The 139,754-nt window shown below is 47.3% G+C and overlaps 1 protein-coding gene across 3 annotated transcripts; it reads right to left on the bottom strand.

The window, feature by feature from the left end:
- Positions 1–49,849: 49,849 nt before the first annotated feature.
- On the bottom strand, positions 49,850–120,989 carry LOC126525261 (meso-2,3-butanediol dehydrogenase-like). Of its 3 annotated transcripts, none has more exons than XM_050173288.3 (9): positions 120,783–120,980; positions 94,244–94,383; positions 88,389–88,481; positions 79,041–79,179; positions 78,423–78,463; positions 72,327–72,396; positions 63,923–63,959; positions 58,734–58,797; positions 49,850–50,416 (listed from the first exon to the last, which is right to left on the bottom strand). In XM_050173288.3, exons 1-9 carry the CDS (start codon positions 120,937–120,939, stop codon positions 50,216–50,218), a joined length of 942 nt encoding a protein of 313 aa, XP_050029245.3. In that variant the 5' UTR covers positions 120,940–120,980; the 3' UTR covers positions 49,850–50,215. The 3 variants fall into 3 exon arrangements, with proteins under 3 accessions (XP_050029245.3, XP_054923561.2, XP_072143396.1); XM_055067586.2 differs by lacking the exon at positions 120,783–120,980 and adding an exon at positions 116,937–117,059; XM_072287295.1 differs by lacking the exon at positions 58,734–58,797 and having other exon boundaries at positions 50,308–50,416; positions 120,783–120,989.
- Positions 120,990–139,754: the final 18,765 nt, after the last annotated feature.

Raw genomic sequence — 139,754 nt, 5'->3', positions numbered from 1 at the left:
ATAGGGCGATTAGGCACCCTGTGGAAAATAAGTCAATCGAAGCGTACAGGACGCAGCCACCAAACTTCCAATCTGTTTGTCGCATTTCTTTATATATTATTAGGTTTTCTCAAACTCAAAAGGAGAAAATATGCAGTTATAGCCTCACACCTCTTCAAGATAGTCCACTTGTCATCCTAATGTACTTAAGCGACTTCTTTTATATTCAGCATTCGCTACTTTTAAGCAGCTTGCAACACTCATCTATCAGATCAAATAATGGCCCAACCATTAAAGGACGTCTTCTCGCGAATGTCATGCCGCAAAAAAATTTTCCAGTCCTTCAACTGGAAGTCAAGTTATCGTATGGATACCCAGCTTTCCTTCATATTTCCTCCCCGCAAGCGCGCTAGGTGCTTCACGGTGGAGAAACCGAGAGGACAAAGCCCCAGCCAAATGTTGAGTGTTGTGGAGAAGTCAGAGCTCGTCTCTACACTGCGCCACTTAGTGTGCCGCTACCATCGCGGATGCCACGCGCAGCAGACGCGGTTACGTGCAGTGCAAACGCGAAATTACCTTCCTGTCTGATGGCAAACATATAAGCGTTTCACTCTAACTCAAAATTAGCCATTATGTAATATGCTCTCATGGTTACAAAACTAGAAAATAGCGTCCGTGGGCGACCTGCTTTCAATGACGCCGCATGGTGGCACTGCGGAAGCGAAAGAAAGCGACCTTTCGCTGTTGTTTGAGAGTAGATCAAAGATAGAGAGATCGATAGAGAGAGAGAGATGAAGAGGAGAGGCAGGGAGGTTACCTAGATGTTAGGGTCCGGTTCGCTACACTACACTGGGGTTCGGAGATAGTGGTTAGACAGAAGGCAGAGAGGAAACCGTCAAAAAAATCAAACAGTAGATCGAAAATTCACTACTGCATGCAGTGGAGTAATATTTCGCTCACATGTTTACAGAAGCTTCAGAAAGCAGTTCACCACTAGCCAAAATGTTACACTAACTGGATAAAATAATATGTCGTCTGAAGGCTTATAATCACAAAGTGATATTAACCTATCTTTCGCTTAAGTTACATGCACTCCATGTTATTCGGTAAATTCCGACCCTTTGGTTTGCTCTTGTTTTCCGCTTTCATGCGCTGGGGCAAAGCGAGAGCAAGTGGGCTTTTCCAAAATTCTCTGGGTTTTTCTTTTTCCGAGCCCGTGCATCTCTACTCAGAACGTGACGTTATTCAAGAAAAAAATATATATTGCATCCAGTGCTTCAAAAACAATGGCCAGGCTTAGCTTGGTTAAGCCAAGAATGCGTTGCATATTGCGCGCGTTGCGTTGCGTTGCGAGTTGGGGCCCAGCTTTTCCTCCGGCTGTCGTGACGTCACGTCACGTGGTTGCGCTAAAGGTCAATGGTGGCTGCCTGGCCGCGCCCAAGGGCTTAACTGAGTGACTGCAATATGCAACGCATAAAACTCTAGTGTAGGGGTATGAGCCACTATGATGGCTCATACCCCCAATGGTGGCTGCGCGGCCGCGCCCAAGGGCTGAACTGAGTGATTGCAATATGCAACGCATAATAAATTGCTTGCTTCCTGCCGAGCTCAGGTAGCGAGAGTAACACTGTTAAAGCCCAGATGCAGAGCATTGTTAAAAAATTAAGAAAGCAATACAAGGTAGACAGCTTTCACTCCTGAAAAAAATACCGTGGCGTACGTTGCCCTACGGCAATAATTCAGAGAAGTTCGGCGTCACAATAGATGTGCTGTGTAATAAACTCAATTGTTTTATTAGGACCAAACTTTAAATAACTTCAGCCGCAACATACCCTACTTTGAGACTCTACAGCCAACTTAAGTACTCACATAAAGCTGCGCTATCATGACAGCGTACACACCCACATCTGACGCTCCTTCACGTTTTAATAATAATAATTATGTAAGCGCAACACATGCCTGAGTTTTAGCTTCATCATTTCTGCATATCAGCATCCATTGTACATCTTCTCCATCTGTATATATCATCATCGGCTGCCCAGCTTCCTCTTCGTGTGGCCGCACGAGCCCGGCTGGCGAAATTGATATTCCCTTGAGCACACGCCAAACAGGGTGAAGGCGAAACCCTGCGCGCTCAGGCAGACATTCATTAAATCATTTGACATTGTTGTTCGAATGCGTTGTTACTCTCATTACTTGTCTTCTCCCTCCAAATGTCGTATATTCGAGTGCCTTAAACTGAGCTACCTTAATTAACTGTGCCTTAACTACATTCGCCTTAAGACCAGAAGGTGGCGGGTTGCAGTGCTTGCATTAACCCTATCTTAATTTGCCTTTTTCGAATCATGAGCCGCATTGGAGATAGCTGTGGAAGAAAACGACGAACGCGCGACCAGTCGCGCCAGCGCGTGTCTGCGCGAGGCGAGCTTACATGACCGGCCATACCTCATGCTGCGTTTTCCACGCCATCTTGGTTATGAGCCACTTAACGCTGTCACGTTAATAAAGCAGTTGCTTATAGGTGGTGGAAAATACTTTTCGTTCCCCAAGTCCTCTCGCATGTTCTCACTAGAGCACCGCTCGGTCACCGCATAACACCACCGGCCATGCTCGTTCCAGTGAATCCAGACACATCCGATGCCAGCGCGCCACTGCAGCTTTCGCCATCCGTCGTGAGCATTAACAGCCGCCAGCGCAACCAACGGGTTTTCGCTGGCCTACGAAGGGATGATGCCGAGAACTGGCTCCGAAACTAAGACCTCGTAAGGGACATTAAAAGCAGTACAGTTCAGAGAACTGGCGAAACATCCCGTTCCACCTGTCCGATTTCGTGAAAACCTGTATTTGGAACCATGAGCCAGATCTTCCTAACTGGGCGACGTTAAGCAGGTTTTCGGCGCTGCCGCTGTTCACGCTCAGGCCGCGAAGAAGCTCGATGAGCGCATCCAGTTCCTTGGGGAATTATACACCTCATACAGTAAGAATGTGCCTACATTATGCAAGCGTATGAACACCACCATGTTCTACGGTGATCGAATACGCCACATTAATAAAGGCGTAAACACAATTGTCTTCAACACCCTTGCTACGCAAAATCCTGCTACTACACTGCAAACAGAGAAACACCCAGATGGGCGTTTTTCGCTTGTTCTCAACCGCATTCCCTTTTGTACGTGCTTTTGCTGCCCATTGATAGGGCGTACAATAAAACTCCCATTGAGGTAGGCATTATTTCAGCATACAACGGGAGTACCGTAATATACCCACTTCTGCCCCAGTTGACTGGGAGGTACAATGCGAGTTTTGTGAAGGAAATAAAGGCATTTTAGATAGGTGCGGCAAGCTCGTAGCGAAATACTTGGTGGCGCGGGTCACGCGCTTACACTGCACCATACGGAACACCGCAGGCTGAACTATCGGACGTCGGCGATCATGGCTCAAGGGAACTCGGCCGTCCGTGAGCTGTCACTCGAGCAGTCGTTGCGCCTGCTCGGAGCGAACGCCGGCGTCCGACAATTTCGCCATCGGTATTCCGTCTGCCACTGCATGGGCACGGCGTCCTGCCACGAAGCATCTCGCCGCGTGCTCGCCACACGTGACCCAATCGACGGCACAGGCTCACTGCTGAATTGACCAAGTCACGCGCACACGTGGTCCAATGGCGAATGAACCCATCACCGCACTTTATCGGAAGTGCTTCCGAGGCCAGCAAACGCCTTCGAGAGCTACTTGCTGAAAGAAAAAATACACGAGACACACACACAGACAGAGAAGAAAATTTATTAGACACCAAATATAAGAAAGATGTTCACTTTCTGGCCTAAAAGAAAGCACGTTTTTGCCCCAGTAAAACTATTGTTTGGACTTAAAGAAAGAACACTGTACGTTGTAAACATGCCAGTTACTAGTATTCTACATGTCCTAAAGGATGAAATTAGTAAATGAAAGAAATGCTAAGAAATCTTATGTCGTTTCATATCGAACTAACCCCGCAGGGGCGTCTGCACAAGCAGGCGTTTGGTGCGTTGCGACACCACGTACCCGAGCACACGAGGGTTGGACCCGCCCGCGTGTAGCCGTGCGCGGCTTAGCCGTGTCTGGGGAAAAGGGGATCCTGGGGGTTGAGCCGATGCTGGGTGTCTGGACCTTTAAGGCCCCCCGGCGGAGGCAACACACCTCTTCGGCCTCGGCTTCACATAGACGGCACCTCCAGGCTGATCCACCTGGAGGACATCGGCAGTCGCCTTGTCCTGTCTCTCCCTCCTCGAATCTTCGTCTTTATCTCTCACTTTTGACCTTTCCTGTCTCCTTCTCTCTTCTTTTTACTTCCTTTCTCCTGGCGGCAAGGGTTAACCCTGTGTGGTTATCCAACCTTGGGTACACCATATTCGGTTATAGTGACGGCGTACGACTGGCGTCGTGCAGACTTGTACGCAAGCTCTGCCGCGTCCCCTCGTTGGGCTCCGTGGTGGGCGGTCGGCGCTGTTGCCGAATGCATACATTTTTCATGGAAACTTCTTTCCCCTCCCTTACTGATCGCCCTCAGAAACGAGGGCGCACCGAAGATGTCTTCAAGTTTTTTGGACGCCAAACCCAGAACTTTCCCCGCTTCCATGTTATTCATTCCGAAAAGCCAAACAAAGCAGTGCGAAACATCTCACCATTCCTTGTTTCAAAGTCCCTAACTGATATTTTTGGTCCAGGTTACAAAGTGTCGAGGATGGCAAGCGGCGACCTCCTCTTGGAGCTCCGCGATGCAAAACAGTATGAGAAACTACCGCAACTAGTTTCATTTGGAGAGACCCCCATAACAGTAACCCCGCACCGTACAATGAACACCACCCGTGGTGTTGTGTCAGATGATGATTTGCTTGAGCTGACTGAAGCGGAACTACTGGAGGGCTTCAGCGAACAAAATGTGATCAATGTCAGAAGAATTAAGATGAGGCGGGATGGAAAAGAGATTCAGACGAAGCACCTAATAATTACTTTTGGATCAAGTATCTTGCCCGAATCAATCGAGGCCGGGTACATCAAGCTCCGTGTCAGGCCGTACGTGCCAAACCCACTCCGATATTTCAAATGCCAGCGCTTCGGCCACAGCTCGCAGAGCTGCCGAGGCCGCCAAACATGTGCAAAATGCAGTGCTCACGAACACACATCTGAAGCTTGTGAGAATGCTCTCCACTGTGTAAACTGTGATGGGGAGCACGCCGCGTACTCACGGGCGTGCCCATCCTGGAAAAAAGAAAAGGAAATTGTAACAGTTAAAGTAAAGGAAAATATAAGTTTCAAGGAGGCACGCAGGCGGGTATCGTACCTGCCCAAGAAAACCTTTGCCGATGTGGCGCGTCAGGGGGCAGCGTCACAACGGCCTCCGGCGGCTGTCCGACCCACAGGCAGTGAGTCGGCACTTACGCCATCTGCCCCCGCGGCGGTTGCAGCTAGCGCTGCTCCGTCGACGCAGAATGAGGGACCACCGACCCCGAAGGTGGCCGCCGCCGAGGCTGTCCCAACCTCCCCGGCCACTTCCAGCGCTGGCAACAGCCGGCGCAGCCAGATCCCTCAGGGAGCCCCATCGACCTCCGGGCTGGTGGGCGCAGGGGTCTTGCCCTGCAAGGCGGGACTCTCTCGGGAAACATCTCGCTCGCAAGAGCACGTGTCCGGCGCCTCACAAGAGGCAATGGACACTACACCCATCCTCAAGGCGCACCAAGCGCCTAAGGAGCGTCGAGGTTCCCTCGAACGCTTCAAAAAGAGTAAAACCCCGGTTACAGGGCCTCGAAAGAGCTCTGGAACCTAAGCTCTGAAATCTCTGTAATTAATACATCTGTTTCCGTATACACAGCACTTATTTACTACCAATATGGATACACCAATAATTCAATGGAACGTCAGAGGACTTCTCAGGAACCTTGATGACGTGCAAGAGCTTATCCAAAAACACAATCCAAAAGTGCTGTGTCTACAGGAAACACACTTAAAACCACAACACACAAACTTTCTCCGACCGTATGTCACGTTTCGCAAAGATCGCGATGATGCTGTCGTATCATCAGGCGGTGTTGCCATTTTGGTTCATAAAAATATTTCCTGTCAGCGTTTACAGCTACAAACGCCCCTTGAAGCAGTGGCGGTTCGAGCTGTTCTTTTAAATAAACTCGTCACCATTTGCTCGCTTTATGTACCCCCACACTTCAAATTAAACAAGCATGAATTTCAGTCAATTATAGACGAATTGCCAGAACCTTATGTTGTTCTTGGCGATTTCAATGCGCACAGCTCCCTGTGGGGCGACTGCCGTACAGACGCGCGAGGTCGTCTTGTTGAACAGCTCCTCTTTTCTTCCGGTGCGTGCTTGCTGAATAAAAAGGAACCCACATATTACTCTCTAGCAAACAGAACATTTTCTTCAATAGATCTTACTATAGTTTCCCCGTCTATACTGCTCGAACTTGAATGGGAAGTTACGAAGAATCCTTACGGGAGCGATCACTTTCCCATACTGATAAGAACATCTAAAGGAAACGAATATCCTCCGCAAGCTCCTAGGTGGAAGATAGACACAGCCGACTGGGAGAAATTTCGAACTCTCACTAACATCTCATGGGCCGACATGTCTTCTCTAGAAATTGATGCTGCTGTAGAGTATCTTACATCATTCATAATAGATGCCGCATCAAAATGCATATCCGAAGCGAGTGGTCTGGCATGCAAACGACGTGTACCGTGGTGGAACAGTGATTGTAGGATCGCCCGTAAGAATCAGAACAAGGCGTGGGGGTTGCTTCGTGCTTCTCCCACTGCAGAGAATCTTATGAACTTTAAAAAATAAAGTCCCAAGGCAGGCGAACCCGTCGACAGGCCAGAAGAGAAAGCTAGCACAAGTTTCTATCGAGCATTAACTCGTTTAGGGATGAGGCCAAAGCCTGGAACAGAGTTAATAGGATTAGAGGGCGGCAAACACATTCACTCCCCCTGGTAAACACACAGGGCGATACACTACAAGACCAGGCAGACTCACTTGGGGAGCATTTTGAGAACGTGTCAAGCTCAACAAATTATTCACAATCCTTTCTCAAACACAAACAAATAGAAGAATGTAAGCCTCTAATCAGAAAATGTCGTCAGAACGAACCATACAACCGTTCTTTTAGTATTGCAGAGTTGAGAGCTGCCTTGAACGCATGCAAGAGCTCTGCGCCAGGACCGGACAGAATAATGTATGAAATGATTAAAAACGTACACAGTGACACGCAAGTTACAATACTTGCACTATTTAACACTATTTGGGCTGTGGGGTACCTTCCAACCGCATGGAAACAAGTCATTGTTGTCCCTGCTTTGAAACAAGGCAAAGATCCTTCCTTAGTGGCAAGTTACCGCCCGATAGCCCTCACAAGCTGCCTTTGTAAGGTATTTGAAAAGATGACTAATCGACGACTAATTCACTTCCTTGAACTGAAGAAAGCGCTAGATCCCTGTCAGTGTGGCTTTAGAGAAGGGCGGTCCACAACCGATCATCTTGTACGTATTGAAGGATATATTCGCGACGCTTTCGTCCACAAACAGTTTTAGAGCGCAGCTCTTTGGCGTCCGTTCCTGGGTTTCGCGTCGTCGTCGGCGTTGTCGTCGGCCTCGTAACCAGCTCCGCCCCCCTTTCATCCCCCCAGCGCTAGCAGCGACCGACTGATACCACTGGATGCCGCTGACGCCGCTAGAGAGTCAAGATAACGTGACTGCATAGAACACCGTCGCCGCCATGCAGAAAGAGGAGGAAAGGGTCCCCCCCCCCTGTTCTTGTGTGGCGGATAGGGTGCTCTTCAGTTGCCGACGCGCCGGTTATTTCACGTAGGCCCCGGCACGTCGACGAATACGTGACCACCTTCCCACGGCTAGACCTGGTTCTTAGCGCTGCGGAAGCGAGGGTATCATATTGTTTGTGTCGGCATCGGCGGCGTTGTCCCTGAAACCAACTCCGCAGCTGGGGTTGACTCACTATCGGCGTCAGCGGCATCAGTCAGTCGCTGCTATCTCTTCCCTCCTCCCTTTATCGTGTTGTCCGCTTGCTGCGCGCGCTTCTGCCCCCATCGTTTGCCGCTGGGTGTACACGCCGCCCCCCTCCCCCCTCTTCCTGCGAGTCTCCGGTTGTCAAAGCGCCGGCTCGAACTTAATTCCTTTCTTCTCTCCTCCTCCAATGCAACCCCTGTGCGGTGGCAATCAGAGAGCCAGATCGGTGGCGGCGGATCTGTATATGTGCACCGCCCGAGCCGAAATTGCCGCTGCCGTTCGCCCTGTGCGGTGGCAATCAGAGAGCCAGATCGGTGGCGGCGGATCTGTATATGTGCACCGCCCGAGCCGAAATTGCCGCTGGTGTACCAAGTCGAACATATATCAGTCTATTTCTCCGACCACAAAGCTTCCGTCATGACTGTCAAGAACTGTTAGTGGAGTCTTTGTTAAAGGAATACGTGTGAAAAATAAAAAAAAATTCTGTGATAGCGCATACATGTGTTGCTCGATTTCTTTGCCTCAATCTATCGAAAACGTGAAACAGCTTATTTGCTGCGCTCAAATTTCGCATTAGGAAGTAACGTAATCGTCGGTAATTTTTTTTCCTATCGGTATTTCTGGATATGGACAAGGCTTACGACACAACGTGGCGGTACGGCATCTTGCGAGACTTATCGGAAATGGGCATTCATGGTAATATGATAAACATAATAAAAAGCTACTTGTCCAATCGTACCTTCAGGGTGAAAGTCGGCAATGTGCTGTCACGTCCTTTTACACAAGAAACTGGTGTACCCCAGGGAGGCGTGCTCAGTTGCACACTTTTTATTGTTAAAATGACAACGCTTCGTGCTTCCTTACCACCAGTCATGTTGTATTCCGTCTATGTGGACGACATTCAAATAGGCTTCAAAGCCTGTAACCTCGCAGTATGCGAGAGACAGGTACAGCATGGTTTGAACAAGGTGTCAGGGTGGGCAGAGAAAAATGGTTTTAAAATCAATCCTCAAAAGAGTTCTTGTGTGCTGTTTACAAGGAAGAGAGGCCTAGTTCCGGATCCTTGCTTACAAATGTGTGGACAACAGATACCTGTAAACAAAGAGCACAAATTTCTAGGTGTTATACTTGACAATAGACTCACTCTCGTCCCACACATTAAACAACTCAAATAAAAGTGTCTGAAAACAATGAACCTAATGAAACTTCTATCCCAGACTACGTGGGGTAGTGACAGGAAGTGCCGAATGAATCTGTATAAGAGCCTCATCCGGTCACGATTAGATTATGGTGCCGTGGTATATAACTCTGCCGCCCCGAGCGCGCTAAAGATGCTAGACCCTGTTCACCATCTGGGTATCCGTTTAGCCACAGGAGCTTTCAGAACGAGTCCCGTACAAAGTTTATATGCAGAATCGAATGAGTGGTCACTTCATATCCAGAGAACATACATCAGCCAAACATATTTTTTGAAAGTCCACTCTAATCCTGAACATCCCTGTTTTAACACCATTAACGACATGACATATGCTACACTGTTTCGTAATCGTCCTTCCGTAAGACAGCCTTTCTCGCTGCGTGTCAGGGAGCTTAGTCATGAAATGCATGTTCCACTTCTCGAACTTCGCCTAATGCATCCAGCCAAGCTGCTACCTTCTTGGAAGTGGCAGTTGATACAATGCGATACACCTTCATGGAAGTTACAAAAAACGCTCCAGAGATTGCAATCCAAATGCATTTCCGGGAACTCCAGCACAAATACTCCTGTACGGAGTTCTACACAGACGCATCGAAGTCACACGACGGGGTGTCCTATGCAGCCGTCGGTTCATCCTTCTCGGAATCCGACGTACTGCATCCGGAAACTAGTATCTTTACGGCTGAGGCCTACGCAATATTGTCGACCGTGAAACATATAAGGAAAGCAAAACTCAAAAAATCAGTTATTTTTACGGACTCCCTAAGTGTTGTGAAGGCTTTGATATCATTCTGTAAGCGCAAAAATCCTGTTTTAATTGAACTCTATTCCGTGTTATGTAAAGCATATGTATCTAACCAGCATGTGATTATATGCTGGGTGCCTGGCCATAGGGGCATCCAGGGTAACGTTCTAGTGGACCAGATGGCCACATCAATTTCATTACATGCAGTTAGTCCTACTGCTTCGGTCCCTGTCAAAGACCTGAAGCCTTTCTTAAGAAGGAAACTACGAAAACACTGGCAACGCATGTGGGACGAAGAAATAAATAATAAACTGCATGTAATAAAGCCACAATTAGGTTTCTGGCCTCCTGTAACAAAATCCCGCAGGACAGATGTCCTATTCTGCCGTCTAAGAATAGGACACACTTTTGGCACACATAACTTTTTACTCACGGGAAACGAGCCTCCAAACTGTGGTAGATGCGGGGAGAGGCTGACCGTCCTCCACGTCCTACTGGAGTGTCGGGAAGCCGAATCCGAGAGAAAGAAACATTTTCTCTTAGCATACCGGCACCACATCCCCCTTCATCCCGTTATGTTACTTGGTCCAGAACCACTCTTTGACACCAACGCCGTCCTAGGTTTTTTGAAAGATGTTGTATTGCATGTTATTAGCCCCACACGTTCGTAGCGCCTCCTCTCTATAGAGGATAGCGCTGTGATAGTTCTTTTGTATAGCACGTGCCTCTAGGCTCTTGTGTTTCAAGGGCTCCGGTGAGGCAACAGTGCTCCAGGTATTTTTATTATCTCATATATTTTCTATTCTGTGTCATTCTTTTACGATGGATCTTATTGTTCATAGTATTCGTCATTAATCATCGCCATAATTTTATATCACGCAGATTTTATGCACTTTACAGCAACTATTTTTAGGCCACTTTACAGCCAAGTCACATCTACATAATACACCGTCAACATCACCACTTGTCATGGCGCTCTTTGGCCACACCTGGCCCTTGCGCCATTAAACACCACATATCATCATCATATCGAACTATAACCATGGAACCACGTGTTGGTAGTGTTACTTTGTACTGATATTCCACACTTTTGCACAGACTATATGTTGAGCTTGCAGGCTAAGCCACCCCAAATCGGCAGTGGCTTGTTTAATGAGGCCTATCATTGTAGTTTACATGACAGCACAAAAATATGATGATAAATGCCAAAGTACTAAATTAATAAATTAGGACTCATCACATAAATGAGCTAAATAACTTAGTGTAGTTATTGCGCTTTAGTATTGCGCTGTATCCCATACGTCGTTCGACGTCGTCGAAGAGAACGAACCAGAGCCGAAAGGAGCCGGATAAGAGGTCCTACCCCGTATTACCGCGGTGCCGAGCTCCAGTTCACGGAGCTCGACCAGCATCGGTCCCAGAAAACAGCTGCCGAGGGAGGTCGCCGTGGCTCCAGATCGTGGTCTAGGGGTCGCCACCGCTCCAGGGGACGAACTGCTTCCATGGAGAAGCCGGTCCAGGTCAAGATCCAGAGCCCGGGGACATCATCATTAGCCGCAGGTGGTCCACAAGGAGGGCCGCCACACTTGGGCAGATCGGGTCCCTGGAGGACCATCGGAGGTGATGTCGAGGTCACTGCCAGAGCATGATGATAGTTTGGAAAAAATCACGAGATTAGAGCGCGAGGACGCGGCCATGAGAGAGAACATTAATAGGCTAACGGCTGAGATAGCAGAGATTAAGGGCGCTAAGAACTGGCAACCCACCGCTACCGTCAATGCGGAAATTCTGGTAGTTCCGATGGCCGAGGGTAGCGACGGGTCACGACCACCGGAGAAGAGGGCAATAGCTTGTGCTCAGGAGACCATGTCACGTAAAGCTAAATCAGAGGTGCGCGAGATGTTAACCGCGCTCAGCAAAAGTATGAAACAGGTAGGTGATAGGATCACTGAGATGCAAAGCAAGATGACGACCTTGGAAGGAAACACCAACCAGCGGTTGGCCAAAATGGAATCTTTTCTCGAGTTTGTTGTGGGCCCGGTAACGCCACCGAACCCACCGATACGTCTTTCTGACCCAACAGCTAGCAACGTAGCCCCGATTCTAGCCGCACCTAGCGTCGGTGTCCAGCTCGTAAGAGATGGCTCCGCCCCTCGAGGCATTCCCAATTTGGCAATGGAACTGTAGGGGATTCTCTAGGAAGAAGGCTCCCCTACAGCAATATCTACGCAGTTGTGAAAAGATGCCCGAGGTTATCTTATTACAGGAAACCCTCTCGCCTGGTATCTCGATGACTTGGCTTTGCTCGGTCGCCGTGCAGGCGGGGGGGGAGGGGGTATGTACTCTCCTTAGTAAGAAACTCACTCATGTGACACATGATCTCAAATTGGCTGGTAGTAATATTGAGTAACTTGTGGTAGAGATCATGCCTGGTCGGGTCAACCGAAGCAGCATATAAGTTCTTAACATATATACTAGTTCCAACAAAAAAACGCAACGATTAAGGACTCTGCCGCTGCCCACCCAGCACATTTCGCAGGATAGAGGCGGTTCTTCTTCGCCGAGCCCAGATCGGCCAGCTTCTGTCACCAGCAAGGCTACACCTCATCAACCCGCACTCATACCCGAGCCCTAAGTGCCCGGCATGCCCGGCCAGAGGTACGGCCGAACATCTTCTGTGGAGCTGCTCTGACTTTGACACGGTCCGAGAAAGGACACTACGCTCCCTGGGCGGGAACCGACCTGGCACCCTGCAGGAGTGGCTCGACCCGCCATCGCACATTGGGCTCAAGGACGCAGTCCAGCTTTGGAGTGCTTTTTTGGACTTTTTCAGGGACAAGGAAGGGCCTGGCCGCCTCTTTGCAGAGCCGACCTCGGGACCACTCCACCTCGAGGAAGAAGAGAGCACCGGTCCCCCTCCCCCTCCCCCATAGAGCACCCCTTTTCTGCCGCAAGGCTTGGCCTATTAAACGCAGAAATAAAGACGTATTAAAAAAAAGGACTCTGCTCCGCAAGGCCGTAGGCATGGCAGGCTCAAGCCCTCTTATTGTCGATGGGGACTTTAATGCCCCGCTTCATGTCTGCGGTTATAAGTATGATACCAATAAAGGTAAGCATCTCTGGCAGAGTGCCATGGATCTGGACCTGACGCTGATCACTGACCCCAACTTTCGAACCCGAATCGGGACATCCACGTGTAGAGACTCTATCCCTGATCTCATCTTCGTGGAGAACGTGACTGAGGCCAAATGGAATAACTTGGCAGAGAACCTTGGTAGTGACCACTATATTTGTGAGGCCCAGCTTCCTATCGTGGGTAAAAAACAGCGCGAATTATCGTACACGGGCTGGGATAAATTCCACAAGCTTCGGGAGGAGAGGCCTCCCTCAGATTCCCGACCTACCATAGAGCAATGGATGGTTCAGGTCCAAGAGGATGTTCGGCGTGCAAACTTTAAGGTCTGCACCGACCTTCCTGTTGAGAAAATGGATAGCAGGTTAGTTCATCTGTTAGAGGCCAAACAGTCCATTCTCAACAGATGGAAGTGTCAACGACTTAACTGTAGGCAACGCAAAAAGATATTTGAAATTAACAAGCACATTGAGGAGCATTGTGTAACCCTCTCTAAACAGCAGTGGGACGAGGTTTGCAATTTGATAGACGGCCCAATGCGCAATGGTAAAGCTTGGACCTTGCTTAAGCATTTGCTTAACGAGACCAATACTAAGTTTAATCAGAGGCATGTCATTGGTAGAACCATACATGAGGCCGCACGAATGACCTATGAGGACGAATTAATCCGCACGCTTGCTAACAAATATCTTCCAGCCGGCTCAGGGCGGTCTCCTGTACATCTCGATTACCAGGGCCAGGCGAATTCCTATCTGGATGCAGAGTTTGCCGTTGAGGAGATTCGGACATAGACTCAATGGACTACATGGACTCAATGGTAGATCCACACAAGGGCCGGATGGCATTTCCGACAAGGCGTTGCGAAATCTGGATGAAACATCAATCGCATACCTCACAAAGGACAATAATAAAATTTGGAGGAATGGAACTGTCCCATTACCTTGGGAGACTGCTCTCGCAGTACTCATCCCCAATCCTGGTAAAACACCTAGCGTTGACAACTTGAGGCCCATCTCGCTTACATCCTGTGTGGTTAAGGTAGCGGAGCACGCGGTCCTGAATCGACTGTCCTGGTTCCTGGAGAATAACGACATTTGCCCCCATAGTATGATGGGATTCAGACCATGCCTATCCACACAGGATACCATGAAACTGATTAAGCATCAAATCATAGACAACGACTCTAGCTACAATCGAGATGTTTTGGGACTTGATCTTGAGAAGGCCTTCGACAGTGTTCTACATTCGCATATCCTACCCTCGATATATCGGCTCAATCTGGGTGCGAGATTTTATAACTATGTTAGATCGTTCCTCTCGGATAGGAAGGCTACCCTCCGGGTGACCGATCTCAAATCACAACTGCTGGAACATGGCGAGAGGGGCACCCCACAGGGGTTCGTCACTTCCCCCTGTTTATTCAATATAGCTATGGTCTACCTAAGCAGAAAGCTTCTCCAGATTGAATTCATCAAACACACTATGTATGCTGACGATATAACTATATGGTGCACAGGAGGCAATGACGGTCAGGTTATGGGAGCCTTACAGGAGGCAATTGACACTATCGAAGCCTATCTCGAACCCACCGGTCTCAGATGCTCCCCCTTGAAGTCGGAGCTTTTGCTGTATAGTCACAAGAAACGCGGTTCAAGGCCCCAGGGGTGGACATCGTTAGAAGACAGAGACATTAACCTATATACAAGAGATGGTTGCCGAATACCCAGAGTCGATTCAATCAAGGTCTTGGGCATGATCGTTGAGTCAGGGCGTACAAATGGCAAGACTATACGCAAGCTAATTGCTAAAACTGAAAGTGGTGTTAGTTTAGTTCGAGGGATATCAAATCGGCACCATGGACTCAAGGAGGATAACCTCATTAGACTAATGCATGCCTTCGTTCTGTGCTACTTTAGATACGTGGCAGCCATGCATCGATGGAAACGGGCAGAGCGGGATAAATTGAATGCACACCTTAGGAAGATTACCAAAAGGGTTCTCGGGTTACTCGTATACACTTGTACAGAGCGCTTAATGCAGCTTGGCATTCATACAACTCTTGAAGAGATTGCATAGCCCCAGGAGCGCGCACAGCTAACTCGCCTCACAACAACGAAGGCAGGAAGATCCATCTTGCAGGAACTCGGATATCACCCCTATAGAGTAGCGGAGGAGTTCGCTGACGTTCCTCTGTCTATTCGTGAGAACATTACGGTCGCGCCAATAACTAGGAACATGCACCCCGATCATAATCGCGGTAGAAGGAGAGCAAGGGCGGCCAACTTCCTTAGGCAAATACACAGCGATCAGCGACAGGTCAGCTTTGTGGATGCCGCTTCGTGGAAGGGACGTCGGGCGTTCACCATTGTCACTGTTGATGGTCGGCAAGGAATCACCAATGCTGCCTCGGTTCGGACGAGGAACTCCGAAATCGCTGAACAAATGGCTATTGCACTAGCCCTGCTGGATAGCTCACGGGATGTCATCTATAGTTATTCAAGATCTGCAGTCAGAGCGTTTGAAAAAGGCACCGTATCCAAACAGGACCCCACACGTATTGGGGGCAAGGCAATCGCGCACCACTTCCTTTATTAGTTTCCCGCACATCATGGTTAGAGAAAGGGTGCTCCTCCCAACCTCAACGAATCGGCTCACGGGGCTGCGCGTGAACTTGCCCACCGCGCTACCCTCGACCAATCGGAATCTCACTCACCAGAGAACAGGGACACGCCCTCCACCTATAACGAGATTACTAAACACTACTATCTCAGCCGTAGAACCTATTTTCTTCCTCATTCGCGCCTCAATAGAGTTCAAGCATTAACGATCCGTATACTATAAACGAATACCTATCCCAATCCGTCGCTCTTACATAAGATCTATCCGTATACTTACACCAGCGCTACCTGCCACGATTGTGGAGAAATAGCCACGTTAGACCACATGCTCTGGCGGTGTGTCCGGTCACGCTCTATCATCGGTAACAGCTCGGCCAGATGGGAGGCGGTTCTCCGCAGCCCTCTTCTGGCTGACAAACTCTGGGCTGTCCAGCAGGCCCACGATGCGGGCGAGAGGGTCGGCCTTCCGGTTCCCACGTGGGAGCGGCCCGCTTCGTGAAGACTCATCATCTGCAGGACTTCATTAAAGCTTTACCATACCATACCATTACGCTGTATTTCCGAGCAAGCTATTAAAATTTAAACTATTGTATTTTATGAGCCAGAACACCCATCTGATTATGAGCCATGCCGTAGTGAGTAACCCCGGATTATTTTGGACAACCTGGGGTTGTTCAACGTGCACCGAAATCAAAGTACACGGGTGTTTTTGCATTTCGCACCCATTCAAATGCAGTTTCATTTACGACTAGATTTCAGAAAGTTCCCAAAAGGGACCCCTATATTTTTACAGTGGATGCTTTTTAAACCGAACCTCAAGGGACCAGGGAAATTGGTTCCGTTTACCAGGAGTTCCATTAACTGAGACACATTGCAGAGAGCCAACCAAGCAACCATGAGGATAGTGTTCTGTTTAAGTGGCAGTTTCGCTTAAGCGATTTCCGTTTATCGAGATTCCACTGTAGCTTATAATAGTGGACGAGTTGTGTTCTGCATGGGCACTTTACCATGGCTACCATGTTTAGTTGAATATTGTACAAGCAGTGATATTTCATTGTACTCAGTGCAAAATATAAAGCCATCAATGTAACATGTTGTAAATGCAGCCACGAACAGGTACCTTCCCTGATCATATCCAATAGCAGCAACTTTAGACGAAATTAGTCATGCCTTCTCACGTCTAAGTGCCTTGTTTTCAGAAATCAAATCCTCCTTATCCCATTGGCCTCCAATCGTGTCGTCCCCCGAGCTGAGGTCCATTGAGATTGTACTTCACTGCACTTCAAATAGCATATCGCTCTTATTTAAAGGAGCACATGACACCACAGTCACCACCTAGATATTGTCACGTGGTGGTGACATTGAAGAACACAGTAGCAATACTGTGAACGACAAGACTAACTTTTATTGGGCGAGCCTGTGCCCACAAAACAGGCTAAACTTATAGCACAACGATAGCGGCGAACACAGTCGGCGACCGTCGAAAATCTGATCAGCGGATGAAGCGCGCCGGCCTTTATACAGCAGTCGTCGAACGTTCCAGACTAATCGTTGGGACCCGCGTGCCTTCAACAAAGTTCTACACCATTCGCGTCACGCTATAAAATCAGATAACAGAAGCTTCGGCGACAACAGACAGCGGATAGAAGCATAATAATAATAATAATATATGGGGTTTTACGTGCCAAAACCACTTTCTGATTATGAGGCACGCCGTAGTGGAGGACTCCGGAAATTTCGGCCACCTGGGGTTCTTTAACGTGCACCTAAATCTAAGTACACGGGTGTTTTCGCATTTCGCCCCCATCGAAATGCGGCCGCCGTGGCCGGGATTCGATCCCGCGACCTCGTGCTCAGCAGCCCAACACCATAGCCACTGAGCAACCGCGGCGTGTGGATAGAAGCATCGATAACTCTCCAGAAACTTCGGATACATGCAGGCGCGTCCCGCGCTTTGCGATAACATTTGTTAGGCGGCGAAACGTGATCGCCCGATAAAGATAACTACACGTGTCAATATAACATTTGAGCTGAAGAGCTGTAGCAGTCATTATGAAGCAAAAGCCTAACTCTTCTTTTCAATCGGGATGCATACTCAAAGCACTCCTATGCAATTGTAGAGAGGACTGGTAGTGTAGCAACCAGGACAGATTTTTTACACATAAACGAGCAAAATTGTGTGAGCTTCGAATTATTCTCTCTTAGGAACCATGCTTTCCAATTATACAATGGGGTTCAAAATAAAGTAATTGGAAAGCAAAGCTGCATTTCACTCAAGTAAACAGAATACTGCTAATGCTGTCTTCCAGGGTGCACACTACAATCATTTGTTACTTACTTTGTATTGTTGGTCAAAAATGGTGGAACGGATATTGGTCTTTGGCTAGAGGAAATGTTTCGACAAGGAGACTTGCCAGGCTGAACAACGAATGTCTCAGGCTGGAGCCATTTGGTTCCCTTGTAGACATGTTGTCTCCAGGTTGAGACGTCCTTTGTTGGACAACTCTTGATGACGAATGTCGCCATCTTTTCATTTACTCTCGTCTTATTGAGGCTATTGCTGCACATAGAAGCTGTACTTTCTTTAAAAAATATTAATGAGCTCAAGCGCCTTGTGCATGGCTGTCTCTCCAAGTGCAAAAAATTATTTTCAATGAATGACAGAGTTGGTACTTTTCTTGAGAATTCAGTAGGAAAAACAAAAAATTAAGCTAACAGACTGGCTATGACGACAAGTAAGCATGAAAGGACGTGCAGGGCTATTTCTTCATTTCACACCCCTAGCCTGAGGCCAGCCAGACTTCTACCTAAAGCTGAGAAAATTTTTCTAATGAAATGCATATTAAGAGTATTCTCTTCATAATCTGAAAATTAAAAATGGTTATTTGGTTATTCACATTTAAGTAGAAACAGCACCGAGCACACTGACAATGTAAGGGCTTATAGAGTAAGATGCGTAGTGCTGGCTGACAACTGATTTAATTTTAGAACAGACTAATAGTTAAGTACTTTGGAAATGCTTCCTAAAAGCCATAAAGAAACCTAAGAGGAAGAGGTTGTAGAAAATAATGTATGTGCATGAAAAATCCACCTGGTTATCGGTTTGCATACAATTGTGCCATTTACTTGTCGGTTAAAAAAACAGATGCTACTCAAACATTTCTCCTACAATTTGACAATTCTGTGGCCTTTTATTATTCCTCGGGTCAGTTGGTTGCTGTTGTTACTGCTATAAGAGTAGGGTGAAGTGTAATAGAGACGGGACAAGCGCTACTGAGAACTACGAACATTGGCGAATTTCGCTACAGCAGGATAGTACACGCATTGCCCTGCTGCAGCGAAACCTTCCAGTAAACTTTCACAGTTACCAGTAGCACTTGTCGCATCTGTCTCACGTCACACTGTTCCTTCTATTGTGCTTCACCATAGTGTAATACGAATCACCAACTGACAAAATTCTACCCTTCTGAAGTCCTTACTGTTACTTCGCACTCGTCAGATTCAGGCCACCAGCCATACTGAGCACAATGTAGTATAACTGAACGGACTGGGCGCTCCTGTCATGGATTTATTCTGGCATAATGGCACCCCGTAAGCAAATAAAGACAAAGACATGCAGGAGACAAGCGCATAACCTTAACTCTGGCTTTAATGACAAAACAAGCGTCATGTACAACCCGTAGTGACATGAAGTGACGTCATTCATTCAAAAACAGTTTCTTCGTGCAATATAACTGAGAATTACTGATGCATTTCTCGTTTTCATGTGAATCTGCCAAAGTTTAATTATCTAACATATGTCTGGTGAAAATGTCTGGCGAAAATGAGTTTTGAAGATCACAGGAACGATCCCATCTCTTTTACAGTGCATCACAATGTGCGGATGAGAGTTGTTGCACACAAACAACTTAATTACGATCGGAAAACAATACAGTGTATGTCTATGCAATTGAAGCACGACCGGATGGCAATGGCAGACTGTACACAACCTCCATTGCAAGAGTGCAGCGCCTGCAAATTGTGCCACACGCAACAAACAAATTTATTTTCCTGGCTTCAGTCTTTTTTTTCTCACATCAGAGCAAATCTCTCTTCCCCTGCTTCACAAATAAAAAATATTTGCTCGTAAGGACCAGCTACACAATTACTCACGAAATTCACAAAAGCATACGAAACAACTGCAACCACTTTTTTACTTCACTCATCTGATTCATTATATTCCATCTTCATGCCTAATTTAGTTGCGCAAATCATTCTTTTCTCAGGCCCTTGTTAGGAGAGTTTTGTGCTGTGACAACAAAGGCTGAAGCCAAAAAATGAAAAAGGTTGCTTGTGGATTGAAGCACAATATGCATCCAGTGAGCTAGGCCGCAAGCGTTGTTTAGTCTGTTGCCATCGTAAGGTCGTGGCTACATCGGACAGATGGAATGCTCTATTAATGCGAAATCAGGGAGATTGAGGGAGTATGAGCTACCTCTGTGAAACAACCCTCCCTCACATAACGTTAAACACTTCAAAGAATGTGGCTACGGTCCTGTGTTCCACAAGACTTGCGTTGTAGCCAGGTATTACGACGTGACAACGTGCGAGGTAATTGTGGCTTGCAACATTTAAGAATAACGACAAATGTATCAGTGATCAATTAGTTGCGCTGCACGAAGAATTTCTTTTAACAGATATCATATCGTGTCTCCACCTGTTATTAAATATTGCCTGTTTCCTTGAGCTAGCACTCCAGCTAGCTGAAGCAATGATGGAGTTTGATAATTGTTTATTTATACCAGAATTTGTATAACCAAATGGCCACACACCGCTTTCGTCACGTTGTAGTGGTGCTTGCAAAGCCTCGCAAACATCGGCCATTTTGGTCAAAACATGCTTTGTACATATGTTTTTCCAAAAATAAAAGCTGCCAGGCCAAGAAGGCAACAAGAATCAAGAGCATTAGGTTAAATCCACTGCAATGCTTTAATTTTTCGCATTTTCCCCCTATACTTAAGTGGATAAGCAAGAGTGTGAATGTGACAGAACTGCACCAAATAAGTTGCTGAAATTACGCAAAAATGTTAACGCAACTAAGATTAGATTTATGTGCAATAATAAACAGAAGTCTCAGTTTCTTTCCTTCTGACACAAACATGATATATTTTGTTCCTTTGGCATGAAGTAAAGCTTATGTAGGCCGGATAAGTCTATATGTCAATGAGAGCCTTCACGATTGATCGCCACTATAACGTAACCATTAGGGTTGATGCACTGTAAACAGTACAGATGACGGCCTGAATATCACAAGTGCAACGTGTTAGCGAAAGCAGCAACTAATAAACCCAAAAACTAATGAAATCCCACAATATAACACAAAAAGAGATGAATGTGTCAGTGCAGCATCTGTTTTCTGAATTTACAAGAAAATGCCATGCTTGTTGACAAATCTACAACCACGGCATATTTGTATGTGGCCACCCCTGCCTTTTACTGTGCTTTCGTGACTTTGACGAAGCCTTCCTGCATCTTTATTTGCTTGTCTGTTGCAAAAACAGATCAGTTATCAGTCAGTACACAGTGCACCAAGTCACTTTTCTATGCAGACTCGCTTTGTGTCCTTAGCACTGCTGATACCTGTTCAGAACTAAGAATCGCAAAAAGATTTGTTCTATTTAAATCTACATGCCAGAACATGTGGTTTCTGTAATTGAAATAGGGTAATTGTAAGTAAAACAAATGACAATCTTCTGATGAATTTTGTTTTCATAATCAAATTGTTTATTTGGGCACATAACCATTCACATCTTTCGTACTAAAACAAGAAAACAGATTCAACAACACACAGGTTTATACTGGTTGGTGTTCTATTGATTTTAGCACAGAAATTGAACAAAAGACAGACAGTGAGAAATATCAACAACCACTAACTTCCAGATGGCATTATTGGTCACATGTGCACATGAGATAGCTACGGAAACCAAGACGAAAATAAACAAAGGAAAAAGTACATTTTAACAGAAGAACAAGACAAAACAAAGAAAACGAAAGTTATTTTCGTAGCTAAGTCACAATAGAGATGCAAATGAGAGCCATACTTTGGCAAGCACACGTTTGGTTATTTCGCCCAGTCTCTCGATATCACAAGTGCTTGTTTGACAGTGACACCGATGGGATATCTGCGCATATCTTTATTGGACATGCCAGCTTTGATCCTTCGAAAATCCTTTTATGGTTATTTATTTAGCACCTGCTTTGCCTGTACTGGCGTTGCAGTCGAGGTTATGCATTCTGTGCAATGTAACTTCCATTCAAATCAAGCACACAACGCATTGAGGGAATTATCTTTGGAAAATATGCAAACATTTGCAGGAAGGAAAAACATTGCACTCCCTTTGGTCCAAGGAAAAAAACAATGTGAGGCATCACCTATAAGTAAAAGGAAATTAACAAATTTTCTTAGTGTAATCTCTTTGTTGTGAGGTATGATGATAGCCTAATATGAATTTCTCTATCTGTACATGTTTGGAACAGTATATGCTATGAAATAATTTAATTGAAGCAATTCTCTACGGTCTTTTAAATCCTACCATTGCAGCTTACCCTTACTCTCAGTAATACAAAGCCTTTTATGATGACTTCCTATTGCAAATCTAACTGCCATATTTTGAACCTTTTCAGCCATGCCAGCTAGCTCAGTAGCATGGGGATCCTAGAAAACACGCTTATTCGAGTGGTGATGCACATACGCAAAATACAGCTGTACTTGGAGGTTTTCGGGTAGCTTACAAATGTATATGGGTTGACACAAGACAGCTACTACATCAATAAGCATCATGGCCAACCAAAATTAAGTTTAGTACTACATGGGCGGGCGCGGTGGAGTGTGAGCAGGCGATAGTCGGCTTTTTCTTGAGGTATGCATAGTTAAACCCTGACATAACGAAGCCACTAAAATCAGCAATTTGGTTTGTTGTACTGAGATTGCACATTTTAGTTAAATAAGTAAGGTTGCAAATTGATTGTTTTCACAAGGAAGGGGCCGCAGTCGGAAAAAGCAAACTTGAATGTGAAAAAAAGTTTTGAATTTGAGAGTCGGTGACCAAAGATATGGTTTCATGGTGTGTCAACGATAGCTTCACATAGGTAGTCTGAAATAAACCCAGCTCTGCTTTCGCATCCACTGTGTCCTCATTGATACTGTCACACACAATGCGACGACGCTGTCATGCAAAGAAAGTGTCGGCAGTGGGGGCGAATGCTTTGTCTGTCCCTCGCTTCAATGCATCGCTGAAACTACGGATTATGCAACCTCCAGTACTAAACACGTCCGCTATTTCCACATGCAGCACATCACCTCTAGAACAGGGTGTGCAGGCTGCTGATGTGTTCAGCTGCGCTCACAGCTATGCGCAGTGGCGGCGGCGCTAAAGAAGAAGACACGCACGCACTGGGCACCTCTGAGAGCCCCCTTAAGAACTCAGTTTATCATTTTTTGTTTCAGTTATAGGCTAGTACAAAAAGAGAATTTGCTTCATACCTATAAAGAATTTTGTACACATGGTAGAAAAATTATGAAAGTGTAGAAAATGCTATTACTTTTCGCCCATCTCAGCAGGAGTATTGTACAAACGCATAAGCAGCAATGTTGCCTTGTTTCATCTAAGAAAGGCATGTGTTTGAAAAATAAGCTTGGTTGCGACATTGTGTAATGTCACATGCGAAAGAATTGTGTAATGTCACATGAAGGGTGGCTGAAATCAAAAGATAGTTGTGACTTCGCTGCGACTCGAACGTACTCAAAAGGAAAATGATCTTTTAAACAGACTAAATGAAACCGCAGCACTTGCACCTATACTAAGCCAGGGACTGTATCAAGCTGACATGAGAAAAACTTTCAAAAAAGAATGTCTCCCGGTGCGGCAAAAATTTTAAAATAATCGCTAACACCTGGCACCACGCCCTAAATCTAGAAGGATTGTAGTTCTTTTTAGGTTACTCTGTGTTCTTTCTTGAACCCAACAAATGTGCCCAGAAAAATTGGTCACGTCTACATCTGCGGCAAGGTGTGAACAAGAAACTCGCTTTAGCTGGCTCCAGTGCTCTATGCCGTGAACATTCAGGCAGAAAATTGTTACCCCAATATGACTGCGCCATCAAGAAAACAAATGTGGTAGACTACATCAATGCACATAAAAAAATATTTAGTCCATGCTTGCTGGCACCCTGTATCTGTATTGGACTCAAGGAAAAATTGTGGCGCCCATCTGCTGGAATTTTTCCGTTGCGTAGAATACAACATTGTGGGATACCGGCTGTGAAGTGTTAATCAGTTTAATCAGCGGTTGATTCACTGCAGCAGTTTAATCACAGTTACTCCTAAGTGTTTACATGTTTTAAGCACTGCATGTTGGCGTATTGGTTACAAAACAATTTAGATTTTACACCTCATCCTCGTATGTAGCGCAACAAAGGCTTTTATTGGAGCAACTTGAAGCTTTTATATTGGTGATTCAGTTAGCATGACCTTTCACAAAATAGCTATAGGCAGTTTCGCTGCAATAACAGCACTGCTTTCACAGCATTCGTTGTGGGGAGTGCGGCTTGCCCCTTTTGCCAGATTTATTGCTGAACAATGGTTTGTTATCGGTCTATTACATGTGGAACTTCAAGAGCTTATATTTTTCTATCCTCAATCCACACTTCTGCCGCACGTCTACCAGCATCTCTGCACAGGGTGTTTTGACTCATGTCATACCAAGTGAGCACAACACAAGCCTTGTGTGCATCGCTTTCATGACTCTTTCGATTACCATATTTCATTTTCAGTGATGTTATCAACTAAGTATCTAGCGGTGGCTTTAACATCGGGTACGCATGAGAACTCGCACCAGGCTTGGTCGAATACGTCCGGCACTGCAGCACTGAGCAGGGAACCATGCTGTAAGAGTTGGCAACTAAATTGCCGCCTTGTGATTCCAACTTTACCACCTTACAATCAAGGCTTCAGTTGCCTAGCCTGCGAGCTGGAGCAAAGTTGTGAACTCTAGTCATGTGATGTCACATTCAAGGCCATAGCGATACCCCCGTCTGCGTCAGGAGACGTTTGGTGTGCTGCGACACAACGTACCCGAGCACATGAGGGTTGGACCCTCCCGCGTGTAGCCGTGCGCGGCTTAGCCGTGCCTGGGGAAAGGGGGATCCTGGGAGTTGAGCCGATCCCGGGTGTTTGGACCTTTAAGGCCCCTCGGCGGAAGCAACACACCTCTTCGGCCTCGGCTTCACATAGACGGCACCTCCAGACTGACACACCTGGAGGAAATCGGCAGTCGCCTTTTCCTGTCCTCCTCTTCGGTCTTCGTTTTTCTCTCTAGCCTTGTTCATCTTTCCTGTCTTCTCTTCACTTATCCTCACTTCTGTATTCTGGGCGGCAAGGGTTAACCTGGTGTAATTATCCAACCTTCTATATTATTATATAGGTATTCTATATTAGGTTATAGTGGCGATGCATGGCTGGCGTCTGCAGGCTTCCAATCTTGTAGCGTCCACTTGTTGGGCTAGGTGGTGGGTGGCCACCATCGCCGCCGAATTTTCCAATTTCTTATGGCAGAAGCTTTTCCCCTATACCTGATCGCTCCCTGAAGAAGGGGCGCACCGATGAACAATTCAACTTTTTTATGCCACTGAAAGTGTCCTTTCCTAAATATCACGTTGTCCACAGTCAGCACGAAATGAAGACAGTCCGAATGATATCAACATTTCTTGTAGCCAAATCTATCACTGAAGCAATAGCCCCAGGTTATAAAGTAACGAAGATGGGAAGTGGCGACCTTCTACTCGAAGTTCGCGACAAGCCACAATATGACAAACTATCAAAACTTGTAGCGTTTGGAGACATTCCCGTTTCTGTAGGACCACACAGGTCGATGAACACAGTGCGCGGTGTCATCTCAGAAGATGACCTTATCGAACTTACCGAAAGTGAATTACTCGAAGGATGGCAAGATCAGAACGTCGTCAAGGTACAAAGGATAAAAATAAGGCGAGATGACAAAGAAATACCAACCAGGCACATAATCATCACCTTTGGAACTAGCAACTTACCAGACTCAATAGAAACAGGATACTGCAAACTGCGTGTAAGGCCATACATTCCTAACGCAGGCCGATGCTTCAAGTGTCAGCGGTTCGGGCACGGTTCACAAAGCTGCCGAGGGCGTACTGCTTGTGCGAAATGTGCATCAAACGAGCACTCGTCCGACACTTGCGCTTCCACCACACCTTGCGCTAACTATGAAGGGGATCACCCGGCATACTCTCGTTCTTGCCCACCTTGGAAAAAATAAAAACAAATAATCGAAATGAAAGTAAAGCTGAACCTTTCCTTCCAAGAGGAGCGCAAACGCTTCTCCATCAATCAGGCTAGTCCATCCTACACCCATGTGGCGCGCCGGGGGGCAGCGCTACATCCTTCGGCGGCCGCCCAAGTCACGGAGTGTGACGGCGGTCACGCTATCAGCGCCCCCCCCCCCCCCGCCCCACGGGCTGGAACAGCCAGCGCTGTACCGGCCCCCGCAAAGGAGGACCAGCAGACCCTCGGGCCTGTTGGACCCACGGCCACTGCCCGAGCAGATCGGCCCAACATTCCCACGAAAGTGCCCGCTGCGCGGGCAGTATCCACCGCCTCAGACGAGGTGATGGATACGAGCACAAATACGGCGTCTCAGACGCCCAAGAAACAGCGCATCTCCCTCGAGCGCAACCGGAACATATAGACACTTCGTGTCACGGGGCCTGATAAGGTCTCGTGAGAAAATTCCATCTATATTTCTTAGACACACAGCACAAAACACATACATTATGGATACACAGATAATACAATGGAATGTTGGGGGTTTACTCCACAACCAAGGCGACATGAAATGACTCTTAAATAAGTACAATCCAAAGGTGCTGTGTGTCCAAGAAACACATCTTAATCCTTCAAGCACGAACTTTCTCTGGCAGTATGTCGTTTATCGAAAAGACCGCAACGACGCTCTTGCCTCGTCTGGCGGTGTGGCAATTATTGTAAATAAGGGTGTTGCTTGCCGGCAACTACAGCTTAAAACAACTCTAGAGGCAGTTGCAGTGAGTGCGGTACTCTTTAATAAGTTGATCACAATTACCTCTGTATATATACCCCCGGACAGAACAAAACAGAACTTCGCACCTTTATCTATGAACTGCCCGAACCTGACATTGTCGTTGGAGATTTTAATGCACACAACACCCTTTGGGGAAGCCGTCGTTGTGGTGCCAGAGGACGCTTAGTTGAAAACTTCCTCTTCTCTCCAGATGCTTGCTTGCTAAATGGGAAAGATCCTACGTTTTACAGTGTCGCAAACAAAACATTTTCATCTATCGATTTAAGCATTGCATCGAGTTCACTCTTGCCGCATCTGGAGTGGAACGTGATTAAGAATCCGTACGGGAGTGACCATTTCCCCATCGTCATAAAACTGACAAAAGGTGATGAGTGCTCTTCACATGTCTCCCGGTGCAAAGTCGGTTGTCTCGACTGGACATAATACAGGGAGTTGACATATTTGACTTGGGATGATATCTGAAATCTTTCTATCGAAGATGCAGTGGCATATTTCACGGCGTTCATAGCTGATGCGGCGTCGATATGTATCCCCATAACAAATGGATCGACCTGTAAGCGACGTGTTCCATGGTGGAACGATGACTCCAAGAAAGCACGTAAAAATCAAAATAATGCTTGGAACAACCTTCGAGACTCTCCAACTGCGGAGAATTTGAACATTTTCAAGAAAATAAAGTCTGAGGGTAGAAGTGCCAAAAGGGAGAGCTGGCAAAGATATATTTCTAGCATTAACTCTTATACTGACGAAAGAAAAGCCTGGAACAGAGTGAATAAAATCAAACGTCGGCAAACTCATCCTCTACCACTAGTAAACACGCAAGGAAATACTCTTCAGGACCAAGCTGACTCTCTAGGCGTACATTTTGAAAACATTTCTAGCTCATTGCATTACTCCGATGCATTCCTTAGATACAAGCAACAAGCTGAGCGACTGCCTCTGGACCGAAAAGGAAAGAGCAATGAATCCTACAACCGTCCTTTTAATATGGCGGACTTTCAGGCTGCACTACATAGTTGTAATAAATCAGCTCCTGGAACCGGCCGAATAGTTTACGAGATGATTCAACACCTACATCCCGAAGCACAGAAAACACTCCTTTCCTACTTTAACGCCATATTCTCGGCCAGCTACATCCCGTCAGCCTGGAAGTACGCAGTCATAGTCCCTATTCTGACAGAGGGCAAGGACCCGTCTTTGGCCAGCAGCTATAGGCCTATAGCCCTAACAAGCTGCCTATGTAAGTTTTTTGAGAAGATTACTAACCGTCGCCTGATACTAGATCACTTGCAATCTTGTTGTTCTTGTTGATCACTAGATCAACAAGATACTAGATCACTTGCAATGCGGCTTCAGGGAACATAGACACACAACAGATCAACTTGTCCGTATCGAGACAAATATCCGGGATGCCTTTGTGCACAAACAGCTTTTCTTATCAGTATTTCTAGACATAGAGAAAGCATATGATACTATTTGGCGTTTCGGAATCCTTCGTGATCTAGCTGGAATGGGCGTCCGAGGCAACTTGCTAAGCATAATTGAAAGTTATCTGTGCAACCGCACATTTTATGTTCGGATTGGTAACGTCCTGTCTCGTCTATTTACACAGGAGACAGGTGTGCCACAAGGTGGAGGGCTGAGCTGTAGTTTATTCCTTGTAAAAATGAATTCGCTCCATACTATCATACCGCGTACAATGTTTTATTCCGTATACGTGGATGATATCCAAATAGGTTACAAGTCATGTAATCTTAGTATCTGCGAGCGACAAGTGCAGCTTTGCCTGAATTAGTTGTCGAAGTGGGCAGAATAGAACGGCTTTAAACTTAACCCTGAAAAAAGTACATGCATTCTGTTCTCCACTAAGAGAGGCGTAATAGCGGAGTTCGTTATTGACCTTAATGGGGAACGGCTATCTGTGAGTCATGAACATAAATTTCTAGGCCTCATTTTAGATTCCAAACTAACTTTCATCTCACACTTTAAATATTTGAAACTGAAGTGCTTGAGGACAATGAATATACTGAAAATCTTGTCCCGCACATCTTGGTGAAGTGACAGAAGATGCCTCTTGAGCTTGTACAAAAGCCTTATACGGTCACGCCTTGACTGCGGAGCAATTGTCTATAACTCTGCCACGCCTAGTGCATTGAAGATGCTCGATTCCGTCCACCACTTGGGTATCCGTCTTGCTACTGGTGCGTTCAGGACTAGCCCCGTGGAAAGCCTGTATGCCGAACCTAACGAATGGTCCCTACATCTTCAAAGAACATATTTAAGTCTCACTTACGCCCTCAAGGTGAAATCAGATTTCCATCATCCATGCCATTCAGTTATTCACGACCTGTCTAGGGCTAGGCTTTTCCGTAACCGCCCAGGCACTAGACCTCCTCTGGCCCTTCGGATGGAAGTATTGTCCGAAGAAACGGGCGCGTCTATTTTAGAGAATGTCATAATGGCAACTACGCGGCTTCCACCGCCTTGGGAGTGGAAGACTATCGAATGCAACGTCTCGTTTGCAGAAATATCAAAACGAGCACCTGAGGCACACATACGTTCGCATTTTCTTGAGCTTCAGGAGAAGTATTCTTGTGCTGAATTTTACACGGATGCCTCTAAGTCTCCTTCTCGTGTCGCTTACGCAGCACTAGGACCAGCATTTTTAATATCCGGTACATTGAACCCACATACATGTATTTTTAGAGCAGAAGCATATGCAATACTCTCTGCAGTAAAGCACATCACGCAAACGAAGCTGACTAGGGTTATTGTGTTCAGACTCATTCAGTGTAGTCCTGGCCCTAATGAATGTACGTAAACATAAAAACACTGTCTTTAATCAATTGAATACATTGCTATGCTTAGCTTATGGCGCTAAACAAACGGTCATACTATGCTGGGTAACTGGCCACTGTGGCATAAAAGGCAACGAAGCTGCTTACGAGAAAGCTACTTCGGTAGCTTTTAGTGACACCGACATAAACACACTCATCCCAGCCACAGATCTTAAAGCATACTTGCGTCACATGCTGAAAATCCACTGGCAGCAACATTGTAATGCTCAGATATCAAATAAACTGCACTTGATAAAACCCAAATTAGGATATTGGGTATCGGAGAGAACATCACGATATAACGAAGTGCTCATTTGCCGATTAAGAATAGGACACACTTACGGCAATCCCTCTTACCTTTTGACTGGGGGGTATCCTCCGACTTGTAGTAAGTGCGGCCGAAATCTCACAGTCCTGCACGTTCTTATTCAATGCCCTGTAGGAGAACCGCAGAGGAAAATGTATTTCATTTCTGCATATCGCGAAAATAGACCTCTTCACCCTAATTTTTTTCCTAGCAATTAACCGCTTTTTAATCCAACACTAGTCTTAGAATTTTTAGCTGAAACAGACCCTCTGGAAATGATTTGGCCAGGGAATTTTTAGCGCACATATAACAGCCCCTGTACTCAAAGAATTTCTTGAAGCTAAAGTGTCAACGTTATGTTTTATTGCATCATGCTTCTAACGAAACCCCATTGCCATAGCCCATAGCAGTATTTAGTGTCATTATTTTAGCAACAATATATTTTACGCCATCCACAGCGACAGATTATGGTCCTTTCTACAGTCATGTCACATATACCATCAGGAATTCATTGTCTACACCATTCACAATGCACCGTTAACATTAGATTTGTCATGGCGCTCTTTGGGCATACCTGGCCCTTGCGCCATAAAACGCCACACATCATCACTGAAAGCACAGAATCGTTTACAGACGCTATCTCTTTACCGAATACGTACAGTGAACGCCATTGCGCGCGGTCGCCGCGATGGAGTCTCCCGAACCGGCTTCTTGGGTGAAAGGTAACCAAACGCTGAAAGTAAATTATGTGAAAGATGTTCTTAGAGTGGGCTGTCTGTATAACCAAATCGGGCAAAACAGAATGGAGACTCAATCCAGCGATCGCACGGGTTCGTAGCGACCGACAGCGCGTCTGCATGCATGTTCGCGCAAAATGTTTTGCTTTCGCTGTGAGCGCATTTTCGCACCATGCCGTGAGCTTTAGGCCACAGCATATGAGCATTTGACAGTACACTAGCAACCATTGTTGCGTGGACGCTATCAGAACTGTTCAAAAATAATTCCGTAATAGAGACTTCGACGCGTAGCTACGGTGACTGTGACATGCCATCGCGACGAATCAATCTTTTTTTGTCGTCTAAATTCTTGGGCATTTCAATATTATTTCTCAAGTTGCGTCGCACTGTTTGTTTATAGGTCTTGTCAGCGTGCTATTTCCTTCTGCTTGTTTTTCGTAATCCAGTGCACTTACCCATAACACAAACATGACTATATGCCGTGCCTTCTTTTATTGTGCGTCTGACCGCTCCCTTGCCGTTCCAGTGAACTTGCCAGTATCTAGCATCAACAAGTTCATAGACCGAACCGTCATGACACTAGCCGGGCAGTGGGAGCGAGTGAGCGTCTCAGTGCGCGTTTTCTGCTACTCACCGAACATCGCGCAGTCCCGGCGCCGTAGCAGAAATGTTCCTCACGTTTGTGTTTGCTGCATACCCGAGTTGTAACCGATGGCTCTCTGCTAGTTTCGCTAGCCAAGCTTCACGCAGCTCCTTGCCCTGCGGCTACGTGTGAATAAGGCTGACACCGCGCTCCATCGCGTACGTCCGGCACCGTGGCACCGAGCAGTAGCCTACCATGCTGCACGTCTCCCACGGAAGCCACTACCTGTTATAGCACTTTCAAATGTTATCAAGCAGATACCCAAGGCGGTAAAGCGCCACTTCTTAATCAGAACCTCGGCGCAGCTGGGACTTGAAACTTTCGTTTTCAGCTCGCTTCGGCGCTTCCGAAGTTGCCGACGCGGCCGCTGTGTCCACGTGATCGCTCATGCCACGTCACGCCGACGGTGGCGCTAGCTTTTCCAGTGGTGAAGCTCGCCCCCAATACTCATCGGGCTCGCCGAAACCAATGGAAACTGTGTCTCTTTGACCAACACGTGCTTGAGATCTTGCCCTTCATGTGGGAAATCATGCTTATTGGTGTGATGGGGAACCAGTCAGCGTGACGTTTACGACCAATTTTCTGCTGACTCGCTTTAGCTCTAGCCACTTTCCAACGTCTTCTGGACACGAGAGCCAAACTCTAATCACGGCACCGTCAACGTCATCGTCATAGTATCGCAAAATTCGCACTATACCGTTGAGCAAACCGTCAGTCACGTCCATGTTCTTTAGAAGCATGTTGGGTTTGACATGGCATAAATTCACGGACAATGGCATTTTTCCACTGTCGATCCGGCTTAGTTCCTGCATCTCCTGTAAGGCTTCGCCTTTCTTCTTTCTAGACCTGTATCCTTGCACGGCATCTCTATCGGTGTTTCTAACTTTCTTGAGACTCCCTTCTGCTACGCACTTGTTATAGGCATCGACGTCCTTGTTGCTAAATTAGAGTCTAACCGCGTCTGGGCGCTTTTCCAAAGCCTCTTATTGCGTGACAAAACTAGAGTTTAGCGCGTTGATCTGTTGATAGGTCAACTCTTGTGCGTCACCGAACTTGGTGAGGAGCCCCCAGAAGAAGCCGTCGCTTTGGAGAATGACTTGTCAGGGTATACTACTTCAGGTTGTGCCACGTCAAGACTCCCGCGTTATACCCACAACCATGCGCCTTCGACCGTTTGTACACTTCACTAGCCTTGACGTGCGGTAACTGTCTCATGCCACCGCACAGAATCATGTCAACCCTACAAATGGTTCACTCATGTGGGTAGGTCTATTCTCCCTAAGCCGCCGATCGACTCCTCGACGAATGTCACATGAGAGCCTACTCATTTCGTCAATGATTATGACCTTGACGTCCCTGAAGAGTATGTGGAACGTGTTCAAGTCACTAAACGAGAGAACCTTGCCTTCCTCCCTACGGTTAGTCAAGAAGATCATGAAGGCAAAGTGCCCGGTTACGCCGCTCATGGCAACCGCCGCCTTTCCAGTCGCGGCACAGGCCATGTAGGCATTACCTCCGATATTCTCACTATCCGCGTAGCTAATGCGTCGTCTTTTGCAGTATTTGTTGTAAAAGCTCATCAATAGTCCGAGCGTATACGTTCTACCGCATCCGGCATGGCAAGTGAATATCTGCAACGGTATACAGTCTGGTTCGGTCATACGGTTGATGACTTCCATGGTTAGTATGGATTGTTGATCATTAACCGTCCTCGTCCTCATTGAGAAGACTTCCAAAGGCATGACATCGTCCCAGCGTCGCACTCCAGGGCAATGCGAATGGACCACCGAGGTAGTTGGGTGTGGCTTTTCTTAATAAAACCTAATAAGAGGTACACATGGAAGGCCGTACGGGTCTACGCCCCTACATCCAGCCATGATCACCAGGAAGTCGAAAGCTTCTATGAAGGCGTGGAATCGGCGGTGGGTTAAGTCAAAACAAAATACACTATACTTATGGGCGACTTCAATGCCAGGGTAGGCAAGAAGTAGGTTGGAGACAAGTCAGTGGGGGAATATGGCATAGGTTCTTGGAATAGCAGGGGAGAGTCATTTGTAGAGTTTGCAGAACGCAATAATACGCGCATAATCAATACCTCCTTCCGCAAGCGGAATAGCCGAAAGCGGACGTGCAGGAGCCCAAATAGCGAGGCTGGAAATGAAATATATTTCATACTCTGCGCTAACCCTGGCATCATACAAGATGTGGACGTGCTCGGCAAAGTGCGCTGCAGTGACCATAGGATGATAACACCTACAATTAGCCTAGACTTGAGGAGGGAACGGAAGAAACTGGTGCATCAGAAGCCGATCAATGAGTTAGGGGAAAAAGGTAAAATAGAGGAATTCCGGATCAAGCTACAGAACTGGTATTCGGCTTTAACACAGGAAGAGGAACTTACTGTTGAAGCAATGAACGGCAATCTTATGGGCATCATTAAGGAGTGTGCAATAGAAGTCGGTGGCAACTTCGTTATACAGGATACCAATAAGCTATCGCAGGAGACGAAAGATCTGATTAAGAAACGCCAATGTGTGAAAGCCTCTAACCCAACAGTTAGAATTAAAAGGCAGAAATTTCGGAGTTAATCAACAAGCGTAAGACAGCTCACATAAGGAAGAATAATATGGATAGGATTGAACATGCTATGAAGAACGGAGGAAGCTTAAAGCAGTAAAGAAGGAACAAAGAATAGTCAAGAATCAGGTGCATGCGTTAAGAGACAAAGCCGATAATATCCTTACTAATGTGGATGAGATACTTCAAGTGGTTGAGGAGTTCTATAGAGATTTATACAGTACCAGTGGTACCCACGACGATAATGAAAGAGGGAATAGTGTAGAAGAATTTGACATCCCACAAGTAACGCCGGAAGAAGTAAAGAAAGCCTTGGGACCTATGAAAAGGCAGGAGGCAGCTGGGGAGCACCAGGTAACAGCAGGTTTTTTCAAGGATGGTTGGCAGATTGTTCTAGAAAAAACTGGCCACCCTGTATACGCAATGCCTCATGACCTGGAGCGTACCGGAGTCTTGGAAGAACGCCAACATATCTTAATTCATAAGAAAGGGGACGCTAAAGACGTGAAAAATTATGGACCGATCAGTTTACTGTCCGTTTCCTACAAAGTATTTACTAACGTAATCGCAAATAGAATCCGGAACACATTAGACTTCTGTCAACCAAAGGACCAGGCAGGATTTCGTAAAGGCTACTCAACAATAGGCCATATTCACACAATCCATCAGGTGATAGAGAAATGTGCGGAATATAACCAACCCTTATATATAGCATTCATTGATTACGAGAAAGCGTCTGATTCAGTCGAAACCTCAGCAGTCATGCAGGCATTACGGAATGTGGGTGTAGGCGAGCCGTATGTAAAAATACTGAATGATATATATAGCGGCTCCACAGAAACCGAAGTCCTCCATAAAGAAAGCAACAAAATCCCAATAAAGAAGGGCGTAAGGCACGGAGATACGATCTCTCCAATGCTATTCACAGCGTGTTTGCAGGAGGTATTCAGAGAACTGGATTGGGAAGAATTGGGGATCAGAGTTAGTGGAGAATACCTTAGTAACTTGAGATTCGCTGATGATACTGCCTTGTTTAATAACTACTCAGTGGGCCAATTGCAATGCCTGCTCACTGACCTGGATAGGAAAAGCAGAAGGGTGGGGAAAAAAATTAATTTGAAGAAAACTAAAGTAACGTTTAACAGTCCCGGAAGAGAACACTAGTTTACGATAGGTAGCGACGCACTGGAAGTAGTAAAGAAATATATCTACTTGGGCAGGTAGTGACCGCGGATCCGGATCATGAGACTGAAATAATCTGAAGAATATTGTCACAGTCGGTAATGTGTGAAGAAGAGGGCTATGATGGTGGCCTGAGAGACGACGAGGAAGAGGGTAGTTTTTATCGCTGCTCTACGATTGCTGGCCCAGCCATTAAAAGTCATCTGTAAATAGACGTATGCTTCTTCCTTCCTGTAACATCATTGGTGGAGATGCGGGGTAATCACTTGCGCAAGACGGAGCTCCGCAGCGGACGTAACCTGGCCACCATGTCATCCGAAGGAGGGAGTTCAACCACGGCCCCGTCGTCGTCACCGACGGTCATCCTGGCCCAGCCTCAAGACCCTGGCATGTTTTCTGGTATCGGCAACGTTGACGTCGATGTCTGGTTGCAGAATTACGGACGGGTTAGCGCACACAACAGGTGGGACAACACGCTTATGCTGGCCAATATAATATTCTACCTCAAGAAAACGGCACGGGTCTGGTTCGAAACACACGAAGAAGAGATTACGACTTGGCACCAGTGCAAGCAGAAGCTTATAGATTTTTTCGACAAACCCGTCAACCGCCAACGTGCTGCGAAGAAGGACCGTGGGACCCGTGTACAGACGTCCACTGAATCTTACGTTGCCTATATCCAGGACGCTTTCGCCCTTTGCCGCAAAGTGGATAACAATATAGCAGAGGCAGACAAGGTCAGCCACGTTTTAAAAGGCATCGCCGACGACGCGTTTAACCTACTTGTTTACAATACCGTAACAACGGTCAATGAGATCATTAACGAATGTCGCCGCATAGTTCAACAGTTTGCGCAGCTACCGAATACCGCAGCTTCATCGACGTGTGAAGACATTTGTCCACCGCGTGAGCCCACCTCCTGTGGGAACGTCGTACGGATCGTTCGGCGAGAAATAGAAGCAGCGTCTCCTGCCACGCCAGTGACGCAGAGCTTTGACGATACCAGGCCGCTTGTGTCTCTCATTCAGTCGGCCATTCGCCAAGAACTGGCCAATGTTGGTCTTCCGTCCATCTGCTCCGCTAGGCGTCCTGACTTTGCTTCGTCTGCTGCCTCTGCCCCTGTTCACCGGAGCCAATACGGTCCATATCCGGGCTATCGCAACCCGGCCGAATGGCGCACACATGACGATAGACCCATCTGCTTTTACTGTGGACTTGTGGGACACATCTCTCGCCACTGTCGAAGTTCCTGGCCAGCCCGCTCTCGACCAAGCTTTCCCGCCTACCGCCGCTCCCCACTGAATCCTCGCCCTCCATCACTCTCCACCGAGGTTGAAGACGCCCATGACAACGCTCGAGCCACCGTGGCCAGCCGCTCGCCTTCACCACATAGTCGCCGCTCCCGTTCGCCCCAGCATCGTCGCTCTCCGACGGGAATCTAACTGGGGCAGCTCCTGGAGGTGACGCTGCTCTACAACCCTGGCCTGAAATTGCTCTTCTGACCCTGCCTACTAATCGGAACCTTCTGGACGTGAACGTGGATGGTTTGCCCGTTACAGCACTCATCGACACCGGAGCCCAAATTTCCATCATGAGTGCGGAGCTTCGAATGCGCTTGAAGAAAGTAGTGACTCCTGCTCCGACTCGACTGCTCCAAGTCGCCGACGGTGGAACTCCGCTTGTGCTTGGAATGTGTACTGCTCGTGTCAGTGTCGCCGGTCGCCACACGTCCGACCAGCTGCGCTACAGACGTCGCTGATTTCTTGCTTCACGACGTTATTTTGCACCACGGTGCACCTCGTCAACCTCTCACCAATCGCGGCAGATACTTTCTTTCCAAAGTCATAGGCGACCTACTACGATCATGTGCTACTAAACACAAACTTACTACCGCTTACCATCCTCAAACTAACGGTCTTACCGAACGCCTGAACCGCACATTAACTGACATGCTAGCAACGTATGTTTCCTCCGATCATCGCGACTGGGACATTGCTCTACCATTTGTCGCGTTCGCCTACAATTCCTCGCGCCACGACACAGCTGGCTATTTCCCCTTCTATCTCCTCTTCGGCCGTGAGGCAACTTTGCCTTTCGAGACACTCCTCTCGACCACGCTCGACTCGCCGACAGAGTACACTCGGGATGTCATAACCACAGCGACCCAAGCACGCCAGATTGCCCGCATTCGTCTTTCTGCTTCACAGACACGCCAGAAGTGCCGTTACGACCAGCGCCATCACGACGTGCATTACGAACCAGGTGCTCTTGTGCTAGTCCGGTATCCAACTCGGAGTGTTGGTCTTTCGGAGAAATTCCTCTCGCGATACTATGGCCCTTACCGCATCCTTCGCCAGGTGACCCCTGTCACATATGAAGTGTCTCCGCTGGACGTCACGGTGCCTTCACCTCTCTCTGACATCATCCACGTCAGCCGTCTCAAACCTTACCTTTCTCGGACAGATGAGCCGCACCAATAAGGTGCTTTTTCCGACGGGGGTGATGTCAGTCGGTAATGTGTGAAGAGGACTATGATGGTGGCCTGAGAGACGACGAGGAAGAGGGTAGTTTTTATCACTGTTCTACGCTTGTTGGCCCAGCCATTAAAAGCCATCTGTAAATAGCCGCACGCACCTTCCTTTCCGTAACAATATGAATGGGCTGGAGTACGCTTGGCAATCATTCTCAGATAATAAAGAGCAGGTTGCCATTATCCCTCAAGAGAAAAGTGTATAATAGCTGAGTCTTACCAGTACTCACCTACGGGGCAGAAACCTGGAAGCTTACGAAAGTGGTTCTACTTAAATTGAGGTGGACGCAACGAGCTATGGAAAGAAGAATGATGGGTGTAACGTTAAGGGATAAGAAAAGAGCAGATTGGGTGAAGGAACAAACACGAAGTAATGACATCTTAGTTGAAATGAAGAAAAAGAAATGGGCATGGGCAGGTCATGTTATCAGGAGGGAAAATAACCGATTGTCATTAAGGGTTACAGACTGAATTTCAAGAGAAGGGAAGCGTAGCAGGGGGGCAGAAAGTTAGGTGGGTGGATGAGATTAAGAAGTTTGCAGGGACAACGTGGCCACAATTAGCACATGACAGGGGTAGTTGGAGAAAGAAGTATGGGAGAGGCATTTGCCCTGCAGTGGGCGTAGCCAGGCTGACGATGATGATTATGTTTTAGCAGCAAATTTGTGGTGTCGTTAGTTTCGACCAATGACCATAATACCTCTGAACGTGAAACACCAGCAACGCCGGCTTGGACCTCGAGCAAATATTCAGATTTGTCGGCTTCTGTCTGTCTAATCTCTTCCCAGGCAAATAGTAATTCTCGGCATCCGATTCGGGAAAGGCTAGCGCCAAACTCGGGTGCATGGGTTCACTCACAGTGCTGAAGTCTCTGGCAAGCCAAAGCCTATCGCACACACTTCAGACACTCCCAAACGGGTTCTCCGTAAACTGGCGGTGAAACTGCCTCGTTGCGGATGCACATTCGGCCAGTCTAATCGTGTGGTCCTTCGCGCATCTCACCCACTCGTCTCCACTCCTTGAACCCTTTGAACTGTCAAAGTCAGATGATGATGAGGCATCCGTTTTGGCAGCGTCCTTGCGACGTTTGGCGAGACGGGCATGGCGTTCATCCAGGGTTTCGGCGGCACGTTTCGCTCGATCCGCCTTTCTTCGTCTCTGTGCAGCAGCATGTCGGCGAGCTCCATCTGCCAGACGATCGGATTGGGCTTCGCCACTGCTGAACCGAAGACAGTTCACGAGGCGCCTCGCCTGGATCATATATGATGACTGCCAGGGTTGCCAGGTCTTCGGGACACAAAGTAGTCAAAAATTGCCGAAAAGTAGCCAAACGAGTCGCCAACTGTGGGAAAATTTTATTTAGTAGCCAAAAAAGCAGCCATGCTGCCTGTAGTCAAAAACCGCCGATTGTTCTGCATAAAAAGAACGAAATAAAGGCGGGAAAAACCTGTAGTATTCTTCGGCACCGACGGGAAGCAAAAATAACGGAACAGAACGTTATCACATATTATTGTAATATAACTTAGCAAAATGACTAGCTGACGTCTTATACAAATCTAAAACGGCTAGAAAGAACAAGAATTGTGCACCAGCACAATATCACAGAGCTCATAAATAAAACGAAAAGGTGACTAAAGTAATTGCAAAACCAGTCAACATTTGCACATCACTTGTAAATATTGCTGCTCACCTTTCCCCCATTTCTCACGGCACTTGAAATCAAGAATTGGCGACACCTCTCAGGCATAATCCGAACTTTATCATGAGGATTGCAGCAAGCAGTTCGTGGGACATTATGTTCGTTAAGTCACTCTTTGTTCCTGATATAGTTGAAAATATGCGTTCCGCTTATGCGTTGGACAACGGCAAGACCAGCAGCTTCATTGCACCTGCAGCAATGTCCTGCATGGTATTCGAACCTGACGGGTCCTGATACTTGTGAACCAAGGTCCAGAAATCGATGGACATATTCGCATTGACGATTTCTATGTGTCGCAGCTACCTGACTTGTTCCTCAATGCGGTACTCTGGGCAAGAGAATACGCCACGCGGCAAAGTTTTCAGTCCCTCTATAGCATGCCGGCCCAGAATCACTTGTGGGCTTATTACTCTCAATTTGCGGACAAGTCACGTCGAGTTTCGATGGAGCTTCTGTAAGTCGCCCGAGCAAGGTTTAATGTAAGCAAAGCATCGATCGCTTCAGAGAATGTTCGTCTTCGGTGCTGAGTTTCATTCCTTGGACATGGACGAGATAACTGCTTCCTAGATTAATGTCATCTAGTACAAGAAACGAGGCCGTATCGAGGCCGAGGCCAAAGAAACGAGGCCGAGGCCAAAGTACAAGAAATATAGATACTAGGTTTGACAGGTCCAGATTAGAGAGGCTAGAGTCATCGTGCTATCGCAGCACGCACGGCTTCGGTATCCTGCACAGGAGGCGCCTGAAGAGTTTTTGTAATGCTTTGAAGATTCCGAATGGATCAATGTCTAACCCTTGGAAGAGCTTGTTTATTCTTCTCTGTTCATCAAGGATTGGTTCCAAAAACATGAGGTAGCCACGGCTCGTCTGTGATGCCCAAATATGGGGACAACGGTACGTGTACTCAAAGGTTTTAACGGTTCTCTTAAGCGGAGCCTCCGAGAAACCAATTGAGGACAAAGCCGCTGGTTTCGAACACGCACACAAACTTTTAATGGAACTAAAAAGGCTTAAAATAAATGATAGAAAGAAATAGAAAGAATAAAATAAACACTCAAATACACATCACGGCGGTAAGACACGTTTGGGGCTAGCGTGAAGCTAACTAGTGCGCGAGTCCGGGCTTGCCACGACGGCAGGGACACATAACAGTCTCGACGCGGCGACGCGGCGACAAGCTGACGAAGGGAGTTGCACCGGTCTCACCAAAGGTCGTGGTGTAAGTTGGTTGACCGGGCGACCGGAGCGCGCCAGCTCTGGCTTGAAGAGGTAGAGCAGGCGGCTTGGCGGCAAGAGCAGACGGCGGTGGCGTTCTAGACGGGAAGCTGGGTGTAGGGCTCGGACCCGTAGCCCGACTGCTCTTGTCCTGCCCACGTGCACAGAAGCTCGAACGCCGGCCTCGGGCAGCAGGCGGCACGACAGACGGGGGCGGCGTTCTGGCCGGGCAGCTGGCGTAGAACTCGGGCCCGTAGCCCGACTGTTCTCGTCCTGCCCACGGGCGCAGAAGCTCACCGGCCTTGAGGAGCTGACGGCACGCTCGGGTAGACGGGCGACGCACAGGAACGGGCTGGCAGGAGGCCTCGGTCGGGTGAAGTCCTGGTGGCTTCAAACCGCAATTCCGGCACGCCTAGAGACAAACGCATACAAAAATAGCAAAGAAACTTAGTAGTACCTAGGCAAAGTCAGCCATTGAAGGAGCAAAAACGCCCAGATTTTCTCTCTTGCACCCGCATGTACTAGCGCGTGTGCCCAAACGGGTGGAGACTCTTCAAGTTAGACACTCTTTTCTAAAACTTGTTCCTTTATCGTGACGCAAAGGCTGCAAAGCTCTTTGGGGCCGCAATTAAATACTTTCCGTTAACTCCATCACCTCAACATTACGGCCTCAGCGTCTCCTGTACAAGACGGCTACAGCTGCTACGTTGAAGCCGAAATGAAACGTGTATCATCTCACTACTGTCTTTATCCGCTATTTATCAGTCTGACTAAGTTGACGAAGGCTAAGTTTGCGTCTTCTTCCCACATAAGCGTTATAAGTGCTCTAAATTTAAAGAAGCTCTCGATTTATTGAAATAATTATGAAGTCTCTTCAGCAGCGGTAAATGGAGGTTTAACTTATTATTTACAGATTAGAAGAGTCTGTGACTTCAGTTTTAATATTCTTGTTTTTACAAGCCATCGCTTTCTTATTACAACCGAGGCTAGCGCCAGGCACAGGACGACGATTTGAAGTGTAGAGGTGGGATCGATCTCGACCGCCATCTTGTTTGTCATCGTTGTCTCTTTTGCAAATATTGCAAATACACCTTTATATGTGACTTCTGCAACGTAACAAAATGGTGGAAGTGCTGGGTACCGTGCACCTTTCACCATCTCTCATCGACCATCTCAATTCTGGTCATTCGGAGCCCACACTGCGCACGTTGGTGCTCCGCGACGGCGTTCTCTGCCGTCTCAGCTTACGCCCTTAAGGACCAGGATTTATACTCGTTGTAGCACGACATCTGCGGACATCAGTTCTTGAACAGTTACATGACGCCCCTACTGCAGGCCACCTCGGCGTTTCGCGTACTTACGACCGCGTACGGCACCGCTTCTACTGACCAGGCCAGTACCGCTCGGTGAACCGCTACGTTGCACCTTGTGCGGTCTGTCAGCGCCACAAAAAACATGCTGTGCTGCCCGATGGACGCCTTCACCCCGTCTATGTGCCCTCAGAACCATTCTTTCGCGTCGGTCTCGATCTTCTCGGCCCTTTTCCGACGTCAAAATCTGGCAATAAGTAGTTTTTGAATAGCGTTTTTAAACCAAACGTAAATGCATTACGTACGTAAAGAAGTTGCGTCGTCCTCACTGCGCATGCTCCGGTCGTTATTGGTTTTCTGTGTGCTTTATGTGTGCTACGATAACATACGTTATTTTGCGAGTTTAACGTTCGTACTGTTTATGGCCGCTAAGAAATAGCGTTGCCGAAAATGACCGCACCCATGGCTCCCGCATCAGCGTGAATTCTCGTGATGGCTGCGCTCTGACTCACGTTGATCGCCAGTAACAATTTAAATAAGTTTTCGCTTTCTATAAGCTACACTCAAACATTAGTTTGAGTGGAGTTTAGTTTGAGTGGAGTTTGAGTGGAGACCCATCGCCGATTCTCGCGCCGATGGGTCTAACGAGATGCGTCCGCATAGCAACAGCACGGTGTTTGCAAATGAAACATCTTGGTTTGGATACGTTTGGCACGACGCACCCGACGACACCTAGTTTTATAACGTGTTCTTTACGTTTGCGTTTCCGCACGGTAAACTAAAAGACGTTAAAGGACGCGCACCGTAAAGTCGTACAAAGGTTCTTACGTTAAGGCGACAAACGCTATTCTAAAACTGTATATTAAGTGAGTCGTTGTAGCGGCTGATTGCGCGACCCGGTATGCAATCACGCGAGCTTTGTGCACAAGCTGTGCAAATGAGGTGGCAAATTTCCTTTTACATGATGTCATCCTCCATCACAGCGCACCCCGGCAGCTGCCTATCGATCGCGGCCACACGTTCTGGTCCGAGTAGTTGAATACCAACTTCGCTCCTGTGCCGAGCACAAGCTTTCCACTGCCAACCACCCGCAGACAAACGGACTGACGGAGCGCCTCAAATGTACATTCACAGAAATGCTATCTACGTACATTTCTGACGACCACAGTGATTGGGACAGCATGTTATCCTTCGTGACCATCGCCTGGAATTCGTGCCGCACAACACCGCTGGCTTTTCACCCTTTTACCTTCTGTTCAGCCGCCACCCTACTTTGCCCTTTCACATGTTGCTTCCTTCCTCGACGAACACTCACACTATGAATATGCTGAAGACGTCTACGCCCGGGCTCACACGGCACGCTGCAGATTGCCGGCTCCGTGCTCACTGAGTTCCAGGCCGCGTAGATGACCCGATACAAAAACCGACATCGGGACGTTTGATTGGCTCCGTTGGCCTCCTATGAACGCCATGCCGCCGTGCCGGCTTGTCTGAAAAACCGCTGTTGCGTCATGAAAAGCACCCTGTTTCGTCAGCTTGGTGATGTCAACTACGAGATCGCTCCGCTGGCCACGCGTGTCTCCATGGACGTTGTGCATGTGTCCCAGATGAAACCTATAACGTCGCCGCAAATTCGCCTCTCTCATAGTTGCGCAAAGACGGCACCCTTAGAGGTGGGGTTTATGTTACATTGTAACCAAGAGTGGCGCCAGTCAGAAGACGGCGATTTGACGAGTAGAGGTGGAATCGGTCACGACAGCCATCTAGTTTATGCGTCGATGTGTCCCTTGTAAATATTGTAAATACATCTTTATATGTGACTTCTTCAACGTAAAAATACATAGTTTTTTTTTTTTTAGGTGGCAATCTCTACGCATTTATTTCAGTATTTCAGCTACCAACTAGCCCAACAAGACGTGCTCTTAGTATCTGTGCTTGTTGGCTTCTCATATATATATATATATATATATATATATATATATATATATATATATATATATATATTGTAGTGGGTAATATGCATGTGGCACTGTGCGGACTGCCGCCGCTGCGGCGCGAGACACGAGCGCGGGTTGTTGATGCGAAGCGCTAGGACTCGTGATCTAGAGCTACCTGCGATCCCTCGAACGAGCTACAATAAACCCCATTTCATTTGGTGGAGGTGCGGGGTAACCTCGAAAACTGGAACTCCGAAGCCGGACGCTACCGACTGCTGCGACCATGCCTGACGAAACCACCCAGGAAGATGCACCACAGCCTCCGACGGTCATCGTTTCCGCTGCATTGCGCCAGCGTGATCCTGCCATCTTTAGCGGCACCGATGATCATGACGTGGAGGATTGGTTGTCATCTTACGAAAGGGTGAGCCAGCATAACAAGTGGGACGACGTAACGAAGTTGCACAATGTGCTGTTTTACTTAACCGGCGTCGCGAACCTCTGGTTCCGAAACCACGAACACGATTTCACAACGTGGAGCAGATTCAAGACAAGTTTCACAGATGTGTTCGGGCGCCCCGCTGTGCGCAAGCTTCGCGCAGAACAACGCTTACGGGGGCGCGCACAACATCACGGTGAAACGTTCACAAGTTATATCGAAGATGTCATTGACCTGCGTAAGCGCGTGAATACGTCAATGGCGGAACAGGACAAGCTAACACACATTATGAAAGGCATTGATGAGGACGCATTTCAAATGTTGCTAGCGAAGGATCCGCGTACCGTGGCCGAAGTTATCAACTTGTGCCAAAGTTTTGACGAGCTACGGAAACAACGCATCTTAGCTCGGCGCCCACCGCCTACGGAAGATTCGTTAGCAGCATTGGTTATTGGCGACAACCACACAACTTTGCTGACGCAAGTAAAAGAATTTATACGCGAGGAGGTCGCGCGACAGCTCTCGATTTTGCCGACCACGGAGAAGCCTTCTCAATATTTGGCTCCAGCGATCCGACAGGTAATTCAAGAGCAAGTGACCGAAGCTCTTCCACCTCCGTGTCAGCCGGCTCCCGTGGCCGCGCCTCTGACGTATGCTGAAGCCGCTGCACGGGCGCCTCGTCTGCCGGGATTCTCACCTCCGCCTTCAGCGCCTCTCCAGCCGGTGTTCTCTCATCCGCCCTCGCCTCGCCAGCAGGTCGCTCCCTTTTTCAGCGCACAGCAGCAAGGCACAAATCCTTGGCGCACTCCTGACAACCGCCCAATATGCTATGCCTGCGGTACACCGGGACATGTAGCGCGCTTCTGCCGCTGGCGCTTGCCGGCCTTCGTGGGCACCGCGCGACCACCCAGCTCCGGCTTCCGAACATACCGTATGCCTCAGCGACCACCACCGGAAGTCTACGCTGCTGATGACATACCAGCACCGCAGTCACAGCTCTACAATACTCGTCGCTCGCCTTCCCCTCGTCGGACCCATGCGTCGTAGGCCCAGTGCCAGTACTACTGAGGCGGAAAACTTATTTCCGCAGTTCCTGAGGCACGAACTGCGTCATCGCCGGAACATCAAAGTCCTCGTTTTTCCCCCGCTAACGTTATTGAAGTGTCTGTTGATGGCATCAAATGTCTTGCGCTCGTCGATACAGGTGCATCTGTATCTGTGATTAGTGAGAAACTTTGCCGTGAATTACGGAAAGGGACCATGATGCCTTCGGTATTATTGCTTAGAACAGCCAGTGCACAACAAGTTCAGCAAGTCGCTATGTGCACTGCCAGGGTGTTGATTCGAAACATTTTGTATTCGATTGATTTCTTTGTGCTAACTTGTTGCTCCCACGATGTGATTCTCGGTTGGGATTTTCTGTCGCGCCATCACGCCGTCATTGACTGTGCACGTGCTGAGGTTCAGTTCTCCGTTCTGTGCGATTTGCCATCTCACGACTTTAGAAGTTCATGATGTTACCAGGATCTGTGTAGCTTCAGATACTGACCTTCCCCCTCACAGCGCGGTATTTGTCCCTCTTTCATGCGCATCGCTTGCCGAAGCGACGGTCATGTTTTCACCCGCTGCCGTCTTCATTCGCCGCCAGCCTATATTGTTGCCTTTCGCCCTCCTCACGGTTCACCATGGGGCTGCAGAAACGCTGATTTCTAACCCAAATTCGTACACTTTGGCTTTGCACTGTGGCGAGACTATTGGTACCATCCAGACTGTGGACGCTGACGTTATTGTGCATTTCCCTGTTCCCGACGACGTGGATACTGCCAACGTAACAGCACTGGCACCCCATGTGCCATCTAACCGAGTACCACCGGATGTTTTTTATCGCTCTATTGCCGACGACCTCGAGCCGACACAACGTGAGCGGCTTATTACTCTTTTAAATGATTTTCACGCCTCTTTTGACTGCAACCAAGCATCATTAGGCCGCACATGTACCGTCTCTCACCACATTGATACGGGACACCACGCACCATTACGCCAGCGTCCGTACCGCGTGTCATCCACCGAGCGTCGTGTCATCGCCGACCAAGTTGAAGACACGCTTGAACGTGGTGTTATCAAGTCATCCTGCAGCCCTTGGTCATCTCCTGTAGTACTCATTAAGAAAAAAGATGGCTCGATTCGTTTCTGTGTGGACTATCGTCGCCTCAACAAGATTACACGAAAAGATGTCTATCCTCTACCGCGCATAAATGATGCCCTGGATTGTCTTCATGGTGCCGAATTCTTTTCTTCTTTGGACTTGCGATCGGGCTATTGGCAAGTGCCAGTGGATGAAACCGACCGCTCGAAGACAGCTTTTATTACGCCTGATGGCCTGTATGAGTTTACAGTAATGCCATTCGGCCTCTGCAATGCACCCGCGACATTCGAAAGTATGATGGACAATCTTCTACGAGGCCTCAAATGGAAGACGTGCTTGTGTTATTTAGACGACGTGGTAGTTTTCTCCCCTGATTTAACCACTCACCTCTCTCGTCTACGCGAAGTCCTTACTTGCCTTACCACCGCCGGCCTTCAACTTAACTTGAAAAAGTGCCGCTTCGGAGCCCGCCAGCTCACCATACTTGGCCATGTCGTGTCCAATGTCGTGTCAATATATATATATATATATATACGTCAGTGTTTGCGTGTGCGCGAATAGAGAGGAAAGCGAGGGGCCCCATTTTGTAAAAATTGGTCGTATTATCATAACAAGCCGCCAAATAAAGACAGCATAGCGGAAATTAACTCCATCGTTTCAACATTACGAGCTCAGTGTCGACTCTACAGGATGGCTCTAGGTGCTTCATTGGAGCCGAACTGAATTAGGGAAGCGATAAATAAATGGAAATATAAGTGGATGAAAAAAATTGGCCGACGATTACGCTTCTTGGTAACGCGATCATTTAGCGCAGCTGCTGGCTTATTTCAGCAACAGGAAACCGCATACAGAAGATGCAGAGTCGAACGCAGGTGATTCTGCGTTTCGGATTGGGCAGCACACACCCCCATCCGCCGCTATCGAGCCGACGTTCTTGGGACGTGCCATCGCGCCTCCTTACAGTGGGTCACCGCCGCGGAGGGGGGAAGGGAGATGAGCAATCATTATTTGATGTTTCTTCTGAGGTCGGGTGAGCAAACGGGTGGACAACAGGGGTATTGAGTTGAGGTCACAAATTCATTCACTCATAGACAAGCCGGAATGTGGCCTCACAAGGTTGGGGTGCGAAGTAGAAGTAAGGGGACGAAACGCTATAACTGTCTTTCGAGTCACTGCAACGGCACTGCGCCAGGTAAGGGGAGATATAGGCCAAAAGTGGAGGTGTGATGACAGCCAGGCGCAAGCACTGCCAGAGGCGAAAAATGCCACTCAGGAACGCGCCGCGCCAAGGGGGAGCGAGAGACACGACTGAGAGCCGTACAGCCACTCGACACGGAGACGGAGGAGTAGAGAGCCGTGGATCACACGCGAGGCGGCAAGGAGCACGAGCCGCCGGGACCGCGGCACTGACGCGACAGCGGGAGAAGGGTCGGCGAGGGCGGAGTGGACGGTAGCGGCAAGAGTCACCGCAACGGCGCTATAAGTACGAAGGTGGCGAGATGATAGGCGAGAACACGTGGTCCGGCTTTGGTGGACAAGGGGAGTGCAAGGCTCGCGCCATGCGCGACACAAGGCTCCAGGAGCGCGCGCAGCTAGAGAAGTGCGCTGGCCCCCGCTACGGAGGTGGTTACGGCGAGGGACAACGGCGAGGCCGACGGCTTCGCGAAACGGGCGCCAAAGATCTGCGCTCTAAAAACAACTGGCTGCAGTTGGGGCATGAACCAATGCCTTCGCATTACACCTGCGATGACCTTACCAAATGGGCTACCGCGGCGGCCTTTTACCATTCACTTTCTGTGGCATTTATGTTCATCCACTCGAACTATCCCTGGCAGTGTTAGCCAACGCCACCACTCACGGTAGCACTGAGTGATGGCGCTGGCTAACACCGCTTGGTGTAAGTGGTCTATCTTTCGAACAGAGGAGCCAAAGCACAATGTGGAACTTCAATGTCGAGTGTCGTGCCATCAATGTCGAGTGTACACCTCCTCCAAACGAAAATGCCACTTTCCTAACTAAACGAATCGTTAAAATTCTCCGACAGCTGCATTTGAACAGGAAACTTCGAGCTCGAAAGCCCAATACTGCAACCATTATGCCACGGACGTTTTTCCCCCACAACAACTTCCCTGATAATCACATCCTGCTTGGTGATAATCACATCCTGTAAAACGACGGAAACAGTCTGAAATTATTCAATGCGTCATCATACGTCAAAACGTGACCGATCTCTCAGATATTGCAGTCAAATAATGGAGGTCCGCTGGTTCTCCTAGTTCCATGTCGCCAGAGGTGACGCGATAAAGCGCCGTGCTGTGTCTTCGTGCCTATCTCACCCCCCAATCCGCTTAGGAAGAGTTCGTCTTTGATATTCTTGAACTGAGGATTGAATCGGCTTCCGACATTTCGCCTCGGAGACTTTGCGCGCATTTTATTGACAACTTTGCAATTAAGTTACTTATTCTATTTTTACTTAGTGATGGTGCGGGCAAACGAGGGGGAGGACGCTCTCTTGATCGTGTGCCCTAACGTCAAGGCCAAAGTTGTTGGAGATACTCAAAGTAACGCATTTGGCGGCAGAATGTATGTAAAATTGCAACATGGTATTTTTTTCGGGAGTGGAAATGAGAAAAACATTCTACGTTATTGTCTACCCCCCGATTCGTTATTTTTGATTGCCTGCGTATTTGCCATAACGACGTTCCTCTACCTTCCTGAAACCGATAGCAAAGAAAGCTGAAGTTGATGGAATGAATGCAATAATTCTTTTAGATGAACCTGTGGTTCTGGGAGCAGAAGGAGTCCTTAAAGCAATATATAAAACATTAACGACGAACTTACACAGCCAGTGATATCTTGTTTTATTTTAGTTATAGTAGCCACCATGAAATTTCAGAGCTATCGTCTTGGTACATTGAGACGAGAAATGAATTAGCACGAAGCGGTTGGATACTAGAAGCATTTAATTTCTTACTAGCGTTGATATCGGGAAGCTCTATAACATGCAATAAATATTTGGCCACGAGATTTTAAGTTTTGCGGATGTGGCCTATATGTTTCGATTTATTTATTTATTTTCCATTTACCCACGCACTCCTCTCTTTGCCACACACATCGCAATTCTCGTCCACACCAAACTGTCCAACGTTCATTGCAGTGGTCATTGCTGTGAGTTTTCGTGGAACTTTTAAGCGAACTTCTTCGAATAGACAGGCTGCGTCGCATATTGTGTTATATCAGGTCCCCTGCTAGGAATAGTTCAGAGAGAAAACTAAATACTCAATAAAGGCTTGTTTTACCATGTCAGCTTGTGTACTGCCGTTTTTTCTATTTTCTTTTACAATGCTGCTGGTTTAAAAACAGCCTAGAGCGCCTTTAAAGCAAAAACGTATGACGGCCGCGCGCGTCAATCTGTAGGTATGCAAGGTACGTTTGCAAAAAAAGAGAAAGAGAAAACGAACAAAATATCCAAGCTCAGTAATCAGGAGAACGTGTGGTATAGCGCACATATTTTTATTTTGCGTGGTGCATAAAGTACTCAACGAAGTTTCAATACTGTACGTGCACCCTCCAATATAACAGTTAATACTTGTGCGAAATTAACTTTTCCAGGAGAAACTGCTCGCCCACTATATTCAGCGGCATTCGAGAGCCCAGTATTTGTCCTTGTTTGGCCGTCCATGGCCCAAACAGGGTGAAAGTACTGCTTTCAATGAGCGCGGGTCTCTAAAAAGACCGAGGTAATTGCAAGGCGGGGGAATTCTTTATGAAAAGGGGATTGCCAGAATTTCCTTGGTTTTTGCAGTGTAACCTGGCAGCACAGCAAGGTCTCGTTCTTGGCTTCTCATGCAGTCTTCTGGGCATCCAGCGTTGGGGCGGAACCCGAGACGCTGGACAGAAGGAGCAAGCCCCCATCGACAGGCATTGTGAACCCCGTGACGAACGCAGCATCGTCGGATGCCAGGAAGGCGATGCAGCGGGCCACTTCTTCCGGCGTACCCACTCGGCCAAGCGCGTGCTTATCAGCGTTCATATTCTCGAAGATCTGCAAGGACGCAAAGTTCAGAGAACCATAAGACCTAGTAAATTATCATTTACCGGGAATTTTACCTAGCACATTAGGGGACCCCGAAACACAGTGCACACGGTACAAATAGAACAGTAGAAACAGAGCGGTCCGAGTACCTCGAAATACCAGTGTTAAGAAAACACCAGCTGATGAGGAAATTGGTGCCACTTCCACTCCCTCAAACTTGACTTGTGAGCTCAGGTATTATGCATACTAGCATTACCGCGTGAGCGTTAAGGAGCCCGTGTAGCAAAAAAATCCGGCGTCGGCATGCATCCGGCGTCTCGCATCGACGTCCGGCGATGGACGTCGATACGACGAAAAGATTGTCGAACCAAGTATACCCAGGCCTTCCATGAGACGCAAGGAATTGGCTGAACTAGTTTAATTCTTCAAGCTAGAATACGTCGAAAATCGTGAACTACTTACGCAGAACCTACAGACATGATAGCTCTCAGTTTGTAATTATAATATACGAGAAAACATAATTAAATTACGCGAAAACTCTAACAAACCCCTTTTCCAGCGTTTCTACAATGCATACACCGGAGACGGCATCCGACATCTGCGCATGCCGGCGCGTAAATATCTAGGAGTCCACGGAGCGGCGCGCCCACTTCCTGGAAACACTTCCAGATTAACTCGCCTCGCCACATCGCGGCCCATGCAAGAGGCGGCGTTTCTAGCAGAAAGCCCGTCTTCGGGCATAGCGCTCGACGCGAGCGTTTCCCGGGAGACATTATGGTTACATCCGCTGCAGCTGCCGCAAAGTGTAAGAAGCAGTCAGGGATCTTTGAATGCTATCGCGTTCCACTCTTTAAGGCGACGCTTAAGCTTCCTCCAAATTTTTTGTGCTTCTGTACATAAATTTCTAAAATCATTCTCCTGCTATCGAATTTCTTGCGGGGACAACTTTCCCATAAAGTGAGCGCTATATAGCGAAGGAGCTTGTTGCGATCTCTAGCTAGGTTTCACGATAATGATGCATGCCTTATCAGCGTTTATTCAGCCCAATGCGTTCAGCCAAAATCTGTCCGTGACCATGCAAGTTCTGAGAAGCATGCACTCCTATGCTCAACTAAACCGGTATACTCTCTGCTGGACACGTGCGCCTCAATATGCGCGATCGATAAGGTAATGCAATGCCGTAGTATGTGCTACTGGAAGCTGTTTCCTCTGCCAGCCTCTGTGATACGGTGCGGCTGCAGGTAAGCAACGTTTATGCGCTACTTGCCTGTCACTTCTCAGAATTGAGACGCTGCCGGCACTCGACGCGCAAATTCACGTTTACGTCGCACTTCGCAATGTTATCTCCAAACTTTCTGACCTAGCTCACGGATACCTTCCGAAATAGCTACGCAGGTTTTCAGCCACGCCCTGCTTCCTGCGGGTGACAGCGTCACCTAGCCGATAAGAAGGAAGCCCACTCAAAACGTGAGCGCTCATTATCACGGCCGAGGCCACCAAACTAGGCCGACAAGGCGTACCTAGTAAAAAGGCCTCGGCGAACACATTCCTTCGCCAGGGCCACCACCACAAACCACTAGCATAGCATTCGGCGTCTCTGCTCCGCTGCCTATGGCGAAGCCGTCGTAAGTTTTCAGTGCGACACTCGGCGCCACTATATATACTTTCTCGACTGCGGCAACGACGCCGATACAAGCAAAAGGTTTGATACTCGATGCGCTTATAAGCCATTTGCGCCGTGACCACTCCCTGCACTGGGGTCTAACGCGAACATGTCATTTGACTGCGAAACAACTACGTATAAAGGACACTTATTCTAAATATGAAGTCTAGAGCTCCACTTCTGCACATTTGTGGCAGGCCTTGACATCATCGCCTCGACAGGCAAGTGCGACCATAGTTGTTTTCCGAAGCGAGAGCGATTTCGACCTTACATGTCTCCTTCGCAGTGTTAAGCGCGCAGCTACGCATGAATGCGATGCTCACAAAGCCAGAATGTGCCGTCACGTATTTACATTAAACAGCGTGCCCCCCAGAACCTCCTTGCTATGGGCACGCATAGATGCCAAGCCGCACAAGAGCGCCTTACGCACACGCATGATACCCTGAAAAGCTGCTCTAATTCATTAACGACATATCTGTGTAATGATACGAACAACTCCAAAGCCATCGTGCATGCCATTCCTTTGGATTTTACTAATGTCATGCTTGCTGAAAGTTAGTTAATAAAACATTGCAGTATCATAGGCTTTTGTTGCTTCATTAGGCTTTCGTCCCCTATATAACTTCTCCAGGAGACCCAATGCTTTAATATCCGGCTAAATCATATTTTAGAGCTCAGCTCTTAGGCGCCAGGTCTTGCTACGAACGTCAGAATCTCTCGTAGCCGTGTAACGAGCACAGCGAAAAATGAAAGAGCGACCGCGGAGCGAAGCGTTGGGTGAAAGCCGGCGATAGCAAAGAGAGCGCTAGCAGGAAAGCGGAGGACGAAGATGCAGCGGAACCACGAGGCGGACAGTGGAGGAGGAAGATGTAGCGTAAGCGGAAGAAAAAAAGCGGAGTACCACGCAAAACGGGGTTCGCGGCGACGATTGCTACTACATTGTGCCATATTAGCGCGCGTCGCCTGTTCACCGATTACGCCATCGACGCCATATATGGAAACGAAGGGCTGCATGAGCGACGGTCGGTCTGCGGCGGCTGCCTTGAATCGCGCCCACGGGGCCCTCACGCGCTGCCTCTCGCGATCTTCCGATTAGCGAGGCAGTCGCGCCACACTTCACCCCATTTGCAAGGTCCTGCACGAGCTAGATTGTCCGTGCCAGTCAATATATTGCAAAATGAAAACACGTAAAGAGTTGTGCCCAAATTTCGCGTTAGGGAGCATCGTCATCTTCTGAGAACTCTTTAGAACAACGCATCGAGCACGGCGACAGAGACGGCGCAGCATCTGGAATTGTGCTAATAGTGATTACGTACGTCTGTAAGCAGCTACAAATCACCCAGGTAGCAGCCAACCCCATCAACACTATGACTAACAAGCACCTCACCCAACAACAAAATTGGGGGACCGTACGCTGACGATGGTGAACGGCTGGTGGACCCGTTGATAAATTATTTGGACGCACCTGCTGCTCTGTTACTCCGAATCGGACATAGCAATTCTCAATCAGATTTACTCTTGGTGGACCTGAACAGTCCCAACGTAGAGTAAGGCACCTGTCAAAGCCTGACAAAACCACACTGCCGAAAACCGGAACCTTTAGCTCGCATCTATGTCTTTAGCTTGCTGGAAGGGACACTAAAGCAATACAATAATTCAGTTTAGACTAATGAAGCATTGTTTGAGAACCCTGCAGGCAGTCATTTAAAAAGAATAGTTTGGTTATTAGATGAGAAAATGGAGGTCCAAGTATCAGTATTTGAATTTCGCGCCCAAAACCCCAGCGCCGGTGCGTCACCGTGACCTCAGGGACTCCAAACTATGCTCTCGCATTTGGACCGCGTTGGCTGAATAAATGTTCCCGAAACGTGCCATGTTTAATATTTGGTTCCTTTAGAACACAATGTAGTCAATCTGTACCGCTATATAATTAGTAGGCCCTAGAAGATGCCATCGAAATCCTGACGTCACAGCCCCCAGGTGCAGGAACATAAATAGGCGTCGCGACCCGTATTTCGTTCTTGCGCTTTTTCTGGCTTACTAAATGTCTTATTGTTGTAAGAGTGGTGTTTTTGGTGTGGTAGAACGGTAATTTACTGATGCAGAAGAAATCATTTTTCACTTTAGTATCCCTTTGACGATTCCACACGCGCGCGTCTGCACAGCTCAACAGGACACTACCCAGACTGTCGGTGGTCCGTGGCCTCCTGCGATCTCAAAAGAAACCAACGATGACACTCTTGGCAGTGATCACAGTATTTTGGAGTTCCACTTACGATTGGGCAGCACTGGTACCCAGCCCATTATAGATTAACGCGAGACCCACCTAAACGATTGCACACGAGTACGCAAAACACTTGAAGCTGAAAAAGCACCCCGCGAGGACTCTAACGTTTGGTGCCGAAAAGCTCAGAGGAAAATCAAGCAGCATATCGAAATTACTGCAAACACCCAAGATCACACAGATGCCTTTCTGGCACCTTCTAGTTATCTGGGCCAAAATGTGAAAACTTGTAAAAAGATGGCAGAAAAAAAGCACTAGCTCGAGCTCAGTATTTACCCTCTTACAAATGAGAGTCCAAATTACGCCGACCACTTCGCCGAGGAACGTTGAATGCAAGTCTGCCAAGGTATAACCGGAAAGCTTCTGACATATCGAGCATGCACCACCTCTTGCAGTTTCTTCTGGGTCAGCTTCAGCCCAGCCATGCCTTTCAATAGCACCAATTCCAGTGAGCCGCTTCTGCTACTTAAATTTCTCAGTGGGTTCCCGAACATTGTACTCTTCATTCAAACGACCGCTCATTCATACATCCCTACATCATCAGACCCAATATCCATCATTCAGACATCCATACCACCAACGTCAAGGGCATTGACTTTCCATTGTGTACTGTGGAACGTCGATGCGGCTTGCTTCGGCTACACAGTAAAACTGCATCCAGACAAGACCGTGTTAGTCAAGCTACCCTATGTAATCTGCCTGGCATCAAGAGGGCCTAATAAAAGTAAGTAGAAGACAGGACGACGAGGGGCATGAAGAACAGCTTGTCCACGTTGCTCGTTGTCCTGTCTTCTTTCGCGCTTTTACTCTTTTTAGACTGTGGAATACCAACTAACCTAAACTGTCACCTTTCTTAGTTATATCAAGAAGGCGTTTGACCAAGTGTGGTCGTCCTTGCTTGTTCGTTTTCAGTTATTTGCGTGCCTTACTCTACGTATTGTTGTATTAGAGTAGCGCAGCGAAACGTGGTGTCGCGTGCACTTTATGTCACAGCGTTATTTTTCTTTCATATGGAAATGTTCTCCTAACCACTTAAGCGTTTTATTATGGAGGGTCAACTTTCTCTTGACGTACTATAGGCGGCCCTTGCTCTACCTAGGTGTTCCTGAGCGCTATGGCCTTATGGTATTACATATCGCGCTATGTGTCCCCTTGGTAAACGAGCTCGGAAGATACTGACTCCTGCACCTTTACAACGACTCGCGGCAGACGGGCACGGTTCCCCAGGAAAAGGAGTCAAGTGGCCTGGTACCGCTCCTCAAAGCTGGCAAGTCGCCTTTGGACATTGCGTCATACCGTCCGATAGCACTTACTAGTTTTGTAGGAAAAGTAATGGAATGGATGGTTCTTACGCGCCTGGAGTGGTACCTAGAGTACTACGAAATTCATACACACGTGCTGACAGGACTTAGGAGCGGCCGTTCATCTATAGACAACTTTCTCGACATGTTAACTTGCGTCGAATCCCAAAAAGGCCTATAAACGCTTGTCTGCTGCCTTGTTGCTAGATATTAAAGGAACTTACGATAATGTCACCCATGAAGCCATTCTTAAAGCCTTAGAAGCAATTGCACTTGGTGGCAAGATATATTTCTGGGTTCGTAGCTACCTCGAGATGCCATTATTCTACGTGCTCACATGGGATGGCTCAACACTCCAGTATTACAGTAGCGATGGAAGTCCCTGAGGGCGGAGTACTATGCCCAATGCTCTTAATCTAGCCCTTATTGAACTACTCGAGAACCTGCCAAGCACCGTTCGGCTACCTACGCCGAAAACATCTGTATCTGTACGTCGGGGGTGACAGGCTTCAGCTTGGCGCTCGGTTTCAGAAGGCGGCCTCATGAGCATCACGCTGCCTTGGCAAACAAGGACTGAAGGTGAAATGAGAAAGGGCACCGTGGTGATATTTAACCGGAAGGCAATGTCTACATACGGCACATGGATCAATGGACAAAGGATATCATCCAGCAGAAGTCACAGGTTCTCGGAGGTTGTGAGAGACACAGACCTGTCCTGGACCCCTAGGTAGACCACAAGAAAAAGCGACTGATGGCTATTTGTCATCTGTCCAGGTTTCCTGCAAGAAGAACTGGGAGGTGTCCACACAATCCATGTTACAGCTGCACAATGTGCTGCTAGTTATGTTCCCCCGGTAAGACTATGTACCTGTTATATCGAACACCCGCAAATTTAATTTGCATACATTTCAGAGCACTCAGACTCAAGCTCTGAGGATATGCCTTGGAATATCACGCAGTGCGTCAACGGCTGAACCTACTGCCATTGTTCGAGTTTGTTTAATCACAACGCACGTCGCCATCGAGACAATGTGTTCGCATGTCCGGCATACTGCGCGGACCCATTGCGAACACCTGGCCACACTCACCGTGGAAAGTCTCCGCATGTAATTTAGCCTAACTGTCAGTGTATATCGTGTCTTGCTTGCATCGTGGCACACACCTGCGTCCTGGCTTGTGTCTCCTCTATGGCTTAGTACAAACCTGAAGTACACCTCACAATTCCACGACTTCAGAAAGTCAAATCTACCACCATTTGCACAAAAACAATTGAGCTTACTCCTGTTGTGCGAGAGATACAGTGGCCGCTTGCACATCTAAACTGACGGATCGACTACATGGACCAGTTCTGACGGTGTTGTGTTTATAACGGCGAGAGAAATAACACTGCGATTCAAGACATCACATCTTCCGACATCCGTGGCTGCAAGCTCACAGTTCAGGGCTGTGCGCTTCAGTTTATTGACAAAGAGAGTCCTGGCACATGGGCCGTGTTTTCCGATCGAGACCGGCTTTACACAGCATTCAGTCACTTCTTCAACGTGGAGCTCACGAACAGCTAACGTACGAAATTGTCAAACTTCACAGCGACGTCAAGCAAAAAGGCCACAAAATTATTTTTCAATGGCTACCTGGCCATTGCGGAATCAGTGGAAATGATCAAGCAGGCAAAGCTGTCCGAGAGTCACATCAACAACAACACAGCGTTACCATTCCTCTGTCCAGGACAGACGCTACAAGGCAGCATTTTCACCTGGCATGCAAGCTCTCTGGAACAGAGTGAAACACCTCTAATATAATACGCCCCTAGTCGCACGAACTGAACCCTTGGCTCCAACGCCGACCTCCACTCGGACTTCATCGACGTGAGGCGAGGCATCGCTTTTCTACTGGCTGTGGTTGGTAGTGGCTTTCTCGAAGGCGTACACTACTTTCATTGGAAGGAGCGACAGTACGTCTGCGACTGCGACGTCTGTGGCGGCAACCAGAACATGAGACATTTATTGTGCCACTGTAATCACTTTCAGTCAAAAAGACAAACAGTAGCTATGACATTGCGATGACTGGACGATCAACCGCTGTCCGTGCAAGCGCTACTTGAAAACCGTGCCTCGTCGGCCCGCAAAGTTTTGAAGCCACTTTTGTCTTTCTTAAGGGCGACTTCCTTATATGGCTTGCGCGGCCCCTCCGCGTGCGCGCTCGAGCTCATCGCCTTTTTCTTCGTCCCTTCCCTCTTTCTATCTCATCTTTATATTCCTTCTTTCCCGTCTCCCAGTGTAGGGTAGCCGACCACACGCATTCCTGGTTAACACTCTTGTCTTCACTCTTTATTTCACCCTCCTGCTTCACCAAGGTGACAAATTTTTGTCTGTTGAATATTTTTTTTATCATTTTGAAACTTCACTCCACCGAAAGCCCTTTGAAAGCTTTTTCAGTCAATTTGCTTCATCTTTTTTAGCGTGAGAAAATTAGTTCATCTTTGGCTATGCCGCATACATGTACTTATCATTGCCACAAACGATACAGATATCACCATTTCAAATCTGCCAAAAAGGCTGAAAAAGCGTTCGATGCCAAAAACTGGTATCTCAGCGCCTACAAAGTGCTCCCTTCATGTAGCAGCAAACAAATACCGCAATAGACGCGCCCCTAAAGCGCTCACGATATGCCTTCCATCTATGTTGTAGAACACGAAGAGGGAATCAGTGTGGCCTTCAACGCGCTGAAAAAGTGCTGAAATCGATTAGTAAAAAGGAAGTGAAATAATCACGGACAGAAAATGCCGGCAATGCAGCAACGTGTGTGTAGAATAAAAACTAAGTGGACGCGTGGAGTTGATTCGAGTCGCTTTCAAGGCAGTATTATCACCTGTGACGAGCTGAGCTCGTCCAACACACTCAAGGGGCTAACTGGATGCATTGGCTTGCAATATCTGCATGGCGATGTCTTAAAGGCCTTATTGGATTAGATAGTCCTAATGATAACGGTATGTCTGTGTTATGAGAGCTTGAGGGAAAGTTCAGATAATCAGAATGTATTCCTATTATTCGTAATATTATTAATACTCATGGCGCATACCTCCATGTATTCCTCGATGCTGACCGCAGGTGTTTTCCCAATCAATGTGTTGATATAGGCTGGACTGCAAAGAAAAAGTGAATTTGCATGTCACATTGCTTGTCACTTTTGCCTACTTCGCAAGTCACCTTCACACTTGCGAGCCATGCGAGGCCTTGTTCAAAGATCATCACCATCATAACATACAAAGGTGCACTGCAAGACAAACTTCCGCCTTGTTCATATCCTGCTTTCCGTTCTCTATCAGGAAACTCTATAAGCCCTCCATTACTCTGCCCATCAGATATTTCTTGCAGCACTTTTTGCCAAAATAATCGATTCTTTCCATCCGTTGCTTTTCTTTCTGGGAAGTTACAGGAAGCACGCTGAATGGCACAGTTGCAAGTCTCATTAGGACCGCATAAAGATGGCGCGTTTCGTGCTTACGAATTCTTGGACGCCTCGATTGTACCACGCTTGTTTTCTATTCAGGCACCTAATTACAGCCTATGCGGAACGCAGTCGCAATCGATGTCATCCCGGCGTTCTGGCTGCGTTGACGCCGTAGTCTTTTGCAGCATCGCGGCTACGATGCATGGAAAATAATTTAGTTGTAGGCATTCCAGCGGAAGACCCCTCTGTTATTTTTTTTGCTTGCTGTTCCTCAAATATCCCTTCAAGAACGACAGGTCGCGCTACGATAACGGGTCGCACCAAACTGGCGCAGCGCCACTGCAGGTACTGCGAGAATGTTAGGTGCCGTGACTTCTACGAACCTGAGATATTGCGGTAATGCTGATTCTACTCTACGCCTATACATACAACTTGAAATTGAATAGTACAATCCATTCTTTACATTGAAAACCTTCCAGAGCATCCGTCATATTCAATTTACATGTCTAAATACGAATGCGTTAAGCTTGCTTTTTTCTGTTTTTGTTTAAGGTCGTGCCATGTATAATTTTGTGTCACACGTGTGCCTGCACATTTCTATTGACTGAGGCATTCTAGATGCAGTTCAAGGCCAATCATCCACTTTTTTGTGTTCTATATATCGTACTATGGGCGAAATAGCAATGGCGAGGCGACGCTGTACCACGGGGTCCTCCAAGGAGCGGAGCTGCCTCTATACTGCAGCAAACACTATCTGGTCGCCGTTCTTCGGCGTGACCATTGACTATGAACAACTGTTCTTACTAACTCAGTGACCATGACGCGCACCATGATGGACTCTGAACTCACTAAGCACTCGTCATCAGAGCGCCAATTCAACTGTATGCAAAACGTAGTGTGCAGTCATAGAAGCACGCAGCTGGCCAATATGCTCTGGTGTGCTACTTGAAAGCCCAAAGGCTGCTGCAGAAGAATAAGGGTAACCAAAGTGCTGATTTTAAGCAACAATTATATGAATTAAATTTAAAGTGAAGTCCAGAAACCAAGCCCTTAACGGATTATAGGGCACAGTTGCAGGTAGCTTGGATCTCAAGATTTGTCGGACTTAAGACGGCTACTTGTCCGCCTGTTTCGATAATGCTTGTACAGTGCAGATGACTCGACAAGCCGTAGGCACCGCCCTCTGAATTCACAAGCCATTAATATGGGACCTATTGGCTATACACCATGCGAATGAAGCCCTCGTCAACTTGTATAACGTCAACGAAGCCCATATCTAGGTATACTGACAGCCTCCGCGCAGTTAGGCAGCTGAAACAAATCACAAACACGTTGCGTATTCGTTAGCAGATTCGTGGACTTCAGAAGCCTTCATGTGTAAAAGTAACGGTGCACTGCTTGACGGCGCATGGTCCACTTCGCAGACCACGGAGCTGACATTCTTAGCTACCGCAACTCCTCTACTATCCCTTTCTTCGGACACCTGCTCTGTTCCCGTTGAGAGAAAATCTATCCTCCTGCGGGACATGTGTGCCCTCAGCCACCTCTTCCCCTGTGGGTCTCATCCTACCCCACAATTTTTATCTGATAGAGGAATGGGCCGGGCGACTCTTGCAGGAGCCACGACGTGTACCTTGGCTCAACTATATGAATCCATTCTCAGGTGTCCGAAGTACTCCGATTCTGCATTCGCAGCTGATGCCCACCTTCTACTTTGACCGTGCCTTGAAAAAGAGAGTGTACGCGAATGTGTATTTAGTGATGCGAAGTAACGCAAAAATGGTGAACAATGGCTCAAAACCAATGCGTTGCATACGCCGCTGTTGAATTATCTGCATAAAGCCGGCCTGCATGCTTAAGTGTACTTTCATTTTGACATTATGCCATCTAGTAAGCTCGGCAAATAAGAAATAGTAACTGATATCGTTACTGACATCAAGTGCACCAGGTTGAATTAGGCAGGCCTTGCATTGCGTAGAGGACGTATCCGGTGCTAGAAATCGACGATGACACATGGTTAGGACTACAGCAATGATATTGCGGGCGGAAATGCTGCATTCCACGCCACCTGCAGCACCTTTACTTTCATTTCCCTCTGAAGCCCTCTCTGTCCAGGTTTACCGAAAATATACCCCGGAACGTGACGGTGTACTCGTGTTATACAAGGGCACTGGTGTAACGCTCTTTTAATAGGAATAGCAGTCTTTGCCTAGTTCAGCCGTTTTTGGCTAATCTAAGCTCAAAACTGCTGAAAGAGCATCAGAAACTCTTTGCCCGTATTTTTAATAGCGTAAATGAGCTTCATACAGGTAGTCCAAGTACATCCAAGTATACGTACCTTCCACTATTTTCCCACATACTCCGCATACCGGTTCAGACATATGTCCCATCGCAGCACTAAATTTGAGATGCCCCTGTGGTGGATGCAACTCGTACTAACGTGGCTCGCCGAACCCTCATTGTCATGCAAGTCTCCACGGCCTTTTCCGAACTCACAACACCAGCACCTCACACATCTCAAAGCGAGACGTGGGCTGCATTTTCCTGTTGATATCGATGGGCGTTAGTCCCTTTCTCCTGTGAAAACGAATCACAGTCCATTGCTCCTACGCTGTGGACGTGTGAAGCACAACCGCTCTCTTCAACTGAGAGCAGCGCCCTGCCGTGGAGCTACCGGCACATAAGGCCGGGCTGGTCCAAGAAAGGTCCACCGCTGGGAATGCACATGTTGACTTCGCATCTATCTATCTATCTATCTATCTATCTATCTATCTATCTATCTATCTATCTATCTATCTATCTATCTATCTATCTATCTATCTATCTATCTATCTATCTATCTATCTATCTATCTAATCTGTCTATCTATCTATCTATCTATCTATCTATCTATCTATCTATCTATCTATCTATCTATCTATCTATCTATCTATCTATCTCTCTATCTATCTATCTATCTATCTATCTATCTATCCACCTATCTATCTATCTATCTATCTATCTATCTATCTTACGCCAAACCAGTTGCCGAAGTTGTCTACCTGCGAAAGCCAGTGATGTGTGCTTCGCTCGTGAGACCTCCGTGGTCGCTGCACTGCTGTCATTGCAGATTCGCGCAATTTTACCCTAGTCATACCATCGTCATCGTGCCTTCTAAGCCAACACAGTGGCCCAAGATATCGAACAGCTTGGGCCACCAAGTAGGGTCTCGTGGTAGCGATGCCGTCGCTGACGTTGCGACGCCGTCACACTGGCATAGTGATGCCGTCATGGTCGTGCAATCGTCATCATTCCAGCTTCGTGATCTAATTGCAGCGCCGACATACGCAAGGACAGAGGAAACAAGATGAAATACGAGCGCTAATGTAAAAAAAAACGCTTTATTTTCGGCAACCCATGTTTATACCCGTCACTCATCACATTGCACTTGCTCAATCCACACCCTTAGAAAGGTTAACTCATTTTCTGCAAGAGCACAGACAGCGGGATAACACACCCATAGCCAAGTCGCGAAATCCTTCCATCCTGAATTGTTTCACGTCTTAGTTGATCAGCGCTTCTGCTGACAACGGTACATTGAGCAAGGAACGCCATGGACACGTGAACTTCAATGACATGCGATTCGGCCATCGCGCACGCATTTCTTGATATCGTTTGAATGTTCTCTTAGCCGGTCACTGATGGAGCGTCCCATTTGACCTATGTACTGCTTGCCAAAAGAAAGAGGGATAGAATAAACCACTTTGCTAGTCCAGGTGATTAACGGATTTTGTGTTTTATTTTACAGCTGTGCGGCGCGTGGCGCCATTTCCTTTGCTTGCACAGCTTTATGAGCTTCTGGGGTGCGAAAAACATAACTTTAACGTTGTAATCACCTACAATTTTCTCGACATTCTGAGACTGCTTTTGAATGCACTGTATGACAGCCACATTTTTATGTCTGCCAGACAAAGCGACCACATGGCAATCACTGGACGCACTCCCCTTCTGAAGAGTGATTGCTGTACAGAGCACTCTACGGGCAAAGATACCGTGCTTGCGTCAAATGCTTGAACTGATAAACTGCCTTAAATCTGATGAGCACAGGATTTCTTGAGGGCGTTTAGAAAACAAAGAATAAGAATCCCTCTATTGACACGTTTGGTATGTGCGAAAGCATATGATGGTATTGGCTTAGTGCTACGGGGTTTGCAACACCAACACGTCTGCTCTGGATTGACCAATATCTGGAATGGGTACGTATCTCCGTTACAAGATGGGCTATATAGTTTCATCCGGTTGGCGACACCATTCATCATCATTCTTACCTCTGCGAGCATCACTGGTAGCTCTTAACATTGCTGCGTAGCCGTCTCACACTCTGTGTCCGTCTGATATGGTTTGATTTTTTTTTAATTTCATCCTTGGTTTTAAAAGATGGACTGTAGCAACATAAACATCGCATGACATTGCAGTTGTGCGCTGCGCTCCACAGCAGCATAGTGTTTCTTCGGCGGACAACAAAAAATCAGTCACGCCATCGCCGCCAATCTATGGCCGTCATCGTCGTCATCGCATTGCTTGTTTCGTCACACGTTCACGTGATAAACTCCAGTTGGTCGCATGCACAACAGTGTTCATCCATCTCCTAACACTTTGCGAAAACTCAAGGGATGCATGATAACCAACCTGCCAAACGATTTCGTAACATGAATTCCCACAGCGCCTGTGATGAAAACAATTATAGTAGTTGTGTGTGTTCCTTGTGCGTAGCGAAAGCCTGCTGCACTAGAGGCAGGAACACACTAATCCAGTAAAAATGTGCATAGTGCTCTTACTTGATTGAGTTCACACGGACACCATAGGGAGCATTCTCTGAAACGAATGAAAGAAAACGTTGTAATGAGTTGCCTGACCAATATGAAACACTGGCAACAATGGGCTGAGGTTAGCAGCTTAAGGTATTCTGGCTGTAGCCTTCGTTATAATATTGACCTCCTATTCCTCTCTGAGCAGTCCAAACAAACAAGCCTACGCTCCTTCCCCTATTCTATAACTTCGTGAACTTTATCCCGGTCAAATTAAGTACTATCCCCTTATCTTTCAAAGACCATCTCGGCACTTTGTACACAAGGTCTGCATCATATGTGTCGAGGAAGTGCACATGCAGCCACGAAGTAGTGGTGTATCAAGCGCGCACCATCTGAAGCGAAGACGACGTGCATATGCCATTTGATGTCAATGGTGAACAACATAAGCAAACTAGGCTGTTTCATAAAGTTCAGTCATAGCAGGCGGATCGAATAAACCTTTTCTGCGTTGGCTACTTCGCCGATGTGCGTGAAAAGTCAGCAGCTATCATAAATTTCTGATCGTAGAGCTATTTGTCGATTCCAGTGAAGTAAAGTTCATTTAGCCGCATCCACAAATTTACACAAAAGCTGCAGTGTTCGGTTCTTGATCGCGCGTCGGATTCGTTCCTCGAGCTGTTCTGGAGCATGGCTCTCATCGCGTGGCACTTCTCGCTTTCACAATTATTGCAGGTGAAAACTACGGCAGAACTTACCTCACGATGACTGTCGACGGTAACGCGGACAGCAATCGAGCAGCGTAGCGACATTCAAGAATCGTGAACTGACGTTTATTTAACACGTGTAGTGGTAGCCCTGAGACATCTTTGGCATCGGCTATATGCCTCATACTCCGGTATCATACCAATTCTCTATGGCACTCGCTTGCGAAGGTGACCCATGAACAAAGAGGTATGACGACGTCTGCATGACACCGACGCAGTAGCCATAGAATGACGAAGAAGGAGCGATATTGATTTAATGACAAAGGCACGTAACGACGATGGCATGACATGAAGATGTCGAATAATAAAATATATCGCTGGCATAACGGCGACAAAGCGACAACGACATCAGAATAATGACATGGCAACGACTGTATGACGACGATAGCGTGACGGTGACGGTGACGGCAACGGGATGCAGAAGCTGGAATAACGACGGTGGCACGGCCAAGATGGCATGACGGCAGCAGTATGACCACAGTGACATGTCGAAGTTACACTGATGAAGCATCCAGTTGACACAATATATATATATATATATATATATATATATATATATATATATATATATATATATATGTGGGTGTGTGTGTGTGTGTGTGTGTGTGTGTGTGTGTGTGACAATGAATGCTTGAAAACGACTGCATGGCGATGATACAGTGATGACAATGGCACTGCAACGGCATGAGGACAATGGGATGAAGGCGAGTGTATGACTGCATCTTGACACCTGCATGACAAATACTGCGTGAAGACGACGGTATGACGAAGATGGCACGAAGACGACTGTGCGGCGAAGATGCCTCCATGACTACGGCATGCCGAGTCGTTTGACAAAGCTGGGGCCCTATTCTGAAACGTTCGCCTTCCGCGAAAGTTTCGCCCTGGCCAAGCCTGCGCCAACGGCGCGCGCTGATTGCCGATTTTAGCAAAACCGGAAAATAAACAGTGCCATCTAGTAGTTCCAGCTTACATCATTTTAACGTCATGGCGTCGATGGGTGCTGTCGACAGATATTGTATAAATGAACGTGTCTTTTGGCGTCTCTTGGCGTATGGTTGGTGGTGTAAAGTCGTAGAGATAAGATAGGTGGTAGTTTATAGTAGCCTTTTTGGTGGCGTCTTACATGCGTTGTTTCGCGGCGATATTTGTTGATTCATATAAAATAACACATTTCACACTTCCTTATTCAATTTATTTTGCCTAAAGAGGCCGTAGCCAAACTTAGTCAGTGCGCAGAACCCGTACTGCGGCCACTACACTCGAAAACAACACACCCGAGCCGCTCTGCACTCGCCGGGCGCGATCTCTCATGCAATGTGAAGTGTTCGAGAGCGCGCGTTGGTAGTGCACACTGACGTCACGGGTAAGCAGTCGCTTGGTTTATTGAATGTGACTTTCGCGGCGGCGAAACTTTCGCGGTAGGCGAACGTTTCAGAATACGGCCCCTGGAATAACGCCGATGCAACGACCCCGACGGCGTCACGACTTCAAACACGTACCTTGTGACCTAAGAGAGAGAGAATAAACTTTAACGAAAATAATGGCTCACTGGCCTATGCACGGGTTCCGGTGAGTGGTGCGGATAATAAAACAAAGAAAGGCAGAAAAGCAAAAGAAAAACAAAAGAAAAAGAACAAAAAAAAGCAAACAAAGCACTACGCGTTCATAACATGCCGGCCAAGCCGGCCTCGCGCAGTGTGGACTAAGAAATTACACAACACGGACCACTGGGTCTGTGTAGGAGGCGTTACGATGAGAGGATGACAAAGTCATATCACGAAGCTGGAATGACGACGATTGAATGACCATGCCGATATGAGTATGGTGGTGTGACAACAAATACATGATGACGGTATGACGACGATGGCTTGACGATGACGGCATGACCAGTGTCGAATGACAAAGCTGGAACAACTGCTATGGTGCGACCAAGATGGCATCACTACCTTGAGCCTACACCTAGTGGCCAGAGCTACCAGACAGCTTGAACCACTGGGTCGGGGAAGGAGGCCTGACGACGACGGTGTGACGAGAATAGGATATCACACAGGTAGAATGACGGCAGTGCAATGACTACGCCAGCATCACGACCAGAAGCACATCCCAGCTGGCCCAAGCGTGTAGCCACTTGGGCCGCTGGGTCGGCGTAAGAGGGTTGGCTTAAATAATCTATCTGTCTGTCTGTCTCTCTAGCTAGCTAGCTAGCTAGCTAGCTAGACAGACAGACAGACAGACAGACAGACAGACAGACAGACAGACAGGCAGACAGACAGACAGACAGACAGACAGACAGACAGACAGACAGACAGATAGGCTCCAAACAGCTGAAATAGACATAGAACGCTATTCGAATTAAAAAAAAGAAAACGGCGTTGATTCTGAGCAACGTGGCGGATAATTTATGGCAACTAAAGGGATCAAATAAAACAATTATGGGGTTTTTACGTGCCAGGACCACGATATCCTTATGAGGCACGCCATAGTGGAGGACTCCAAACCAATTTTGACCACCTGGGGTTCTCTAATGTGCGCCTAAATGTAACAACACGGGTGTATTTGCATTTCCCCCCATCGAAATGCGGTCACCGTGGCCGGGTTTAATTCCGCGACCTCGTTCTTAGCAGTGCAACACCAAAGCCGCTAAGCAACCACGGTGGGTGGATCAAATCAGCCCTAGTGAAATTGCCGACAAGCCGATATTACATTCAAAGTATGAAAGTGCATGGTGTCCTTATAATTTCATACAGACCACTATACCGTTTGCCGCATCATGGACAAGTGCAGTTCCAGATTCTTTTCATGATGTAGAACAACGAGGTCTAGCAAATTGTGTTGATATTACAGGTCACCGCATGACGCTGTGACATTCGGTCGATGACAGATTCGGATATTCACCGTCGGCATGGGAGTATGACTTTCTGGGCTCGAACGACCGATTGAGGGACCATACCCGTTTCCTCCACCGTGGCCGCGTAATTTCATTCAACTATGGCATGCCAGGAACTCGGGCGAGCACTCAGTGAATTTGCACACATAGCTTTTCGCTGAGCGAAAAGCATCTTGCGATGTAGAAGCTTATTCGCCCTCCGTAGATCTCTAAAATCCTGTCTTTGGTTTTAGCACATCGTCTTGGAAACAACTCGCGCCAATATCGCAACCAATATCGCAACTGCTGAATATCGTGAATGCCTAAAATTATGTCGTAAGTGACCCGTACTAGCAGAGTAACTTGAATGCATGTACGTGCCCCAAGCACGGATGTTAGAAGAAGGAAAAAAAAACCATATGAGACAGAAATTGTCAGTCTTCAGTGTTTGCACATATTTTGCGAGAGAACTGGCGTCACTACCGCTACCTAGGGTTTCCACGCAAACATGTATATTGAACAATGCTTAATTTTATGTAGTGAGTGGCAAGTTGCAGCGCAACAAATAAATTCTTAGCCCCTGGTCCACAAAAAGAAATAATGTGGTTTTACGTGTCTGGTGTTCAACAATAATTGAGCAAGAACACAGCAATTTAGTGCAACAATTCACCGCCGATTCTGCTGTCAATAGCTTTTTGAACTCATGCGAACGTCTCCTTTTGAATAAATGCAGCGGAGTGACTCGACGTTCAGATAATTAAACTATCTAGTGTTAAACACAACGATGGAGCAATGACACATATTTTTGGCTAAATTGTTTGTGTTATAAGCCTCAAAAAGCAAAAGCTTGTGCTATTTTTTTTTTCTTATCCAGAGGTATAATCACTGAACATGGGAGCGCAATCACAAAATTAAACTTGGTAAAGTTTTTTTTTAAACAAACACATGAAAATCAAGCATGGCATAACTTTTGAGATCTTATTTTTCATAGTGTGGGGAGGAAACGCAATGGCACCTCACATAATTTTGTGCTCCAATGTATGTACCATAGAGCTTGTTTCAACAATGTAAATCGAACAAGTACATTTTTACGGCGAGTATTCATGGCGAATATCTCCAAACGGCCGTCATTCTTAATAAGAACTAAAATTAAAGAAGCCTTACATGCTCACCAGCTATAATTCGTAAATTGCAATATAGGTCGTAAAGTAATGAATTTAGGAGGAAGCGTGATATATTCAAGGTGGTTGAATATGTGGTTTAGATTTATTGTGCAGTAACGTTCGACTATGAATAATCCAGCTGAGTGATTAAATTATGTTATCTGCGACAGGTGACTTTTAAAAACTCGGGAAAGCTTAAGGATGGTCACCCCATGAATGAAAATGCACAGAAAGTCTATGAATTCAGTGAACGTTCTTCCCGAGCCAGTCTGCGTTAGAATGTTATCGCTAAGCGCGAGACGCGTCTTTCGTGGAGGAAGTTCCCGTAATGCTGGTTCTATCCCTTGTTTTCTGTCACCGAACCTGGTGTGATCCGGTTTTATGCGCGACGCAAATTGTGTAGTACTCTCTGGAAGGCACGTGCGCTGTAGTGATAACGCTGGAACCTTCGACTCGTGGTGCGTAAACTCCCACACGCTTCCCCCCCAGCTCAGATTTTCGACGCTCTCCACCATCATTCTGCTGAGTGCCAAGTGACTTGACAGGTTCACCCAATCAACAACCGCACAACACGATATCCACTGTTTACCCTCATGAAAACGTCAAAATTACATATATATATATATATATATATGATCACGGTTCACAATATTGACACGTGTACTTATATTTATCGGGCGACCACGTTTCGCCGCCTAACAAATCTTATCGCACAGCGCGGGACGCGCTTGCATGTATCCGAAGTTTCTGGAAAGTTATCGATGCTTCTATCCGCAGTCTGTTGTCGCCGAACCCTGTGTTATCTGATTTATTCGCCTGACGCGAATGGTGTAGAACTTTGTGGAAGGCACGTGGGTCCCAACGATTAGTCTGGAACATTTGACGATTCTGTATAAAAGCCTACGCGCTTGACCCGCTGATCAGATTTTCGACGATCGCCGACCGTGTTCGCCGCTATCGTTGTGCTATAAGTGTAGCCTGTTTTCGTGGGCACAGGTTCGCCCAATAAAAGTTAGTTTTGTCTTTCACAGTATTTGCTACTGGGTTCTTCAACGTCACCACCACGTGACATCTGGTGGAGGCGCTTTTCGTTCATGTACCGGACGCCCCCGACAAGCCGTGATCCAAGCCCGGACCGCAAAGAGAACACCAACGTAGTCCCGGAGCATCGAGCAAGCCGCCGTCTTCAACAGCTGCCCCCAGAGCACGGACTTCTACTTGAGAAGACCGAGAAGATTGTGGACAAGGCAACCCCAATGGCAGCCCCAGCGTCCCCCATCGTGCTGCAGCAGCCCAGGGAACCTCCGATGTTTCGCGGATCAACATTCGAGGGCCCGGAAACCTGGCTCGAGACGTATGAGAGGGTCGCTACGCTTAACAGTTGGGACAGCGACAACAAGCTGCGGCATGTCTATTTCGCACTGGAAGACGCCGCCAGGACCTGGTTCGAGAATCGAGAAGCCACCTTAACGACGTGGGACCTGTTCTGAAGCGGCTTCTTGCAAACGTCTTGCAAAGCTTGCAAGACCCTCGCTCCCTTTCTTCATTCATAGCGAGGGTCTTGCAAGCTTGATGTCTTAGGTAGCGAGGGTTTATTAGTCACGTGCCCACTCTTCTAAGCTCACTTTAGACGTGACGCCGTCGAAAAAAGAACATGTTCCAATTAATCTACCATGATCCTGAGTGGCGCTGGCTAATACTGCCAAAGTTAGTGGACCGATTGATAGCCGTCACCGCAGCACTATTGTTAGTGCACCACACGCGTAATGCGGAGGTTTTGGGTTAGATCTTCACTGGCACAGAGTTATCTTTTCGCCGACTTTCATTTACAGTTTTTGTATTGTTTTGTACACTTCAATTTGAAATTCAGCTAATCCCCGATGCTTTCCTTGGCTTCGTGCCCTCACACCATCTTGCTTGCTTGCCAGGAAAAAGGCCACATTCAACCTTTGCCAAGAGGGTTCTAGGCGATCAGTCCTGCTTGCCATCAGAACTTACACCTGGTACACGATTATCAGATCCATTGTGGTGTCTACACCGGCCGCAAGTGCAATTGACAATTCCAGGAATCAGAAAGAAAGCTAGAGCACCGTTGCAAACTTTGAAACAAGCAACTTTGCAACACATTCACAACGTACGTATTCCTACAACCTGTCTACAAAGGTGGTTCCGTAAAACTCAACAGCTCAGCTGCTGCAGTCATCACCCCGGCAAAATCTGAAGAAATCAAATTAAAAACTTCATTTGTGACCACATCAACGGGTGCTGAACTTTCAGTACTACGTGCTGCACTTGATTTCATTAACCAGAAACCACCACAACAATGGACTGTCTTTAGTGACTCCAAGGCAGCCCTTCAGTGCATACAAAGTCCAATGCGCCACGGACCCAATGAACAACTGGCCTCAGAAATTCGAGGCATGTATCACCGCAGCCATGATAAAGGACACAACATAATCTTTCAATGGCTTCCAGGACAATGCAGCATCAGCGGGAATGGACACACCGACGAAGCCGCCCGATCTGCACATGGAAGAGGTCAACGTGTCTTGATTCCGCTTTCGCGAACAGACGCTGCGGCTGGGCTGCGACTGATGTCCCGTGAATGTACTTTATCTCTGAGGGACTCGAACGCTTTCAACATGTGTCGTTTGGGTTCGTTGTCTCCTGACATACGGATGCACCTAACGCTGGGTTACCACGACGTGAACACACCATGCTGTACCGTCTGTGCCTAGGCGTTGCATTTACAAACTCGTATGCTTTCCTTATTGGAATGGCCCACAGCCCCACGTGCGCCACATGCAACATCGATGAGTGTCTCGCAGGTATTCTCTGTCTGCCCGCGATCTAGTGCCCAGAGGCAAGTGCTGTGCAGAGTACTGGACCAGTTGGGCAATCGTCCACTATTAGAATTCAAAGCTTTAGGTCAGTACTCCCGCAGAACACCCACGCTAAATGTCTTACTCGCGTTATTAAGGTTCCTGCCGTCTGCGAGGCTTCATGGTAGACTGTAAGAACGCCGCCCCCCACCGCTCTGTAGTGTACGCAGTTTGATCGTGCTCGTCTCTATTTCTTTCTATCTGCCCCTTCCGCTCTCTTTCTCTTTTTATCCCCCTTCATCTTTCCCCCTGTGCAGGGTAGCCAACCGGAACTGCCTCTTGTTAACCTTCCGGCCTTTTGCCTTCCTGCATCGTTTTCTCTCCCTCTTGACTGCTAGTTCTATATGGGCATTATGTGTGTATATATGCCTTTTCTCTAACAGTGGCAAAGAACTTCCATAAAGCAGCACATTTCAATTAGCTAAATTTAGTGTAATATTATATAGGGAGGCCTAGAGTGCTAAATGGCGTGCATGTATTTTAAGCTAACCAAAAAGGTGTATTGTAACATACACAGGCGAGGATTACTACGCCGCGGTCGCACCACGGACTCGTCATATCTGCATGTTGGCTCCTCCGATTGGTCACGCGGCCCGCAGCTTTCACTCTACTGTAAGTAGACTACGAGACGAAGTATAGTAACACCGCCTCCCGGGCACTGAGCGTGTTTGCGGCTGGTTCGCTACATTTGGCCCTTCGCTAACTACAGTAATTGATCTGCTGCGCTTGTCACAGCATGTACAGCGCACTCACCTAGTGCGGCGCATCGTGTCAGGTGGTCCAGCGCCGCTTTGCTGATTACGTAAGGCACGGCCATCTGAACCTGGCGGTAGAAGTGGCAAAGATGTCGTTTGCTCAAAGATGTCAATTATTAGCTACACAGCCGCTGTCGTTAAAATAGCTTCATTTGTCAGAATAGTAGAATTAATAGATGCGGTGGTCACCAGTAGCACCATGCAGCACATTGGTACACATAGTACTGGTTGCTGCATTAGCAGTAGCAGTAGTTGACGTTACGCATACCTCCATATCCAATAAAAGCGACAAGGCGAAAGCAGCGGCTATCAGGTGCCACGCAACGTCTATCTGCGGCTTGCAAAGGCAGTGTAGGCAGAGAAATATGCGACTTTCTTTATCATCATATGCCTCAGTCTTCCTAGCGTGGGTACAGGAAAAGCTAGAGGATAGGAAATGTTTCAATGACGCGATCAGGCGCATGCAATTTACCTTAACGATAATTAACGTTCGCTGCATCCTATCAAAGCACAAGCAATGAAATTGTTTCTGTCCAGATACGAAACAGTGATGTGCACCTTTATATAACATTCTCAAGGGATCATCAACGAATAATTGTTTATTCAAGATATTACAGTAGTGGTGTACTCCTAATAAGCTAGCGAGAGGCGAGGAGCTACTCACACGACATGCACGTAAGAAAATTCACCAGAATGCATGCCGCAATCGCGTGGTCGCGCGCTATGCGATAATGGTTGCAGTGTGCATGTACTTAGGAATGACCTGCCGACAAGCACTTAGGAGTGACAATGCAGGCCCGTATAACTAGAGTTGAGAAAACTTGGAGGAGGCGTAGAATCTTCTTACTTGTGTTACCGAGCACGGGCGAGCTGTACCCATAAAAGCCGATGAATGGTAAATTGCATATCCGTAGCATCTATTGCACCGATGCATCGCACAACTTTTCGACGAAAGGGCGAAATGCGAAAACACCCGTGTACTTAGATTTAGGTGCACGTTAAAGAACCCCAGGTGGTCGAAATTTCCGGAGTCCCCCACTACGGCGTGCCTCATAATCAGAAAGTGGTTTTGGCACGTAAAACCCCATAATTAAAAAAAAAGCTTTTCTACGAAACTTTTAAGATATTGAGTAGGCCTGTCTATCTCTACATGTGTGACATACGCCGCGTGCACCATATATCACGGTCATTATGGTTTTAGAAAGAACGTCATATTCTTCCGTACGTAATTGCTTGATCGTTTACGCGCTTAGCACATTGCACAACTGGTTTCCTTGATGGAGATTGTTGATGCAAGCGACCACAACCATATTTTCTTAGAAACGGTGAAGCGGCCGCGGCGTGCCATCCATCTTGGTTGCTTCACTATAATATTGCACCTTTCGAGATGCAGCGGATGCCGCACATGCCCGACGATATTTACAGTGGTTCACGGACGGCTCAATAAAAATGTCTCAGTGCAAGTGTATACGCACAGTATGTACGAGGGACGTTCCGAATGTGAGTTTAGTCATTTACTTTCACTCGGTAACTTTATTGCCAGAAACAGCACATCATGGTATCATGAGCTATTCACCATGAAGTCTTCATCATACGCAACATGCACACGCTCATGGATTACGGACACACTAGTGCCGCTTGCCCAATCATACCGGATAACAACACGCACTTCCATTCGCGACCACGTCGTCATCACACGTCTGTCTGCCATCACGATTTGGGTTGGAATCGAAGCGGTGGCGTAGAGGTAGAACACCCGCCTCGCGTGCAAGAGGTCCCTGGTTCGAATCCCGATGCCGCGCAATTTTCCACCGGATTAAAAAAATTATCGTGTTGATAAAATGTTGATAAAGGACAGGCCGCCATTGGAATATGAACCTGGCAAAGTTTAACGCTAGAACGTTATCTAGTGAGGCGAGTCTAGGAGTGCTATTGGAGGAATTAGAGGGCAGTAAATGGGATATAATAGGGCTCAGTGAAGTTAGGAGGCCAAAAGAAGCATAAACAGTGCTAAAAAGCGGGCAGGTCCTGTCCTGCCGGGGCTTAGCGGAGAGACGAGAACTAGGAGTCAGATTCCTGATTAATAACAATATAGCTGGTAACATATAGGAATTCTATAGCATTAACGAGAGGGTGGCAGGTCTTGTTGTGAAACTTAATAAGCGGTAGAAAATTAAGGTTGTATAGGTTTACGCCCCCTACATCCAGTCATGATGACAAGGAAGTCGAAAGCTTCTATGGAGACGTGCAATCGGCGATGGGTAGATTGAAAACAAAATACACTATACTGATGGGCGACTTGAATGCCAAGGTAGGCAAGAAGCAAGCTGGAGACAAGGCAGCGGGGGAATATGGCATAGGCACTAGGAATAAATAGCAGGGGAGAGCTATTAGTAGAGCTTGCGGAACAGAATAATATGCGGATAATGAATACCTTCTTCCGAGAGCGGGATAGCCGAAAGTGGACGTGGAGGCGCCCGAACGGCGAGACTAGAAATGAAATAGACTTCATACTCTGCGCTAACCCTAGCATCACACAATATGTGGACGTGTTCAGCAAGGTGCGCTGCAGTGACCATAGGAAGGTAAGAACTGGAATTAGCCTAGACTTGAGGAAGGAACGGGAGAAACTGGTACATAAGAAGCCGATCAATGAGTTAGCGGTAAGAGGGAAAATAGAGGAATGCCAGATCAAGTTACAGAACAGGTATTCGACTTTAACTCAGGAAGAGGACCTTAGTGTTGAAGCAATGAACGGCAATCTTATAGGCATCATTAAGGAGTGTGCAATAGAAGTCGGTGGTAACTCTGTTAGACAGGATACCAGTAAGCTATCGCAGGAGACGAAATATCTGATCAAGAAACGCCAATGTATGAAAGCCTCTAACCCTACAGCTAGAATAGAACTGGCAGAACTTCCGAAGTTAATCAACAAGCGTAAGACAGCTGACATAAGGAAGTATAATATGGATAGAACTGAACATGCTCTCAGGAAGGGAGCAAGCCTAGAAGCAGTGAAGAAGAAATGAGGAATTAGCAAGAATCAGATGTTTGCGTTAAGAGACAAGGCCGGCAATATCATTACTAATATGGATGAGATAGTTCAAGTGGCTGAGGAGTTCTATAGAGATTTATACAGTACCAGTGGCACCCACGACAATAATGGAAGAGAGAATAGTCTAGAGGAATTCGAAATCCCACAGGTAACGCCGGAAGAAGTAAAGAAAGCCTTGGGAGCTATGCAAAGGGGGAGGGCAGCAGGCGACGATCAGGTAACAGCAGATTTGTTGAAGGATGGTGGACAGATTGTTCTAGAGAAACTCGCCACCCTGTATACGCAATGCCTCATGACCTCGAGCGTACCAGAATCTTGCAAGAACGCTAACATAATCCTAATCCATAAGAAAGGGGACGCCAAACACTTAAAAAATTATAGACCGATCAGCTTACTGTCAGTGACCTACAAACTATTTACTAACGTAATCGCAAATAGAATCAGGAACAGCTTAGACTTCTGTCAAGCAAAGGACCAGGCAGGATTCCGTAAATGCTACTCAACAATAGACCATATTCACACTATCAATCAGGTGATAGAGAAATGTGCGCAATATAACCTGCCCTTATATGTAGCGTTCATTGATTACGAGAAAGCGTTTGATTCTGTCGAAACCTCAGCATTCATGGAGGCATTACGGAATCAGGGTGTAGACGAGCCGTATGTAAAAATAATGAAAGATATCTATAGTGGCTCCACAGCCACCGTAGTCCTGCATAAAGAAAGCAGCAAAATCCCAATAAAGTAAGGCGTCAGGCAGGGAGATACGATCTCTCCAATGCTATTCACTGCTTGTTTACAGGAGGCATTCAGAGACCGGGATTGGGAAGAATTGGGGATAAAAGTTATTGGAGAATACCTTAGTAACTTGCGATTCGCTGATGATATTGCCTTGCTTAGTAACTCAGGGGACCAATTGCAATGCATGCTCACTGACCTGGAGAGGCAAAGCAGAAGAGTGGGTCTAAAAATTAATCTGTAGAAAACTAATGTTTAACAGTCTCGGAAGAGAACAGCAATTTACAATAGGTAGCTAGGCACTGGAAGTCGTAAGGGAATACATCTACTTAGGGTATGTAGTGACGGCGGATCCGGATCATGAGACGGAAATAATCAGAAGAACAAGAAAGGGTTGGGGTGCGTTTGGCAGACATTCTCAGATCATGAACAGCAGGTTGCCATTATCCCTCAAGAGAAAAGTGTATAATAGCTGTGTCTTACCAGTACACACCTACGGGGCTAAAACCTGGAGGCTTACGAAAAACGTTCTACTTAAATTGAGGACGACGCAACGAGCTATGGAAAGAGGATTGATGGGTGTAACGTTAAGGGATAAGAAAAGAGCAGATTGGGTGAGGGAACAAACGCGAGTTAATGACATCTTAGTTGAAATCAAGAAAAAGAAATGGGCATGGGCAGGACATCTAATGAGGAGGGAAGATAACCGATGGTCATTAAGGGTTACGGACTGGATTTCAAGGGAAGGGAAGCGTAGCAGCGGGCGGCAGAAAGTTAGGTGGGCCGATGAGATTAAGAAGTTTGCAGGGACGACATGGCCACAATTAGTACATGATCGGGGTTGTTGGAGAAGTATGGGAGAGGCCTTTGCCCTGCAGTGGGCGTAACCAGGCTTATGATGATGATGATGATGATGAACCGCGGGCATGCCTGCCTGCTGCTACTCTCTCTTCTTCGGCGTCCTGAGCATGCGCATTCCTCCTCCGCTGAAGCTCCTTCCGTCGTTAAACCAGCAACGGGCGTGGATTCTTATGGCGATTGTGTGTTTCACCTGGTGTGCCATCTTCCGTTTAAAAAAATGACGAAACTTACTTTCAGAACGTCCCTCGCACACTTTATATGAAGCACGCATGGGGACAATAAACGTGCTTGCACATAGAGAAACCCGTGGAGTTCAATGTGATCGGAGGGTGCGTGCTGCTGAAAAAAAGTAAAGGCACGGGAATGGTCGGCGTTATGTGGGCGCGCGCAACGGCGCTGCGCAGTTGCCCTACACCGGCGCAAAGAGGACACTCTACAGTCTAGCGTCACCGCGCACCTAGCGTAACCGACGGCGCTGGCTGTGCTCTGGCGTGGTCAGAGTGGGAATAGAGCACGTCTTATCTCGCACCAGAACCGCCACAACCGCTAGATGAGAGTACATCGGGCGTTGGCCTAGCTGGCCGGCAGCCTGCTGGAACACATTTCGGGTGCATTAAAGAAGTTTGGTTGATTTTCTGCCCTTAACAAATGAGGGGGGAAAAAGGTCGGCTTGGTATGCACATGTGCGCATGCATTGCGGTAACAGCTGATCGCCTAGACGCTCTGCGCCATGTTCAATGCGCCTCACGTGCCTCGACATAACGAATCAGTTTGTCCGTTGCGACTATAATTCATTCGTTTTCCGTGAACACAACAAGTATGGTTCGAGAAGCTCCATCCCCATGAGATCGAAGGGTGTTTTGAGTGGGATAATAGGTTGAAGCAACCCAGTGAGTTCCATATGCAGTGATTGTTGCATTGAAAGTCGCGTCAACCTTTAGCGTAGAGCTATACACTAGCCAACAGTCATGACCAGCAGTACCGCTTGCGTAGGGGGGTGGGGGAGAGAGTCCGCCAGAACCGCAGGCGTTCCGCCGTGGACCGTTCGTGACACGCGAAAAGAGTGTCGGTGGGTACTACCGCAAAAGAAGCTCCTGAGAAGGTCACAACGAAGTGCCCGTTCTCAGACATAACGAGCACTAGCCGTGAGAAATTTGTCGAGGAAGGCATGCTGGGCGGCCCTCTAGGTTATCAATTATGAACCGTAATGAATTGTCAACTCGCTGCTCTTTCATGAGGTCAAAGGTGTTAACAGCTAAGAGAAACCCACTTTGTTCTGTGTCTGCAGTAGTCGCTTGCACGGGGACGCGCGAAAGCATCTCGGCGTGTTCGTGATGGCGTCTTTGTGAATCGTGAGGTCACAAACACGACCCAAAGGGTGTACATTTACTTAAGAGTGTAGAGACAGAGATCTGTGATAAAGCTTGACATTTCGCTCACCGCAGTCAACGATCCGGCGGTGGAAATGTTCACGATGCTACCTGAAACAAAAATAAACATAGATAATTGAACTCTTAAGCGATAATGCCAATCTCGTGCGCTGTACAATCAACCACAACATTTTACAGAACGCAAAATTTGCGAGAAAGACTAATATCTGCACAGCCTCGCAACACAGCCTAGTATTCACTATTAGTCTCTACCAGTATATGTGAATAACATACTGATGTTTGGTTTTACTGAACACTGTTACGGGCTGCTGGGAAATTAAACTTTTTGAGATCCCGTGGCCCGTAAACTTTTGTGGTTGACTGCACTTCATTGCTTTAGGCGTCAGTTATTATTCGTCCATTACGAGAAACAAGATCGAAGCCAAACAAATGATGACGGCACCACCCATAGCTTTGGTAGGCCTCATGAAAGTACTATATTGACACTGATATATACCATGTATACTGTATTCACTCTGACGAGAGCACATAAATGTATACTGAGACCGCTAAACCAAACACTCAACCCTGTAATGCAATGTCTCGGGTCTAGGACATGGCATTGAGTACACCGAACGAACAAAGTCGTCGCGCAATAGATCTAAACAGAACATAATTCATAGATCACCTTTAGTTTGCCGCAAGTAGGGCACAGCGTTTTTTATCATACATAGCGAACCGAGGAAGTTCGTCCTCCAAACTCTGTTAAAGACCTCAATTGAGGTACTTTGAATGGATCCTGCCACGGCAATTCCAGCATTGTTAACCTGCAATAGAAAGAGTATAGTGAAATGACAACAGTGTAACGTGAAGGTTACTGAGATTTTAGGTGTTTCAATGCGTTAGCGTTCTTTGGGCATTTCACGTGCTTTCCGGGTGCTATGCATGTTTGTTTGTATGTTTCTATCTAACCGTTTTCCAGCCTACCTGAGTCACTAGCTAGTCAGTGGTCTAATAGTTAGCGCATCGAGCTCCTGTGCTGAGGTGACAGGCTACGAAACCAACCATTGGACCAACTTGGCTCAACAAGCATATGGCAATATTTGCATATGTGCCGCACTTCAACGAGCCCCTTTCACGTGGACATGAGCTACTGTAGACGCGGTGCTGGGTACGTACCGCTGTTCTAAAGAACTCCTTGACGCCTGCTTGGAGTACTGTCTATGTGCCACTCGGTTTGTGCTGGTCTTCAATGGACCTCTTTCATGCCAACTTGGATCTCTACGTATATTCCAGTAGGTGCGTGTCGCTCTTCCACGCCCATTTTCCGTCGCCCACTTGGGCATCTAGGTATGTGCCACTGGAAAGGTACCGCTTTAAAACGACGAAAACAATCCTGTTACGCTTATTCGATGCTCATTGGAATCGAGCCCACGTCTCAAGGGCCCCTCAAAGACACAACCCTGCGCTTTCGCAGGCTGCGCCGCAAAATGCACTGGGTGTGTGCCGCCTTCAATGAACGCCTTTCAGGCCAACATTTAGTGAGCAGCGCCACGAATACACTGGCTCTATTCCGCGCTTCATTGAACCTATCGCCAACTTGGATCAGTGAGTATGTGCCACCGAGTGTGTGGCAAATGATAGAACAATTCTCATCGTTCGATGGCACCGTTCGTGGCACCGAGCGTGGCATCGTTCACCACGTTTCTCGTCTCGGAGGCCGTCAGCGGACTTCTCTTTAAACTCACCTGAAACACTGCTTCTGATTGCGTAGCCCGTCCAATTTATGAGATCGTTCTGTGATTCCGGCACCCGCGGGCCTATCGAGATGCGTCCGCAAAGCAACAACAGGGTTATGGTGGCTAGAGGAGAACGTGTGCCGGCCTACCCATAGAGAAAGACACATACAATAGCATAGTTCATCACTTAATTGCATCATGACGCAAAAGCGGCGCTGCCCTCAGTACAACGGTTCTCAGCTGTGCATGTCGTCTGGTACTTGTGACAGACGGCACGCAATAAACAAACACGCAGAGGGAAAAACTGTCATCTGTCGCCGTCATATTGTGCAGTGAGGAGATTCAGGTTCTGTTACTGTGTGTTTGCAAGCTGCTAAGATATGTTGAAGCTTCCACGACGAAAAGGCTGGCGGCATGGTTAGCGGAGTTTCATGTACCATCGCGAATAAGCGGACTCGACACCAAATAGTGGGGGTGTTTTTGCTACAGAGAAGATCAACAAGCACACTTATTTCTTCGCTCTGAACCATAAATCCCGAGGGCCTGAAGCAGCATTCTTATCAGCACCTCCAAGAGCAGCAGCGCACACCACTTGCGGGTGAAGGACGCTTTTAAGAACAGTTCCTCAATCGCGACTTCCCCTATGTTGTCGACCAAAGATTTTTATCAAAGATGCACTAATATGGGGCTTCCACTCATGTCGATAATATGATGCCCAAGAAAATAAGAAAGAAATTTTTTTTTGGAACGTGACTATGACCGCGCACCCTCGGAGAGATCAGAGCAACGAGCTGGCAATGAACTCTCCGCAAATTACAATGTCAAGATTTCAGTGCCCGCGCTTGAGGAGCTTATCATCGCGTACACGCTGCATCATGCTCGGTCAATGGATCTGGAAGTGTAAAGTTCCGCGGCTACTGCATTTTCTCTTTGAGCGAAATTAGTTTTCAACATCACGCTCAATAAAGCTTCCTTGCGTTTGCGTTTCCGTACATTTAACTAAATGTATTGAAGAGACGCACACCGAAACGTCCGGCAAAGGTGCTTGCGTTTAATGTTTGTAAGGCGACAAACGCTATTCTAAAACTGCCTGTCTTTTTCAGGCAAATATTTGTGCTCTTGATACCTCAGGAAATACGAAACGATGTCTACCAAAGTTTAAACCGCCATTACTCGCGAGGCGCGGCAAACGCAAGGGGCGCGGGCCCGAGCTAACGCGCGCAGCTTGTCCTTATCAGTTGCAGCGTAACTGCTGATTCACTGTCGACTGGCTGGCCGCTCGTCTCATACACGCGGCGGTTATCAGATCCACCATTGTCGATTCGCGCTCTGCGGTGAAAGCTGTTGGCGTGGTCCTGTATTTTTGTATTAGGTGCATTCTGTTCTTGTCCAGCACTCTGTGTGTGTCATTGCACGAATTTGGAATCTTGGTGGTCCGTACGTCATGTGGTGTAAAAGCTGTGAACTAAAGGTGATTCCCAGGATTGCTGGGGTTGCTGCTCGATGAGATGTACATTAGTTGCAGAAGAATTTAAATGCATAATTTACTCATTACCAAAACTTCACTAATGAAGTTTTAACTAATTACCTTAAGGCAAATATTGAAATTTACAAATTCTAGCCGGGGAGTCCGCAAGGCGGACCCACTTGGGACGAATTCTCCAGATGGTGAAGTTTCGATATTCATTCCCGAACATTGCGGGGAAATGCATTGGCATCCAGTTACTTTTGCGCTTCAATGCATAAAACTACGTTTTGTTAAGAAAGTTATCGGAACAACAGTGCATACTTACAGCAAGTTTGACAGCGCATATCTCGTAACTTGTGTCATCCGCACAATTCATTTCAAGTGATTATACCTTATTAAAACTTCTTTCTGGGCGAGTTGGTGCATACTTGACATGAAAACTGTGTCCTGTCCCTTATACTTTGTGGTTGCATGTGTTTGCGCTGTAAACAGTTTTCATGTCATGATTATACCTTGTAGTACAACTAGCTATAATTTGTAAATTGCAATTGTGCCGTAAGATCAACATCTAAAGACTGAATTACTAATCTTTGATAATTAGTCGATTATGCATTTCAATTTCTTATGCAAGTAATTTGCGCCTCTTTGAGTAGACCAGTTCATGGACTGAAATTGTGCTAGCTGCCACAAGCAATTTTTCAAAAGTTTTGAAATTGTTCGCTGAAACACGCTGTATAACGAACCGCCGTGGTTGCTCAGTAGCTATGGTATCGGGATGCTGAGCACGAGGTCGCGGGATCGCATCCAGGCCACGGCGGCCGCATTCCGATGAGACCGAAATGCGAAAACACCCGTGTACTTAGATTTAGGTGCACGTTAAAGAACCCCAGGTGGTTGAACTTCCCGGAGTCCTCCACTAAGGCGTGCCTCATAATCAGAAAGTGGTTTCTGCACGTAAAACCCCATAATTAAAATAATTTACCCTGCGTAACACGAATTTGTGAATAAAACATAGTAACAAAGTCGCACATGCATTCATATATCAGGTTTGTCCAATTTAGACGCTCCAACGAATGCAATTGATACAAATGCGAAATTTATTATTGCTACTGAGTTACGGTTTTCTGCGTACCTCTATTCATTTTTTTTTACGTTTACCAATTTGTGGCAATTCTTGTAAAACATTTTACGGCTTAAATCAAAATATTGTTTTCTGTGGTCCCTGTGATATAACTTTTTCTTTTAAATGATAAATTTTATTCAAATCCGTTCAACGGTTTTCTCAGAAAAGCAATCTTGCTTTCTACGTATGTTTGAGCAGCTGGCATCGGGATAAGACAGAGCTAAAGCTTCCTTTTAAACAAAGCATCACGCCCTTTCTATATGAAACTCACAAAACATAACTGAATATAGGCAAGCTGGAGGCCACAGCCATGTAAAATAAAGTAAAAGAAAAACATCCATAAAAAATAAGGTTAGCTTCAGCGGAAGCGTTGTGGGAGCACTAATATCGGCTATACATGTTATACGGAATGCGACCGAGCTGTCTGGCCAGGCTTGTAGCGCAATCGTCGATTCATTGCCAGCTGAGCAAATATTGAGGAGTCTTCGTGATAACGTTGATACATACGCACGCTCGTCCTCAAGTGCCGAGGTGAAGCGACATTGTCAGGGCGCGCTTATTTTTATTGTGTTTAGTTGTGCGTCACCGCATACGTCATGGCGTGAATTTCGAGTTCTTTAAGGTCGATACGCCACGTCGTGGCAACAGGAAACTTCATGAAAAGTCTCTAATTGCTGGCTATGATGCGAAAGCATTATACTGATTCTAGACCTCGTAACACCGTGAACGCGCTCATGTTGTACGCTCGTAACGTGGCGCGACCTCTTCTTCATTGACTGCGCCATCACGTGACCAATGATTTACGCACTAGGCCGCACCTTTAGTCAGCCAGATGGCTGCGACGTGCCGTGTGCAATGATGCACGCACTAGGCACAGACTTAATCAGCCCGAACCATAAAGCATCCGTAGCGTCGGGAAACGTGCTAGTCGCGCACCCAAGCGGCCCGGGTTCCATTCCCACGCAGAACAAATTTTCCCAAATTTTCTCTTCAAAGCGATTAATTTAACTTTTTTGCAAGAACCTCCCTGACAATTTTGACGCCAATCGGCGCATTTTTTTCGTCTTCTCACTTTTTGCGCCGTAGCCCATTTTCAGCACCATCTTTCGGTATCACCGACTACACCGGTGGGTTTTCGCGTAATGGGGCATATAATGCTTTCGCATTAAAACGTGCATCGACTTTGTGTGTGTCTTCACCATAAAGCATCTCGCCTTTCTCTTTCTTCACCGCCGCACATAGCCGATCAAGGTTCAGTTCCTGCAATAGGGTTGCTCTCTTATTTATTTATTCATACCGTTGCTGTGTGGGCAAAAATACAGGTGTTATAAATTGGAACACTAATACAAACGAAATACCATCGTATAATAAACATATTACCGCAACTCAGCAGAACACAAGTGAGCAAGAAAGTACATTTGGGTATATTAATTCTGATTTCAATATCTAGAAGTGGCCTTAAGTACAATAGGTATTTTCACTCAACAAAGCTCTGCCAAATATTTTACCATCATTTTACAGGGCAACATCATTCGGTAATTGGTTCCATGTATCTATAGCCCACACAATAAATGAGTTTTTAATGTTTTAAAGGACTGTGCGCTGTGCTTTACAGCCTTTATGAGCTTCCCGTGCTTTGTGCGCGGTAACGTTTTTATGTCCGCCTTATGATCTTCCCTTTACATTTGTTAGACTTCTTAATTATAGCCTGCGCAGCTTTCTCTAAGAACAGCCCTTCCGGTAGGAGATGGAAGGTTCGCTCTCTATCCGCCACCACTGGTCTGAGTTGTCCAGCAACTAAGTAGTCGACCAACCGACGCGCCCGGTTCTTGAAGCCTTATTACTAGCTAAGAATTGCTGCGCGCACAAAAATGGCGACCGTTTAGTTCAGTAAGCACCCCAGGTAAGCCCGAAGAATATTGGTTCGAAGTTATTTCGATCAGGAAGAAAAAATGATTTTATGTGCAACTTCAAAATTCATTATTTGCGCTCGCAACATTGCTCATGCATATAATCAGATGGAAACAATATCAAGGGTCACGGTGGCTCTTTCGCTCCCTACTGTGCTTAAGTTTCCCGAATGTGGCATCGAACTGAGCTGTTTCGTCGAAGCCGAAAGGGTCCTTGTTGACAGTAACCTTACATTAATCGCTCTCAAGGATTTCAACGACGAAAGCGCGGAAATAATTGCGCCGGGCGTGCAAACATGCGGTATGCTCGGCGATCTGCCTCAGAATTTTCAACAGAGAAATAGCCTGTCAACTAAGCTGGAGGTTGAAAAAGACAAGCGTTTGTGTGTATCGGGCCTCTCTCAAAGGGTCGCGCCTGGTGCGCGGCGTTGTTCTGCTCCAACAAATGCGACAATTGACTGCTTCGACCTTCAAAGGCAACCGTGCGCTGCGACACGTTTTGCAGTAAATCACACGGCATCTCATAGTATATAGGCAGTAAGCTCCTCTGACTGCTCTGCTTAAGGAACAGGCTTTGAAACCAACCGTAGGACCAACTTTGGTCATTGGTATGTGGCACTGGGCATGTGCCCCCGTTCAGTGAGACTATTGTGATGCCAGCTTGGAGTGGTGGATACGTGCCACTTGGTGTGTGTCGCTCTTCAATGAGCCTCTTTGACGCCATATTAAGTAAGTGGGTATGTGTGTACGCGCCGCACTTCACTGACACAAAAAAATTGTCATAGAACCTATGTCCCTATGTCTGTCGACGGTAATCCGCTAACATTGAATCAGTATAGCGAAGCGACGTATTGCCACCGTCGAAACGAGTTATGTATGAGGCATGTGCTGCAGCGGGATGCCTCTCTCGCGCTTCGCGTTGCCTTCTGGACACGCTGTGCCGTCTAGCGGCACTTCCGCGAAGTCCTAGCGTGGCCTCAGAGAAGGGCGGCACGCTGGTGTCTGCGAAGGCTGAGAACTGCTTGCCGCAAAGTCCGTGGCACGTACTCGGCGACCCAAGGTGGCGAGAGGTCATGATCCTACTTTCTCTCTTAAATAAAACAAATTTGATTAAAATCCGTTGAGCGGTTTTCTCATAAAAGCAATCTTGCGTTTTACATACATTTGAGTAGCCGGCATCGGAGATAGGCCAGAGCTGTTACCTCATGCAGGCTAGGTGACTATTTGTCACCACCCCCATTACACAGGCGACGCCAATAAATCATCATCTTAATCACGCGGATAGTTTACTTACGCTACCTTTACTATGCCTCGTTAAAACGAATTAATGTTCTGGGAGCGCTCGGTCATAACATAATTAGTTTTTGTTTTCGCAGAATAATGGAACTTCCGCTGGGGTGTACTAGTAAAGCACCCTCACTACAGTGGTCCGGTTCTCGATTCAAACGTGTTCAAAATTGGTCATAGGGTGTCGCTTGCTAATATCACATTCAACGAAAACGTGTTATACTGATATGGCTGATGTCACAGTCCTTTATTACTTTGTATATATATATATATATATATATATATATATATATATATATATATATATATTGCAACCGTACTGTCCGCGCACCATACTTCGGCATCTTATTGTAGAGGAAAGAAGCCACTACTCAATCACGCATGTGTTACATACACAGATGGCGCCATTGTCGCGCCGCGCAAGACCGTAATTGGCGCTCAATTTACCGTCTCGCTCGGCGTTCACAAAGGCGTAAGTCGCCATACACATTTGAATGTGTACAGTGCCTCCGCGTTCGATACGCAGGGAGCGGAAACTGCGTAAGACAGCGGGATGCCAATTCGCCTCCTCGGCCTTCGACCGCGGTGGTTCCACTAAGAATAGGGAGCGACCTAAATTGCAAGATTAATCTACAGGACTCCTGCTAACTATATCGTAGGTTAAGCATGTAAGCTTTCTAATACCGAAACAAGTACCGCATATACTCGTGTAATAGCCGCATTCGTGTAAAAGCCGGACCCAAAACTTCGTTAAAAAAAAAAGATTCTCCCAAAGCATATAAAAAAATTATGTCTATATAAGCCCCACCGTTGATTCTTTAGAACGTTGGCAGTGTTATTTGTTGTGTGGTTCAAGAATTCCGAAGAGTCTTTTTTCTTAAATGGGCGACAAAACAAGGCAGCCGTGCCGAGTTTTCGGCTCCTCCAGGTAGCAACAGCACAGCCTCCGAAATTTAGTCGCTGCCTCCGAGACGCTGCCATCGCCTGTCTGTGGGGCGTCACTATTAATTGCATCCTGCAGAGAACGTGCCACGGCAATAGCCAAGAATAGACAAAGCAAATAAAGCTCAGTAAAAGCCAGTACCACCGAAATTTTTTACGAAAAATAAATGTTCTGTCTTTTTCCGCGTGTAATGGCCAGAGCGCCGATTTTCAGCGCAAATCTCGGAAAGAAAGAACACCTGTGGCCATCGCACGAGTATATAGGGCATACCTAATGTGTACGGCTACGTAATTGTTGCACCCAAGTGACAACGCACCGTCTGTAGCACGTACAAAATGTTTCACGTACCTTACCGCGGCTGCATTTTGATGCAAGTACCCGAATTTTGATTTTGTTGCGAAGGCACTCGAATGCGACGTTAAAGGAATAGCTTATTATCTAACTCGCATCTGCGTAGCACACTAAAGGAAATGTGTCACATTATGTAGGGCCGTGCACGTGAATCTCTAGACCACAAATTGAGATTCCTGCTACCAATGAACTATTGGCAAAACTGAAGGATTACTTGTCTTCAGTCTCACAAATACGTTTATATTCACTGTGAACTCATGGCCGACGTTGTCATACAAGAAAATATGTTATAAAACAACAGTGAATAGTGGGCAAGGGGTGTTGGATAATACTTCGGCCTATTTTGTTCTCTGCTCTCTTGAGCGCTTGCCTATAAAGAGAAATTGGAAGAGTGCAGTATACTATACCTCGACTGCGTTGCTTAGGTTGCAGCATAAGTCCCTGCTTCTGTTTTCAGCCTTCATCAAAAGTACACTCGATTGTTAGCAATGGGAACAAACCTTGCCTTTTGACTAGCTGTTCGTATTTTTTACGGCGAAGCTCTAGACCTCTACCATCCAAGGAAGTTATTGCGTCGTTGTTGTAAGCAAGAAACGCCCCATACGTGGGCCGATCTCGGAGATAGTGCAATGTTCTGCCGACCCCCGGCGCAGGTGAAGCAGGCGGTAAGCACTCCCCATACGTGGGCCGATGCGGAAGATTGTGCAATGCCGGGCCGACCCGCGGCGGAGGTGAAGCAGGTGTTAAGCACTGCCATACGTGGGCCGATGCCGAAGATACTGCAATACTGTCCCGACCCATGTTGGAAGTGAAGCCGGCGTTAAGCACTACCCATACGTGGGCCGAACCGAAGATTGTGCAATGCCGGGCCGACGCGATGCGGAGGTGCAGTTCGCCATTAAGGGGCCCACACACACCGCTTCTCTGGTCATCTTTCTTCACAGGGTGGAAGGGCACTCAGTTTTTGTTTTATATTGATTCTAACTGCTAAATATGACATGCTTTCAAGCATTTTTAGCCATCATTCAATAAACGAGTCAAGCATTGAATGATTCTTGAGTTCTGCACACTTTTGATTCGATTATTTATGTAACCTGTGTGTCTTTTCATTCATATTCCGGAACACCAAACCTGTTGTTCTACCTATTGTTCGTTCCACTGCTCTTAGATCCTGAAAAAGGCTTACAGTATTATTAAATAAATAAATATACTCACGAGAATATCAAGTTTGCCGAAGTGCTTCGCCGTCTTCAGCACCACATTTTCGACATCCCTTTCCACCGCTACGTCACCGGGTACGACCAGCACCTGGAATGGATTAAGAAGCGAAATTCTAAAGCAGAACCGAGTTGAAGAACACAACGAAAATTGTGTTCTTCAGTCGCTGTGTAAGATCTTTGCCCTGTTGTGTCCCTCATTTGTTAGTTGTGTTGTTCTGGTCAATTGTCCTGTGGTATTCGTTCTGTCATCCTGCGCGCTCGTGCTGTTCAATCAAATTGTTTTGTTGTCATGTCATCCAGTTTCGTCCAGTAGTCCTGTTGTATTGTGTTTCCCTATTGCATTGTTCAGACGTGAGGTTGTGTAGCCTTGTTTTATAAGCACTTTGGGTTCTGTGGAAGCAATTTTTAGTCGTGTCGCGTAGTCGTCTCCTCGTTTATTGGACCCCTTTGAGCTCTGTTGCGTTTTATTGGCAGGTTCGTATAAACATGTGACACTGCTGCGAGGCGCTTTGCACAGCAGTAGCAATAAAAATTTATTTCTTGGAATATATTTAATTTGCCAAAGAACAAACATCCGCAATTCAAAATAAATGTGTTCTGGAGTGTCTAATAAAAAAGAATATAAAATGCATTGCATTCGCAGTTTGGTTCCTGCACGTGCAGATTTATTGCGCAATAAATGCGGGCCTTTTCGGAGACAGCACCTCAAACCGGACAGAATGACCATAATAGTGTATTTCCAAAAAAAAATAGGTATATTTGTCAGGCAGAAGTGCATTATGGATGTGTGTTCTTTATGAACATACTTCCACACCCTGGCACGTAAGATAATATTATACCTAATTTTCTTTGTAAGAAATAGTTGCAAAATGAATGTCAGTTCCTCACGCGGAGCTAGCGAACATTTTTCTTCTACGCTACTACACAGCCGTTCACCGACATAATAATTTATTAGGATTTATTTTGTACTCAAATAAAGATCGCGAGATACATACGCATGGCTCTCCGCCGACCACAACGTCATTCTCTCTTCTATTTCTGAGGTTTACTTGGTTGCAAGAAATTTACGGAATAAATTAAGCAGCGCTCCCTCCTCTCCCCCCAAAACATGAAGAAACAGAGAAAGAGAAAAAGCACTGGCTGGTTGTATGAATGACTTATGCTTTCTCAACATGTCAATTTCCTCCAGCTTCGGCATCATCGTCGCTTTGCACGAAAAAATTCGTAACATTTGTAGCATCTAAAACACTTCCGTTCTCCTTAAAACTTAGCACATATTATTTCGTCGCCTAACACTTCGCTTTAAAGTACGAATAAATAAAGATGAACATGACGGCGAACACACACAAGCAAAATAGAGCATTAAGTTCGCAACGCGTTGTCCGGTGAAGCTGACAAGCTGATACGGCCCGAGAAAAACGAACAACACGATTCAGAATCATGTCCATCCGCCTCATCTGTAAGGTCGTCTGCACTGCAAAGTTGTTCTCAAGTTTGTAAAGAACTAGCCAAAGCGTGCGCAAGTATTTTTCCTCATTATTTTTCTAAAAATGTACATAGTTGAACTACATTAGCTGCAATGTTTTTCTTTCCCTTGTCCAACTTAAACGATCACGTAGACATATTCAACACGGCGGGCAGTGTTGTCTTTGATGGAAAGTAGATGCGTGGCCCTGGTGCTTCCCCTTTTCTTTTCATTCTGCATATTTTCTTCTCCCGTGTATGCCTTGCTATTTCCTTCTTTAATTTTCCGTCGAGCATTCCGTGTTCGCCGCCCCTTCCTTGTCGATCTTTTCTTCCACAGTCGTTTTTCAGTTTGTGCCCATCGCTACTGTATTCTTCCTCCTTTATACGTTGTCGTCGATAGACGCCACAAGCATGCCGCCATCTGCTCAATAGCTAGCCCTTCGTCTGATGTTCCCGCCCGCGTCCAGCTCTCCGCTCGTGGACGAATCGTTTCTCCATTTCAAATGAGCACAAGCAGGCAACTGTGTGGTGTTCGAAAATGGCGACAGTGATTTACGAAATGACAGATCAAACTAAATTCCGTCGTCTATATGGTTTCCCTTGCTTTCCAAAGACACCAACGCGCAGCGCGGGAATACAAACGCAAGATTACACCAACATCGCGAGCACAATGTTGTCGTGGTTCTTCTGGCGCAACTAAGTAAACAGCACGCGCACGACTAATCGCATGCACTATATTTGTAGCATCAGGGACTGCAGGATAGCACAGGCAATATAGATATTTCCGATTAACGTATACGTAGACACGTGATGCTAATAAGTACACCATTCGCATTTATGAACATTTTTCAACAAGAATTCGATGACAGCTTTTAATCAATATGATAAGATTAATATTTGCATTACAACGTGTTTAAATAGTACAAATGTAAACGTTACTGTCGTTTTATATCCTCTGTTACATTGCTCCAACATCGGAAAAAAATGTTATATGCTTCTCTTGCATTGTTACTAGTTGAAGCTTGTTGCAGTGTCCTACTATTATGTCTATACTAGAGCAGGTTATGTTGTCGTATAGCAAGGTTGTGTCTTTACTACGAATAGTTATTAAGTAATTATGTTATTAAATATTATGTAATATTGTAACGTTTCCACGCAAGGTGGTAATGTCGTGTAGTAACGTTCTGTCGTTACTACACCAGGTTGTGTTGTAACAAAAAAATGTGTAGTGGCTACACAAGCCTGTGTCTTTACTGCCCAAATTTGTGCTGCTACAACATAAGTATCTGTTGCGTTTTTGAGCTTTATAGGCGCGGTGTCAGTAGAGGGAGATCAACAGCACAGCACCCGCTCATTGTGCGACTCCAACGAATACCAGAAAGGAGCAGGTCGATCTACAGAAAGAACAATCGGGGCCAGCAAAGCGCTAGCCGTATAGGTCGGCATCGACCTATATGGCCCGCTTCCTATGACGCCAGACAGCAATCGGTGGATCGTAGTTGCTGTTCACCATCTGACACGCTACGCCGAAACTGCTGCTTTACCAAGTGCTACAGCGCGGGATGTAGCCTCTTTCGTCCTACATCGCTTCGTGCTTCGACACGGTGCACCTCGAGAACTCCTCAGCGATCGAGGTCGCGCCTCCCTCTCCGAAGTCGTCGAAAGTTTGCTTTCGGGATGCCACATTATTCATCGGACAAGCACGGCATACCATCCACAAACTAACGGACTCACAGAGCGATTTAATCGCACACTTGGTGATATGCTCTCTATGTACGTGGCATCTGATCATGGTAACTGGGACCGCATCCTTCCATTCATCACGTTCGCGTACAACACCGCGATCCAGGCCACTACGGGATTTTCACCTTTCTTCCTCCTGTATGGCCGCGAGCCTACGCATACCATCGGCACGCTCCTTCCATACCGTCCTGACGCCTCCGAGTGTCTACCTGTGTCCGACGTCGCCCGACAAGCCGCAGAATGCCGCCAGCTAGCGCGCTCCTTTACGGCAGAGCAACAGCAGCGCCATAAAGAAAACCGCATCGACACGCTTCCAAACACCACCTACGCTCCAGGCGTTCTTGTTTGGTTGTCGGTCCCTTTCCAAACGCCGGGGCTTTCCTCGAAACTCGTCCCAAAATTCGAAGGGCCTTACCGAGTCTTGGAGCAATTATCTCCGGTGAATTTTCTAATTGAGCCCCTGTCACCACCTGAACACTTGCGCCGGCGTGGACGTGACATTGTACACGTCTCGCGTCTCAAGCCCTACCACGACCCTCTGCCTCCCGATTCTTCAGGCGCCAGGATAGCTCTTTTTTTCCGGAGGGAGATTGTGGAGAAGAAGACGCGCCTCGCGGCACAGCCGCATCACCAACGCGCGGCTCGTCTCGGCTCGCGCTGTTCATTGCTGGCGTCCGTTTGGACAGTGCTTCGGGCTGCCTAGCCGTTCCCGGTCGCTTTGCCTTCGCATTAGGCGCCGCCAATAAACCTTTTCTCAACATGTAGATGTTTACTGTGATCAGATATTATAGTACATGGGACGTGTTTCAGGCTCGAACCAACGTTTTAGAAAAGGAAACTGCCTCATAAGCACCATTGTCGAGACGTTCCGTCAAGCCATAGACTTCTTTACGACCACTGTTCATCGTTTCAATCCTGCCGATTTTGCTTTTATTGTGTCTGCTATATTGTTTTATAGGTTTAGGACAATCCGCAAAACAAGAACAAGCGAAACGCGGTAGCCAGCTTTTCAACAAGTGCATTTGTATTTTTCAAGATTTTGGTGACTTACAGCAAGAAAGAGGTGGTTATTACGTAGATTAATCTAGATTGAGTAATGAAGCTCCGCTTCCCCCTCCGCAGAGTTGCGTAATAAGATAAAGGGGCACTATGGTGGCCCTTACTATGCTGTCTTCGGAAACCCCGCTATCTGACTATCCGTAGCGGAGTCAGTTCTAAATAGTGAAAAATGACACCACAGGACAGCCAAGCAGCATTAGACCCGAAAAGAAAGGCAAAAAATAACTGTAATCTCTCATGTGCGCCATTAGCGCGTAATTTGAAAAAGACAGGAAAACACGCAAACGTAAATGTTATATTTTTGGCTCTTCAATAACTTTTCTCAATGTGTTCAAAAGTAAATAAAACAGCAAGAAAGCCAGTGCCCTGCTGCATAGGGCACGAAAACCGTTTTTTGAAACACTGTGTTGAGAGTGTTGTTCATTTGGTCCCGCTGTCCTATAGAAAAATATCTAGGACACACAGCCAGATGCCTAAATGAGAGATTAAAAGAGCGTAACTACAACGTACATAAAGCGATTAGTCACTGTCCGGCTTACAGTATGGAGCGCACGGACTTGTGTTCATCGTATCGGCGTATGGGACTGCCTTGCGACACGACCAACCCGCTGCTTTTTCCTGTAGCCTGCTCGTCTATAGTCAAGAGTGTGCTTGCGGCACTACTTGACTTTTGCAGTGCGATTCAACTAAGAGCGCGGCTCAGAGCGCGGCTTATGTTTTATCTTGCCGCCTTCTCCTTTCCTCTCTCTTCATCTTTCTCTCCCCACACCCCTTTCCCCGTGCAGTGCTGTTGAGGTGTCCTCCTGTAAGAGACAGTTGCGGCAGTGCACATATCTCTTCCATTCTCTTTAAAGTCACTTCGCACACACACACGCCACCTAGGTATCCACGGAAGAGATGTTGGTTGCACTCCAATATTTTCAGGCACAAACGTTATAGCAAAAAACAAAGCAAAAATAACTACAGAAATAATTGAAGCCGCGGGAACAGTACGCCTAAAAGAAAATTGTATTATGCCTTCTCTGAACTCTCCCAAAAGGAACTCGATTTTTTTACTCACAATTAACACCACACGTGCTAGTGACACATGCCGATGGTGTAATTTCACGATAGATAGCGATAACTGCATCACGTTATGTTAGTCTTATTTCCTTAGATTTTTTACGGTCACGGTGTATATATGCCCACACGTAAAAAATAAAAATCAGTTCTATACAACAGAGCGCCGTCTTTATCCTTTCTTCGTCTTGTGCTCCGGGAATACTGCGCCATGAACAATCTAGCCCTAGCAGCAGCCGTAGAATCTTAACTGGTATTTTCCAGGTTTCATGTTTGAAAACTATCGTCGGCGTAGGGGACATGCGGTAAATAGGTTTGATAACCCAACAATTAACACAGGTCATCGCTCTTTAATTATCGATCAGTTCTGATTTTCTGGTTTAAAATCAGCTATCACAATTCACAATCGCACTAAGATCAAACAAATTCGTGGTTGATATCGCTGGGTTCCACGCAGCATTTTCGTCCCGGTTTCATGACTTGCGGAAATAAGCCTTCAGCTCGGCAAAACCAACTACTTGCCTTGTCTCGAGGAAGTCCCTGTGCGCAGCAAGCCTCAGCCACTCTCTCTAGATTCGCTGTGTTCCGCCCAGTCAAGGACAACCAACATCCAAGAGAGGCAAAGTGCTTAGCCGTGCATTCGCCAATTCCCGCCGAGGCACCTGTCGTTCGCAAAAGGATTGCGATGATTGCGCAGTGTACACAAAAGTGAATACCAGCGAGGACCAGGTAAAACTACACAATTCGTTAGCTGCAATACAAAATTGGTGCAACAAATGGGGGATGATACTGAATGCAGCAAAAACTACCAGTATCTCCTTCCCACACAAGAAAAATGCGATTGAGTTTATATACAGAATAAACAATATACCACTAAGAAAATTCGATGAGGTCACATATCTCCGGGTCACTCTTACAACAAAATTAAATTGGGGAGCTCGTATAAATACCATGTTTGACAAGCAGTTAGGTAAACTACATTTCTTCAGAAGAAAACTTAAACACACCTCGTAGTATTAAATTAAAATTAAATTATGGGGTTTAGAGCAGTATTAAATTAAATGCATACAGAACCCTCATCAGACCCGCTTTAGAGTATGCTGACATTATTTGGGCTCCGCACCAGAAGTATTTAACCGTCAAACTAGAACGAATACAGAACTTAGCATTGAGATTTATACATTCACAATATTCGTGTCAAACGAGCATTACGAACCTGAGCGTCAAGGCTAACGTTCTACCACTGGCTCAACGTAGAATGATTTCCAGATTAAAATTTCTATACTTGCTTTTTCACGGCTCCTATCGAATATCGCAAGCAACATACATTCAAGCACCATTCAGACTTTGTGCCCGAACGAATAATAATAAATCAATACGGGACCATCCCAGCCATGATAACACTCACAAGTACTCTTTATTCCCACACGCCATTTCCCATTGGAACATGCTACCCTCTACTGCCGTAAACTGCCCATCTGCCAACGCATTTATTAAAACTATTGAGAATCTGGAATTCGAATGGTCATAAGTAACTGATTGTTGTGTTCATATAGGAGGTTGTGGCCAAGTACTGCACCAGGGTGGCCAATCCTGCTCTGGTGAGTAAATGGAGAATACCTTAGTAACTTGCGCTTCGCTGATGATATTGCCTTGCTTAGTAACTCAGGGGACCAACTGCAATGCATGCTCACTGATCTGGAGAGGCAGAGCAGAAGGGTGGGACTAAAAATGAATCTGCAGAAAACTAAAGTAATGTTTAACAGTCTCGGAAGGGAACAGCAGTTTACGATAGGTAGCGAGGCACTGGAAGTGGTAAGAGAATACATCTACTTAGGACAGGTAGTGACTGCTGATCCAGATCATGAGAGTGAAATAATCAGAAGAATAAGAATGGGCTGGGGTGCGTTTGGCAGGCATTCGCAGATCATGAACAGCAGGTTGCCATTATCCCTCAAGAGAAAAGTGTATAACAGCTGTGTCTTACCAGTACTCACGTACGGGGCAGAAACCTGGAGGCTTACGAAAAGGGTTCTACTTAAATTGAGGACGACGCAACGAGCTATGGAAAGAAAAATGATAGGTGTAACGTTAAGGGATAAGAAAAGAGCAGATTGGGTGAGGGAACAAACGCGCGTTAATGACATCTTAGTTGAAATCAAGAAAAAGAAATGGGCATGGGCAGGACATGTAATGAGGAGGGAAGATAACCGATGGTCATTAAGGGTTACGGACTGGATTCCGAGGGAAGGGAAGCGTAGCAGGGGGCGACAGAAAGTTAGGTGGGCAGATGAGATTAGGAAGTTTGGAGGGTCAACATGGCCACAATTAGTACATGACCGGGGTAGTTGGAGAAGTATGGGAGAGGCCTTTGCCCTGCAGTGGGCGTAATCGGGCTGATGATGATGATGATGATGAAGTAACTGAAGTTACCTGTATTTCGTATGCAGCCTCTTGTCGATGCATACTTATGGTAACTTGTTTTTCCTCCTTCACAAACCAGTCATTTAAGCAGGGTGTATGTATTTATTGAGTATGTTCATTTTTGTGCGTGCTAATGCTCTTTGTTTTGAATACAGGAGTTTCACGCTTTTCTTTTTTTTTTTTTGTACTGTATTCCATGTCGTAACCACTCCTGCATGGGCCTGACGAGGGCTTGCAGTATTGTGAAATAAAATAAATAAATAAAAGGAGAGCACACTCTGAGAAGACTGACCCTATGCAAACTTCCACTAGAAAAGGCTATATGAAAGACAATTACAGAAGTGGACTGATGAATATCAGCTTGTGTGTTTGAGCGCCTTTCATAGCTCCTTATGTTCGTAAGCATAGATAAATTGCCTTCTATGATCACGAAAATAACTTTTACACAAGGTTTCACTGGTCTTGCATCAAGTCAAAACGTCAGTAGGCGCCTACCCAGAAAAGCATGAGCTGCGAGCAAACCCTTTAACACCCTTGAGAATATTGTGATCTAATATTTTAGCTTATGCCTGAATTTCCAGTGGTTACAGAATTCCGGAGAAATTTACGTTGATCTGGTAATAATGCTGCTCTACTTTACCAAGTTTATCACATTATCGATGAGCCCTTCATAGCGTTAAGATACTAACAGAGATTCTTTAGGGCTCTCAACAGTACTTGAACGAAAAATCCTTGTTTTTACATAGATACACATCAAGATGTTTTCTTGTATGTTTGTAGTGTACCCTAAATTTAGCCGGCAATCGTAGAAATGGAAAAGTGAAGCGGCTGTCGCGTACAGCACCACGTGCACGTGCCGGACGGACATCAATCACTTGACCATTTTGACGTGCTCTGTGCGTATGTTCACACGTCACTGAACTCCTGAATCTAGTGTAGGGGAGCAATAGGTCCTCATCTCGATGACAACGTATGCCAATAGGCAAAGGTGGATATTTGTCACCAAAGACGTTGAAGGTAATGGGCCGAAGTGACTGTACCTGTCTGAAGTTTAAAAGAAACAATCACTCTACAAAGAGGAAAAAAGGAAATTGACGTTTCAAGAGTGATATGTGCCTCTTGTCCACAATAAAAGCGATGAGTAACAGCCAAGCCTGATACATTGGAATAGATGGCACTAAGGTATGAAGTGTAGCAGAGAGAGCGTGTGAAAAACCGAGGCCAACCGAACGCTTTCTGAAGCGCGCGAAATACCAAACATTACGGCGGAGGCTAAACGTAAGAAAGCAACAAAATCTGTGATGATTCAGCGAGAAAAGCGAGAGGAATACGTTAACATTGCCTAGAACCTCTTTGTGGTCCCGGATACATGATTTAGACCATCTTTACCACATTGCAAAGAGTTCTTCAGGAGCTCACTCGACGCATGTCCTGCGAAGTGCAACAGACGGCGGCCAGGAGTCAGCTAGCGTCAGTTGTGGTGTGTATAGAAATGTATACCTCGGCTAAGTGACCAGCTTTTTGCACTTCACATGCACTTTTTCCTGCTTTTAGACTCGTCATGCTAACGTATTAATAAACATTATACGCCACCTTCGAAGAATAAACAGAGAGTATGCCGACTCTATTGCCTCGACCTTCTGTCACCACAAAGAAACCTTCACCGAACATGACCTCCAATCCACAGCCAGTTTTGATTCACTGAAACTGAACAAATGAGGTTCAGCAGAAATGGTCGCATCACGAAAGCCAATACACCCTTCTCATTAAAATGCTTGATTGAATCAGTTCTTTATAGAAAACACCAATAAGTATGTTGGCGGCTCTCTCTGCTGCGTTTAATGTCTTTTAAATAAATCAAAATAAAAATGGGTCTGCGTAGGTTTACAATTGTGTGTGAAGATGGAATTGACAGAGAGAGAAAGAAAGGCGAAGAAACTACTGTGAGGTTAACAAGAGGATATCTCCGGTTGGCTACCCTATACGAGAGAAGGAGGAAAGCGATGCGAAAATTAAGAGAAAAAGAAAAACAAACACACAAGAGAGAACTGTTTCTCTGGGCACCGTCACAGTCTGCGAAGGCGTTACATAGTGTTACACAGTGTAAACGTCCCACGAATATCTACGCCACACAGTGAACAGTCACAACTTTTCACACAGTTTGATGTCTTTTTAATAAAGCAGCAATTAGTGCTAATGTTCGTGTAGGCCAGTTTCCAAGAATGATGATTTCCATGAGTGGGCGCTTGTCCAGTTGGTCTAGCGTGGCTGAGAGGGCTGCTCTTTGTGAGTTCTGATGTGGGCATTCGTAAAGTAGCTGCGCGATCGCTTCGTTACAACAGCAGAAGTCACAAAGTGAGCTTTTGGGTATTCTGATTAGAAAGGAGTACGCATGTGACGCTACCCCAAGCTAAAGACGGACTAGAGAGGTGCAGTCACGTCCTGGAAGGTCGAGTTGAATACGCAGCTGTAGATACGGTCTAGGGCATGAAGTCATGCACTAGTGAAGTCGGAAGAATTCCAATGATCCAATGTTAAATTACGCACAAGCGCGGAAAGTTTTTTTCGGTTCCACGGCTCTACAAAAAAGAATGGGAACGCAGTTGACGCCGTCATGGGCAGACGGGGCAGCCGCGTCCGCTTGATCATGATAGTTATTAGGCAACCACCGATATATGGTGTCCTTCGCCAACTACTCTATGGTGAACTTCTCTGATCTCTGCGACGAGCTGCTCATGTGATCCGTGGCACAGTGCGCAGCCTAAACCTGGAGGGCTGCCTTAGGATCACAGAATATTGACCATAGACGGGGTGCTTCCTTCTGAATGAAATGAATAACCCCATTGAGGAATACCAATTCAGGAGCTGTCGTTGATGATAGATGTGAGGTTTTTAGCTGTAATTGGTGGATCTTTCTGGTATCGCCATCCGGGCAGATGAACTTGCAGGTGTCACTAAACCATTGGTATAAACATCTAAGCAGCCACTGTGCACCTTCTGTAGATGTCCTAATGTTGACTGTTTCAGGGCAATCGACGGCATGGTAGGTGTAACACGTTTGTGCAGGCACCATAAATGCGAGGATGGTCTTACTGCAGGAATGTAGTCGATAGCAATAAGGTAGTATGGGCCACAATTGTATGAGTGAAAGTTATGTGTCACCTCTCTCTAGGTGACGAAGCAAGATGGTGAGAACGTAGTCGGGCAACGTACCAAATATATGCCATGAGAGCGTTGGTGGCTATGTATGTTGATATTGGGTGTTATCACGATATGACACTCATCGCCCCTGCAGACGTACACCTCGGAAGACCGACACACGTCTTTAGGGCTCGAGTCTGTATTCATTGGAGTGCGCGTAGGTTTGTTTTCTAGGTGTTGCCTAACACAGAGAGACTGTCTTGCGAACCCGAGGAACACGGCATTATAAATCTACAGCATTGACCGCACTGATGTGCCCCATGACTTTCCGCCCAGAAAGCTGAGGAGGTGTCTTATTGAAGTTTACCTACTCTTAAGCTATGAAGCGTGCGGGCTCCATGATACGTCGCAGTCGAAAATTACATCTATAAAATTGTGTTTCCGTGCATTTGCAATTGTTTGGTCATTGAAACTTACAGAGTAAGGGCTCATTGCTTGGAGAGTGAATGCAACAAAGCAGCATTTATTTGCAAACAGCTCTAAATTTGATTTCCGCAAGCAAAAAGATGTTAACGTAACTGCCTTTTGTAGCCTTGCTCGTACCTGCCGTCGTGTCACGGCAGACGCACAGATGCAGATGCCATCAGCATAGACTGATATTTGAATAGTGTTGGGCGAGCCTAGGATAATGGCAATAAGCGCTAGGATGAATACTCTCGAGCTCAGCACCTCGCCTTGCGCTGCTCCACGCAGTATTTGGTGGCGAGCCGTGGCACCTTACTCCGTCATCACAAAGTGTCTGTCGGTCAAATACCTGGATAGCCTCTGGAAAGAGCGGCCACCGATTCCGCATTGAATGAGAGCCTCTATAATGTCATAATGTGTCGCAGTTTCGTAGGCGCTGTGTACGTCTAGCAACAATGCGGGAGTGAGCTGTTTCAGGTATCTTTGATGTTGAATAAACGTGACCAAATCAATGACATTATGTAAGGATGAGTGCCCACGCCGGAAGCCAGCCATAGCATCTAGGCCCACGTTGTAACTTTCCAGGTACCATTCCAGGCACCACAAAACTATTTTCGCAGCGAAGCTGTAGTATACAGCTACGAGCAGTGGCTCATAACCCCGTAAGACAGAGGCTTCAAACAGTCAGCAAAGTGAAACGAACAGTGCATACATTCGTTGGAATCAGGCATAAAACAACAGGGGCCCTATAACGTAAAACTATTCCAATGTGTTTTCATTCCAATCTCTTTTTGTCAAATTTACGTAACCGCCGACAAAAGCATCGGGCGGTGACCCGCAGCGTTGCCTGAACAGCCCAATGAAACACTCGCCTCGTTTATAGGAGGGCACTTTTGTTTCCTTTGGAAACAAATAACATTACCAGACTGGGTGCTTTTTTTTTCTTATCTAATTCGCTGACAAGATACGAGGAGCACGTTCAAGTGGAAGGGTTTTCATAGGGCCGAGCCAGTGAACTGAAAATAGATATCCAGATGAAGAAGGAGGTGCCGCCGTCTGCGATTCGTACGCGTTCCTTTTCTTTGCTTGCGGTGGCTTGTCTGAAATGGCGGCGCCTTGCAACGGACAGTTAAAAATGCCGCTAAAATGGATCCTCAGCAAAGAAGAGTTGGCAGAGCGACGTCGTATGCAGCCCGAAAGGGCTCGATAACGTTGTACGGCCACTCAAAAACTTCTGCTATACGCAAATAAACCCGTGCTCCCAGGCAAGTGCGAGTTGCCAGTGCCTGAGCGATCGGCGGCAGCCGTCTTCTATTCCTTTCAGAACGGGGCAGCCTCCAGCTATTCAGAAAAAAAAATCCAGTTTTATTCGGCACACTAATGCATCTTTAACGCGTACACGTCACCTTGACGCAATGACTTTTCATGGTTTAGTGACGTCGAATGGCAGACAGGTGAAGTTGGTGCAGCCCGAAACCTTTTGAACAATAGCACAGGGTGAATGGCGAAAAGACGTCGAATCAGAAACGATTATTTTTCGTTTGTTCGGTCGAATCATGCATAATCAATGTGTACACGTCATGTCAGATGGGGAGCTATTGTGGTTTTTGTGACGTCGCATGACAGACAGGCGAAGTGGTGGTGGTCCAAAAAATTTTTTTACCAATCGCGGAGGTCTGATTGCAGAATTGGAATAGAAAAGTTTGGAATAGCTTTACGTTATAGCGCGCCAGCATACATTTCTATAAAGAACAAGCACAAATCAATCATTCAAACCACATAATTAATAATGAGACGCTCCTCATAAGAATGCGAAGCTCGTAGCGCTTCCCGCGTACGTTTCCCGGCAAAGAGTACTGTTGCGCAAGCTATCAAGCCGATGACAGCTTGCGGCGTGGGAAATTACGTCTCTAGTCTTTCATGCATAAAAGAACCAGCCTAGCAACTTATTTCAACGTTGTTGCAGCACGGCTATGGGCGGCAGCGTGCTGCCACAATTGCGACTACTCCCACTGCTTCCATTACAGTAAATTGCCATCACTATACCAGTAATCTAAAGAAATAAAGCATTGCATGCCCCCCTCATCAATTGTAGTGATGGTTTTTAAGAGCTTCACTGGACATTCACTATCGCAGGGCAGAGATGACGAGTCGATTGCTGCTGTTGTTTTTTTTTCAGTTATTTTTGCGATGGAACTGGACATATCAATAGGGCGCTACGATCATAAATCGAACGGTGGTTTGCCAGGTTTGAGAAGCGGAAGCAAGCGGCAGCATTTTCATGCACGTGTTACCAAACCGCTGCGCCAAGACGTAATGGTTTATCAGCTTGAGTACTGTTTTCTGCCCAAGCTTACCGAGCGTCATATAGGTAGCGTCGTCCGGCCCAGGCGACAAACATCTGGAAATCGCCAGTGACACTTCAAGCTCCTCCATAGAAAACATCACATGCATACAGAGATCCCCAGACACAGGAGTGACACATGCTGCAAGTGCACGTTGGTGCTGAAAGTCCTCAAGACTCGAGCAAAATTCCTCAGTAACCTCAATCTGTCGTCGACCTTAGTACTGAGCGACATATTTAAATGGAACACGTTATTGTCGTGATGCGCCACGTGCACGCACGGTTCTTCATATACCAGATAACCGCTGACGTGGATCGAATGAGTCAAATAATCGTTTCCATCTTTGAGATTGTAGTGCATCAATGCGGACATGAATCTTCTTTTGCATCCGCATTGATTCCACGAGGTCGTGGATGGATTTAGTTGGCCTATGTCTTCTTTTAGCCCACCGGGGAATCACTCGTAGTCGCTGCTGATCAGCTTGAAGTTCTTCGTATTTTTGAAAAGGCTGAAAACCGTGCGTAACCTCTTGCATGGTGTAGTGGAGGAGTGATGTGACCAGCACACCGACTTCGTGTTTGAATGCTGACTCTTTTATCGATGTTCCACCAATATATACAAGCATAGGGACACAGTGATTCCCGTCTAAACATTGAAACCGAAAAAAGCTAAAATATGTGCAGGATACAACATATTTTTTCTCTTTATTTTGAGTGAATGTGTTCATAGGCTATTAGGTTAATCGCGCAACCTTTATACATGACAGCAACAAAAAGAAACAGCAAAAAGCACACACCGAAGTGTATATATACACACATCAAGAAATACAACATCAGAGTACGCAAAAAGAAAAGATCTGTACATTTACAGCTCGTCTCTATATCTGGGTGGTGGCCATCTGTAGCAGTGCGGCTTAATACGATGGCCAGGGGGCCACGACACAAGTGGTTCACCTTCTGTAGTGTACACGGGAGGGCGCGGCACATTATGTGATGCAGTAAACCGTTCTGCGGCTGGCCTCGATGGCGAAACGGGATCGCATCGTGCCCTACCCACAGGTTGCGCTGCGGGAATACTTGCCTCGGCAGGCGCTGGCTGCCAGGTTGCAGCGAGAAGTGGCGCATCAAAAAGATCATGATGATTTGGTGGGTCATGCATGTGGCACCTCGCTGAAGGCCACTGTGGCCCGTGCGGTGAGCAGGCACTTTGCATAGGTTTGCCGCGTTTCCTGTTCTGCCATCATCAAGGATGAAGGATGCTGGACCACGTTGCCCGATTATTCCCTGGGCTTTGGGAAGGAAATGTCACGCTTGAATGAACCCGATGGTTTCTTCACCTGCACCATGTCTCCCACCGCTACCGTTGTCGGCTTTGCAGCTCACCTCCTGTCGGTGCCTACACCGACAGGAGGTGAGGCTGTTACTGGTGCCTACGATTGACATGCTGCCTTAATCTGGCCAGTTCGTGGTGTGGTGTCTTTGCGAATGACTCAGGCGATGAGGTCGAGGATGCGAAGTTTTGTTCCTTGCAGTCCGCCATGAAGCATTACCGCCGGGGCTACTCCTATTCTGGCGTGTGGCGTACAGCGGTATGCGGAGAGATAGTCCCGTACAGCAGTTCGTAGGGGACTCTCTCTTTTTTCTGATGTTCCAGCTGTATGTACGTCCTGAACGTGCGGTTATACTGTACGTTTTGTTCATTTACCTGCGGGTAATAAACAGATGGATGCGACTGCTGGATCGCTCGTTTTTATAGGAAGTCGACAAATTTGTTCGATGTGAACTGGGTTCATTATTGCAGACTATCTGCTCGGGATATCCTTCCCTTCCAAATATATTTAGCAAGAACTCATTCACAGTTCTTGTACAAACTTCCCTGTAGAATTGCACCTCTGGCCACTTTGATAAGTAGTCTACGAGCGTCAGGACAAACCTGCAATCTGGAGCCGCCCTCTTGAGGAGACTAACAATATACACTGCGAATGTCTGCCACGGTCCTTCCGGTAGCTCTACAGGTTGCAGAGGAGGTGGATCTTTGCTGATTCGTCTGCTTCCTGAGAGATTCTACACTTGTGGACTGCTTCCTCCACGCGACAATCCATGCGGGGCCACCAAAATTGCTCCCTAAGCCTGGCTTTTCTGCGCCGATGCCCTAGTGGGTTTCATGCACTGTTGCGACAAGCTGAACTTCTAGTGATGAAGAAACTACAAGCCTCTCCGCCCGCAACAATTCGCCCACCACTGACAACTCCTCTCGAACTCTGAAAAATTGTTCGAGACATTCAGGCATGCTCATATGTGAGGGCCAAGACCCGTTTACGTACGCTTTCACCTTTCGAAGGGAGGCATCAACGCGAATCGCTTCTTCGAACTGCTCTTACATCACGCGAGTGAACAATACAAACGGGTTGTTCCTCAAATGTCAAATCAGTATCTGCAATATGGACGGGCAACCATGAAAGGGCATCAGCTACTGTGTTCGGTGAGCCCTTCTGGTACGATACAGTAAAATTATAAAGGAGTAGCCTTCCGCACCACCGTGCGTTTCTAAGTGGGCGTCGGCCTGAGCTGTGCGAGGAAAGAAGTGGAATGAGTACCTGATGATCTGTTCGGAATATCAAGGTCCTTCCCCAAAAGTATACATGCCTTTGCCTAGTGGTCGTGTGGTGATCACTGCGACGCAGCTCACTAATGCGCTCTGCTTCTTTGTCGAGGTTACCGCATGGGTTCACTTCAGTGCCGTACCGCTACCTTCTTCTACCAATGATACCAGGAAGTTTCCCTGTGAATCCAACGACGCAAGAGGATCCTCTTGGCCACGCAACATACACATTTTTTGCGGTCATCCCTCTACTATAACAAGGATTCGTATCGGCGATAACATAATCTTCTCCTGCCTATATGACGTCTATATATGCTAGCTGACGGAACCTCGGCGCCCTTAGTAGGCTTGTGAATAGCACTGCGATGTAAGTTACAGATCCGCTCTGCTTCTTCGTCCTGTTACATCTATGTACGGTGAGAAATCAAGTAATATTTGTCTGTTGCTGTTCCCACTCGCGGGAGTTTTGTTTTGAGTGTTTCGTGAGTGCTTTGAAGTTGCAACCCAACTGCTTATGCTATCCGGAGATGTTGAGCTCAACCCTGGGGCCTAGCACGAGAACCCAAACCCAAGTGCAGGGCCCTGTGGTTGATTCCCTGTCTAAGCAATCTGACGATATGTTTGAGATTTTACAAACAGCAAATAGGCAAACAAAAATATGGAAATACATCAGATGGATTTATTCAAGTCTGTTTACGGTCTTAAAAAACACAGGCGAATTTTCAGGAACATCTAACAGCTATAGCCAAAATGATAACGGTGGTTGAACGCCAAACGGTCGCGCATGAGGAATTCGAGGAGGTGGTACAGTGCCTTCTCCAGTCGATTGATCAAATTAAGGATGAAAACGTTCAACTGGACTCTAAGCAAGCTGAACTTGATATGCAGTCGTGAAACAACCTTCTATTCTACCGCCTATCCAACACCCAATCAGAGTCCTGGGTTCAGTCGGAGGAAAGGCTGGTCAATGTGCTTTTGAAGATGTCATCCTCTGATACTGATCAAGAGAGCACACAGGCTCAGCGGGCATACTTCGAATTAATGCAGAACAAGTATTGCCAAACTCCATTCTTTCAAACTCAAACAACAAATGCTCCTTATTACCTATAAGCTGAAGGAAGTAAGATTACCGTTAATGATGACTATTCTCCCGCAACTCGTCTTGCTTGGAAGAAACTGGTCGAATTTGGCAAAACGCAACCCTTAATGTTCAAGCTTCGCTTCACCAAACTGTAAATACTTAAAACGTGCCGCACCTACAATCCCTCTGATGATTGCGTCCACGAAATTACTAATGCCTTCGCGCCATGGTCGAATCTTGTCATGCGTCTGCACCACCCGCCAGTGAATAGCACTGCGCGAATGGCAGTGTATCAAAGTTACTGGTCAGCAACAAACTTTCGCTTTTATTCACAAATATTCGAAGTATACTTCCAAAACGTGACGATCTCTGCTCTCCCCTGCTATCGATGCTTCTGACGCCGACCTAATCTGCCTTGCTGAAACCTGGTTATCTGCGAAGATTTATAGCAGTAAATTGTACGATTGCATAAAGAAAGAACACTAACATTTACCGGTGTGACAGGGGTGCTAGATGTGGCGGAAGCGTGCTTGTAGTAGTCTCTGATGCTGTTTTCTCTTTTTCTGTCGATCTTACAAACAATTTAGAACATGTCTTGGTTGCAGTACAAACGTGTTCTAAGAAATTTATATTTGGCGTTTGTTATCGTCCGCCGTCCTGTTCACTTACCTTTGCTTACTACCTTCACGCTGTCATGCACATGATTACAGTTCGGTAGCGGAATAGCAAGTTCCTTGTACTACATGACTTTAATTTCTATTATATAGGATGGTCTAATGTGCATTCCTATTGTCCTTGCATTCCTATGGTCCCTTAAAACTATTGGACTGGGAAGGAGTGAGGATCAACGGCAAATATCTGCACAGCCATCGGTTTTCAGATGAAATTGTGCTATTCACCAGGACTGGGTATCAATTGCAACAAAAGATGGAGGACTCTAACCTAAAAGATGTAAGAGTGGGGTTGAAATATATATGGGAGAAGAAGGTAATGTCTAATAGCCTGGCAAAATAAGATAATTCATGGTCGACGTCAGCCTCTAAATGCAATTATTCAGTCCTAAATAAAGTTCTCTCTGCTGTTATAGCCTTCGCCTCTTTTTCAAAACATTCAAGACTAACTTAAGAGCTCTACGGAACATACAGGCCAGAGCAATACGGACACGTCTTGGCTTCCCAAGATCGTTTTCGACAACTGAGGTTATTGCCATTGCACATAAGTAGGCAGTCACCCCATTTGAAACCAGTAAGACTTGGTCTGACACAAGGATGTTGACGCCTGCCGATGTTTATTCACCAGGTTATCCTACTTAATTGATTTCACGCAGAAAAGACAACTAGTACCTGATATTTATTATCGATTTTCGTCACTTCACCCTATGTGCGTAAGAAATAAATCCTAACTTTCTTTTTCTCTATTGTCTCGTGTGTGCCCAAAGTAGGCATTTGACTGTGGTGAGCATGCTTTCCTTCACGTTTTTTTATTCCGGTGCCACCGCTAAACAAAAGAAAAGCAAAGACATTGTTGCGGCGCAGGGAATTGTCGGATGGTGAGAGTTCGGTTTTCTTACTACTTCATCTTCTGTGGTAAGTAAAGGGCCACGCGACGCTTCAGTTGCCGGATACTCGTATTATACTATGGCGACAGCAGTTATGTGGACGCTCCAGGTACGTTCCTACCGTAGCCGTCTCCCTCATGTTGCCGTATAATATCCAAGTGCGATAAGATCGTGAACGCACCCGGCATGCTGCATGTGAGAGCGAAAGCGTAGTGGGGGGGGGGGGGTGCATGAGTGAGGCGATGATTGTGGCTCAGTCTTCTGTGCGCAGAGGAGAAAAGCGGGGAGGAAGCGCGCAGTTTTCCGTCGCGCGCGATTATCAGGGTGAGTCGAGGGAGAGGGGGGCGTTAGGCCTTAGGATTCTGTGATCTGTGAATCTCTGATTTCGCAACATGTTTCCTTGCCTTCTTTGACGCAGTTTTATAGTGACTTTTTCTTGGATACCTAGATCTATCTGAGACTTATACGTATATTTAATTTCTTTATTGCGAGGTTTTCTGCATGCGTGCAGTGAACTTTGCTTCCAGTGACATCATTTTGCCCTTTATCAAGCTATATCTTCGCATTCGTATATTCCATTGTATTTTCGCATTTCTAATGCACGAAGGCGAGTCAAATGAAAGTGAGCCAAACCACCCCGTGCAATAAAGGTTCGGTTGATTATCTACGAGGCATGCGCCTAACACACAGGCATCTCTCACTTACAAAAGTGACACGCAGGTGTTAGGATAAATGTTTGCGTGACATAATGGGTGTTCTAAAAGTTGAACGGAGTGATGTCGTGAGGTTTTGACAGCTGAAGTTGTTTCCCAAAAAGTAATTAGTAGCCGTATAGCTGCCTTTTCCGATGAAAATTGCATTTCATAGGCCACCGTGAAACCTTGCATCAAACCGCTCAAAAAACATGAAAGTTGCAAAGACGATCCAAGACAGGGCCAAAGCCATCGTGCAGTCACAACCCACTCATTTGCAAAGGTTGATGAGCTGATTAGACAAGAACGGAGGATAAGCATCGAAAAGTTGGCAGAGCGTGTGAACATCAGTCATGGTTCGGTTCACACCATAATTCATGAACATCTCGGTTATCGGCTGTTGTGTGCTCAATGGATGCCCAACGTATTGAACTACCACCAGAAGACGGAGAGGTTTGGCGCTACCTTGACTCATCTCAGCCTGTATCACAATGAGTGTGGCGACTTTTTTTTTTTGTGCAATAGTGACCGGGGACGAATCATGGTGCCCCTACTATGAGCATTGAAACATTCTAATTCACCACCCACAAAGAAAGCAAATGCCGTCATTTCCGCCGGAAAGATGTTGTTGACCTTTTTCGATCGTCAGGGGCCATTACTGATCGAAACTGCGAAACCTACGAGAGACTATCAATCGTTTCCGGTACTGTGAAAAGCCGGATGGGCTGCGTATCACAATCAAAAACAAACGACGTGGAAAATTCACGAACGGGGCCATCGTGCTCCACGACAATGTCCGTCCCCATGTGACTGATGCGGTTAACACAAAACTGGCAAAGCACAAGTAGGAAGCTCTGCAACATTCGCCACAGAGTCCAGACTTGTCGCCTTGGGACTTCTACATTTTGCAGCAATTGAAGAAACAGCTCAAGGGAACCTGAATTCGTGTCGGACGATAGCGTGAAACAGTCAGTTACAGATTTTTTCAAGCGGCAACCCAAAGAGTTTTATAAAAAGGTAATCACACGACCTCGTATATGTCGCAAAACTTCTGCTTTCTGTATGTTCTCTCTGTTGAGACTATAATTTCGGTGAAATTGCTCACAATACATGACCGGTGACAGCTTCTCCTGCACAGTACATTGGAACAAAGGAAGGTGTCATTGAGATTTTTCCCTGGCCATTGCAAATGTACAAAAATGTAAGCAAAGTTCTTGAATGACAAAGTTTCATCAAAACATTTCTCCTCAACTTGTTCATTTCATGGTCTTTACATTTTTCACATCAGCAACATGCACTGCATTGCTGGCTTCGAACTGATATACTTCATAAGTTCGTGTGATATATTCTTTACTCATTAAATAAAGAAAAAGAACATGGAAGCATTGATATCTGTTATTTCGGGCACAGTTTTCTGGGCATACGAGTATATTCTTTTATAAACAATATATATCAAAACAGTTATTTAAAAGAAAAAAAATACATATCTTACTTGTCTTGAGAGTGGGTTGCGTTCAAGAATTCGTTTGCAGCATCTTTGGCAATGGCAGCGCAGTTATTCATGTATTTGATGGACGGACGGACGGACGGACGGACGGACGGACGGACGGACGGATGGATGGATGGATAGATGCAAAACTTTAATGATGGTCCTGAGGTACGCGACTCAGCGCGCTGCGGGCCGCTCCTACGTTAGAACAGTCAGGCCTGCCTGACCGCTACATTGTGGGCCCTTCGGAAAGCCCATAGTTGCGCCCCGGAATCGGGACTCTTAGTAGTGGAGAGCCACTTGTACTCATTGATTTGTTCTGTGCCTCGTAACGAGGGGCAACGCCAGAGCATATGGTCTAGGCTAGCAAAGTCATTGCTGTGCCTGCAAAAACTAGTGGCATAAGTGTTGGGATAAAGCTTGTGGAATAAAGCCGGGCTGGGATACGAGCCTGTTTGCAATAATGTCAGGGTCAATGCCTGCACACTATTTAGCTTCTTGTGAGGAAGGGGAAAGTCTCTCCGGCCGAGATAAAAGTGCTGCGTAATTTCATTGTATGTGGTCGGTGGATCTCTGTTTTCCACCACTGCGAGTCAGTGTTGGAGTTCTCCATGGTCGCGGAAAGCGAGACCTCGCGCCTTGGAGTGGGCCAGCTCGTTGAGGTTTGTGGGGCCTCCCATGATGGATCCCATGTGAGCGGGGACCACGTGATTTTGCATTACCAGCATGAAATGGTAAATCTTCCAACTATCTAATTGCTCGGCGTAGGGACTAAAACATAAAGCATAAGAACGCATGCTTGTGTACGGCCAACCTAAGGCAACCACGAAACATGTAAGCGGCAGGCGCTGTCAAATAATTGGGATACACCGGCATTGTTCTCACGCATTTCAAGTGTAGTAGGCTTGAAATCGCTATATGTCTACGTTAGCGTTCCTGCATGAGGCCGATGGCGCTGCTCAACACAGCGAGATATAGGCTATGTGCGTCGGTATTGCCTTTTTGCCCTGTAAAGCTATAATATATGAAAGGGATCGCATAATAGAATGCGATGGTTATATTTAAAGACAAAATTTCCGTAATACGCGTGAGTGCGTCTTTGAGAACGGAACGAACACAACCAAAAAAAAAAGAAAATCGGTCGTCCTCTTCCTCGAAAAAGAAAGAGAAAAGGGCTAACGCCGCAATACGACCTCGTATAGTTTATAGATCGCAACGTTTATAGATCTATAAACGTTGATGCCGTATGCTTGGACCATGCGCTATACAGAACAAAGGTATCTGTAATCCAGCACCTACCACTGCTTAGTACACTCGCGCAGTTCGTGAACGGTCGCTTTGCTGGACAAGCTTAATTCACACTGTAAGTTAAGCTGTTATTACTAACCAAAATATTATATTCATGGTTGGAAACCTAATCCCCCGAACCTAGTAGTCACGCAATGTAATCTGCAGCTAACTGTTTTAACGCTCGTCAAAGTATAACAGCACAGCTCCTATCGTAGCAGAACGGCACCCACGCTGTTACGATCGCCGCGTATGTTTCATTGCTCCTAAATCGCAGCTTATAACTAGAGGATAATACTGCAATCATCTCACCTTAGTGAATGGTACATTCAGAAATACACAATTGATCTCCGAGGCTGATTGCAGGCTGAAACACTCGCGCACGTATCGCGGTGCGTGCTCCGTGCGCCTCAACGCCAGCAGAAGTCCGGCCATACAGACTTAAACCACGTCAGTAGGTCTCACAGAACCGTTTACAACGTAGAAGACGTCACGTCATACTAAACATACCGCACGAGCACGAACACAAACACTAGAATCTACCGCCGAGCGTATACCTGCCATGCAAGACGGAGAGCTCGCCCAAGCCAGCATGCCGACTGCTCATAGATGGCGCCACTGCGTAGCAACATGGTGGCGCCTATGAAAAAATGGTGTATACAGCGAGTGGATACTGCACGAAGTCGTAGCCGGATTCAGCGCTGAACGGCCTCTAATCCTCTTAAAAGGCATTTGGTACGAACACGACGGCGCTCCTCTGCATTCCTCTTCCAGGGCTGTGTCGTGCCTTCACAGCACTTTCTCTCTTCAATGCGTAGGAGGGAATGGATACGTTTCATGGCCTGCACGCTCCCCAGACCTTTCCCCTCTAGCTTTCTTCCTCAGCGATATGTTAAGAATGTTGCTTACGACACTGAACCCGCCTCAGTCAAAGAACTCAAAGTAAGGATCATTGCCGCATGTGCTGCAATTCAACCGGCAATGCTCAAGCGAGTCTTGGAGTTCATGAAACACAGGTTGACGATGTGTGTTGCCACAAAAGGCCATGATTTTATACAGTTCATTTAAAGCCATGTAATTGGAACAACACTTTGTGTGTGCATACGTGCGAGCGTGTGTGTGTGAAAGAAATACGTATAAATGTGCTAGCAAGTAGCTTCCTGAGCAGTGGCTTCCTGGTATAAAGCTGTGTTCAGTGCACTTAACTCCGGTTACATTGAGCAGGTTGTGTTTACTGCACTTGTAGGAGTCCTTTCTTTTTCCTTCACTTTGTTAGTTATGTTCCTATCTGTTTTAGCATACACGTTTTTATTTGTACAGCTGGTTCTGGCAACTACTGCATCACACAACTGCATTCCAGGCAGCTTTTCCGGAGAAAGCGAATTTTGATTAAACGTCGTTGTCATGCAAAACCCTAAAAAGACATTTCGTCGGTGGTAGTGGACACGTGGCGCACAACGGAATGACGAATTTGGCCGCTAGGCGAACGCCGCAGACAGTAAGAAAACGCAAGCGGCTCGCGAGGCTGGACCGGCGGTGACCGCGGAGACGAGACGAAAGGCGTACGCACGGGAGGGGCGACATCGACGACACAGACGCTCTTGTTGCAGCGAAGCTGCTTACATGACGGAACTGTATGAATGAGCCGTATGCGTGGTCTTGTAGAGGGTGGGGGGTGTATCTGGGCTGGCTAACGTCCGTAAAGTGCACAAAAAAGATGGCAGCGCTGCGTGGTTTCACAGGGGATATCCGGGCTGGCTAACGTCCGTGAAGCGAACAAAAAAGACAACGAACGACAGTATGGCGCAGAAGAAAAGACCCGTGATTTGACCACGCGCAGCACCTGCGTAGTGGGGGAGTGCAACGGCGCTGGCCGCCGTTGCTGCTGGCTGCGTTTCCTGTCGTCTGCCCTCAATACAACTGTACCGCAGTTGTGGCGGGAGAACATTGGGATGTGCGCCGCGGTGTGTAAGAACTGGATTGTGCATTGCAGAGGTAGCTCATTGGAACAGTTGCAACTCCAACAAAATTGGAAAACTGAGGAGACCCCGCATTGTGCGCACGGCCGAAGAAGAAGCCGAGTACGAGTAGAGGAGTTGACAGCAGACACGCGACTATAACCAACGACAACGTGCATGTGTGAAATCGCAGAATGCGGTCAGTGACGTTGCCTCGCAAGAACGTCATCGAGAGCAGATGCGAGAGTCTAATCATCGGCGTCGAGCGCAAGCTACCGATGAAGATCATGCACTGGAGGCTGCTCGTAAGCGTCAAGCTAGATTGTTCGAGTCTGCATACAAGCGGCAAAAGCGTGAGTTGCCACCTCCTTAAAGTTTCACTGGGGGAATTCCAATTTCAAGATAATGTTTCTGGACGCGGAGTTTGGCCATAGTTGCTCGGTCTGCGATGCATAGCTTCACTGGCTAGTCCACCACCATATGAACGGTTCGACCCGAAATTTTCCGGCCTGTTTCAGTTTCAAGGAGCCTGCCAAGGGGAAGTAATTCTTCCCGCAGCTCCCACGTGAACTCCTCTATTCAATATTTGATCGTTTGGATAGGTAGTGTCCAGGACGGCCTCAATGTAGTCATTTGCTGTAGCCACCTCTTGATTATTAGAAAGCGAATTACAGCAACTTCGTTATTTACACACGTAAGTGCGGCAATTGCTCTGCATATATAAGGCGACAATCCGTGCACTCAAATGATAAACATACCGTTACCGTGATTTGTATTTTTCTAATATTGAAGCAGGCTCCCTGTCCTGTAATTTTCGCAGCCTGTCCAAAATTTTTAAAATTTTGGACAGGGCGCCATTGGAATCTGAACCTAATAACGTTTAACGCTAGAACGTTATCTAGTGAGGCGAGTTTAGCAGTGCTACTGGAGGAATTAGAGGGCAGTAAATAGGATAGAATAGGGCTCAGTGAAGTTAGGAGGACAAAAGAAGCATATACAGTGCTAAAAAGCGGGCACGTCCTGTGCTACCGGGGCTTAGCGGAGAGACGAGAACTAGGAGTCGGATTCCTGATTAATAAGGATATAGCTGGTAACGTACAGGAATTCTATAGCATTAACGAGAGGGTAGCAGGTCTTGTTGTGAAACTTAATAAGAGGCACAAATTCAAGGTCCTACAGGCCTACGCAACCAACATCCAGTCATGATGACCAGGAAGTCGAAAGTTCTATGAAGACGTGGAATCGGCAATGGGTAAAGTCAAAACAAAATACACTATACTAATGGGCGACTTCAATGCCAGGGTAGGCAAGAATCAGGCTGGAGACAAGTCAGTGGGCGAATATGGCATAGGCTCTAGGAATAGCAGGGGAGAGTTATTAGTAGAGTTTGCAGAACAGAATAATATACGGATAATGAATACCTTCTTCCGCAAGCGGGATAGCCGAAAGTGGACGTGGAGGAGCCCGAACGGCGAGACTAGAAATGAAATAGACTTCATGCTCTGCGCTAACCCTGGCATCATACAACATGTGGACGTGCTCAGGAAGGTGCGCTGCAGTGACCATAGGATGGTAAGAACTGGAATTAGCCTAGACTTCAGGAGGGAACGGGACAAACTGGTACATAAAAAGCCGATCAATGAGTTAGCGGTAAGAGGGAAAATAGAGGAATGCCAGATCAAGCTTTAGAACAGGTATTCCGTTTTAACTCAGGAAGATGACCTTAGTGTTGAAGATAGGAACGACAATCTTAGGGGGACAATTAAGGAGTGTGCAATAGAAGTTGGTGGTAACTCCGTTAGACAGGATGCCAGTAAGCTACCACATGAGACGAAAGATCTGATCAAGACGCGTCAATGTATGAAAGCCTCTATCCCTACAGCTAAAATAGAAGTAGTAGAATTTTCCAAGTTAATCAAAAAGCGTAAGACAGCTGACATAAGGAAGTATAATATGGATAGAATTTAACATGCTCTCAGAAACGGAGGAAGCCTAAAAGTAGTGAAGAAGAAACAAGGAATAGGCAAGAATCAGATGTATGCGTTAAGAGACAAATATGGCAATATCATTACTAATATGGATGAGATAGTTCAAATGCCTGAAGAGTTCTGTGGAGGTTTATACAGTACCAGTCGCACCCACGACGATAATAGAAGCGAGAATAGTCTAGAGTAATTTGAAATCCCACAAGTAACGCCGGAAGAAGCAAAGAAAGCCTTTGGACCTATGCAAAGGGGAAAGGCAGCTGGGGAGGATCAGGTAATAGCAGATTTGTTGAAGGATGGTGGGCAGATTGTTCTAGAAAAACTGGCCACCCTGTATACGCAATGCCTCATGACTTCGAGCGTACCGGAATCTTCGAAGAACGCTAACATAAACCTAATCCATAAGAAAGGGGACGCCAAGGACTTGAAAACTTATGGACCGCTCAGCTTACTGTCCGTTGCCTACAAAGTATTTACAAAGGTAATCGCAAATAGAGTCAGGAACATCTCAGGGTTCTGTCAACCAAAGGACCAGGCAGCATTCCGTAAAGGCTACTCAACAATAGACCATATTCACACTATCAATCAAGTGATAGAGAAATGTGCGGAATATAACCAACCCTTATATATAGCCTTCATTGATTACGAAAAAGCGTTTGATTCAGTCGAAACCTCAGCAGTCATGAAGGCATTACGGAATCAGGGTGTAGATGAGCCATATGTAAAAATACTGGAAGATATCTATAGCGGCTCCACAGCCACCGTAGTCCTCTGCAAAGAAAGCAACAAAATCCCAATAAAGAAAGGCGTCAGACAGGGAGATACGATCTCTCCAATGCTATTCACAGCCTGTTTACAGGAGGTATTCAGAGACCTGGAGTGGGAAGAATTGGGGATAAAAGTTGATGGAGAACACCTTAGCAACATGCGATTCGCTGATGATATTGCCTTGCTTAGTAACTCAGTAGACCAATTCCAATGCACGCTCACTGACATGGAGAGGCAAAGCAGAAGGGTGGGTCTGAAAATTAATCTGCAGAAAACTAAAGTAATGTTTAGCAGTCTCACAAGAGAACAGCAGTTCACGATAGGTAGCGAGGCACTGGAAGTGGTAAGGGAATAGATCTACTTAGGAAAGGTAGTGACCGCGGACCCAGATGATGAGACTGAAATAATCAGAAGAATAAGAATGGGCTGGGGTGCGTTTGACAGGCATTGTCAGATCATGAACAGCAGGTTGTCACTATCGCTCAAAAGAAAAATCTATAACAGCTGTGTCTTACCAGCACTCACGTACGGGGCAGAAACCTGGAGGCTTACGAAAAGGGTTCTACTTAAATTGAGGATGACGCAACGAGCTATGAAAGAAGAATGATGGGTATAACGTTAAGGGATAAGAAAAGAGCAGATTGGGTGAGGGAACAAACGCGAGTTAATGACATCTCATTTTAAATCAAGAAAAAGAAATGGGCATAGGCAGGACATGTATTGAGGAGGGAAGATAACGGTTGGTCATTAAGGGTTACGGACTGGATTCCAAGGGAAAGGAAGCGTAGCAGGGGGCGGCAGAAATTTAGGTGGGCGGATGAGATTAAGAAGTTTGCAGAGACAACATGGCCATAATTAGTACATGACCGGGGTAGTTGGAGAAGTATGGGAGAGGCCTTTGCCCTGCAGTGGGCGTAACCAGGCTGGTGATAATGATGAATTTTGAAAATTTGGTGCAGCTAAAAACAAAAACACCCTGTACATCTTGTGCAAGGCTTGCTTTGCCGCCGCAAAAAAAAAGGAAATATTTCAGTAGCCCGAACTATTTCTTCATTTTTCTTGCCGAGTGCATGTGCCCTAATCCTATTCCTGGTTAAACCGGGCTCCTTAATAATTCAGCTGGTTATATAAGCTTACTGCTAAAAATTTACTACCTGAAAGTCACACCAGAATGCATGCTCCTTACCAATGACGAAATTACGATTATCCATCTCGTTACCTCTCTTGTACTATCCCCACTAAAGGTAGTATAAATAAATGCACAAAACGATTACTGAATATCTTACGTGATCTATGTGAGCATTGTGTCGTGTTGCCTTGTATAAGTCCTGCTATATGTATTACCCGTAATATCAGGCTGTACGCTAATGTGCCTATAAATATAAGGAACTTGTGAAGTACAAGTCATTATCGGAACCTACCAGTTATGAGGGCCACTTTTCCTCTTAGGTCCGGCATTGTGCGCTCAAGTCCTCTTCAGCCCTTGCTGTGCCGAAGCGTCATAAACGGCTGTGCCTTGTCACATCGACTGCAGCGTTTGCGTGGGCCTCTCTCATAAACAGCAGTATGCTCCTCACCTAGCCTTTTCCCCAACTCGTTGCAGATTTTGGAGCCACGCGCCGTGGGTTCTGAAAGTTTCCGGTTTCTCCTTTTTTTTGCGCGCGTCTGCTGACATCGCAGGTGCATCCGCTACTGCTGGCAGGAGGAGCGAAACGCTCTACAAATGCTGCGACTGAGGGCAACGTACCAGTGCGTCGATTTCGGCTGCGCGTACACATGCTCTTTGGTAGGTTCGGTTTTAATAGTATATTTGCTGGCTTCACGTGTAGCATCCTGGCTTCACGTGTAGTTTGTGTGGAGCAGCGCTGTCAATTCTAGAGAAATATGCTTAGATCTAGTGATTGGATGCGTTATTTAGGGAAATAGTGTAAACTTTTTAAATCGAGGGAAAGTCGTGATAAGACGTTGAAACGGCGAAACTGCTGACGTGACGGTCGTGTTCCAGTTTCAGTCACCTCAAATTACCCGCGCATTGGCATGCGAAGTATGGCTATTGATCGTACAGCAGTGCGGTGAATACATGTCGTCAAGTAAGCGAAATGGTTTTGATTCCCTAACCTCCTTAACGAACTGCTGTACTGCAATACTGCCGTTCGTTACTCCTGTAATGTTGTCGATGTCTGCGCACCTTGAATTAAAACGTTATCCGTAAGGTGCAAAGCAAACGTATGCTTGAACATTAAACAAAGCAGTACTGGTAAGTCTGGGCGTAAGCGGACAGATATATCCGGTGCCGTGCACGACGATGTGGCCGTGACACTTAACAGCAGAATATGCACGCGTATCCTAAAATTACCGACAACTCCGGGAACCGCACATAGCGGTCTTTTATCGCCAAATCAACTAGCATTTTTTCGGCCGTTACGGATATAGTTTAAAAAAATGTCCACGTGTTTGCACAAGTTCAAAGCTTATTCTCCCGATTTATTTTTCTTGTCAATAATTTTCTGGCATTTTGACACAAATTTATTGTTCTTGTCCAGCTTAGCCAGAAAGCATACAGCAATATTTCTTTCAGGGGCATTTTGTGCAACCCAGTCGTTAAAACTGTCTATGGCAAGGCAATGAAGTAATATGACTGCTAAAATTACCAATATTTCAAATGTTTCACAGCATTGCGTGCTTTTATTACCGACAAATGCCAGGAAAATTGCAAAGTGCGATTTTTTTTCTTGGAACGTGGGAAAACCCAGAAGCCACAAATTAAATATGTAATGGTAGGCCTGTTGCGATAGTATAGCCGATAAATATTTTATGCTTTTAAGGTTCAGCCAATCGCTTGAAAGCAACTGTAAGTTTATCATTCTTTGCGAAAAGCTTCGTGTTCATGGTCAAGAAAGTAGCTTTGGCGGTCGGCCTAAAAAAACACATGTGACATATTATTAGATGCCTTTACCTGTCTGTAGCGCCAGCGACATCGACGCGATCGCCCTAAAAAAAAGACGAGTTGAAGCGATGCCACGAGCGGTGCGGGAGATTAGTTGGGTGGGAACCGAAGAAATAAAAGATTACCTGAATTTTAGTTCCGGTGCTGGAATAACTTTTCGTTGTCTCTTTTATGTGCTATACAAGTTGGTGACCACGGACAGCCGGATCAACGCAGGACATGTGCCTGGTAATAACGCGCCACGCAAAATGGAAGTGAAACCGTGTGGAACACAAACAACGAACGCCGCGGTGGTCTCGGAAGTCATCTGCCCGGCAGAATTTAAGTTCAAGTTCAGTTTATTACAACAACAACGTCTACAGACAGTGATGCTGCAGACATCGGACAAAAAGCCTCAAGATAGGGTTTGACTGCGTCCACTGACCGTCTACTTGACAGAAGTACAAATAAAGATTGCATGCAAGAGTGTAAAATCGAAGAACACAAGAGATAATAAAGATACACACTTAGAATCGCAGAAGAAAATGAAGTATCATTACTACAAGAAGGCATATCTAAATAAACAGCGAACAAATACATAAAAGTAACATGCGTAGAAATAGCAAACCCATATGAAAGGCAGGAGGACAAATATACATGCATAATCAGTTATTAAGCAAGTTCAGGAGTTGGAAACGTAGCATCTGATCGCCATAATTTGTGCAATTGCGTGGATTGTACCAAATCTCATGAAAGTGAGTGTCTCGAATATTTCAGCCTGGTTTGAGACATGGTAACCTCTCAAGAAATTTTCTTTTTCTAATGTCGGTTTGACAGCGCTTTCTTAGAGCATGTTGATAAAAATTCCGCAGTGGCAATGATTTCAGTTTCCCGAACAGTGGTTCAAAATGAGTCAAATATGGAACATTCATTGTCGCTCTAACAGCCTTCTTTTGTATTATGTGTAATTGATTAATGTTTGATAAAGTGGTCGTACCCAAGACTACATAACAATAGCTGTCTACAGACATAAAGAGGGAGTTGTAAATGAGCAGTTTTATGCTTCTATGGAGGCAATGTGTTAGTTTATAAAGCAGTCCTTACAGTCGCGATATGTTACCACCTATTGTATCTACTTGCAGATCTCAAGACATGTGCTGTTCAAAGAATACTCCCAAACATTTAACAGCACGTACTATTTCTATGACGAAGTTTCCAATTTGCAATTGATATTGCAGATCGATTTTGCGGTTTTTTTGGTCGGAAAAGGACAGCTTTTGTTTCAGTTACATTCACGATAAGTTAATCTGCAGCAGACCAAGTTAACAGCTTCATAAGTGCGATATTTGCTTTCATAACAGCATCGTTACAATCTCGCGCAGTGATTAGCATGGACGTATCGTCAGCATAGACAATAAATGAAGCAGACCTGTAAATATTACCGATATCATTAATGTATATACAGAATAACAATCGCCTAAGGAAGCTTCCTCGTTGCACTTCTGACGTCATAGACCTTAAACTTAAGGTATGGTATTTAATGATTACTTTCTGCTTACGGTACTGAAGTTAAGGTTTCATTAAATCCAGAAACACGCCGCGGAAACAATAACCATTCTTTTGTTGTTGTAAATTCAGGCGATTTATTGGGTCAAAAGCCTTGGAATAATCAATAAAAACGCCTAACGCACACATTTATTGCTCAAATGCGTCCAGTATTATTTATTTTTGCACTAAGAGAGGAAGTTCGGTTGAAAGACCTTTCATAAAGCCGTACTGACACGGTGTTATTATGCTCTGTTTAATAAGAAAAGAAATCATTCCGACATGAATCAATTTTTCTAGGCCTTTAGAGAAGGCTGGGCGTACTGATATACGCCCGTAGTTGCAGAAAATATTCCTGTCTCCACCCTTATACAACACATTTACTTTCGCGATCTGCAATTCTTTGTGAAATACGCCATTCGTGAAGACGTGAAAAATGTGTTGCAAAACAGGGGCGACTATGTCTAAGACGTACTTGATAGGTATTACTTGTAATCCATCGGCGTCAGAGCAGCCACTGTTATTTAGAGATTCAAAAATTCTAACTATATTATCGCTGGTTGTAGGGCAAGAAAGGCACTTTCTTTCTGCCTGTCGCCCATGTACTGTAAACTATTTGGGTCATTCTTCTTACTTGTTATAGGCAAAAAAATACTCTTTAAAAGAATTTGCGAGATCCTCGTTGGAAATTATCCTACTATCAATGCAAAGTTCTTTCAGATTATTTCTGTCATTGACCTTGCGGTTTAAGAACTCATTTATTCGCTTCCAAGCAAGCTCACTTTTTTTCTCATACCTTTTTCGGGATCGGAACCCGCGGCGCAGTTCATCGAAGTAGAGGCTCGTTTCCAACTCTCCCGGATAACGTCAAAGACACGCAAGTACCTCCCTGTGGTGAGCATCGCTTCGGTGCCGCTTGGAAGGTACGGCTGGCTCCTCAGTGACCGTCTCATCCGGCGTATGGCGTCTCTGGCTCCGCATCCATCTCCACGTAAAACGCGGAGTCCACTCGGGGCTACCATCGTGTGCGGACGTGAGGTTTGGAGCTCCTGCGCCAGCACCAGACGCTACAGCGTCTCACGCGCTCTTCCTCGCCCTATTCCGAGCACGACAACGGACGCTTCTTGCGACCTTCTACGGCGACGTCAAGATCACCACCGATGCAGCAGGGACGCTCGCGGCGTCTCTGAGCCGTAGTGCTCGAGCTAAGCCTCAGCGTCGTCAGGATCGGCGTCCAGGGACTGCCGACCTTGTCCAACACCGCGAAAACCCGTTGACCATGATCATGGATGTGGAAGCTACAAACGGCGACGATCCAGCAACACAAGGATATCCAGAAGACCGGCGGCCGGCGGAGACGCCGCGCCGACGCTAAGTCTGACCCAGCAGCCCGCCGCCAAGAGACGCAGAATTCGAACCAAACTGTACCACGACGGCTCCAGAGGCCCCCACCTCTACCTATTGACGATTTTAAAGTCATCTTGCGCCCGAGAAACGGTCTCACATTCGGTGAGTGGCCTCGCCACTCTCTGACTCGCGCCGTCGGCATCGAGGCGCGCCTCAAGGAACAAGAGGTCGGCGAACTTCACCTACTTGTTCAACGTGCCCAAAATATTGCCCTCATCAGCACGCCAAGCGAAAGAATAGTGACCAGCCTTAACAAGATGACATCGCTTGCACTTGGCCCGCATCGCTACCCCATCTCAACACACATCACCTCCCCCGATAATTCCTGCAAAGGAGTCATCACGGGTCCCGACACAGGGACTACATCAACCGAACTTTTAGACCACCTGTTGGCACCTGGGGTGGAAATCCTGCATGCTCGCATGATTGCTCGCATGATGGGGCAAACAACCACGGCCATCATAACATTTGCTGGCTTCAAGGTACCGCGCTACATTACCATGCTACATACACACTCCGAGGGCCCAGGTGTGCAGCATATGCCTCACAGTGGGCCACCGTGCGGACGTCTGCCCCACGCCAAGCATCAAGCGCTGCACCGCATGTGGGACTGAAAACCCATCCACCACCGAACCTCACCAGTGCCAGCCCCGGTGCCTGACGTGCAAAGGGGATCATCCTACAACCGATCCCAGCTGTCCGGGCCGGGCACGAAAGCCACCCAGCAATCAACGAGTGCGCCAGGAACTCGAGAAACAAAAACGGCAACAGCATCGTCCTCTGGCCCAATCTACAGAGCGACGAAGGCGATCGCGGTCCCGTTCCCGATCGCTGTCACGATCTCGGAGCCGAGGCCCCTGCCAGTGTTCTAAGAACCGCGAGCGGGTACCGTCATCATCTTCATCATCATCCTCTTCACCACAGTCGTCACCACCACCGGCCAAGGAGAAGCCGCCACCACTACCGCAACAGCTACTATTAGCAGCGCCCGAAGGGCCAGCCGGATCTAAAAGGAAAACTTGGGCGGAGGGCCCACCACCTTCACTGCGCAAATCTCCCTCACACTCATCCGAACCTCAGTCCCTACCACAAACCCATTCCCAGTCCCAGGCGCCTCGCGCAAAGATCCCTCCCCAGTCCACAACTGCATTGTGCCACGACCTCCAGCAGGAGCTTCGACGAAAATTGCACCGAGCTATACAGGAGATGCGAGAAAGCATTTTCACGGAGGTCAAGGAAATGATCGGAGCCGCCTTTGTAGCCGTCAAAACCACCGTGCTGAACCAATGCTACATGAAATTACTAACGAACTCAAGCAGAGCGTGAGAGAGCTCACGGCACAACCCCTTCCCCCTAAATCATCATCCTCCTCATCCTCACTAGTCGCACGCGCTACACCAACCTCAGCGCCGTCACTAGTGACAAGCGAGCGCGCTCACCCGTCCGTTCGCCCAGCCCAGCTACAGAATGATGGCTCCTGCAATGCAAATGCAAAATAGAACGGCGGGACTGACGATGTGGCAATGGAATTGCAGGGGGTACCGATCTAAACGGGGCTCGCTGCAACAGTACGTTGCCGCATCGTCAGAACCACTGGACATCATACTTCTCCAAGAGCCGGGCGCCACCATTGTAACTATCAGTGGCTACGAGGCCGTTAGGGGCTCGGACGAGGCGAAAGTGTGCGCGCTTGTGTCCAGGAAGCTCACCTATACCCATACTACTCTCACGACAGATCATCATCAGCCTAGTTACGCCCACTGCAGGGCAAAGGCCTCTCCCATACTTCTCCAACTACCCCGGTCATGTACTAATTGTGGCCATGTTGTCCCTGCAAACGTCTTAATGTCATCTGCCCACCTAACTTTCTACCGCCCCCTGCTACGCTTCCCTTCTCTTGGAATCCAGTCCGTAGCTCTTAGTGACCATCGGTTATCTTCCCTCCTCATTACATGTCCGGCCCATGCCCATTTCTTTTTCTTGATTTCAACTAAGATGTCGTTTACCCGCGTTTGTTGCCTCACCCAATCTGCTCTTTTCTTATCCCTTAACGTTACACCCATCATTCTTCTTTCCATAGCTCGTTGCGTCGTTCTCAATTTCAGCAGAACCCTTTTCGTAAGCCTCCAGGTTTCTGCCCCATATGTGAGTACTGGTAACACACAGCTGTTGTACACTTTCCTTTTGAGGGATAGTGGCAACCTACTGTTCATGATTTGAGAATGCCTGCCAAACGCACCCCAACCCATTCTTATTCTTCTGGTTATTTCAGTCTCATGATCCGGATCCGTGGTCACTACCTGCCCTAAGTAGATGTATTCCCTTACCACTTCCAGTGTTTCGCTACCTATCGTAAACTGCTGTTCTCTTCCGAGACTGTTAAACAGTACTTTAGTTTTCTGCAGATTAATTTTCAGACCCACCCTTCTGCTTTGCCTCTCCAGGTCAGTGAGCATGCATTGCGATTGGTCTCCTGAGTTACTGAGCAAGGCAATATCATCAGCGAATCGCAAGTTGCTAAGGTATTCTCCATCAACTTTTATCCCCAATTCTTCCCACTCCAGGCCTCTGAATACCTCCTGTAAACATGCTGTGAATAGCATTGGAGATATCGTATCTCCCTGTCTGACGCCTTTCTTTATAGGGATTTTGTTGCTTTCTTTGTGGAGGACTACGGTGGCTGTGGAGCCGCTATAGATATCTTCCAGTATTTTTACATATGGCTCATCTACACCCTGATTCCGTAATGCCTCCATGACTGCTGAGGTTTCGACTGAATCAAAAGCTTTCTCGTAATCAATGAAAGCTATATATAAGGGTTGGTTATATTCTGCACATTTCTCTATCACTTGATTGATAGTGTGAATATGGTCTATTGTTGAGTAGCCTTTACGGAATCCTGCCTGGTCCTTTGGTTGACAGAAGTCTAAGGTGTTCCTGATTCTATTTGCGATTACCTTAGTAAATACTTTGTAGGCAACGGACAGTAAGCTGATCGGTCTATAATTTTTCAAGTCTTTGGCGTCCCCTTTCTTATGGATTAGGATTATGTTAGCGTTCTTCCAAGATTCCGGTACGCTCGAGGTTATGAGGCATTGCGTATACAGGGTGGCCAGTTTCTCTAGAACAATCTGACCACCATCCTTCAACAAATCTGCTGTTACCTGATCCTCCCCAGCTGCCTTCCCCCTTTGCATAGCTCCTAAGGCTTTCTTTACTTCTTCTGGCGTTACCTGTGGGATTTCGAATTCCTCTAGGCTATTCTCTCTTCCACTATCGTCGTGGGTGCCACTGGTACTGTATAAATCTCTATAGAACTCCTCAGCCACTTGAACTATCTCGTCCATATTAGTAACGATATTGCCGGCTTTGTCTCTTAACGCACACATCTGATTCTTGCCTATTCCTAGTTTCTTCTTCACTGTTTTTAGGCTTCCTCCGTTCCTGAGAGCCTGTTCAATTCTATCCATATTATAGTTCCTGATGTCCGCTGTCTTACGCTTGTTGATTAACTTAGAAAGTTCTGCCAGTTCTATTCTAGCTGTAGGATTAGAGGTTTTCATACATTGGCGTTTCTTGATCAGATCTTTCGTCTCCTGCGATAGCTTTCTGCTTTCCTGTCTAACGGCGTTACCACCGACTTCTATTGCGCACTCCTTAATGATGCCCATGAGATTGTCGTTCATTGCTTCAACACTAAGGTCCTCTTCCTGAGTTAAAGCCGAATACCTGTTCTGTAGTTTGATCCGGAATTCCTCTAGTTTCCCTCTTACCGCTAACTCATTGATTGGCTTCTTGTGTACCAGTTTCTTTCGTTCCCTCCTCAAGTCTAGGCTAATTCGAGTTCTTACCATCCTGTGGTCACTGCAGCGTACCTTGCCGAGCACGTCTACATCTTGAATGATGCCAGGGTTCGCGCAGAGTATGAAGTCGATTTCATTTCTAGTCTCACCATTCGGGCTCCTCCACGTCCACTTTCGGCTAACCCGCTTGCGGAAAAAGGTATTCATTATACGCATATTATTCTGTTCTGCAAACTCTACTAATAATTCTCTTCTGCTATTCCTAGAGCCTATGCCATATTCCCCCACTGACTTGTCTCCAGCCTGCTTCTTGCCTACCCTGGCATTGAAGTCGCCCATCAGTATAGTGTACTTTGTTTTGACTTTACCCATCGCCGATTCTACGTCTTCATAAAAGCTTTCGACTTCCTGGTCATCATGACTAGATGTAGGAGCGTAGACCTGTACAACCTTCATTTTGTACCTCTTATTAAGTTTCACAACAAGACATGCCACCCTCTCGTTAATGCTATAGAATTCCTGTATGTTACCAGCTATTTCCTTATTAATCAGGAATCCGACTCCTAGTTCTCGTCTCTCCGCTAAGCCCCGGTAACACAGTACATGCCCGCTTTTTAGCACTGTATATGCTTCTTTTGTCCTCCTAACCTCACTGAGCCCTATTATATCCCATTTACTACCCTCTAATTCCTCCAATAACACTGTTAGACTCGCCTCACTAGATAGCGTTCTAACGTTAAACGTTGCCAGGTTCAGATTCCAATGGCGGCCTGTCCGGAGCCAGGTATTCTTAGCACCCTCTGCAGCGTCACAGATCTGACCGCCGCCGTGGTCAGTTGCTTCGCGGCTGCTGGGGACTGAGGGCCGGGGTTCGATTGTTGTATTCATATAGGAGGTTGTGGCCAAGTACTGCACCAGGGTGGCCAATCCTGCTCTGGTGAGAGAGTGCGTTACCGGTTCTGGTCACCGGGATCAGGCCGCACTCCAGGCCTGTTTGCGCAATCATTGAGGTTGTCCCCGCGGACACGAAATAAAATAGCCTGTATATCTTAAATGCGTACAGTGCACCTCGGGCTCGGTGGGACAATTTTTAGTATCTACTCTTGGAACTCATCAAGTTGGGCCCGGTGTCCGTGGTGTGTGGTGACTTCAATGCCGCACACGTGGCCTGGGGCTATCGCAGTAACACACCAAAGGGCACCCGGGTTTGGGACCTCACACATAATCACCGATTCACCCTCATAACAGATCATACCCAGCCTAGTCGCCAGGGAAATAGTGTCGAGAGAGAAACTTGCCCGGATCTCACTTTCACGAAGGGGGTCCAGGGCGAGTGGCTGAACACTGGCGAGACGCTGGGTAGCGATCTCCACATTCTCATCATCCGCATCAATCACACAAGTTACAAACGCCCTGAAAAGAAAATTTTCATTACAAATTGGACCAAACTTCGCGAAATCCGTGAGGAATCGAGCCACAGGAGATGAAAGCCCCAAAAATTATTCCAGTTGGCTCAGTGATTTACGCAATGATCTAAACAAAACGACTAGCCGCATAACCACGACGACAGAGACCCCCGAAGTTGACCCACATCTCCTACATCTGTGGGACGCGCGCCGTGGTCTCAGGAGGCGATGGAAGCGGCAAAAGTTCAATGGAAAATTGCGCTACAGAATATGCGAAATTACGAGAGCAGCCCAGGAATAAGCCGACCAGCTAACCAGTGCTAACTGGCAAACGTTTTGTGGTAAGCTAAGTGGTACGCTGGGCACCGCAAGAACGTGGGCAATCCTTCGGTCGCTAATAAATCCGAGAAACACGAAATCCCATAACAACCGGCAGCTTAAAATTTTCCTCCACCAGTACGGAGGAGACGGAGACCAGCTCCTGAAGGACCTTGAACAAAGGTATCTCTCCCGTGGCTCTAAGCCAAGCTATCCGGACTATCCGTATAGCGAAGAAAGCGGCCCGCTAGGCACTGACATAACTGTCCATGAAATCAAAGCCGCACTCGCAGACATTCATAGGAACACGGCACCCGGAGAGGACGGGATACGTTATACTCTACTGCGAAATCTCCCGGATGAGGACCTGGAAACGCTCTGTGCTATGTACAATCAGCACTGGCACGCCAGCAGTCTTCCTCTAGAATGGCGACGTGCCGAGATCACTTTCATGCTCAAGCCCGGAAAACCCCTGTTGATCCAAAATTCACGGCCGATTTCCCTCACATCGTGCATCGGAAAGCTGCTTCAGTATGTAATCCTAAAACGGCTTCAACCTTTCTTGGAGATGCAAAATTTCTTCTCCCACACACAGTTTGGATTTCGCCCCCGTTTGTCCGCTCACGATGTTCTTCTTCAGATAAAAGAGGATCTCGTTGACCCCCACATCAGGGCTCAGACGAGAGCTCTTTTGGCGCTTGATGTCAAAGGAGGTTTCGATAACGTTTCCCATGGTCTCATTCTTGAGAACCTGGCCCACACCCACTGTGGCTTCCATATGTACAATTACGTGCGAGCCTTTCTCAAGCAAGGACCGTGTAGCCACAGTGGGAATGGGCCCATATCGGTCAACAGACATTAAAGTTACCGGAGCGGGGTCACCTCAGGGGTCGGTGCTCTCGCCGACGCTATTCAGCATAGCTATGGCGAGACTACCCCAGTTACTGGAGAAGGTTGAGGGGCTATATGCTGACGATTTGACTCTCTGGACGTGCACCGGCTCGCATGGAGGCATTCAGGACGGCCTACAGACGGCGGTGGATATAGTGCAGGCGTAGCTCGCGACTGGAGACCTCGAATCTGCGCCAAATAAATCTGAACTATTAGTAATCCGACCCCGAAGCAGCTATGAAACGCCGATTCCAGTGATTGAAGTGAAAATACAAGGCGTACCAATTCCCACTGAACAAAGGGTCCGAATCCTTGGTTATCACCTACAATCCAATGCCAAAGCTCAATTCACGGTAGATCTCCTTGGTCCACAGTGCGAGCAAATCATCGGTATGATGAGGCGTGTTAGTAACCGCCGCTCAGGACTCAAGGAAGCCGATATGCTGCGGTTGGTCAAGGCATGCATTATCAACCGGCTAACCTATCACCTCCCATACCACAATCTGACGCTCTCTCAGACCAAACGTATAAACACAATTATTAGAGGAGTCGTTAAGCAAGCACTCGGAATTCCTGTATATGCTTCCACGGAACGACTACTTGCTCTTGGGGTACACAATACCATCGAAGGACTCATCGAAGCACACAGAATGGCACAACTCGAGCGATTGAGACTGACCCGTACAGGCAGGCATTTGCTCTCACGGCCGGGCTACCCACAGCATTCACCCTCTACGCGAGAGCATGTCCCAATCCCATCAAACATCCCAACCTTACTCATGTAAGAATCTCAGTGCTGACGCCCGTTATTGCAAATGGGACGCAAGCCCCAAGGGTAGCGTTGGCCTGGCGGCCTGGGGCACAACTGGAAGCATCCGGAGGTCCCGGCAAAACATGAGTCGACTGGTAACAGAACAACTGGTTTATTCTAGCATCGCAAAAGAGCGGGCGGTCAGGTCGACCGAAGTGAGAGACGGGAGAGCACGCTACTCAACGGAAGAAATCGGAGCCTCCCTCGGCGTCCGGGAGCAGCTGCTCTTATACTCTCGGAGTTGAGGGCAAGAAGGAACGTCTCGGGATGAGACCACGTGACTCTGAGCACGGACAGGCTGAGAGACATGTTGAGACGAGTGTAGTGACGCATCGCCGAGCCGGCGCCGATCAGACCTCCTCGCTTCACACTTGGGGAGCTCCTCTCCCCGGCTGCCGCGCTTTGACAAGCGTGGGCACACACACACACACGCACACACGAAGACACGTGGCACTGAAACACGCCTGGACGCGCTTCGCGGGGAGGCGTATCGGCGGCGCTGAACGGGCCAAAATGTCCGCCGCTTTGAACGAAGCCCCGGCGTCCGTTGCATCCGCGCCGGCTATACCGCGCGTTGTAGGCGAAACGTAACAGACCGCCCCGCCGGGGGAAGGAGATCCCGATGGTCAGGGGACTGCATCCGCTGTCCGGAGGGATGTCGCTCGATGATGCTCATTACCGAAGTCGGGCGTGCTTTGGCGTTTCATGAGCGCAGCGCACAGAGAAGGCCTCGTTCTCACGTTCAGGTGCACACAGGACACTGCAAAGTGACTTCCGGAGAGTTGCCATTTTTGTTCTCGTTCCCGGCAAGCGTTAGAACTACGCCGAAAGTCAACCGCTCAGTCAGCAAGCACGGCACAACCCTCACTAAGTCCTGCCAGGCTCTTTCCCCTTATATACTACTGCCTAGTTCCTTACAGTAGTTTAGCAGCACTCAGAACGCGTCCACAAATCGGAAAATTGCACTAGAAAGCACATCATCACTTTGAAACACTACACAAAAGCAATATGTTAAAAATCCTGCCTCAGGAAGAACAACATCGGTAACAAACAATTTTGAGGCTGATTCCCACGTTAGGGGCTTCGACTTAAGCCATCGGCGTTACCGTTGAGACTCCCCTTTTTGTAACGCACCTCAAAGGAATATTGTTGCAAAGCGAGGCTCCAGCGCAGGAGGCGGCCAATTTTGGGAGAGATGGTCTGCAGCCATTGGAGAGGGCAGTGATCCGTCTCAATGATAAACCTCGAGCCGGCTAGGTAGCATGACAATTTCTGAACGGCCCACACGATACACGCACACTCTTTCTCGGTGGCGCTGTACGCCTGCTCACGACTGGTCAGCTTACGGCTAGCATACAGGACGGGGTGTTCTACTTCTCCATTTTCCCGTTGGCACAGTACAACGCCCATGCCTCGCTCACTAGCATCGCACTGAACAACGAACCCTTTTGTGTAGTCGGGCGATCGTAGCACAGGCTGGCTTGTTAGGGCGCTGTTTAGGGCGCCAAAAGCTCTTTCCTTTGTCTCGTCCCAGACGACTGTTTGCGGCTCTGTCTTTCTTAGAGCATCCGTCAGGGGAGCCGCGATATCAGAGTACCTGGGGATGTACCTCTGATAGTAGCCGGCGACACCTAAGAACGACCGAATATCGGTCTTCGTGCGCAGTTGCGGGAAGTCTCGCACAGCGGCCACCTTTATTTCAGAGGGGCGGCGACGACCCCGACCAATCACGTGACCGAGGTAGACAACCTCGGCCTGTGCTAACTGGCACTTGGGAGCCTTGACTGTCAAGCCCGCATCGCGCAGGCGGGTTAGCACTGCCCGCAAGTGGGCCATATGCTCAGGCCAGAATGCGGAGAATATCGCTACGTCGTCTAGATACGGTAAAGCGAATTCTTGCTGTCCCCGCAACACTTTATCCATGAGGCTTGAAAAGCAGTATGGCGCGTTCTTCAAACCAAAACTCAAAACTTTAGGACGGAATGTCCCCATTGGTGAAATGAACGCCGCATACCTACTAGCCTCTTCTGTAAGTGGAACCTGCCAATAACCCCTGATAAGATCTAGGGTGGAAATAAACTGAGCGCTACTCACTCTCTCAAGGCGCTCCTCGATGTTAGGGGTCGGATAAATTTGATCCTTAGTGATGGAATTAAGCCTGCGGTAGTCGACGCAAGGACGAGGTTCCTTGCCCGGTACCTCAACTAAAATCAAAGGGGAGGTATAATCACTCTCACCCGCCTCAATAACACCGAGCTGTAGCATTTTCTTTACCTCAGCCTCCATAATATCGCTCTGGCGGGGTGACACCCGGTACGCCTTGGATCGTACTGGCTCTGGGGAGGTAAGTTCTATGTCATGAGTAAGGACAGAAGTCCTACCAGGCCTCTCAGAGAACAGACCTTGAAACTCTTGTAAGAGCTGGTGTAGTTCGGTTTTCTGCTCAGGCGACAGCGATGCTTTACTGATTAAGTCACTAATGACTTGATCGGTGTCTTTCCTGTTCGTCACTGAGCCTAGCCCCGGAAGCTCGACCGGAAGCTCTTCGGGAACGTTTACCATCATGCACACCACTGCTTCCCGTTGTTTATAGGGTTTGAGCAGATTACAGTGGTAAACTTGCTGTGCTTTCCGCTTTCCTGGCAGACTCACCACGTAGTTAACGTCCGACAGTTTTTGAACAATCCGTGCTGGGCCCTCCCACTGCACGTCGAGTTTGTTCTTTAGCGACGTGCGCAATATCATGACCTCATCGACCACCTCAAAACGACGGGCCCTGGCTGTCCGATCATAATAAACCTTGGCCCTCTGCTGGGCCTTTGCCATTGCTTCACCTGACAACTCCTGTGCCCTACTTAAGCGTTCGAGGAGCCTAAGCACGTGCTCCACCACGACTGGGTCGTCGCCCCTGCCTTCCCGCGATTCTCGAAGCATGCGAAGCGGAGATCGCAGCGAGCGACCGTACACCAGCTCAGCTGGCGAAAACCCCGTAGCCGCATGCGGCGCGGTCCGTAATGCAAACATCACCCCAGGCAGACACAGCTCCCAGTCAGTTTGATGTTCAAAACACAATGCTCTCAACACGCGCTTCATGACGGAGTGGAGCTTCTCAACGGAATTCGACTGGGGGTGGTGCACTGAGCTGTGTAACAGCTTTACCCCGCACCTTTCGAGAAAGGCGGTCGTCAAAGCGCTAGTAAACACTGTGCCCTGATCTGATTGGATTTCCGCAGGAAAACCAACTCGCGAAAATATGGACAGTAGTGCATTGACTATCTCAACTGAGCTGAGTTCCTTAAGCGGTACTGCTTCAGGGAACTTTGTCGCTGGGCAGATCACAGTCAAAATGTGTCTGTACCCCGTGGTTGTTACCGGCAGAGGTCCCACTGTATCAATAACGAGCCGTCTAAAAGGCTCCGTAATGATAGGTACCAACTTCAACGGCGCCCTTGATTTCTCCCCTGGTTTGCCCACCCGCTGACAGGTGTCACATGTCTTCACAAAGTGGTCTGCGTCCCGAAAACACCCTGGCCAATAGTACTCTTGCAAGAGACGGTCCTTAGTTTTCTTAACTCCTAGGTGTCCGGACCACGAACCCCCATGCGACAAGCGCAACAGATCCTGACGATAGCATTGAGGCACGATCAGCTGATCGAACTCCACTCCCCTGCGGTCTAGATACTTCCGGTACGGGACCCCACCTCTTTCCACAAAGCGAGCATTTTTCTTGGCGATACCTTCCTTGACAATGCAGCGGATGTTTTCTAGGCTGCCATCCTTCTTTTGCTCGGCTATCAAAGCCGACCGGCTGACTTTTAGCAACCTATTAAGTCCATCTAACGTAGGCGCGATGAGCAAATCTGCAGATAGCTCTTTTAACTTTCCCGCATCGGGAATTTCCTCTCCAGTATCTGGTGCCTTTAACGCTACAGGCTCAATTTTATTCAGTTCGGGCGTGCTCTGAATATCAGCTTGCTGCGCCTCTGACCCTTTTTCATTGTTCGACAACGTCGGCCCCGCAACTACCGCCTTTGCAGCGAGCTCCCGAACCTTCGATCTGGTTAAGGCCTGAACGCTAGCCTCACCAAACAAAAGCCCCTTCTCGCGCAGGAGGTGATCGGACCTGTTCGAAAATAGGTACGGGTACTGGGGGGGCAGCATAGATGACACTGCGGCCTCCGCCTCAAGCGCTCCGAAAGATCCTTCAATAAGCACTTTTGCTACGGGCAGACACACGCTATGAGCTTCCACGGCTTGCTTGATCCATGCGCACTCGCCCGTGAACATATCGGGTTCTACGTAAGAGGGGTGAACTACATCCATCGTAGCTGCGGAATCGCGAAGCACTCGGCACTCTTTCCCGTTCACGAGGAGGTCTCGCATGTAAGGCTCGAGAAGCTTCATGTTCTCGTCAGTGCTGCATAATGACAAAAACACGACTTTTGTTTTTGTTTCTGGACACTGCGCCGAAAAGTGACCCGGCTTCTGGCACGTATAACAAACGCGCGCTTGCCTCGTCTCGAAGCGCTTTCTGCGTTCGGCTTCGGCTGCCGCCGTCTCCTTACGTTCGGTCAGACTGCTTTCACTCGCATCCGCACTACGTGTGTCCCCCTTTGCTCTCATGGGCGTGAACTTCGGCCTCTCAAACTTGGAGCCAAATTCACCCTTTTGACCGTCCTTAGCTCCGCGAGCCCGACGCGTCACAAACTCCTCGGCTAGCTCAGCGGCTCTAGCCACCGTACTAACGTCTGGCCTATCCAACACCCAGTACCACACGTTCTCAGGTAACCGGCTATAAAACTGTTCCAGCCCGAAACACTGCAGAACTTTCTCGTGGTCACCAAACGCTTTCTCTTCTTTGAGCCACTCCTGCATGTTTGACATAAGCCTGTAGGCAAACTCTGTATATGACTCACTTCTGCCTTTCTCATTTTCCCGAAACTTCCGACGGAACGCCTCCGCTGACAGCCTGTACTTTTTTAGCAGACTCGATTTCACTTTGTCGAAATCCTCTGCCTCCTCTCTATTCAAGCGAGCGACTACGTCGGCCGCCTCGCCGGGTAACAAAGTGAGCAAGCGCTGTGGCCACGTTTCCCGAGAGAACCCCTGCTTCTCGCACGTTCGCTCAAAGTTAACCAGGAACAAACCAATGTCCTCTCCAAGCTTAAACGGCCGCATCAGGTCAGTCATTTTGAACAATACTCGTTCTCCTGCACCGTGTGCCTGACTTCCATTACGAGCGCGTTCCATCTCTAACTCGAGACGCTTCATTTCCAAAGCGTGTTGACGATCGCGCTCTCTTTCTTTCTCTTGTTGCTCTCGTTCTATCTGTTCTTTACGTTCACGCTCTTTTTCTTTCTGTTCTTTTCGTTCACGCTCATCTTTCTCTTTCTGTTCTTTAAGTTCGCGTTCCTGTCTCTCTTTCTGTTCTTTAAGTTCGCGCTCCTGTCTTTTTGCCCTCTCCTCAATGGTCTCAAGGCATTCCGACAGCTCGTCATCCTCCGCTTCTAACTCAAGAATAGCCCTTAGCAGTTCTGGTTTTCTGAGTTTGTCTGAGACATCCAGACCCAACTCTCTTGCAAGCTCCAGCAACTTCGGTTTGCGCAACGACTTCAAATCCATGGCTGCTCTGAATGCTGCTTTCTCTACTGCCTCCTATTGTCTTGCCGCAAACTAACCCGGCAGCAACGACAACCACAATTACCAGCTCTGTTTCTGACACTAACAAAAGCCTGGCGAAACTCAGAAGGAGAAAGTCCCGCACTCACCAAACCTCGCAGCCAAGAATTCAGCGCAGTCGTTCCGCTGCAGGCAACCAGTCATCACACAGGGCTCGTTGCACTGCTCCCGGATGGTCGTTGTGCTGCTCAGCATACAGTCAACCGCATATCTTCGCTGCTGGCCTCCGTTGTCGCGATCTCACCGCTACCAGCCAGTTGTTGGATATCGCACCGCTGGCACGAGTTGTTGGAACCTCAGTGCTGACGCCCGTTATTGCAAATGGGACGCAAGCCCCAAGGGTAGCGTTGGCCTGGCGGCCTGGGGCACAACTGGAAGCATCCGGAGGTCCCGGCAAAACATGAGTCGACTGGTAACAGAACAACTGGTTTATTCTAGCATCGCAAAAGAGCGGGCGGTCAGGTCGACCGAAGTGAGAGACGGGAGAGCACGCTACTCACCGGAAGAAATCGGAGCCTCCCTCGGCGTCCGGGAGCAGCTGCTCTTATACTCTCGGAGTTGAGGTCAAGAAGGAACGTCTCGGGATGAGACCACGTGACTCTGAGCACGGACAGGCTGAGAGACATGTTGAGACGAGTGTAGTGACGCATCGCCGAGCCGGCCCCGATCAGACCTCCTCGCTTCACACTTGGGGAGCTCCTCTCCCCGGCTGCTGCGCTTTGACAAGCGTGGGCACACACACACACACGCACACACGAAGACACGTGGCACTGAAACACGCCTGGACGCGCTTGGCGGGGAGGCGTATCGGCGGCGCTGAACGGGCCAAAATGTCCGCCGCTTTGAACGAAGCCCCGGCGTCCGTTGCATCCGCGCCGGCTATACCGCGCGCTGTAGGCGAAACGTAACACTCACCATAGCGCCCATACCGAGCAATATGCATCCAGAGCATCATAATGGTCGCCGGGATGCACGTGTTAGATACCTTCGGAAACTTCTCAACGCCCAGCCGGAGGGCACCGTCTATTATACCGGCGCTGCCCACTATGCTCTTGCGATCAGAAACAAAGAAAGACAAGTGTCGGTGGTGTCGGACGATCAGGGTAATATCGTCACCTCGTGTAGCGTCCAAACCGAGGCTACGCTCACAGGGGAGACGTTGGCCATAGCACTTGCCTTCAACCACATCGTCGGTCACATGAAAAGATCACCAAAACACGAGCACATCATCATTACAGACTCACAAGACGCATGTCGAGCCTACCTCAGGGGTCATATACCTCAGGAAGCCAATCGCGCTCTCACCAGCACACGTAAGCTCCCCGCCATTCCAGATCCCTCAATACCACGCATCAGGCTGATTTGGACACCTGCTCATGCCTCACTGTCGGGCAATGACCGCGCTGATGCGGCTTCCCGAGAGCTAATCCGCCGGGCACCTGGCAGTGAGGCGAGCAACCCATATCAAGCCTCCCAGAATTTTCCCAACACATACCGGGACACTCTAGACCTTTACAGACTAGGGCGCTTGTAATATCACCCTCCTCCCAAATCCTTCTCCCGGAATGAAGCCGTATCCCTGAGACCGCTTCAAACCAACTCATATCCGAACCTCCTCCTTCTCAACAAGCTCTCCCCAACCTTATATCCCACCACCTGCCCAGGCTGCGGTGCACCACCGACGACGTTCTACGTCACGATTGAGTGCCAAAAGTTACCTAAGGATATCTCTGTTCTACAATCCCCCCAGCCAACATATGCGCAGTGGGAGGCGATCCTCCGTCGCTCCGAGCCTCAGGTCTGGCTGGCCCTGATACGACGAACACGAGCGGTAGCGACAGCCATTGGGGCCCTGGACGGAGGGCCCCAACGACATAAATTCTTTCACTTTATGATAAAGTTTCTTCTCTCTCTCTCCTTCTGGTCGACGCGCTTCCAGCGTCCGTCATCGACGAGATTGTCGACCTTCTCCTTTCGTTCGCGCACACACTCCCAGCGTCGCTATAAGATGCAATCTAGACCGCTATACGGGATCGTACAGCTACGCCTGAGCGCTCACGAAAATTACTCTCGTTTGAACAGCTGGGCAATCAATGCCCAAGGCAGGTACTGCGTCGAATGCTTAACCTTCTCGGCCCACGCGCTTCCACCGAGGATAACGCCCACGTACGTGACCTATTTCTGCAGCGCTTGTGCACACAAGTCCAGATAATGCGGGCCACTGCTTAAACACAGGATCTGTCAAAGATAGCCGCATTGGCCGACAAGGTGATGGAAGTTGCCGATTCACTCCCACTGTTTGCAGCTGTGATGCCGGTGTCAGCGTCGCACAACGCGCGTGCTTCGCCTCCAAACTGGTCAGAGACAGCATCGACAACATTACCCGTCGCTGAGCTGTGCGATAGACTGGGTGAGCTCCTGATTGCGAACACGCATAGGAACGTTTTTCCTCGTTCCCGTTATCATTGCCGATCTTCATCTCGGCAAAATGGTACACCCAGCGAGCGTGCCAGTGCTACAGTGCAGCATATCAGCCAGCCATCTGCTGGTATCACCGCTGTTTTGGTGGAGAAGCGCGTCGTTGCCTTCTTCCTTGCACTTGGTCGGGAAACCGTCCGGCCGATCGCTAACGGCGACGAATTGTCACGGCCTCACTCCATGTCGCCTCTTCTACGTCCACCATAAGGTCACTGGGCAACGCTTACTGATCGACACGAGTCCACGGGTCAGCATTCTACCTGCTACGCGAGTGGATCGCACAGCTGTGGGGCTACTCTGCAAGAGTCCACTTAGTGAGAAGTCCACTTCTGCCTGACGTCATCAGAGCGCGTTATGTTGTTCTGAACATAGCCGAGTGTTGACGTCATCAGAAGGGGATGCGAACTTGCACAAAAATGAGCTGGAAGACCTCGTACAGGAAGAACATAGTGCCTGGTGCGTCCTGGAAGACAGCCGTGACATTGTGAATCGAATGAAATGCCGCTTAGCCATTTGGTATTAGTTTCGGTTGTGGTTTATCGAGTGAAGATGTGAAACGAGCTTGGCCGGGTGACTTGTACCAATATAATGTGTCTAAAAACTTTATTTGCATCAAGTGCATATACGGTAGAGCGGTGTTTCACTTTTTTCCGGTATTGTAACGGCTGCAATTGTTAGTGTGTGACCAGAGGGCCATGTTATCGAACTGAAACACGAAATGGCAGCTGTTTCAAATGAATGAAACAGCTGACCCCAATTTTTCGGCTACCGAGCATCCCCGAAAAAGACGGCAGCAGTATGTCATGGTGATAGTTGCTGTCTTGGTGCATTCTCTGACGCTGGTGTTGGAACTGAAACGAAAAATGACAGCCTCTACGCTTCCAATGAATAGATGACGCAGGATCAGTGGCTACTGAGCATAGGTAATCGCTGTAAACTGGCGGTGGCAGTATGTCATGTTGATGGTTGCTGTCGCGGTGCATTCTCCGATAGTACTGCTGAAATCCTTGTGAATGATCGTGCACCAGGCGATGTATGACTAGTCGTCACGACTGCGATGCGTCGAGAGAACAAGCAACCGACAACTGCATCGTCGACGAAATATGACATGCAACGGTAAGTCGCGGCGTTGAACCGACGGCAGTGATGTTGACTGCGCATAATATTCTTTATGTAGGCACACAAGTTGAAGAAGAGTATACGGCGAAAAATTCATTCATGATGGTGAATAAAAGAGTCCAGTGGTGGTCTGTACGTTTTCCTGAATATTTTCTACTTGTCTGCGGTGAACCTTCCAGAGGACCGTGTTTGTCCATCACAACGCCAAAGCACCGCGGGACATTGACCCTCATATAAACCATCGGCAGCAAGAAATTATAATCAACTTTGGGGAAAAGAAGCCAAGCTTAGTTAAATCATCGGGAAACCTGGACGCAAAAGTCACCGCTAAAAGAAAGAAGGAAATGTGGGAAGAGCTCGCGCATTTGCTGAATGATGCCGGACTTCCCACAGAGCCCGTGGTGCAGTGGCGTTGATGGTGGAATAAATTCGTCAGTCGTGCCAGGGCTGACGCAGGCCACCTCTTCGCTGAGATGAAGTAAGTAAAAGAGGGGTGCATGCTTTGCGGTAGCGTCTGTTTCGAGTGTTTACACAAACCACATTGCAGGTCTACTGGTGGTAAGCTTCTCGGGGGTGCAAAGGTCCGAGTGCTCGCCTTCCTTGGCCTAGCGAGCACCGTACCGGCGAGACCTGCGCCTTTCATGAGCAGCGACTGCGAAGTGAAAATCTCTTTTGTTTATTTGTATTGCTTTAGAAAGGCCAGGATTAGTAATCTGAAACTGTCACCTGTGCTGCTGTCTTGTGTAACAAAGCAGTAAGGAAGGCCGTAATCAGATTTTGTGAGTAAAACTTGTAGGCAATAAACAATGCTGGACCACCAGTTGCCATTACAAATGAAGGCCTTGGAGCCAATGCTGTACCTGAAAGAGCAAAGCCTTCTGCATAGCAAGATATGCTTCACCTTTTGTAACCGTTGTGACCCGTATCTGCCTCTGTTAAGCTTAAACATTTGTTTTTCATAAACGCAGAGTGACTCACAGCAACCTGGCGCCTCAGGTTCGGCTGAAGCGTCGCAACCAGGCAACAGGAATGGCACCTCGTGTCTGTCCAATGGCACTGCAGGAAGCGGAAATGCTGTCAGTGATAAATGCATGGTGTATGAACGTAAATGTGACCTCACGCGAAAGATGTGCGCGTGCAATCTCAACATAGCTTTAGAAGTGAAATAGAAGTTCCTTGCGCTGGACACAATGGATGAAAGTTACCTTGCAGTACTTTTTGAACGTGAGGCATAAACATGTCAAGTGAAAACAAATTAGCAGTGGGTTAGCTCAGTTATGTCAGCATATACGTAGCGCGAGCAAAGGCATGGCATGGTTCGCCTTGGTTAATCTTGAGTGCAAGTCCAGGTTAGTCTTGTTGTCTAGCTATGTTGCGGCGTTTAGCCAGTCGTTCGGCACGCTGTTCGTCTGTTTCCTGGGCAATTCGTTTCCTCTTCATCTAGTTCCAATGTCGATTCCAGGCTTCCTCCTGCTCATCAGAATTGTCACCGTCCATACTACCGCCTCATCTGTGCTTGCGGCGCACGCTAGCTCTCCTTTTCAATCCTGCGACATGTTATCAGGCGTGCGGCGCAGCTGGCGAAGTGAGCGGAGGCGAGCGCAACGACGAGGAACGCGGTGTGACGTCATACCGAACGGCGGTGGCGGAAATGCGCGGCGCTGCGCAGCGGCGGAACACCTGTGGCTCGGTGCTACTAGTGATGCATGCGCAGTAGGGACTAGGGAGCGCGAGAGAGAGAAAAATCCACGGCGAGGCGCGCGTTGTGACGTCATGTGCCTCCTCAAAGCACCGCCACGGCGAAATCGCAAGTTCGCGGCCAGTAAAGCTTTCGCTTTAAAAGGGAGAGACAGAAA

This window comes from Dermacentor andersoni, chromosome 3 (genome assembly GCF_023375885.2).
Source record: "Dermacentor andersoni chromosome 3, qqDerAnde1_hic_scaffold, whole genome shotgun sequence".
NCBI classification, from domain to species: Eukaryota; Metazoa; Arthropoda; class Arachnida; order Ixodida; family Ixodidae; genus Dermacentor; species Dermacentor andersoni.
The sequence above is the reverse complement of the archived record's forward strand: the minus strand, read 5'-3'. Positions and strand labels throughout refer to the sequence as shown.

Excerpts from the sequence above, each read along its gene's own strand:
- LOC126525261 (XM_050173288.3), bottom strand. The coding sequence starts at position 120,939 with ATGAGACGGTCACTGAGGAGCCAGCCGTACCTTCCAAGCGGCACCGAA. Across the intron at positions 94,384-120,782 it reads GGGTTCCGATCCCGAAAAAG|GTGCCTCGGCGGGAATTGGC; the intron begins GTATGAGAAAAA and ends TGCGAACGACAG. Across the intron at positions 63,960-72,326 it reads GACACGATGCGCCGCACTAG|AGAATGCTCCCTATGGTGTC; the intron begins GTGAGTGCGCTG and ends CATTCGTTTCAG.